Source organism: Muntiacus reevesi, chromosome 1 (genome assembly GCF_963930625.1).
Source record: "Muntiacus reevesi chromosome 1, mMunRee1.1, whole genome shotgun sequence".
NCBI lineage: Eukaryota > Metazoa > Chordata > Mammalia > Artiodactyla > Cervidae > Muntiacus > Muntiacus reevesi.
The window spans coordinates 89761861-89883756 of record NC_089249.1 but is presented as its reverse complement, the minus strand read 5'-3'; the positions used below and the strand labels follow the sequence as shown (position 1 = coordinate 89883756).

The window sequence follows — 121896 nt, the reverse complement described above, 5'->3', positions numbered from 1 at the left end:
TTTGTCCCCAGCAGAGGGTCAGGCCCAGGTCTGGAGATGGTATATCAGTAGGTCTGGGCTGGTGACAGTCTTCTGTGTTTTCTAAAACTCAGACATGATTCTGACACTGAACAGACTTGAGGAGACATGGTGAGAGTGGGAAGTTCGAGGACAGGCCACAAGACCCGCCAGCACTTGGGGGGATATCAACCAGGGAGTGTTGATCAAAAGTTATTTGATAATGACCTTTGGGCACATCATTGATAGACTGGGCTTCCGGGGGATACAAGCTAGGGCCTGGACAGTACACAACCTTGTTACAGAAAAGACAAACTCATTTCAATTATGACATGATATTCTAAAGAAATACATTTAAATGTTCATTCTTGATAATGCAATTTTTTTCTTTTGGCTTTCCTAGCAGGAAGGTGAGATCACACAGTTCTAATTAGGCAACATTACTAGCACTGCAAATTGATTACTTGCTTCCAGAACGAAAGGGAGAAAGACATCTTGGCTTAAACAATAAAAAAGGATTAAAAGAAATTCCCTTGAGTCCATCTTGAGATACCATCTGAGTAAAAGAAATGGAATCCTTTGATTGCATAATTTAAAGAATTAAATTTAGTTTAAATCTTTAAGTATAAAAATGGGGTTATGTTTACATTCCTTTAAAGTATTTGTGTGACTCTGGGAAAATTACTTGAAGCCTCTGTGCCTCACTCAGTTTTCCCATCTAAAATGGGAAAAATAACAAAACTCATATAAGATCTTTTTAAGGATTAAATGGGGAAATACATTAAAAGCATATAGCATAGTGCTCTGAGCACATACCAAATATTCAATAAATAGCTGGGAAAGTTTTAGACAAATAACAAAACAGTGCTACTACTTATAGATAGTACTAGCTTAACACTCAGTGCTTCTAAAACAGGAGCAGCATGGCATGATTTAAACTTAATGCATATTAGTCAGGCCTCTGAGAACCAGGGAATTTTCCTGGGTTGGGAAATAAACCACTCTGATGACAGAACACATTTCTTGGCTATTTGAAAGATTAACTTCAAAGATCACTTTATAAATTCACCTCTCCCAGCGCTTATTTGAGTCTCTCTGGATAGCTACATAGCCCAGCTTGGGAAGCGTCTGCCTTGCTTTTGAGGCAGAGAGAAAAATAAGGGGGTCTTGGAAGCACTGTGATCCAACAGTGCTGATAATTATTCACCCATCAGTTCGATAACTGAGTGTCTACGCTGTGCTGAGCGAAGTGCTAAGCGTTGGGGACACAATGGTAAATAAATCTCTTGTCTCCAAGGAGCCTACGTACAATTTAATGAAAGAACAGATGTGCAGATATGTGTTACACGTTAAATGATAAGTGCCAGGATTTGGGGTGTGCAGAGCATGCCGTGGGAGCAGAGGGGAAGGGCCCCCCTTGAGACCACACAGGCAACTGGACAGATGCTGATATTAGTCATTTGGACTTCATGAAGGGGAGGGCGCGTTTAAGGGAGAGGGTAGTGAGTTTTGGCCTTGTGATGTTGTTTGAAGCACTTGTACAATATCCAAACCAAGATGTCCAGCAGCAGTTGAATGAGTGAGTCTAAAACCAAGGAGAGAGGTCAAGGTTAGAGACCCAGACTGGGAAGTTATTAGCTGATGGGCATGGATGATAAACTACCTTGGAAGAAGGTTAGAGCCGAGAGATACTGTGGAAGACTGACATTTAAAGGGTAGGCAAAGGAACAGAAAGAAGAAAGGAAAACTGAGAAGGAATAGAGAGGAAGAACAGGAGCGCAGAGGGGAGAGAATGAGCAGAAAAACAAAAAACCAAGAGAGGATTTTCAAGATAATCTCAGTACTTTCAAAATAAAACTTTAATGACAGTTAGCTGCTATTCCATAAAAGGATCGTCCTATTTCAAAGAATTTGCAGTGTCTTACACATGTGTTAAAAGACTGAGAAAATAAATTAGAACATTAGAATGCACACCCATTGCTAAAACTACAGAGCACAATATAACTTCTAGATAGTTTGAAAGGCACTTGGGGATTTTTTCAGTGCCTCAGAGCATCATTATGAACCCTAATGACTGTTGTCCTGTTCACCTGTGGGAGCACTGATCAGTGGAGAGTGAATTGCCCTCTGGAAAAACCAACTTGGACTCTGAATGGGAAGACTGACTAGCAGCGACAAGACAGAGGGATATCAGGATCCCAGCTCAAGCTAGGACGCCAGCTGACCCTATCAGAGACCAAAAGAGATCAGAAAGAATTAAAACATTTAATCCTTCTAGCTCCCCCGACCCCTGTGTGTATATGCAAGAAGGTCATCTACAGGGAAGTTCAGAGAGCAAATCAACCTCCCATCCCAATATCCTAATATACTAGAAATGATGGTGACATCAGTATGCATGTTTTTCAAAACCTCTCAATAGCCATCCAAAAGCTTGGATCTGAGTTCATAATGATCAGATCTACACCTAAAATAATAAGTTTAATAGAACCAAGAGAAGCTGATTTACAAAACCTATTTCCAAGACTGAGCCTTCCCTAAGAGGGATCCTCTCAGCTTGAGGAGGGATCCTAACTAATATTCTAGGCACAGGGGCTAAATGGACTGTGTGTCTTCCCTGGGCTCTGGTTGTAAGGTCATGCCATGCTTGTGACTTAGCAAGCTGTCCATTCTGCTACCATCCTAGTCAAACAAGTAAACTTGAGTCGAGGTGTTAGAGGATTGCTCTCTCTAGACAACCAGATTCGGGCACTGCCATGGCCACTGATGATCTGACAACAAATGAAAGCTTTTTCATAACAGTCAAGACAGCCAACATGGCAATAATTCCCCACTGTCCTTGCTGAGCGAGTGGGACTGCTGGATTTAGGAAGGCATTTGCCAAGTTGCACATCTGATGAGAAAGAAGTGGGGAAAGAGGTGTCGATAAAGGGAAAGGAACTGGCTGGACGAGGGCCGGGGCTGCTCGCTGCCACTTTGCCTGTCTGCATGGCAGTGGGTAGCTGTGGTTATGTCTTCGTGAAACTCGTCTGGAGTTGGAGGCTATTCATCATCGTCATCACTGTCATCATTGTCCTCTTCATCAGAATTATCATCGTCATTGTCGTCGTCTTCATCCTCTTCATCGTCATTGTCATCATCCTCCGTGTTTATCTTCCCAGAAAGCACATCCTCAATCCAGTCTTCCAACTCCTCAGCTGTGGGCAGGTCATCATCATCTGGAATCTCCATCCACACACTGTCAGCCTGCATCCAGAGACAGAATGAGTGTGAGAGTGAGTGCACGAAGGATCAGCCAGGCCAGAGGCTTCCACGCGACTGTGCTGAGTGAACCCCAGGTCACTTACACTTATCAGGAATATGTGCACATGGGATCTTTCCGACCCAGGGATCGAACCCATGTCCTGCACAGGCAAGCGATTCTTTACCACTGTACCACCTGGGAAGCCCATTAAACAGAAATGCTTAGTAGCAAATGGTACGCATAGTATCCTGTTTGTGCAATATAAAAGGAAATCTATATTCCATTGCATTATATATAATATATATATTCCACTGTTTTTTTAATTTTTTAAAAAATTGTTTTATTTTATTTATTAGACACACAGCATGTGGGATCTTAATTCCTCAACCAGGGATTGAACCTATGCTCCCTCCATTAGGAGCTCAGAGTCTTAACCACTGGACCACCAGGGAATCCCTCCACTGTTTGTTTATATTGCCAGTTAGCAATGTTCTTTTTTTATTTTTTAGCAATGTCATTTCACTCTCTTGGTAGATGTTCAGTTACCTGGGAAATTCTACATTTATTATTTTGTAAACTAATTTTCAAATTACTGGGCTTCTCTGATAGCTCAATTGGTAAAGAATCTGCCTGCAATGCAGGAGACCCCAGTTCGATTCCTGGGTCAGGAAGATCCCCTGGAGAAGGGAAAGGCTACCCACTCCAGTATTCTTGGGCATCCCTTATGGCTCAGCTGGTAAAGAATCCGCCCACAATGTGGGAGACCTGGGTTCAATCCCTGAGTTGGAAAGATTCCCCGGAGAAGGGAAAGGCTACACACTCCAGTATTCTGGCCTAGAGAATTCCATGGACGAAATATGGTCCATGGGGTCACAAAGAGTCAGACATGACTGAGCAACTTTCACTTTTTCACTTTTTTAAATCACTAATAATGATTAAAATTCTGCTTACATTAAAACAGTTTAAAAAGAGAATGGTAGGATATAAGGTGAAAAGCAAAAGTATTTTTGGTTGCTCTGACCCCACCCCTGACTCAGACTAGGATCGGTCCTTGTTGGCAAGTCTCCTGAGCTAAAGCTTGCTAAAGCAAGGCCAAGGGTCCTGCTCATTTCATGAGGTGCTAGACTCCTATACAGGATCTCACAGTCTGGGCTGTGTGGCAGAAACCAGGGCAGGTGGAAGTTATCTGAGCAAGCTTTCACGAGGTATACTCACATCTGTCACATTCACCACTCCAATCTGTGGCTTGAAGAGGTCAATCTTGAAAGTCTTTTCCCAATAGGCAACAAGCTGTAGAAACAAAAAATAAAATTAGACAGCAGGCATCATCCCCTGTTCAAGCCACTTTTTGTGGCTGGACCCACCTGCCATGCCATCACAGTAATGAGGCCACCATTGGTTAAAGGTCTCCAAAGCAGCTGTGGGCATGGAGGAAACTGAAGACTTGGCATTCAGCATTTTAAATAAGCATTGAAAAAAGATGTCATAACACAAACTATGAAAGCATGTAATATAAAACCTTCTACAGCTGGAAGGAAGAATATTACAGAGATGGTCCAAAGTTGTTTCCCAAATTCCCTGTGGTTCTTTTATAGTTTATGTGTGGTGAAGGAGTCATTCCCCTCCACAATATCTCACTTAAAAACCCCTTACCTTGAGCCTGTTTGCTCGTGAGATGTCTAGGAAAGCAGTGGTATGCTGTAAGTGGGCATGCAAGAAAGAAGAAGACTTCTCCATTCAGACAGACTTGGGTTCATGTGGACTAATATCTGACTGGGGCAGGACTCAACGAGTAAGGGGCCATGGGGTAAGAAAATGGAGATATTCAGTGGTAGAAAGTCTTCCAAACAAATATATGGTCTGATGGGGACTAGAGGATAATGAAGAACTTGGACATCAGAAGTCTGAAGATTTCTCATTTGCAAAAAGCAAGGCAAACATAGAGCAGGTCAGGAGAAAAGCAGACCATCTGTGAGCTTGCAAAACAGAATAGTCCAGGTAAATGAGAATTAAAACCAGGTAACAGCTAAACAAACAAAACTATAATTTATAGCATCTTATAAGGCCATGACTTTGTTATGGTTGCCCAGAATTATGACATTGGCCTTAGGTGACATGGAATTCTCTGCCTTCGATTCACTCATCCTCTATGTAGGATTGGGTTCCAGGACCCCTGAGATCACTGACACCCTTCATTTTTGTATATTTAATCATAGTTTGATCAATTGTGACCTATGCAACAAATGATAATTCCTGGAAGAAGATAGAGATCATTTATATTCTTTTTTTTTTCCCCTATTTTTTGTCTCACTGAAAAGCATGTGGGATCTTTGGTCCCCCGCCAGGGATGGAACCGTAGCCCCTGCAGTGGAAGTGTGGCATCTTAACCACTGGACCACCAGGGGAGTCCTTATCATTTATATCCTAATGATAGCTAGTATTGAGTATCAGCATTTAGCTCAACCTAAAGTCTATTGACTAGTAGACCAAGCTTTGGCATCACATAGACCTAGGTTAGAAGATCATATCTACCACGTACAGCTTAAACCTCTCCAGTTGTCATCCCGTAAGGTAGGTATTACAATGGTCTGTACTTCATAGGGCTGTTGAGAGGATTAGATGAGATGATGCATGTAAAGAATTTACCATAGTTCTGGGCATATAATAGAGTAAATATGAGCTACATTCATTGCCACTGGGCTCACATATTGCTACAAATTCTGTTTATTCTCTTTAAAATGAAGCATAATCTAGGCTTTGATCATTGACCCAGCAAGAGTTTAAGGGCCTTACACATTCAACAGGTGCTAGATATTATGCTAGGAGAGCATGATGAACAAGACAGACAGGGTCCCTGCTTTTCCAGAAGTTGTTCTTAACTCCATGCAGAATGTTCATCTCTAAAGGTTTATTACTTAGAAACTCGGGTTGCCCCAGAGTGATGGTCCCCCTCAGAAAATGAAAGAGGTTAGAGCAAGGAGTGGTAGGCAGCTATGGAACCGTTGGCAGAAGAATTTCACCCACACTTAAGTGGGGCCCAGAGGAACTCTGGCCTCCAGGGAGTGAGAACAGTAAGTCTTACCAGGTCAGTGTGGGCACCAGGCCTTAAGTTCAGTGCTGTCCCAGGGGCCAAGATCTTCACATTGGGCAGAGGCAGCCACTGGGCTTCTGCAAGTACCCCTCCTATTTTACCTCCTCCTTTGTGCATCCAGTTCTCCCGCTAAACACAAACATGAGACTGTGACGGTGACCAAGGACGAGGTCCCAGTCTGAGCCACTCACCAGAGGAAAGTCGTCGGGGTCGATCCATACGATGCTCAGGTCCGGGTTGTCTGTGTTGTCCCGGGCAACCTGCTTCAGGATCTCCAGGAACTCATAGCCATCTGAAGCAGGATGCAAGAAGGTTGAGTAAGCTCTGCAAATGCATGGTTTCTAAGAGGGAAAGCAGAGTGCCGCTTTTCCTTAAGGGTTCTTTAGGTTATTTGGCGCATACCCTCAATTCCAGGATTATTCTACAAAATGAGCCAGATGAGAACTCCAGACACAAAGAAGCTTATTCAAAGGAAATGGTAAACATCTTGAATAAAGAAATTAAATGTTTCACAGGGAAGTGCCTGGTTGTAACTCAAAGCTAAATTCCATTTGCTAAATTGCCTGTAAAAACTGACCAGCCGAGTAGTCAGAAAGTGCAACCCCAGAACAGAGAAACTCCAGTCTGGTGCTCAGCGCTCTGCGCCATCTCTTAAAACGGATAATTTGTTATCCCTCAGAGCTCCCCAGAACACTCACTCTGTTGACCAAGAACTTTTAGCCTGCATCCTTAGTTTTCTACAAGTTCCTGAAACGTTCAAACTAAGTGGGCTTCTGACTGACGTGTGCATGCCAAGTCGCTTCAGAGTGTCCGACTCTGTGTGACCCTTCACTGCAGTCTGCCAGGCTCCTCGGTCCACGGGATCCTCCAGGCAAGAATACTGGAGTGAGCTGCTGTGCCCTCTTCCAGGGGATGTTTTTGCCCAGGATCAAACCCGCATCGCTTACATCTACCTGCATTGGCAGGTAGGTTCTTTATGACAGTTGGTGTCAAAGCTCTGAGTTAGTGAATGGGGTCCCCTTCCTCCCTCTCACTATTTCCTTGAGAGCTCTGCCCTCTTCTTATTCAATTCACAGCATTCATTGCCCCTCCAGGGGAAGGATGATTCCTATGAAAAGCAGATACAAGCCTCATTAAGACAAGCTGATGGCTTCAAGAGCACAGAAAGCCTAAACCTTGAAGAACTGAGAAAGAAAAATTTTATGTCATAAACAAAAATTTTGTTTAGTAAGGAAAAAAGAAATGTTTATTAACAGAAAGCATAACCTAAACCTTCAGCATCCCTCTCCCCAACTCCCAATCAGTAAGAAAGAGTTTAGGTTGTAACAAGTCCCTGAGAATAAGCTCTGTACCAGTGTGTATGTGTTTGTGTGTACAAGTCCAAGTGCTGGATAAAGCACACCCATGTGTCCACATGTAAAAGCTCCATGGTTTCTGGGAATCCCAGAGTATACGGGACTCATGGTTTGTTTTAGAATAAAACTCAGGAAAATGGAAAGACCTCAGAGTCTCTTGGTGAACCCTCCGGTGCAAGAGCCAGAGAAGACTATAAGGAGGTCTCATTGAGTTCTCTGGGGGGACATAGATGAGCTTGAGGGGAGATGGATCTGAAGAGGCTCAGCAATTGGGATGAAGGGGACCAGTGATGACCTAGTAGCTCAGACAGTAAAGCATCTGCCTGCAATGCATGAGACCCGGGTTCACTCCTGGATTGGGAAGATACCCTGGAGAAGGAAATGGCAATCCACTCCTGTATTCTTGCCTGGAGAATTCCATGGACAGAGGAGCCTGGTAGGCTATACAGTCCATGGGGTTGCAAAGAGTCGGATACGACAGAGTAACTAACACGCACATAGATATAAGGAAGACCTGTCCCCATGCCTGGGTGGACCACATACTGAAAAAGAAATCTATGGCATCCGGTCAGTTTGGCTTCCCTGTGGCTTAGTAAAAAAATCTGCCTGCAATGCAGGAGACAGGGATTCCATCCCTGGGTCAGAAAGACCCCCTGGAGAAGAAAATGGCTATCCCCTCCAGTATTCTTCCCTGGAGAATTTCAAGGACAGAGGAGCCTGGTGGGCTGTAGTCCATGGGGTCACAAAGAGCTGGATGGACATGACTGAGCGACTAACACCACCAGTCAATTTGAACCCCTCTCTGCAGCCTCTGTTGAACACGCCTTTCCCCTCTCCAGGCACCCTAGCCTTTGTTTGGCTACCTGGGGCCTCTTGAGAAGGGTTTTTCCCTTCACTTCCTCATCCCTAATACACTCTAGGCAAAATGCACACTATTCTTAGCAACTCTGCTTTGAGCCGGTATAATCTCTTTAAGTGTAGCTAAATCATACTAAAGATTCAGAGTGGACCCCTCAGCCCTTGTTACCTGGAAGGCAGAGCTACCTCTAGCAGAGAAGAGGGTCTTTATGGCCTGCAGCCCTATCCTGCATAGATCTGGGTGATCTGGGTGATTTTTCCATCTATCTTCTGAATTATATGACAAATTAGATTGTTTGACAGAGATGGATGGGGGTTTGTGCTTCAGAGTTTATCATCTATCACTGTAGGGGTGGGAGTGGAGGTGGGGCTATTCCTCCGGCAGCCCGTAGGTGTGGCTGAGAAGGTCGCTCCGGAGTGCCATTGGCTGCTGCTACCTGGACACTATGAATCTGCCTTCTCTGGGCGTGTTGCTGTCGCAGGACAGGGAACTATGCCACCTGGGTTAGCTGTGGGTTTATGTATCATCAATACACAGACTGCATTGGGGGTTTCTCTCAAGAGCATCAGTCACCACTTTCAGCAGCCAAGGAGAGATGAATGGCTACAAATAAGGTGCGGCTGCCAGCACCTCTGGAAAGTGAGCATCACATGTGACAAATCAGAAATTCACAAAGAGGATGAAATTCAACAATACAGTCAGGAATTCATGTAGAAAGTGAAGCTGAGGTGCCAAAGACTGACTGATGTAAGGGAAGGCATACGCGGGTCTAGGTACGAGTGTAGAGGACAGAGATCTGAACAGAAGCCGAACACACGAGATGGCGCTGCTTGTTCTGGATGGAAAACCCACATATCACGATTTATAAATAGGAATGTACATACAGGGACATTTCTGTTTCAGAGCAGGTTTGGGAATAAAAAGAGAAAGATTGAAGGAACAAAAATTGGGTCCTGCAAGAAAAATCAAATGATCTGGAGCTTTTACATAAACAAGATAAGTCAAAATTGTGGTTTAATGCTTGTTTTTAAGAATACAGAACGTTTTTTTGTGAGGAGAATATTCTTTGTGCCTATGGAGGAGTGAGGAAAGCTCAAAAAACATGCCTCAATAAATTAATAAATGAGTTGCCATTAACGTTGGGATGTTTCATCCAGAGTCAAGGGCAGTTTTTGACATCCCAGATGATGTATTCTGTAAAGGGCCTACTCCCTCTGCATCCCTGAATATTTCCAAGAACAGAACCTGTTCTTTAGGGAGTCAGCCCAGCTTAATTCTTAAACATGTGGACACTTGGGGCAAATGGTCCAAATCCTGGGTCTGCCATTTGGAGTGTGACTTAGGGCAAGTCATTTAATGTCTTGGTTTCTCGTCTGTAAAAGGGGGATGATAACAATAGTACCGATTTTGTGAACTGATTGTTAGTTAAATGAGTTAGTGTCTATAACACTTAGATGGTGCCTGACACAAAGTAAGGTTTAGCTATTATTCTTCTGAAATTCTCAGACACTCTTCTGCCTGAATATAAGGAACCTGGCCATTCATCTGTTTATCCAATGCATATGTCTTAAGTGCAAGGATCTGGGCACAAGGGTGGGCTAGATACAGTTTTGGCCCCGTGTGGCAGAGAAGACATTTTCCTGTGCAGTTACACCAGCAGGTGGTATATCATAGAGTGATTCCTTCTGGTCCCTGTTGCTGATTCAGTGATTGAAGGCTGCAGGGGTGGCTATAGCAGCTGGTTTGACTATGAGAACCTTGCCTCAGTACAGGATTAAAACAAGGCTTACCTACTTTGTTTTAAAGTCATTAAGCTAATTTTGATATTCCTGATCCAAGGCTCGCAAGCCCTGTTTACCTCTGTTAAACCCCAGCCTTGAATCCTTGTTGGAATGAATTCTCATTCATCTGTGAAAGCAGAATTAAGACAGCCACACTGGCCTCATATGTCTTCAGTCACTAAAATTGTAACTTACAAGTTCAGTTTCTTCTTAGGGACCACTTCTGTTTCTTTATAAAACAGGTATCCTGGAAAAGGGACACATCCACTGTGGACCCTCCCTTTTTGACCAGGAAGGCAAGTGTTGGGAGCCATATTTCACTTTTGTAATTCAATGTTAAGCACAAGACTAGTTCACAGTCGCAACTATATGAATGAATGAATGAATGAGTTTGAAATTAATGACCATTTTCTTATCAATAATATACCCAGCTTTGAGGCCTTTTAAGATTGTGACCATGTATTTCTCAAAAAGAACAGCCTGTAATTCTTTTTTAAAAGATAGATTAAGAAAAATGAGGAAATATTATTATTTTGAGATTTGTAGACTAGCAGTTATTTCACCACTGAAAGTAGAGAGCTATTCTCTGTGGTCATTAGTTGGAGAAGCCGCCATTCTCAAAGCCAGAAGGGATTCCCAAACATTCCACATATCCAGGCAGGCTCCACCCAGAACATTTGTCTGTCTTCTCTCTTGAATGTTTCCAGCGCTGAGACCCTCTGGCCTCCCTAAAGGTCTAGTACAGAATCAATAACCCAGACAGCCAAGAGTTGTTTTCTTTCATCAAACTGAAATTTCCTTTTTTCTCAGGGAGTCCATCTACCAACTTCTTCCTCTATGCACACAGGGCATTGTTCTTTACGTGCAGGAAGCCTGTGATCATGTTGCCCAACCTTGATTTTACCAGTATTTCTCGAGCATTTACTGGCTACTGGCTATTAAGTACTTCTGCATTTAATCTTTGTATGTAGTCCTGATGGAGGGTAGGAAGATGTTATTATCTCCATTTTAAAGAGGATGAAATTCAGACACAGGGAGAGTCCCTGACTTGCCCAGCATCTCACACCAGCAAGTGGCAGAGCCAGGATTCTAACTCAGGTCTTTGGTCTACACCTCAGGTTCTGTTTCCACAGCCCACAGCATGTGGTCTCCACACACTGACCCAAACTGCTGCATCTTTTTGCTCAAGTCTGTGCTTGAGACTTGAGCACCAGGAGTGAAAGCATCCACGTGAGGGAAGCAAGGGCATGGACAGCGGGAGACACAAGGGTGGACCTGGGGGCTGATGGGCTGCCTTTGCTGGCCTTTGCCTCCCCCTCACCAGGAGTCATGGGCCCCTTCCCCTCTTTCTAGCCTGTAGCTGAGCCATAGCCTGTTCAGTTGGTTGTCAGTGATTTCCCTGAGTGTGCCTGGAATCTCAGAGCTGGATCCAAATAAAGAAGAGGGGCCAGTGGTAAAGAATGCAAGCAATAGAGATGCAGACATAGAGATCAGACTTATGGACACAGGCGAGGGGAAGGACAGAGAGGGTGAGACGAATGGAGAGAGCAGCATGGAAGCATAAACACTACCATATGTAAAATATATATGTGTGTATGTTAGTTGCTCAGTCGGGTCCGACTCTTTGCAACCCCATGGACGGTAGCCCAGCACGTTCCTCTGTCCATGGGATTATCCAGGCAAGAATACTGGAGTGGGTTGCCATTCCCTTCTCCAGGGTATCTTTCCGACCCAGGGAGTGAACCCAGTCTCCTGCATTGCAGGCAGACTCTTTACCTACCGTCTGAGCTACCAGGGAAGCCCACGTAAAATAGGCAGCCAATGGAAATTTGCTCTCTGACTCAGGAAACTCAAACTGGGGCTCTGTAATAGATGACATACGTACACACGTATGTGAGGGCTAAGTCGCTTCAGTCATGTGCAACTCTTTACAACCCCATAGACTGTAGCCCGCCAGGCTCCTCTGTCCATGGGATTCTCCAGGCAAGCATACTGGAGTGGACTGCCATTACCTTCTCCAGGAGAATCTTCCCAACCCAGGATCGAACCCTCATCTCTTACATCTCCTGCATTGGCAGGTGGGTTTTTTACCATTAGCGCCATCTGGGAAACCCCGGACATATGTACACCTATGGCTAATTCATGTTGATGTATGGCAGAAACCAAACCAATATTGTAAAGCAATTATCCTTCAATTAAAAATAAATAAATAAATAAATAACTCAATAAACTAGATGCAGGTTTGATCCCTGGATCGGGAAGACCCCCTGGAGGAGGAAATGGAAACCCACTCCAGTATTCTTGCCTGGGAAACCCTATGGACAGAGGAGCCTGCTGGGCTACAGTCCACGGGGTCACAAAGAGTAGGACACGACTGAGCCCAATGCGGTGAGAGCTCTGATTCCTTCCGTGCCAGACGAGGCTGGACCCTGAGATCCCACGACCCAGAGCGGAGGGCTCAGGCTGAGCCAGGTTTCCCACGGCGAGCAGGAGGCCTCTGGGAATCACATCTTTGTGGGAGGAGAGGATGATGATTACGCTTTCCTCCTTCCCAGGCAGGGAGGGCCTGGTGGGAATGAGGCTGCACAAGCCCTGGGGGACCCAGGCCAGTCTCAGCCATGCCAGAAGCCAGGGCCTGTCTGGCAGACACACGTGTGTCTCAGACCCAGCAAGGGCCGCAGTAACAGGTCCAGGCCCTCTGCACGCTGCCCACCAGGCCCTCACACTGTCCTCCCGACCCATCCTCAGGGGCTGGCGGCACTCATCCCATAAACACGCTGAGAGACACCCCCGCCGCCCCCACACTGCTACCCCAGGTGCAGTTATGGGACTCGGAGTCTCACTCCTGGACACAGGCCTAGGCTTGGGGAACCGGGCTGGATGGCCAAGTCCTGTGACTATTGCTTCTGAGGGAGGTGCCACAGATAAGCAGGCATCACGTGGCTTGCAGATTGTGTCTGGACTTAGAAGACCCTGCACAGGCCACTTAACCTCTCTGGGGCCTCTATCTCCTCAACTGACAATGGAGAAAAAAGCTCCGCCACAACCTTGGGGGCTCGTTGATAATAATGATACTATTGTTATCATGCCAGGCACTTGCAGAAGAGACTGCAAAGATTTTCCCTGTCTTCTTTCTTTCCCACTCCATCAGCATTTAATTCATGTCAAGTATTCTTCACTATGTTTATCCTTCGTTAATAGGAGGGCTCCAGGTGTCATCGGGTGGGTATATTCTGTGTGCCCACATGTATCAGACCCAGGGCCAGATGCTGGGACACGAAGGCGTGGAGGGCAGTCACCTGAGAGGTCTCCTCTCAGAAAGGCCCACTCAGTACCTAAGCAGCCGCATGGCATCTGAACCTGGGCCCTTGGGAGCCATGGGAGACAAAGTTGAGAGCACACCCCAGACAAGGTGTCCCTCAGTCACCTGTTAGAGAGAGATGGGGGGCATGATATGGGCCCCGCAGTCCTGAGCTGGCCCTGAGACATTAGAACACCCCATCACTCCTTACCACAGCGCTCCCTTCTCTGTCTCCCAGCTCTTACGCAAGTGCATGCATGCTACGTCACTTCAGTCATGTTCGCCTCTTTGCAACTCTAGTCTGTCAGGCTCCTCTCTCCATGGGATTTCCCAGGCAAGAATACTAGAGTGGGTTGCCATGCCCTTCTCCAGAGGATCTTCCCGACCCAGGGATCGAACCCTCGTCTCTTATGTCTCCTGCATTGGCAGATGGGTCCTTTAGTACTAGTGCCATCTGGGAAGCTCAAGCTCTTGGGTCCTGGAACTGGTGGGAAAGGCAAACGATACAGGAGCAGAGGTGGCGGTTACAGTCCAGGGCTTGAGGCTGGACTGCCTGGGTTGGAATCCCAGTTCTACCACTGATTAGTCACGTGACTGAGGGATGCTACTTAACTTCTCCATACCTTTGTTTCCCTAACTGCATATCAGGGAAGATGATAATGACAATACCTATTGCTTACAAGGGCTTCCCTGGTGGCTCAGTGGTAAAGAATCCGCCTGCAATGCAGGAGACACGAGTTCAATCCCTGGGTCGGGAAGATCCCCTGGAGAAGGAAATGGCAACCCACTCCAGTAGTCTTGCCAGGGAAATTCCTTGGACAGAGGAGCCTGGTGGGCTACAGTCCATGGAGTCACAAAGAGTCAGACACATGGTTTAGCGACTGAACAACGATGACTGCCTTTAAGCACAGGCCTGCCGTGAAGATGAAATGTGCAGATATTTAAGTGCTTGGAACTATATTTAGCAAGAACTGCATTTTAAATTTGATCAAATTTGAATTTGGAAGCTCAATTAAGCAGTCAGTGTTCCTATTTGAGGCAACTAGTGTCAAAGACATTTTACAAGAACCTGAGGCTGTTGAAACTCAATTGGAACAAGGGCTTGGGCTCTTGCACTCGGGGCCCCTCACTGGTTGTATTCCATATGCTCAGACAGCAGCCTCAGTGCATCTCCAGCTAGTTACTGCTAATGTCCCCGATGCCCTTGGAGGATATCTATCCAGCATGAGCTCACGTAGAAATGCCACTTTGTGACCCTTTCATCCAGTGCTCTAAAGAAGATGTCAGGCTGATGCAGACACCTTTGGGGGCAGCAGGGGAGATGGTTCATTTTCACACGTGTCAAACAGTAGATCTGGCTGTATTCTGAGTGCAAGAGCTGACAGGAAGCTGTGGAAGAGGAAGCCGGGCAGCACCACAGGGCTCTGGGCAAGACCAGAGAGCTGTAACGGTCCTTTCCAGCCAGGCCTGCCTGCAGTCGCAACAGGGAGGAGAGCTCACCGCAGAAGAGATCTAGCAGTTGTGCTCAGGGCCAGAGAGCAGGCAGGGTCTGCAGCCCCTGAACACAAGCCCTCTACTGGGACTGTCAGAACCGCTGGGAGAGTCCTTGAGAGGCCAGGTCACTCGGAGAGACCTTTATTACTGCTGCTGCTGAATAATCGTAGATTCCAAATCTGGTAGCATCAGTGGGGAGGAAGTTTGACTTTTCTTCATTGATCGGGCTCTCAAGCTTCCAGGTGGCTCCTTTCTCCTCACTCCCACTTCTTTTTCTTGCTCTCTTGGCTCCCACCTCCCCCATGCCTTGCTCAGAGCCTGCAGCTGGCTTGGGCGACCCCGGGGAGGTAGTGTGGTTGGGTGGACAGTGCCCAAAGGAGCCACCAGAAATCTAAGCTCCTGCGCCTGCGCTGCCTCTAACCGTGCCATCTTGAGTGCTTCACTGAACTTCTTTGGGTTTTTTCAAATGTTGGAGATGCAGAGGGTGGTGAAGGACAGCGGAGAGGAAGGAGCGCAGGCTAAAGGGTCACTCAGACTCCACAGGGTAGTCATTCTGAGGGGCGCGGCTTTGTGGTTCAGGGTGGGGCTTGGCACCCAGTCAGCGCTCAGCTTGATTCCAGCCCCACCGCTCCCCAGCCAATCAGCTGCTCTGGGCCTCCTCAGCTTCATCAGTTGTAAAATGGGAATAAAAGTAGTACCTCTCACACGGGGTTACTTCATCTAAGAATACAATAAGTCATCACCATCCTCATCTTCATCAGAGTCACGATGTGGTCAGAGGTCAAGAAAGCCTGCCAGAATTTGAATCTTGGCTTGAATACAGCAAGTGATTTGGGCAAGTCATTTAACCCTTAAGAATCACTTTTCTTATCTGATGCTGGGAGGGTCATCATCATGCATATATCACACGGTGGCTTTAAGGACCAAATAGGACCACCTCCATAAAGCTCACAGCACACTTCCTCCGGACTCTTAGCTCTTTAAGAGAGCTGTATTATTTTCTTTGGTGAGTGGGTAGGGGTTTGGTTGGTACAGTGGGCCACGCAGAGCTTGTTAGCAAGAGCAAGGTATACCAGGAAGTACTGTCTGGGTAGGAATGAAATTCCTAGTCCTGCAGTTAGGCGCCTCTGCCCTGGTTACACATCAGTGACCTGCAGTAATGACTGACTAGTCAGGGACTTCACGGAACAGCCTTTCTCTTTCCCAGCCCTGAGCGGGCCAGTGCCTCCACCCCCTCCCTGAGGGAAGATGCTGTGAGCTCGTCCTCCCTCCCCCACCTCCACCCCCAGCGCGTTTCTTCCAGCTTCCCAGTAACAAGCCCCAGCATGGGCTCCTGTGGGGCAAGACACGGCTTCGGGCCCAGGGATATTTGCGCAGGGAGGAGGTGGAAGTAGTTTCAGGAGCTTGATTCATTACAGCAGCAATCTCGGTCAAACAGGTTCCTGCAGCTTCTCCGAGGCCTCTTTGTTCCATTGTTCCAGAGCCAGACAGGCCTCCCCACAATCCTGGGAGGGGGCAGGGGGTGGGGAAGGAAGCCCCCTGGAGTCTCGCCAGCAGGCTGCTGCTGATGGCCATTTCATCTCTGTTCACACAACACCAGGGATCCCATTCTGTTTGATTATAGCTTGTAAACCTTGGGCAACTGGCTTCTTTGCTATCTTCTTCTCCAGGAGCTGGGGGTAGCCAGAATTGTGGGGAAAAGCTGGAAACATATTGATATTTTTTTTGGACATAGATTAGGTTTTCTTGAAGAGTTTTCCCAAATCTGCAAGTCAATGATGGGAAAACTGGGACATCGGTGAACATTCCAAAAAATTAATGAAAAAAAGGGGGAGGAAGTTTTCAGATAATTTGGAGTATAAATTTGTTTTTCATACAAGGAATATTATTTGACCCTAAAAAGGAATGAATTATTGATACATACCACACACAGATGAATATTGAAAACATTATGGTAAATGAAAGATGCTAGGTACAAAAGGCTACATATTACGTGATTTCATTTACATGAACTATCCAGAACAGTCAAATCCATAGAGACAGAAAGTACATTGAGTTGTTGCCAGCGGGTGGAGGAAAAGGGAATAGGAGTGGCGCTAATTGAGATGAGATTTTTCTGAGATGATGAAAGTGTTCTGGAATTAGATAGTGGTGAGGTTTGCACAACTTTGTGAATATAGTAAAACTGCTGAATTGCACTTAGAAAAGGTGAGCCTTAGGGACTTCCATGGTGGCCCAGTGGCTAAGACTCAGTGCTCCCAGTGCAGAGGGTGGGTTCCGTCCCGGGTCAGGGAACTAGATCCCACATGCTGCCACTAAGAGTTTGCATGTCACAACTAAGACCTAGGGTAGCCGAATACATAAATATTTAAAGGACGATGTATCTTATGGTATGTGGATTATACCTCAATTTTAAAGATTGCATGAGAAAAACATCTGGGTTTCAGTTTGTAAGAAACTGTGGAGGCTGATAGTGTTTTACCAAACAAACAAACAAAATGCTGGTCAGACAGTGAAGAGTTGGGCTCGGTCTCAGTCATCAGCATATCTAATCATCTGCCCACAGGTATTTATTAAGCACCTACTCTGTGTCAAGGCACGGACAAGAACCAGGTATATATTGATGAATGGGACAATTGTCCCCTCTTTGTGGCCTCCCACTAGCCCTCCGGCAATTTGTTGAACTTCTCTGACCCTCTACTTCCTTATGTCTTTATGAATGAATATATGAGAGGCTGAGGCAAATACTATACAAATGTGTCTTACCCGGAAGAGCGGTTCCCAGACCCCACAGGGCATCAGCACGTGGCTCGGAGCTTGTTTCAGACGGTCCCAGGTGGGTTGGTGGCGTTGTCAGGTTGGGAAACCCTGCCCAGGTACCTCATAGCCCAAAGCCTGGCTGCTTAGCCATCCTAACGGATGTTCCCTGCCTTCTCTGGTTGCGTTCTAGATTGTCCCAGGTCTTCCAAAACACACTTCAGAATCACCACTTACCCTTCCCTTTGGGAAACTTTATTCACAGAGCACTGCCGAAGGAATCCAGAATTTTACCACCTGCAAAATTAATTTTTCCTGCACTTCACTCTCCACTGGTGTTAAAAAGAGTGAAACCAGGAAAAACTTGAACAGGTTAACACCCATTGATAGGGTCATTTTGTACAGAAATAAGTTACTTGTTTTGCCCAGTTCTCAATATTTGGCAGAATATTTTCTATGAAGTTTCCCAAGCACAGACAATATTTTGCAGACCAAAGGATACACAGTTGTTATTTTAAGGTAGGGTTGTAATTCATATAGGCTAGATCACAACATTGGTAAATGAAGTTTAAATGTGAACAGAAGTTTACCTCCCTCCCCCTATACACAGGGGCTTCCCTGGTAGCTTAGCTGGTAAAGAATCTGCCTGCAATGCTGGAGACCCTGGTTCTATTCCTGGGCCGGGAAGATCCCCTGGAGAAGGGATAGGCTACCCACTCCAGTATTCTTGGGCTTCGCTGGTGGCTCAGGTGGTAAACAATCTACCCGCAGTGCGGGAGACCAGGGTTCGATCCCTGGGTTGGGAAGATCCCCTGGAGGAGGGCATGGCAAACCACTCCAGTATTCTTGCCTGGAGAATCCCCAAGGACAGAGGAGCCTGGTGGGCTACGGTCATTGGGGTCACAGAGTTGGACACGACTGAGCGACTAAGCACAGCCCCCACATACGCATACACATCCTTAAAGCTAGCATGTTTTAATATCCTCCCCCTCAGTCCTTGGTGCTTCTTAATAGACAGGCAGCTAGGCAGAAGGAGGTGCATACTCACTTAGTCGCTCAGTAGTGTCCGGTTCTTTGCGACCCCATGGACTGTAGCCTGCCAGGCTCCTCTGTCCATGGGATTGTCCAGGCAAGAGTACTGGAGTGGGTTGTCATTTCCTTCTCCAGGGTCATACTCTTAGCTGTGTGCATACTTGAATGTGGAGTCATACCTAATAGGCTACCACCAGGGGGCGCTCGATACCTCCGGTTGCGGAAGACCGGAAATGACGCAAGAGAGGGTGAGGGCTGACAAAGGAGAGAGGTCAGTTTTGGTCTAAGATGCCTAAGAGTGGGGACAGGGGGTAGGGTTCCTACCTGGGTCACTCCTCTCCGCAAAGGCCACAATATGGATTCCGTTCAAATCATCTTCCTGTGGGAGAGAAGAATCAAAGTTACTCTCTTGGGTGGAAAGATACCAGGGAGTGAGTCCCGGACAGACTCAGAGGCTGGAATGGAAACGGGAGGCGATGGAGCGGGGTGGACGCAGGGGCACACATTCAGGAAGGGAATACCGATGAGCCGCGGGGAAGACTGTGTGGAGTTTAATCAGTGGGTTTGCAACACAGGAAAACACCAACCACACACAGACATTAGCATGAAAAGGGCCTCACTCCCGTCGGCTGGAGGATCCAGGAGAGCAGCAGTAAAAGGCAAAATGAGGAAGAATGTGAGTTTGGTTCATCAGGAGCTCTGAGAGCCACAAAGCATTCTGGACACAGCTCCGTGAGTGCGTGAGTCGGTCTGTTTCAAGAATTCACCGTGAGCAAATATAAACAGCGATATACCAGATTATAGAAACTTGCAAATGCTGCTAACAGATCCCCAAACTGTCCTCAAACAGGTAGCAGACAAGACTATGAGATAAGTGAGGATGTGGGTCTGTTTTGTTCACACAAGAATCTACATCTGTGTAGTGCTTTTGTTACAGACATCTCTTATTGAAGAAGCAGAACCTGTGTGGTCAGTTGGGGCGCTTTGCTGGGTATGACCTCCAAGTCGTTTCCTTGGGGTCCTTTCTGCTTGCCAAAGCACGATAGATCCTGAGAGTGGGCAGCTGCAGGAGAACTCTGGAATTTAGACTTAGGGAAAGTTTAGGGTGTGACAGTAAAAGTATGTGTGGAGGCTGGGATGGGGTAGAGAATCTAGAGAGAGTGTTTCAAATCCAAGTGCATCTCATGTTTCTATGTCCTGAGCAGAAAGGATTGTATATACACTTTGTGTCTCCTCTGCACTGATTATTCCTGCAGAAGGAGAAGCAAGAGCTTGGAGGGGCCCCTCTTATGAGAAATGTGAGCCTCAGGAGACCTGGAGAGGAAACTGTGTGAGAATGAGGTACCAGGGACAAATCTAAGTGAATATGATTGTCGCTGACACCAGCAGAGGGATTCACTAGGTGCCCCGAATGTCATATTAGAATCATCCTAGGGAAAAAAAATAACTCCTGGTATCTCAAACCTCTCATGATCTCTGTTTCCATTTCAGTTGATTTTAATGCTGGTGCAATCCTATCTAAATGCTAATTTTTTTTCCCTTTGAGTTTGGAATGGACAAAAACCTCCAAATGGTCTAAGAGAGATTAAATGGAAAATATTATTATTAAAAACAAGAGAGTGGGCACTGCCATGGTCAGACTCTGGGGAATTGAATTTTACAGATATGTGTGTGCACGCATATGTGAGTACAGGTTTATTATACAAATCCGACGGCAACCAGAAGGGGAGTCTGAGCTTTCACTGTTTTACATTTGCTGTTACCGCCAGACAGAATATCCTGATCAGTGCTCATTAGGCTACCCTGTGTCTCTGTCTCCTGTCATCAGTTGGAAGTAAGCAGTGTTAACTCTAGGAAGAAGGCTTCATTTCTGTGTCCCCTTCTACACTGCATTTGCAAATTAGTTTTAGAATTAAGAATCCATATTAATTTGATAAGAAGCTGTTTTTAATATGGCTGTCACTCCCCAGGCCTGAGATGGCCCCTGGATGAAGAACCATAACCCAGAGAAAGAGCCTCTTTCTTTATGGATCTCAAAGATTCAGCACACAAACCTGTATTGAATATCTGCAAAGAGGCAGTTGCTTCTCAGTGCCAGGTATCTTCAGTAGTAAGCTCACAGAGCAAGAATCCATGGTCAGGCTGGTAAATCAGGGTTACTCAGTGTGAATCCAATGTGCAAGGTGGGGGAAGAGCCAAGCTGACCATCCACCGGCCTGAGAACACCCCAGGGGCTTTCTCTGAACCCCACAACCTTTGCTGTGCAGATCACACAGTTAGCCATCACATTGCCTTGAAAATAACCTTTTTAATTGCACAAATCTCTCTCAACTCGATGGCAGGCTCTCTGAGGGAAGGGGTTATGGCTTAAAATAATAATGATGGTGAAAATGGCAACAATAATATTTGCCACTTGCCACATAATGTATCAGTACTTTGTAAATACATTATTTCTGAATCTCAAAGTCTGATTCCTATTTAATGCTTCAAGAATTGAGTGACTTACCTAAAGCCATGGAGATGGTACATGACATAACTGGGATTCAAGCCAGCTCTGTCTGACCCCAAAGTCCATTCCTTTTCTTTCTCCATGACGGGGTCCCAAATAGGCCACTGTGACATAAAACTGTTTTGGCTGAAGGCATCTGAATTCCTGAAATCCTTTATCTGCCTAAAAGCAGAGCCTTCCCAAGAACGTGGTTGTCATCACTCAGAGAGACATTATCACAAAATTATCATATCTGCCATCTACTCTCCTAAGGGCCCATTTATCATTCAAAAGAAGTCATTTTGTTCTCCTAGAAGTGCTCCTCTGCCCCCCCACCCTACCCCCATTCCCCCTTAAGATGGTGTATAAGTCCTTCCTTGAGTCACGTTTCTCCCATGCGTGAATAGCTAATTAAATCTCTGTTTTTTCCTCTTGCCAATCTGTCTTTTACCAGGTTAATTTGCAGGCCCTAAGAAATAGACCTAAGAGGGTAGAGGAAAAATTTTCCTCTCTGACATTACCAACAAGAGAGAGAATGGGCTCTGCTAATCTGTTGTCTCTCCACAGGCTTGCGGAAGATGTTGCAAATGCTGGTCAGAGGCCAAGGAGGGGCTTTTAGGCCAAGTGTCTGAGCACCAGATCCCCCAAAGAAGTGGAAATTTGGGAGTTACTTTGATGACTACCTTAGTGTAGATTTGCTAGCACGCTGTATGTCCCTCTGTCATAGCAGCAAACATACTGGGTTGGTGTTCTATTATTATTGGGACTGTTTCATCTACTCAACCCTGAATTCCTAAGGACAGGACAGCAATGCTTATTTTTAATATGTGATTAGCACAATGTAATAGGCTCTGCTTAATGTTTGTTGAATTTTTTTTTTAAGAGTATAGTGATAAAAATCTTACATACCTCTTGAAGAAAATTAGCAAATATTAGAGATACCAAGGAGAAGTGAAACATCAGTTACCCACCAATCAGATATTACCATTGTTCATATGTAACTCTGTTTCCTTCCTGTCTCTGTTGAATGTTTGCTCTCATGTTGAAAGAAGAGATGCAAAGAGAAGAAAAATAGTTACAACTGTCAGATTCCCTAAGGGGCAATCAGTGATGTAAGGGGCTCACTGGAGCAGATCTCTGGCTCCCTCTGGGAACGACTTTCCTATTGCAATCAAGGGAAGATTCTTTCAGAAAGAACCTCTGAGTCCAGTTTCTGTGGGCTTTGGCGAAGGACTGTGGCTGACAACTGGCCAGGGTGGAGGGCCGGTGGGGAGGTGGAGTCTCAAAGCAGAGGGACAAGTCAGCATTGAGTCTGGACATTTGAATATTCTAAGTAAATAAATATATAGTTGTCTGATTTACACACAGCAAATATTGCTAGGTACCAGTATTTTGGGAATAATAATTTATATTTTCTGTGTTTTGCTGCTGTAAAAACCTGTCCAATTGGGGAGAGAAGCCAGTCAATGGTTGCTTTAGCCCTACCTAGTTTTTCTATTTTATTTAAATCTCTTGCAATGTCTAAGCAAGTGGGTGCTGAAGATCAAGATTCTGAAGTTCACGAATTGGTCACTTTCCCCAGCCTGTGCGGTGTAAGTTGCTGTGGCCAAGTAGGCCCTGAAAGTGGGTACATGTGGATGGGATAGGGACCGAGTGGCTTCCCCAAGGTCCTTCTGACTGTCTGATTTCTGCTCCTCATTCAGGATGCGAAGATAACCCTGGGTGGCCTGTCCTGCCCTCTCTCCCTAGTTGGAGACTTGGATGAGGGGCTGGCTAGGGCTTCTGGGGATGTCGTATGGATATTCCATGATGGGGTGTTGGAAAGGACTAAACCCCTCTGGTTGCCGTTTTCTCTGCCTGGTTGAATTCAATACACAGCCCTTTTCCAATTAGAAAGCAACTGAATATATACTAATGTGGAAAGTGTGAGCCATCACTTTTATTTTGTAGTATAGCAAAAGCTGTAGCTTATTCATTAAGTGAAAAGGAAGCAGAGAATGGGTTCCAGTGAAGCCAGATGGCAAACCTCCTTTTTGAATATCTACCTCTGATATGGGAGAGGGAACATTTCTTCAGAGCAGTGTGCAGGGGGGTGATTTGAGAGGTGTCCATGATCAGAAGGAGGGGGGAGGACTCTCCTACAATGGTGGTGTGGTTTTGGGTGTGATACTGCTCTGTCAGTGAGGAAAGGCCTGAGAGACGGGTTCAACAATTTTTCAGTGTTTCCCTTCCAGGGGCCTAGATACTTATCTCTTAAGAATGAACAAAATAAGAATTAAAGATAAAGGCATAGCTGAACAGAACAGTAATAATCACTCTCGATTTGAAATGGTACTTTGTCTCATGAAAGACAAAGACATACCAACAGCCTATTTCAGATTAAAGGCAACTAAAAAAACATAACAGTCAAACACAAGCCTTGGATCAAAGTTTGGATCCTGCGCCAGGAAAAAACAAATGTTTTCTCTTGCTATAAAGGATATTAGTGATGACTGGTCAATTTAAATGTGGAATTGTATTAGTATTAACTTCCTGATTTGGATAAGCATACTGTGATTATGTGATTATTTACTAGTAGTAAAGAACCTGCCTGCCAATACAGGAGACACAAGAGATTCTGGTTTGATCCCTGGGTTGGGAAGATTCCCTGGAGAAGGGCACGGCAACCCACTCCAGTATTTGTGCCTGGAGAATCCCATGGACAGAGGAAACCTGGTGGGCTAAGGTCCATAGGGTTGCAAAGAGTTGGATACAACCGAAGCGATTTTGCATGCATGCACACATTGATTATGTAAGAGAAAGTTCTTGTTTTTATACAACTTCTGAAGTGTTTAGGAGCAAAAGGGAACTGGGTCTGCTATTTATTCTCAAACAGTTCAGAAAAATTCTATATCAAGAGAATGTGATAAAGCCAAATGTTAACGTTTGGGGAATCTGGGTAAAGAGGTCATGGAATTTGTTGCACTGTTTTTTATAAGTCTGGAATTGTTTTAAGTGAAAGATGAGAATATTTTTTAAAAAGAATATTATTTTTAAAGCATTGTTATATCCTTTTTGTTATTTTAAAATCCAATAACAAGACCTCTTAGATGTTAAATTTTTGAAAAGTTTAAATGTTAGGAAAAGATGTTTCTGTTGTGCTGTGTTGCTCTTAAATAGTCCACTTCTCCAGACTGAATTATTTGCCTTTGGTGTGAAACGTTTGTTTTACCTTCAGATAACCAAAGACGTTACATGCCAGTAAAACAGAGAGTGTCAAGTTACTCCATGAGTCTGTGCATCTGTCACTTTAGACTCGGAATTAGAGGATTAGTAAACACATGCTTCCATGTTAATCTCCTTCTCCCTACCACCAACCCTTCTCTCCCTCTCCACCAAAATGTTGCCTTATGGGGACATGGTCCACTCTAGGATATACACTGGAGAAAACAAGAGATTTGGTTCCAAGTGGTCTAAATTTAAGTCCCCAGATCTAATGCTTATTAGTTATATATCTTTGAGTAGTTGATTTAATCTGTGTGATTGTCAGTTTCTCTAGGAAACTAAAATAATACTTGCTCTATATCACTTTCCAGAACTGTTGAGAGATCCAAGTAAAAGGGCACATGAAATGCTTTGATAAAAGCTTCACAGACTTTAGTTGTTACTGTTTACTGAATTTTGTATAAAGCTGGGGTGGGGTGGGGTGTGTATCTTCAAGGCCCCCTTTATAATGCTAACCCACCTGACATACTGTCTGTGACACAGACCTTGGGGACAATCTGACTTGGCACTTTTCAGTGCCTTGAGTTGATATTTACAAAACCAGCTACCACGCACTAACGGAGTACCTACTGTGTCTGGGTTCTTCATACCTTTCGTCCCTACAATAAGCCTGATTTTAGATGCAGGAGCTAAAGCTCAGAAAGGCCTCGTGATTTAAGGTAGGATACAAAGCTAGTAGGTGGCAGATTCTGAACTTGAGCCCAAGTCTGAAATGCATGGTCTGAGCTTCTTCTATCTGTGACCTTGGGTTTCTGGTGGCCAGTGAATGAAAGCCAGTAGTCACTCTAGGAAATGAGCTCAGAGATAGCGTGATTTTGCCTAATGGCCAGCCCAGGGGAATGGAGTTGTAACCCAGTGTGATGCTGTCAACATGTCAAATTCTCCACCACCCCAGACATCCACTCCAGGCAAATAAGACTTGGTTTGAGGTTTGGAACTCAAAGGGGTACTCCTCCTGGGGAATGTACTCATCTCTACAAGGCAGAAAGAGTTTGCCACTTTCTTACCCATGTTTCAAACATATCTTCTGGGCGCAGGCGACGTAGAGTGGGTCTGGGAAAAGAACAAAAGATAAACTTCCTTGAATAGAGATTATCTCAGCTGACACCAAAGCCCCAGCACAGTGAAATGTAGGATGAGATGTTGGTTCACTTCTCCAAGTTCTACATACTTGTTTTCTCCTTAAGGAAACAGAGCAGATGGACCCTGTTTTGTGTCACACACAGCTGGGCCTAAAGCCTTTTCATAGGCCCGTTTGAGCCCAAGATTATAAAGTCTATCACAGATAATGGGTCACAGGGAACGGAGTCAGCTTATGCCCAGGCAAGAAGCCCTTTCCCTCCACACTGACAGGGGACATTCCTGAGAACCCTGAGCAGGCCCAGATTCAGGAGACCCAGGAGAGGAAACAGCCCAGAGCTACAGTAGTTTTATCACCAGGGTGATCCATCAGAAGCCCTTGAGGGATGTTTGGAGGAGCCGGTTGGATCTATCTTTTGCTCATAGTTTTACTTCTTTTTCAATGTTGGCAAATACTGTTAGCTTGTTGGTATTTATTCATCCGAATGCTGCTTCCTTGTGGGGACCAAGGCGACCCCGTGATGGAGTCATGATGCTCCACGTTCAGTGATCCTATGTGACCATGAGGAGGGGAGGGCGGGTGGATGAGGTGGTAAACGCACCACCATGTTCATGTTCTGGTATTGTCTCTCCCTTAAGAGCCGAGGTCAGCAGACTACATACAGCTGGTGGATCCAATCCAGCCAATGGCTCCTGTTTTTATAAATAAACTTCTGTTGGGACACAGCCACACACATTTGTTTACATATGGCCCATGACTGTTTGCTCACTATAACGGCAGAATTGAGTGCTTGCAGCAGAGACCATCTGGCCCACAAAGCCTGCAATATTTATTTTCTGGCCCCTTACAAAAAAAGTATGCTGATCCATGCTAGTGCTAATGGTATCAAATATTCCTCTCCCAGAAGTTCTATGCACAAAATGTTCATCCTTGGCTTCATTACTTAACTACCCTAAAACCAATTCCTTGATCTGTAAAATTAGGATATAATTTGCTATATCCCCCATAATGTTGAAGATTAGGTAAAATAGCTTCCCAAAGCATCTGGCATCATACTTTAGGATGCTAACATTAAATCACTATCATTATCATTGTGGAATTTCGCTTGTGACATCTTACTGTAAGAGGTGATTTCTTCACTGCAGGGAGGTGATCTAACTTTGTTTGCGAAGGTAAATCCATATTCAGAAAATGTAGCCACTGATCAATGACCAACAAAGCCACACTGCTGAGTTCAGTTCTGCTGGAGTGCTAACTCCAGGTTGCTCTTGGGGGTCTGAAATGGTGGGACTGAGAGGCTTGTCTGCATCCCCCCAGGCCCTGGATCACCCCTGCTCCCACTGCCCGCATGCCATTTGGGGCACCTCTGGTGCTCTTTCACAAACTCCACAATCTCTGCTTCTGTGTAGGGTTTGTCAGGGATGGCAATGGGCTCGTCCATAAATGGCTCGTAGAAGTCAACCTCATTCATCTTCAAGGACAATTTCTTTGCAACCTGTAACAATTAGAAGCAAGACAATAGTTTTGTTGAACAGTAGTCTAGAGGAGCAATGGGTTGTCCAGCTACAAGTGTGTGTGTTCTCTGCAAAAGACATGGGAGTGTATGTGTGGTTTTAACTTAAATGTTGAAGTGACAGGAACTCAGCACCTAGGCCTGGCTGGACCCACCTCCTTTTGTGATCAAAGGACAGATAGAGAGGAAAAGTCCTCTCTGGCAGGTGAGATCCAGTCAGGGCCAGAGAGCAGTCAGAATGGAAGGTGGGAAATTTAATTCCATAATCACCATCCCTGAACTGTGTTTGCCAGGGCGGAATCAAATGTCAGCAGACTATGTTCAGTGTCCTGGGATGCATGGATTTAATTGAACCAATTTTGATAGACCAGGCAGTTGATGGAAACCATGTAAAGCACACAGGTACACAGAATCAGGGGCCAACCCATTAGCCTGTCCCTGATCAGCTCATAAACTGTAATTGCTATTTTGGTTGAAGCATTAGCCCGAGGGCTGTCTCTCAGTCCTGGGTGTGTCTGATGGTTTCTGAGGCTCTGGGAACTGCCTGGTTGGTTACCTGTCAGCAGGTGACCTACCATCCTGGTTTGTCCAGGGTGGAGGGATTTCCCAGGATTCAGATTTTCAGTGCTAATGCTGGGAGGGTACCCAGCAAGCGAGCTCACCCTGTGTCCAATAGAAAGCATGGGGAGCCAGCCTATAGGCTGGGAGCTGTGTGCTCTCTTGATTAGCATGGCTATGCAGTCTGCTCAGGGCAGAATGGTTGCTGTGTTCACCAGCAGAGCTGCTGAGCTCACATCTCCTTTTGTGAAATGATTCGAGAGGCTTGGAATGTGCAGCGCTCTGTAGAAAACCAAATGCCATTCTTTTCGAGTTCAGAGCTGTGGTCCCAGAAAGTACAAGGATGAACAGTGGTTCCCTTGAAACTAAAGAGGAATTGCCTAAGAGCTGACGCCCTGTGGTGGTAACCAGCGGTGCAGAGGCCCAGGGCAGCCATGACTAACTGGGGAGGGGGAGGAACCGGGTGTTACATAAGCTGTTACACAAGGAGGTCCATTCTGAGCCAGCACTGGTATCCCTATGGCTTTTGTCATCACTTGCTATTAATTCCGGGTCACTGTATTCCAAAAAGACATTTTTTAAGGACTTAAGGGAAGGAACACCCACGCGCTACTCAAGAGCTAACAAAAACAGCTGTGTTAAGAGCCAGAGTCTGTCAAAGAGATTTAATGGTGATGTTGATTTTGCTTTAAGGGACAAAAAGGTGTGGGGTTTTCTCTTTTTTCCCTCTTCTATGGTATGGGGGTGGTGTGGATGATGGGGTGGGGAGTGTGGTTAGGGGAAAGGGGAGGAAAGAGCAACTGTACAACCATGGGGTGGGTTTGCACACAGTTCTTCACAAAGCTGGGCCCTCGCAGAATGAGCTTGAAAATGACATTGGATTCTGGTTTTCTGAGTTCACCTACTACATATCTTAGGAACCAGGAAACTGTGTTTGTAGGAGGTGACCAGATGAACAAAAATGAATCATAGCAAACACATGGAGTGCTTGCTGTGTGCCGGTTACTGTTGCAAAGTGTTTTAAGTTGATTACTTTATGAATCTCCACTTTGATTGTACAAGGTCAGAGCTATTATTATACTTATTTTACAAATGATGAGCTTGAGGCACAATTTGAGGATGAATTGGTCAAGCAGAGTGTTCTGAACTGCCAATTTACCCCCATTCCAACTTTCCATTTCATTTCCTTCCAAATTACCTTTTCTTTGACATTGTACAGAAAGGAATTTATGTTCCTTTAAATATCAGATTGGCACTGTGCATGGTGTAGGGAGATATTTCCTTATTCCTCTTGTAACAGGTTCTCACCAACTCATCCGCAGATCAGTGTACCAGAATGAAGGCTTCCTGAAGGTGAGAAGCAACTCATCACACCCTCCATTAAGGTAAACAGTGGAGATGCACCTGTGTGTGAGAGTGTGTGTGTGTAAGGATGTGCAGTGTTAAGACCATGAATGTGAAGTTGGATTATGATGTTTGTATCTTGGGCACTCTGAGCAGAATTTTCTAGAGGCCTGTATCCCCTCTATAGGTCCGTTCCCTATATCCCCATCACTACCATAGAATTTCCTCATCTTGAATCTCAGACAATTCCTTCCTTTTCCTTTTAATTGTATCTTGGATGGTAAATACTGAAGGAGGCTGAACTTATTGAGGCACTGATTGATTCTTCAATGAATATTTAGTGGGGCTGACTTTATCCAAGGGACCCAGACCTGTTTCATGGATGGTACAATTAAATAAGAATGGATTTTGCTATTAAAATCTGAAGAGATTCAATTATGAATTCGTTTGTCCTTTTTTGAAAAAAATAATTAGTTGGAATGGAGTTTGCCAAGGCAAGAAGATTACAAAGTACAATGGCCATTCTTTTGACATTTGCATGTGTGTAAATTTTGATAACATGTTTTTCCACAAGTTGCAAGCCATTTTGGTTGTTGCAGATCAAACCAACTCAATGAATTTAGGTCTTCTCAACATCTGTCTTCTCTGTCAACTTTGTTTAGAGAATCACAGCTTCTTTTGACCCAATATGGTTCAAACAAATGATTTTGCTTCTCACTGTTTACTCCAAGAAAAGAACAGGTCAGTGGCAGATGGCATGAGATAATTAGAACTGACATTTTCAGGCTGTGAGGTGCCATAGACAGGACGCTGGCCTCAGTCCTCTGACTCTTGCTCCATTTGCTTCAGGCAGGTTGGGCCCTTGTGTGGCTTGATACAGGATCAAGATCCATTGATCAGTGCTGGTCTCAAACCTGCGTGCCGGATAAAATCTCCCAGGGAACCCTTAGAAAATGCATATTTCTGGGCCTGGCCATAATGCTAAAAAAAAACCCAAATTTCCAGGTGTGACTTCCATGAACCAATGTTTTTAAAAGCTCCTTGGGGCCTACCAACACGGACAGTGGTTGGAAACTGGTAAACTCCCAAATCTACAATCAGCAGCCCTGATATCTCATCCTCATTACAGTTCTCCAATGCATATAATGTATTTAACATAATATATTTATTGGTTTGTTTACTTACTTTCTGTCTTCCCATCTTCTCCTTCCCCCAACACATATTAAACTCTAAATCCTACAAGGACAGAAATCTGATTTGCTCAATGTTGTGCACCTGGCATCTGGAAGAGTGTCTGGCACATAAAAGGGCCTCAATAAATGCTTGCTAGGTGAGTGGATGAATAAATAAATGAAAGATCCTTGCAGTTGAATGTCTTCCCAACTTGTAGAAATCAGAGCTCAGCACCCTGTCTTATGTTCCTCTACAGATTCTTCTTCCTAGATTTCCTAGTGTTTTCAGTAGTTTTACGGTCTTTACTGTCCCGAAGCAGAGACTTGGAATCTTAAGCTGTTTGTGTGTCTTCCCTTGTCTTTCTCTCCATCTCAACCGTGGCCAGGTCCCCTTGTCATCTCAACCTCTGCCAGTTGGTTTTTCGTCTTTGGGGCTGTATTAGGGTTTCCTGGACCCTTGCCTCTCCTGACTTCAAACCTCTATAAAGTCCTTCCTTTTCCAGGTCCCTCTGGCATCCCCTATGGTGGTGCATCTCACTAACAGGTCCTTCCGCCCACTTCTGCTCTAGCATCCCCTGCTGGGCACCAGTGGGGCTTGGACTGGGGACAGCCATGCCTCCTGGACCCTTCCGTTTCCCCCACTCTGCACCTGATGACTATAAATTCTTAAGTACCTTATGGCATAATAGAGACCGCCCGGTGCCACAGCTCTTCCTTCTGTGTTCTACGTAGAGGTAGAGAGTGTGTCTCTTTATAAATGTCATAAAACCCCACAAGGCTACATGAACAGGGGCACTTGGGACTCAGTGTCTTTCAGAGTTTTTAGTGAAGAGCCCTGTGAGTTTTTAATTATAGCCTGACCTCACCTTCATGGGCCACATATGGTTGGCCTGGAAGGCACATCTAAAACCAGACACTGCCCTGAGTTCAGCGTTGGACCAGCCTTATAGGAACTGAGGCCTTCTTGCTTGGCCACGCTTATCTGTCTGACTCTGTCTTCCTTCAGATGAATTCTTACCCAGGAGCTACCGTATTCCCTCCCAGTCCATCATAACCAAGCGGCAGTGATGAATTTCCTTTATGCTCCTCTGGGCCTCCCCTTCTATTACCGCCTCCCAGTCTCCCTTCACCTGGGCTTAGATGACTGCCTCTTCTTAACAACAGTACTGGTTCACACTCACTGAATGTCTGCTGTGTGCTCTGTCTTTCTTTCTCTTGAGAGCAGTAAGACAGAGCATTTGACTTTGGAGTCAGGCTGACCTACTAACTATGTGACCATGAGCAGATCTATTTTGTCTCTCTGTGCCTTGGTTTCACCTTCTATGGATTGAGAATCCTAATCCCTCTTATACAGGGGTGTTGAGAGGATTAAATGAGAAAACCTATGCAAAGCTCTTAGCACAGAGCCTGACACATGAAAAGTACTTAATAAATGATAGTTATTATTCCTTTTGATATTCTCGTTCCAGCTCTCTCCCAACTCTAATCCACACAATTATCGTAAGCGTTCTTCAAGTTTGGATTGTATTACTTAGATTATAGAGCTCTCTTCTGGATTATAGGCTTGCAGACTGGGGTCATACCCATAGAAGTGGTTATGTATATAGAGTTAATGCAGTCTCTTTTCATCATACTCCTTCCCTGCTCCAGCACTTACAGGCTTCCTCTTGTTTTTTACAGAAAACTTGAACTCCTCGCGGGGTAGCAATGCCCATGAACACTGTTCATCAAGGTCTCACTCCTCACTGGGAGTAACTTTTACCTTTTTTGCTTTTAACTTTTGCCACTTGAATTTGATCAAGACGCCAGAACTTTGTCCTAGTTTATTTGTTCTAGTAAATATTGCGATGTAGAGCTTTTAGTTTGGGGTGTACGTGTGTGTGTGGTGTATGGATGTGAGTTTCTTAGTGTTACATTTGTGTGGGTGTGAGTGTGACTGTGTGAGGAGGTATGTGTTGTGCTTGTGTGTTGTGTGAGTATATGTACTGGTGTGTTGTGTGTGGTTATATGCATGTTGTGTGTGTTGCGTATGTGCATATTGTGCAGATGTGTGAATGTGAATGTGTGGGTGTACACCCTGAATCTCAAGAGCAGTTACAGAGTCTCCTACTTAATGGTGTGGTACGGAAGAAAGGGCATGGATTTTGGGTACAGATTGTCCTAAATTGTGATCTCAGCGCTACTACTAATTTGCTGGAGACCTTGGATACCACTTAACCTTTCTGAATCTTTTTTCTCATCTGGGAAATGGTGTTTTTACTTTTCAGAGTTGTTTAAAGGATTAGAAACAGTATAGATGCAATATATCAAGTTGTGCCCAACACACAGAAAACCATAAATAGCCCTTTTAGTAATAACTGGAGCAAGAGCACTCCAACCATACTAGGCCCCAAAGAAATTACCTACTGACTGATTCAAGGTGCCTATATCTCTGCAGTTCTTTGGCTTAAAAAAGCACTTGCCACATGCAGAAAATATAGTTCCATTGAATTATAAATGAGTACACCAATGACATCTCCTGATGAGTAGAAATGGGTAACTTTCTGAAGCACCAGGGCTTTAGATGGTCTGTGCTCCTCCCCAGTGCATCCCCTATCCTTGCCCAGTGGAGGGGAAGTATACAACCCCAGGAAGGGACAGGATGGCCCTCAACAAAAAGGAAGCAGTGACCAGTGACCCGGCACATCTAGGCTCATATACTTCTGATTCTTAGTGTTGAAGGTGATAAAGAGTGGTTCATCTCTTTTTATTGCATATTTTCAGAAATACCCTTACATCCTCTGAATTAATAATTGTTGTACTCATTTCTTATTCAATGGTAATTTAATGCCATATTTCTAACACTTCTGGCAAATGTATTCATGGATGGAGGAGTGTTAATGTTGCTAAAAGAGAAGGAGAAGTCGTGGGAAGGTCAAGCTTTAAAGTGTTTAAACTGAGGTTTCTTAGGTACTTACGCCTTTGTCGAAAGTAGCAAAAAATTTGATATAAGGCTGGAAGTGTTCAGCTGCCTCTTCAAAAGCCTTGTAATCTAAGAGGAAAAAGATAAAAGGGAGAGACATTTTCAAGATTCACATTGCATCAGAAATTTCTCTTTTTAAACAATCTAGAGAAAGTGGGAAGCCAATTAGCTCTGATTGGATAGTTATTTGATAGATATTATTTAGATGAAGCATTTGATACAATTTTAAATCCCAAGGAATTTGGGTGGACTGTCGTTCAACTATCCTGAAAAGGATCTCTTATTTTTTATGTTTGCGCTGGGTCTTTGTGGCTGCTCTCTGGCCTTCTCCATTTGCAGCAAATGGGGGCTAGTCTTCGTTGCAGTATGAAGCTTCTCATTGCGGCTTCTCTTGTTGCAGAGCTCAGGCTCTAGGGCTCACAGGCTTCAGTAGTTGTGGCACACGGGCTTAGCTGCTCCGTGGCATGTGGCTATGTCCCCTGCATTGGCCGGTGGACTTTTAGCCACTGGACCACTAGGGAAGTCCCCTAGAAAGGAACTTTTCATCGCACTTTTATGTGTTTTAGGAAATTGGGTGAAACCAAGAGAAGACAAGAGAGAGAAAAACCAAAAGAAGTTTTTTCTCTCAAACTCACTGGTAGTTATAAGTGCACCCTCTAAAGAGAATGCATCCTGCTGTATAAGTGAGCTCTAAGCAAGACGAAAACCCACTTAGTATGCAAAGCAGCTCAATAAAAAGTGACATCACAGAAGAATTTTAAATTTCCTAGCAGGAGTACTTCTTTGGGTAAATCCTAGTTTTTCTTTCTCTCTTTTAAGTTTTCTTTTTTCATTCTGATCCCTTGAGAGAAAGACTTAAAATTAACCAAGCCCAGGCTTGATTCTCTGTCCATAAAATTCTCCAGGCAAGGCTACTGGAGTGGATAGCCAGTCCGTTCTCCAAGGGATCTTCCTGACCCAAGGATTGAACCCTGGTCTCCTGCATTGCTGGCAGATTGCTTACCATCTTGAGTATGGTAAAGAATCTGCCTGCAATGCAGGAGACCTGGGTTCGACTCCTGGGTCAGGAAGATCTCCTGGAAAGGGGAATGGCAACCCACTCCCATATCCTTTCCTAGAGAATTCCATGGACAGAGAAGTCTGACGGACTACAGTCTTTGGGGGCTCAAAGACTCAGACACGACTGAGCGACTATAATACTATTAGACTTGATTCTGGCCCCAGACTGAATCTAAATGACTCAATATAAGCATGAGACCCTGTGAGTGTGGCCATGCTGTGCCTCACTACACATAGGCAGTTACTGCTTGGTAAAGACATTCATACTCCTGCCTGATATGTGAGGGTGATGGAAATGGTGCTCGTGTGGATGATTCTGCCTAAAGTCTATAATCCTAAAGTCTATAGTCAATGATCCTGCCGTTCACTTTTATTAAGATTACCTTTTTTTCCCCATTTCATGAAATTTCATATCCCTTCATCGTCAGAGGCATAAGTTTTCTCTAGAATCCCAGAAGCAGGCAGAATTTTCTAATATTTAATCAAAAACATTTCAAGAATAATGCTGACTTAGGGGACAGCAAGTTGAATAAGACAAGTACACTGATCTCAAAGGCTCACAGCCAAGGAGGGTTATGGGCCCTCATAGGACCACAATGCAGCGTGATGGTTGTTAAAATAGAGGAAATCACATAAGCCCAGGCAAGACAGGGGTTGGAAAATCTACAAGAGCAGCTGGACAAGCTGATGCAAATTTACACAAACTCATTCCTCATAAAAGTAGTTGGGTTGTCAGAAAATATATCATAAAACCTGAGAGCTGGGCTAGAGGATTAGGTGGAGGGGAGGAAGTTGGGTGAGAGATTTGGAGAATGAATAGAGAGAAGGTGAGAAAATGCAGAAAGTGGAATGGTTATAGCCATACCTGAGTTATTTATGTCTATCTAAGGCAGCATTTTCCCTGGTGGCTCAGATGATAAAGCATCTGCCTACAGTGTGGGAGACACAGGTTCAATCCCTGGGTCGGAAAGATCTCCTGGAAAAGGAAATGGCCTCCCACTCCAGTATTCTTGCCTGGAAAATCCCATGTACAGAGAAGCCTGGTAGGTTACAGTCCATGGGGTCACAAAGAGTCGGACACGACTGAGCGACTTCACTTTTACTTTCATCTAAGGCAGCAGTGGGCTCCATCAGAATCCTCTGCCCCCCCTTCCCTGACCTCTTGTTCCTGATGAACCTCTCCTTGCCTCCAGGAACCCCTGTCCTGATAGAAAGAATGTCCTTTAGCTGTGTCCCAGGATCTCCCTTCTTCACTCGAGGAGCCAGTCTATATCCCTTTTAAGATGCAGAAGGGTTGACCGAGATTATTTGCCAGCTTCAAACTGTGGTTTCAAGGCTTCTAACTGTGGTTGAGCCTTTAGCCTCACCCAAAGAGCAGCTGGCTTCTAGGAAACCCAGTCTAGTCTTCAGCTCTGTTTGATCTCATATGATCCCAAGGTTTTTCCTGCCCTTGTGTACTGTTTTGATGTTGACTAGGTCCTACCTGGCTCCTCCCAGTCTGACTATGCAGTTACTTTGATCTATCCCCTTCTGGAACAGGCTCCTGAACATCAACTTTTAACCTCAGGCTTACTGCAGTTGTGTCTTAGCATTTCCTCACGAGTTTTCCATACTGGGTATTGACCCTTTAGCTTCACATTTTCCTTAGTTTGGTGTTCTTAGCCATTACCTGATCTCCCTCAGTAAGTTTTTGTCATGCCGTCTTAGCACTAGCATCCATAGTTACATGTTCAAACTGGAGATGGACCTTCATGTCCAACCTCCCTGGGAGATGTAGCCTCCCAGTTCTTCCAGATCCTTTCTAATTGGGTACCAAACGTCTTAGGCAGCCTTCTGTCCTAAGACCATTCCAGTCTACCTATGTTTTAAATCCTTCCAGTTTCCCCACTGTCTCTCCATTGTTCTTGTTCAATAGAAAAGCTTGAGATCATCTGCAAAGTCCTTGTCTTCTGTGCCACTACACTTCCTTGACCTGCTGCTGCTGCTGCTAAGTCGCTTCAGCCATGTCAGACTCTGTGTGACCCCATAGACGGCCGCCCACCAGGCTCCTCCGTCCCTGGGATTCTTCAGGCAAGAATACTGGAGTGGGTTGCCATTTCCTTCTCCAATGCAAGAAAGTGAAAAGTGAAAGTGAAGTTGCTCAGTCATGTCCGACTTGTAGTGACCCCATGGACTGCAGTCTATCAGGGTCCTCCATCCATGGAATTTTCCAGGCAAGAGTACTGGAGTGGGGTGCCATTGCCTTCTCCGCTTCCTTGACCAATCACCCTCAAAATACAGCAGAAAACACAGGATTCTCAACAATTGCTTCCCTGGGTGCCTTACCAACTCCTAGCTTCCCCACTCATTGACCTTGGCCTCTTCTGAAAGGCAAGAAGGAAACAGAGAGATGGGGTTGCCTAATAAAACAACACGATGCTTTCCACCAGTGTGTGATGGCCACGGGTGTGTTACAGGAGGCATGATAGATATAAAATTTTTTAGTGATAAATCTCTCCAGATATTTTCTACAACCATTCAGATTTTTGAGTAGTTAATATTATATTTGAAAGCAGTGGCTCCCTCAGTGAATGTTCTGTTTCAGTAACAATTATTTTGTGCCTAAGAATAGTGAGCGTCACGGCTAGAGAGAGGCTGCTCCCCTGTGGATCATCTGAGTGTGATTCTTACTTTAGTCCAAGTTGGTTTATCATCAGTGATTTTTTTTTGGTTTGTGAGGCTCTGTAAAATATTTAGTTTTTTCTTTTGATTTAATTTATTTTTTTCTCCTAACACCAATGGAATGTATGATAGCCGTTTATTATGCTAATAATCATCAAGATCAACATTATCAACAAAATCTGGTATTAGGTATTTCTAAAGAGGGCAAAACTGATTTTCTTAACTTCCTGAATTATTCAATTTATGCCTTCCTTCTTCCCTTTTTGCTGTTCTATCTTCCTACCTTCTTTCTTTTTCCTAATGCCTGTATACATTAACAATTAGCCAATCTGATTCTAGATGGGCTTTCATAAGGTATTATTGTTTTTGTAAATTAAAAAATTATTTCTTTCAAAAATAATGATTGGGAATAATTTAATTAGCTGATTCATTAAAGAGGACCGTAGGCCTTCATGGCTTCAGAACTGATGGTGAGGCTGTAATGACAAGAAGGTGCAAAGACTGTGTTGTCAAGTTCTTTCTGAAAATTTTGAGATTCAAGCAGTATTTATTCACAGAAATTCTTTGTTAAAAAACATTTATCTGTTGGTATGAATTCCACATAAGAGATTGTTACTTTAAAAAGTGACCCCAGGGACTTCCCTGGTGGCCCAGTGGTTAAGGATCCACTTTGCAGTACAGGGTACATGAGTTTGACCCCTGGTCAGGGAACCCAGACCCCACATGCTGCGAAGCAACTGAGTCCATGAGCCTCAGTTACTGAGCCCACATGCTACAACTGGAGGATTTGGACACCATGATGGAAGACGTCGCGTGATGCAATGAAGATCCTGCGTGCCACAGCTAAGACCTGATGCAGCCACATAAATTAATTATTTTAAAAAGTGACCCAAATAATACCCACACCCCATAGCCCCTTCTCTTCTTGTGTGTGTGCTCTGTTGTGTCTGACTCTGCAGCCCCATGAGCTGGAGCCCTCCAGGCTTCTCTGCCTATGGAATTTTCCAGGCAAGAATACTGCAGTGGGTTGCCATTTCCTACTCTAGGGGATCTCGCCGACTCAGGGATTGAACACACATCTCTGGCATTGGCAGACAGATTCTTTACCATTAGCAACACCAAGCTTCTCTCCTTAGTTCCAAGTAAAGAAATAGGTTCAGAAGACTTGTCTCTGCTGTATCATACTCAAGCAGGCTCACTGTGCAAGGGGAGTTTTACTAAGAATTTATGAGCTAAGAGATGAATTAAAAAAATTGTGATTTATGTTTGGTTTGAAAGCTCTTCAAAGGATAAATTATTGGCTTCAAAACATGCTGGAATTTGCTGAGCTCCTGAATAAAGTTAACTGAATATTGTAATGACAATATGAAATATATAATGTGCTGACAAAGTTTTTCAATTTAAAAGCAAAAATTTAACCTTAGAAAGGAGGTTAAAATGGCTCTAAAAGTTAACTAAAAATTGCAATGACACTGTGAAATATACAGTGTACTGACAAAGTTTATCAATTTAAAAGCAAAAATTTAACCTTAGAAAGGAAGTTAAAATGACTCACTAGTAACTTTATTATTTAAATCTTAAGAAAAAGTTGTTAAGACCAGTAGAGTGATAATTGCATATTCCAAAGCAAATGCTTCATTATTATTTTTAAATATGTAGTATGGAAAAGCTTAGCTGGGTTTGAAACTTTTTAAGATAATCATAAGAAATATTAACATTACATTTGTCATTGAAAAGGAGAGTAATATCTGTTAGATGGAAAGATTGTTCACATCCTTGAAGGACAATTCAGAGATTAGATTATCTAAATTCTGTTCAATGGCAAGAAAAGATGGTTCATCAATCAAAGAAAAAAAAAATGAGTGTTTTCCTGTCATTTGCCACCATCTACATGTGCCAGCAAAGTCTCTGGTCAAGAGTGACTATCCAGAATTTGAAAAGATCATTTAAAACCTTGATCAGGAACTGTATATTGCTATTTCAACCATAAAACCTAATATCAAAAGCTATATTCTTAGAAGCAAGCACAAGATTTTCATTCAAAATCTATAAATATTTTACTTGGAAGTTTTATACAATGTAATATTTGATATCTTTCCTATTATTTTGTAATTATTATATTAAGAAAGTGAAAAAGCATCCTTTTTGTAAGCCCAAATAAATCTCTTCCAATTTACCCCTACGTGCCTTACAAGCATGGCCACGTTTCGTGTGTGCCTTGACCTGACACAGCTGTGAAGTCCTGAAAGTACAGCCCAGTGGTTCACTGTTTGAGCCTTGAAGTCAGCCGTCTGGGGCTGTCTGGGATGTAAATCTTGGCTCTACCATTATTACTAGCTGTTTGATACTGGGTGAGTTCACTCAACATTTCTGTCCCTTTATATCTTCATCATTAAAATGCTGATAATAATGGTAGCTACCTTACAGGCTAGCTGTGAGAATGAAACTAAGGCATCTACAGAAAACTCCTAGCATAGGTCCTAGAATATGATATACATTAGTTGAATGGAGCAATTATTGTTATTCATTTAGGGTTGGGGAAGGTAGACAGTGGAAGATGTGCTTTTCTCTCTCTCTCTTTGTGGCCACAGTGTGCAGCCTGTGGGATCTTAGTATCCTGGCCAAGAATCAAACCCAGGCCCTTGGCTGTGAAAGCGTGGAGTTGTAACCACTGGACCATCAGGGAAACTCCAGAAGATGTCCTTTTTATTCCAATCCTCCCACCCTCTATGCTGTCCTGAGCTTAATGGAGGAAGAGAGAGAAACAGGATGGGGATGGATAGAAACAATTGAGGGGGTCAGGGAAGGCAAAAAAGGATTAAGGGAAATGAAAGGAAGAGGAGAAAGTAGAAGGGGGTGGGAGGAGAACCCAGAGTAGCCCGCCTCTATATGGGAATGTGAAAATTGAAATAAAGTCACCTAAAGAACTGGGTTGAAAGTTCTTAGCTAGCTTCCTTCCTATCAAAGCACCCTTAAGGAGGGTGAATCTCTATTCACCTTTTATGTAGCAAATTAGAAGAGAGCTGAGTCATAGGAGAGAGAAAATAGGTGGGTTGTTGATGAGATGACTAAGGATACCAGTTGGCAGATGGAATACAGAAATGGCTTTACAAAGAATTTCAAAACATTTTGGAGATTCCAGAAATAGACATAAGCAGCCCTTATTTGCACCCTCCCATGTACTAATGCTACCCAATTCTCTTTCATGATTACCACTCCTACTAGCACTGTCTCTCTCTCCACAGTTCAAACACAAGAAAAAGCCTTAACTCATAGGACCCTTGCTGCCAAAGTGCTTTAAAAAATGTCCTCAAGTAGTTGGCCTTCCTGGTTCCTTCTCTTCCTGTCTCTTCCTGGTTCCCACTCGCTACCCCAGTCACCTCTGTGTAGGTTGTAGTGATGCTCCAATATGTTCCTCTGCCCACCTAAAACCTGGCCACAAAGCTTTCGAAGGGAATATACCCAAGGGTGTGGCCATGCTGTTGCAGGCATTCTTGGTGGTCAGTGGAGGTTGACCAGCAATTTCCCAAATTGTGCTACAGCTGCCAAGCTGATCCCTACCCAGATTTTCCTCAAATGCTGTCCAAGTGACTGAGAAGCTCTCTAGCTGCTGACCACGGGAGCTGCCAACGTCAAGGAGACAGCCCTTTCTGCCCCATGTTGGGAGAGAATCCTGCCAGTTGATGGGCAGGTGGAGAAAGTGGAGGAAGGGCTTTTCTCTCATCTTAGATAGATAGATAGACTGACGAGCCCCCTTCAAGGTCAGAGAACATGGCCCAACCTCAGCATCCTTTCAGCTCCCCCACCTGTTTTGCATAAGTTCTGCTCATTTGTCCCATTGCACAGGGTGGAAGGAAGAGTCTCCCTCTATGTGCTGATGGCTCATCCTCTTTCTGGGTAATCTAACACATCTTGTTGGGAAAGGAGCCTTTAGACTGACAGGCTCGGGTGGACAGACAACTTACGTTCTGATTCCTCACTCTTGAAAAAGCCGATGAGTTTGATGTGGTCCTCAATGCGCTCAAAGGCTTGGACTTCCAGTTTGCTATTGATGATCTCCACTGGGTCTTCAATGAGCTGGAATGCCACACACACAACACAAAAGATGTTCAAATAAAAGAACTGTTCCTGCCCAGTAGGTGAGTCAGGCGCATGTGTAGAGTGTTTTGGGGGGGAAGTTGTGAACTTAGTCTGAGTTCTTCATGATCCATTTCAGTTTTTCCAGTGAGGTGAAATTGTGTCCTTTCTTAGAGGAACGGACCTTAACTCATGGAGTAGGCCGACTGGTCTAGGAGCAACCTCATTTCTCTTGCCAGCTATTGATTCAGGAATGGCATGTGACTCAATTCTGGCCAATGAACCTCCAGAGTAGATCAGCTTGAATGCCTGGGGAAAGTTCGACTTTTCTTTTAAGAGAGCAATGGAGGTCAGATTCTTTTCCTGTCTTATGGGATATGAATGAGGAAATGTGACGTATCAGCTCCTGGCACTGGACCTTTTTAAAAATTTATTTTTAATTGGAGGATAATTGTGTTAGCATGTTGTGTTGGTTTCTGCCATACAACAACATGTATCAGCCATAAGTATACATATGTCCCCTCTGTCTTGAACCTCCCTCTCACCTCCCATCCCATCCCACCCCTCTAGGTTGTCAGAAAACTTGAGAACAGTCAGCTTGAGGACAAAGCCAACACAATTACCTGATTTACAGAAAGAAACGGAGTTAGGGCCCTGATTTGGTCAAGTCTAAAATCTGCCTCCGCCTGGTCTTCCGTTTGTCAGTGATGTTGCTCATTGTTTAAGGTACTTGCGTCTAAAAGCCCCCTCCTAGCTGATAGAGCCAGGGCAGGGCCACGTGGGCCCAGAGTTGTTCTGTTGCCTCCCTCAGCCTTCTTTAGGGCTTGCCAGCATGGGTCAGTGAGATGAGAGTCTATGGGCACTGTTTTGTAGGAGGTAACCTTCGGCTTACTTCTGACCCGCTCAGAATTTTTGAGGCAGCTGGGAAAAGGCAGTAGGCCACTGTGGTCTAGCTGGTAGATAAGGAGTCGCCAGTACGGATGGCCTTTATCTGCACAGGCACCTGTGTTCAGAAGTACTTGACTTCACAGCTGCTATTGAAAGTGTGAGTTTAGCTATGGAAAAAATATCTGTATAGTGTCTATTCCTCTACTGGCCTGAGCACGTAGATCCCAGGGTGTTGTCCGTCCATGGCTGAGAGCGAATGTGGTATTGGAGGGCTCCTCAGCCCTGCTTCTCTTTATCCTGTCTGAGGGTCACTCAGCAGGTTATTACTCCTCTCCCTCCTCCATCTTCCACTGACCGTCCTCCTCTCTTCCTTACACCCCCCTTCAGAAGCCCTAGAACAAAGCCAAGGGGTTTCTGGGGATGTTTGTGAAACTGGCTCAGAGAGGTAACATCCTACTGCTACAAAGTCCTAATTTGTGACCCTCTGGTCACTAATAAAACAGTTTCTGAAGTGATTTATGGGCCAGCTGCTGAGTAGACATAAATATTGTCGTGATGTAGGCATGCTTTAGTTTTTTGTGAGGCTTGAGAAATCTTTCTTAGACCAGGTCAGGTTATCTACCTTTTCTGTTGTTACTTTGGGGTCTTACGTTTCCCTGTATTTGAACCCAAACAGCACCACGCAAGGTCACTGGGCACAGAAGCTTACGTCCAAGAGAAACTCCACCAAGACGTCAGCCGCAAACTCGCCATCAAACTCAATTGTGCGATCACCCTTAAGAATATACAGGCTCCCTTCTTCATCAAAACCTAAAAGAAACAAAGAGTTCCCAAAATAAAATCATCCTGATGAACGAAGAGCCATCCTGTTGGCCAGGGTCTGGCTCAGGTTTCCTGGGTGACATGGGGTTAGGCTCCGTGGAACTAGCATTAACCCGAAGATTGGTTCCCTTGCAACCACACCTCAGAAGGTTCCCAAAATGGAAGCTCAAAACGAAATAGTCAAGAACCAACAATTCCACCTGGACTTTAGCTTAAAAGAAAAACCTCATCACCACTCTGCCACTGCTTTAACTTTCTAAAAACTATTGCTGACTCCATCCTTCTTATCAGAAAGTTTTCACACCGACTGCCCATCTGGCTCTGTAGCCTGGCATGAAGCCCTTCCACAGCCCAGTGCCAGCCCTGTCCTCTGCATTCGCCCTTGGGTGGCCTGTGCTCCCTTGAGAACTTCACTTTTCAGCCCTGTGCTTCTCCCTGGAATTTTTGTCCAAGAGCTGAGGTGAAGGGGACAGAAAGGAAAAGCCATAGTGCATGATTCTCTGTACAGCTGTTCTCCTTGCGCCTGGAGTGACCTTTCCCACTACACCAACACCACTGTCACTCATCCTGGTCATCTCCTCTGGGTCTTAGCTTACGACCCATTTTTCAAGAGAGAGCTTCTCCAATCTCCCTTGCCATTATGGATCTGCTCTCAGCTCCATGTACAGGTACTCACTACAACAGCCATCCCTCTAGAAGGGTAGGGCTGTTGTCCTCTTGGGACCCCAGCACCTTGCTTGGAGTCTGGACCCCTTGGGCATCCCATAAAAGTTTGCAGTCAGAGCAAACGCCTTGCTTGCCTATTGTAGCTGAATTCTGCACGTCTTTTCGCAGTCTGCTGATAAGGCTGCAGGAGCAGGTTCTGCATCTTCTTTCCCGCCCTGCTCGCTCTCCGTGTGATGTCTCCCGCCCTCCTCGCTCTTAGCTGTGTACTTTCACAAATGCTCGCTGGAGAACTGCGTTTCCCCCCCAGGAATGCTAAATAGCTGAGGCTGGCACTTGGTCCAACTGTATGGCATCCTTAATTCCTTAGATTAATTGTTTTCAAACTCTCAATTAGCTGGAGGATGCTCTCTCCAGATGAACTCTTCTGCAGAATCTCTAGGGAAAGGGAGGCTGGCCCACTGCCCACCATGTCCCAGGGCACTTCTGAAGAAGCCCTAGTATGCTGCGGAGCTCCATGTGTAAATCTAAGGGAGGAGCGTGCCAGGTACCCCTGAGGCGGGCGGTGACTGATCACAGAGGGTGCATGGCGAGCCTCAGGCAGTATCCTGCTGTTGGACTTTTCTCTGAGCCTGACACCAGTTAGGAGATTGTTGCATTAGTTCAGAGACCAAACTCTGGCAAACGGAAATGGGGATGGAGTTCAAGGAGCAGGTTTACAAGATACAACTGTCCTGTAAACTCCAAGGATTGAATAATCAGAAAGAACCTGCCCCATGTCATTTACAAGTTCATTTAGACGTCTGAAACCCCATCACATCCTCCACTGGGAGAATATCCATCAGTTCATTCTTATGAATGCTTGCCAAGCTTGTGCTCCCTAAATTTCTAGATTGCTAGAACACTAGTGTTTTCCTCTAACTATATTTATTAGAAATTCTCCCAAATTCTCATTGAAAGAGTGGGAAGAGGGAAGACTAGGGAATCAAGAGGCACTGGACTGAATTCATCAACTCACTTTTGACAAGGTAAAGAGTTGAATATGCTTTGCTCCCCTGCACAAGGGGAAAAAATTCTTAACTTTTCTCCAGGGAAGGATATTCTCCAGGCATTCTTAATAATGCATTATCACTTATAGTCATGAGTCTGCCTTGTATCTAACCTAAATGTTGTCTCCTACATTTTAAATCTTTTTTAAAAAAAACTGATCTTGAAAACAAAATAGGAAGGAGTTGTTTGAAATTCTCTAAGATAATGAACTTTCGTATATATCTAAAGGTGTTTACTGACCCACCGCTAATCTTTTTCTTTATTCTGTGATTACTACTCCCAATCCAATTAACCTTTCTTTAAAGGTCCTGTTTTATAACCTCCCGCTCTCTTTTACTAGCCATCCTTCACTGGTGATGCAGAAAAAGTGAAATGGTCAGTACAGGTGCGGGGTGTTTGCAAACCAAGGAGTAACCTATATTCTCTCTCCTTGGGATTAGAAGTGTAAGAATCTTAAAGTCCACTCGCACTTAACCATGACATATTGACACAAGAGATTACAACTTGCACTGTGTAGTCATTTAACCATACCTCCTCCAAATCCTCCCGTTCATCCTTGGTGACAGTACCCAGCTGGGGTTTGGCCTTCAATATAGAAACAACTGGGACCCTAGAGTCACTGCTATTAATGATATCCTTTATTGGCTGCTTCAGCTAAGAGGTCAGGAAACAATAGGTGATGCAAGAGGAGATTTGATCTCCCTCAAAGTGATCACTGTGTCAGTGAGGTTAGCCCCCCCTCCCCTTTTTTAAAATTAATGTATAGTTGATGTACAGTGTTAGTTTCAGATGTACAGCAAAGTGATTCAGTTATACATGCATGTATTTTTCAGATTCTTTTCCCATATAGGTTATTACAAAGCATTGAGTATAGTTTCCTGTGCTATAAGTAGGTCCTTGTTGTTTATGTAGTGTATACATGTTACTCATGAATTCCTAATTTATGTTCCCCCATCCTCTGCCAAGACGCTAGCCTTTTAACCTTTTCTAAGAGCTGGAAATAAAGGTTTGAACCATTCCATTTTCCCATGAAGAGACCCTCTTTCTTGTACTGATCCAAAGATATATTAAATGTCTAATGTGAAATCATTGAATTCAGGCCTGTATTTACTTTTTGTGACACTCTTCCCTAAGCTAAGACTAAGCTGTCCAGGATCATTTTATATTTATTTAAAAACAGTCTAGTTATCATGCAAGAAAAAAAATGACTGTACCTTTTTTTTTTTTTTTTGCAAGACACATTTTTTTCTTTGTGATCTATCTAAAAAAAAAATATCACACTTACCTAATTTCTTGGCAAGCTTGGCTTCTTTCTTGGCATCCACCATCACAAAGCCTATATCTTTATGTTCCAGAACCTGGGCCACAAGCTGAAGGGAAAGAGAAGTAGGACAGTAAGTGAGTCAAGGGCAGCAAGGCGTAGAAAATACCACGGGACAGTATTTTGATATGTTGACAAGAAGATTTCTCTCCATACTTCCTGTTACTCTGTAACCAATTAAAGAAGCAATGTAGAGATTCTATATTTACACCCTCAGGAGAAGGGTGATTCAGCAGAATTCTGAGAACCAAGGAGAGAAAAATGTGAGGACCAGATCTCAGATTTGGAAGGCCATATCCATTGTTGCATATGCTTTTTTGCCCTCAGGGTAGATAAAATTTGAATTGGGAGAGAGCAGAATCAGAAAGGAAACAAAAAGAACTCGGTACCAATAGATTCCTACTAAGGTGCCTGGAGCCCATCCCCAGCCACTGGGGTTTGGCAGGGTCACAAGAGATGCCAGATAGGCTGAGGGACCTTAGAATAAAGGAGGCCTGTGTCCCCAATACCCAAGATGGTCTTCAAATCCCTCTACCCCATGGACTTGAGGAGTAGGAACGTCAATTGAGGGTGTCTGGTAAAACGACCTGAGATGACCCCTGAAGTTTTCCTGCTTCCAGCTGAGAGGAAGAACTAGCAGAGTACCTGGGTGGATTCATAGCCTCAAAGGGGAAGAGGAGGCAACAGTGTCAGCTGGACAGATGGGTGGACTGGGTGGACACCAGCTACCTGCTGACACCACGCGTGAGCCTGGCATCATGTTAAGCTCCCTGAAAGTTAGATATGAGGAAGCAGCGCTCAGTCACTCAGTCGTATCCGACTCTTTGCAACTCTGTGGACTGACTATAGCCCACCAGGCTCCTCTGTCCATAGGATTCTCCAGGCAAGAATACTGGGGTGGGTTGCCATTTCCTCCTCCAGAGATAAGGAATTAGAGAGACCCTCAATTGACTGAGATCTAATTCCTGCCATCTGGCTGAATGGAGGCTTAAAATAGAATAGAGTGGGGAAGCTCCCAGAAAGATCATGAAATATTAATATTACATTTCTTTATTTAAAATTTTAGAAAAAGATAATTGCAGATTAATATGCAGTTGTAAGAAATAGTACAGAGAGATCACTCATACATTTTACCCAATTTGCCCCCAAAGTAACATCTTGCAAAATTATAATACAATATCAAAACTGGATATTGGTATTTATATAGTAAAGATACAGAAGATTTCCATAACAATGAGGAGCCTTCATATTGTCCTTTTATAGTCACATCCACTTGGTTCCACCATCATTCCCTCCCTAACCTTGGCAACCGCTTGGCTCCCTAACCACAACCCTGGCATCACCAAGTCAATGGGCATGAGTTTGAGCAAACTCTAGGAGATAGTGAAGGATGGGGAAGCCTGGTGTGCTACAGCCCATGGGGTCACAAAGAGTTGGACGTGACTTAGTGAGTGAACAACATGTTCCCATTTTCTGTAATCTTTTCAAGAATGTTATATAAGTTGAATCATAAAATATGCAACATTTGAGGTTTTTTTTTTTACTCATATTTCTCTGGAGATTCATCCAGATTCTTGGGTGTATTAATAAATGATTCTTTTGTATAACTGGGCAGTATTTCCATATTATGGAGGTACCACAGTTTCTTCAATTATCGTCAGCTGGAGAACATCTGGGCTATTTCAAGTTTTGGGCTATTAGGAGTAAAGCCACTGGAAACATTTATATACAGGTTTTTCTGTGAAGGTTAGTCTTAATGTTTTTAGGAAAAAATACTCAGGAGTGCAATTGCTGGGTTGTATAATAATTGCATGTTTAATTTTTAAAGAAACTGCTGTTTGAGTGGCTATTCGGGCTGCTGCTAAGTCGCTTCAGTCGTGTCCGACTCTGTGTGACCCCATAGATGGTAGCCTACCAGGCTCCCCTGTCCCTGGGATTCTCAAGGCAAGAACACTGAAGTGGGTTGCCATTTCCTTCTCCAGTGCATGAAAGTGAAAAGTGAAAGTGAAGTCGCTCAGTTGTGTCCGACTCTTAGTGACCCCTTGGACTGCAGCCTACCAGGCTCCTCCATCCATGGGCTTTTCCAGGCAAGAGTACTGGAGTGTGTTGCCATTGCCTTCTCCCAATAACAACATAGGGATGAGGAATCCAGTTCTTCTGCATCTTTACCAACATTTGGTGTTGTCACTTTTTAAAATAAAAAAGTGACATCTAAAATAAGATGTGTAGTGATATCTCATTATGGTTTTAATGCATTTCCTTAATGGCTAATGATGATGAATACTTTTAGATGTACTTACAATCAGTATGCTCTCTTCTATGAAATACCTGTTCATGTCTTTTGTCTATTTTCCAAATAGATTATTTTTGATAGCTGAGTTTTGAGAGCTTTTTAAATATTAGTCCCCCGGAGAGGGAAATGGCAACCCACTTCAGTATCCTTGCCTGGAAAGTTCCATGGACGAAGGAGCCTGGCAGGCTATAGTCCATGAGGTCGCAAAGAATTGGACATGACTGAGTGACTTCACTCACTTTTGTTGGATGCGTGGTGTACAAATATTTTTTCCACCCTGAAGCTTATCTTTTCATCATCCTAATAGGTCTTTCTAACAATAAAAGTTCTTGATTTTAATGAAGTCATATTTATCAGTTTTCCCACTTATGGATTACACTTTTGGTGTTAAGTCTAAGAACTGTTTGCCTAATCCTGTATCTTGAAGTTTTTTTCTAATTTTTTCCTAAAAGTTTTATTATTTTCTTTTGTTGTTGTTTCCCGCGACTTGAGGGATCTTAGTTCCCTAGACAGGGATTGAACCTGGGCCATGGCAGTGAAAGCACTGAGTCCTAACCCCTAGACTGCCAGGGATCTCCCTAGAAGTTTTGGAATTTTAATTTTATGTGTAAGTCCATGATCTGTTTTAAGGGTTTTGTGTGTGTGTGTGTGTGTGTATTTTTAACCAATGGTGTCCAGCTATTCCAGCACCATTTATTGAAAGAGCTATCTCCTGCTGTAACTTCTCTATTTGCCTATTCATTCTTCCCTTCTTGACCTCCTCTGCTCTCTGTTCTCTTTCTTCCTCTCTAGCTCCTAATCACTCCTTTCATCTAAGGCCAAGGATACTGGGCAGAAGCACAGAGAGCTGCTCTGTGCATTCCCTCTGGTGACTGGAGGTGGAGGGGTAGGTAACAAATGATGCCTCCACCCCATGGACAGATTTCTCTTCTTTCTTGAATTTTGGCTGAGACTAGGGAAGGCTTAGGATGAAAGATATCATCAGTGTTTATGTTATGACTCATCTTGAGCGTCCCTGTAATGCTTAAACAGGCCTGTCTGTCTGCGAAGTCACTTGGCTTTAATCTATTGCATTCAGTTTATTAGACAAGATCATTTTTGAGTTTTCTGGTGTTCAGTGCAAGCTACTTTGTCCTGTTTAGTGCTATCAATATGTTAACTGAAATGCTCCCTTTCTATGATTAAAAACTAATGATGATGAGACCTGATAGCTTTGTGGTATTAGACAGTTTCCCTATTCCTAAAGTGTGAGCCTCTAACAGTGGTTCTTAAACCTAGAGCACTGGGTGATATGGGACTTCCTGGCCTTCCCTCCAGAAAGTAGAGAATAGAGCTGGGGTGGAGCTCAGGAAAAAATATTTTCATAAACCACACCACCACACCCCATGATTCTGACACAGCAGATCCTGTACCACATTCTGGAAAACACTGCTATAAATGGTTGTCAGTTCATCCAAAAGTGATGTGGCGTGGTGTTTTCCAACTGTGACCCACGGGCCATGCTCAGCCCTGTTGGTTGCTTCATCTTAAGTGTAGGAGAGAAATATTATTAATAGTAAGAGGTTTCAGGATTAACTCTGAGAATTACAGAGAATTTAATTCCAACCTCTCCTAGGCATACACCACCACATTTTATTGGTTTTTAAGTATATGCCAAGTGTGCCTCGCCTAGACTTGTAAAGCATGACATTCTCGTTACCTTATTGATATATGACAATTGAAGATATATGAGTGGAAGGTGCTATCGCAGATAAACTCAGTTCTGTTTTTTTTATGGTTTTCTGTTTAAGCCACAGTCAGTTACTGTTCTAGGCACAGATGGAGAGACAGACGCTGGCAGTCACAGATGGGTCAGGAACCCGTGCTAGCTAAGCCCTATCCACCTTCTCCTTGGCACCCTTTGCAAAATCCATGAGGTGTCCTGTCACTCTCGCCTCCTACCCTGATTAGGCCCAAAGCCTGCCCACTTGAGCTCTGTCATCACCTCCATCAGCCCTAGCAAGCGCCCTTCTTGGGCCTGAGCCAGGGGTGGCCAAGGGTGGCAGCCACCCAAGAGAGAACCATGAGACTGGGCTGGGGGAGAAAGGGTGCGGTGAAAAACTGGGGCCTTCTGGGCTGACTCCTGACATGACCATTCTGCCCAGGATCAAGAGCCCCTGCTGAGCTGATGGGGCAGGCCAGACATTGTCTGCCTCTCCCACTTAGCTTAATCTCCACCATTGCTCTGGTCTTATATCTCCAGCTCATATTTTCCATTCTCCATTCTTCCATAGCCCAGTCTCACTGAGCTCTCTCAGGTTGCTGCCAGCCTGGCCTTGGCTGCAAAGCCCAGCTCCAGACTCATCTTTGACTCCAGTCTCCTTTCTGTGAATTCCAATAGCCCATTATAGGGACACAGCACTCTGGCATTTATTTTGCAGTCATTCAGTTCAGTTTAGTTCAGTTCAGTCACTCAGTCGTGTCTGACGCTCTGCGACCCCATGAATCGCAGCACGCCAGGCCTCCCTGTCCATCACCAACTCCCGGAGTTTACTCAAACTCATGCCCATCGAGTCGGTGATGCCATTCAGCCATCTCATCCTCTGTCATCCCCTTCTCCTCCTGCCCCCAATCCCTCCCAGCACTAGGGTCTTTTCCAATGAGTCAACTCTTCGCATCAGGTGGCCAAAGTATTGGAGTTTCAGCTTCAGCATCAGTCCTTCCAATGAACACCCAGGACTGATCTCCTTTAGGATGAACTGGTTGGATCTCCTTGCAGTCCAAGGGACTCTCAAGAGTCTTCTCTTAGAGTTCTAAATTGTGCATCTTTCCTCCCTAAGGAAGAAAACGCTGATTCTGTGCTTCTTTTGTATCTCATATAGCTCCCTAGAGACACTCAGCATACTTTGGATGAATGGACTGGCCCAGGTACTTCATAAGTTTAAGAGATTTTTGAGCCAAAAGGAGAAGAGGAAATTGTCACCAGTTACAGGGATGCTTCCTTCATAGCTCAGCTGGTAAAGAATCTGCCTGCAATGCGGGAGACCTGGGTTTGATCCCTGGGTTGAGAAGATCCCCTGGAGAAGGGAAAGGCTACCCACTCCAATATTCTGGCCTGAAGAATTCCATAGACTGTATAGTCCATGGGGTCACAAAGAGTTGGACACGACTGAGCGACTTTCACTTTCACTTCACTTCAGAGTGATTAAAAGTTACAACCACCAGGAGGAGAAAAGATAGAGTCAATGTGTCTCCCAAATTCCCAAAAAACCAGAATGCTGTTTTCAGATTAGACTCCAGTTTTCTTGTGTTGACTTCTGGCTCTGTCTGTTTTGTTGATTGGTTGGTTGGTTACTTCTCAAATGGTCTTGCCACCTGTCCATTCTAGAGGATGAAACTGTCTCTTATCAGTTGGTATGTGTAGCCGCTGGGCATGGGTGCAGTTCTAGAAACATTGATTTGTTTGATGATTGCTGATTCTTTTGAGTATAGAAACAACTTTATATAAAAAAATCATATTAAATAATATTCATGTCAGCAGCAAAATTGTGGATATTTATAGTATGTCTTTATAAAATTTTGCATCATATAGGTATTTATTATACTATTGTTACCTCTGTAATGATGTGGTTGAAGTAGATCTCATCTTTAAATGAATAAGTGACCCAGAGATAATATATCCTAGTGGTTAAGAGTATGCAGCTTGGCATCAGAGACCTGGACCCCTGACTTGGTCCTTGCTATGATTCTGCTGTAAAGTATAGGGAGTACCAATATGTGATTCATAAGGCTGTTCTGAAGAAGAGTAAATGAGATGAGGCATGTAAATGTCTTGACACAGTTTTTGGCATCAGTAAGTGCTTAATCCACGTCCTAGGTCAGGGGCGGCGGCCAAGAGGAGCAACCCAACCTCCAAGGAGCGGCTGCTGCGCAGGCGCAGGAGGGCCGAGAGGAGCTACTCCACCTTCAAGCTCAGGAGGCGCGGCCTGAGGAGATACCCCTCGTCCAAGGTAAGGAGCAGCGGCTGCGCTTTGCTGGAGCGGCCGTGAAGAGATACCCCACGTCCAGGGTAAGAGAAACCCAAGTAAGACGGTAGGTGTTGCGAGAGGGCATCAGAGGGCAGACAGACTGAAACCATAATCACAGAAAACTAGCCAATCTGATCACAGGACCACAGCCTTGTCTAACTCAGTGAAACTAAGCCATGCCGTGTGGGGCCACCCAAGACAGTCGGGTCATGGTGGAGAGGTCTGACAGAATGTGGTCCAATGGAGAAGGGAATGGCAAACCACTTCAGTATTCTTGCCTTGAGAACCCCATGAACAGTATGAAAAGGCAAAATGATAGGACACTGAAAGAAGAACTCCCCAGGTCGGTAGGTGCCCAATATGGTACTGGAGATCAGTGGAGAAATAACTCCAGAAAGAATAAAAGGATGGCGCCAAAGCAAAAACAATACCCAATTGTGGATGTGACTGGTGATAGAAGCAAGGTCCGATGCTGTAAAGAGCAATATTGCATAGGAACCTGGAATGTTAGGTCCATGAATCAAGGCAAATTGGAAGTGGTCAAACAGGAGATGCCAAAAGTGAATGTTGACATTTTAGGAATCAGCAAACTAAAATGGACTGGAATGGGTGAATTTAACTCAGGTGACCATTATATCTACTACTGTGGGCAATAATCCCTTAGAAGAAATGGAGCAGCCATCATGGTCAACAAAAGAGTCTGAAATGCAGTACTTGGATGCAAATCAAAAATGACAGAATGATCTCTGTTCGATTCCAAGGCAAGTCATTCAATATCATGGTAATCCAAGTCTATGCCCCAACCAGTAATGCTGAAGAAGCTGAAGTTGAATGGTTCTAGGAAGACCTACAAGACCTTTTAGAACTAACACCCAAAAAAGATGTCCTTTTCATTATAGGTGACTGGAATGCAAAAGTAGAAAGTCAAGAAACACCTGGAGTAACAGGCAAATTTGGCCTTGGAATACGGAATGCAGCAGGGCAAAGGTTAATAGAGTTTTGCCAAGAGAACGCACTGGTCATAGCAAACATCCTCTTCCAACAACACAAGAGAAGACTCTACACATGGACATCACCAGATGGTCAACTCTGAAATCAGATTGATTATATTCTTTGCAGCCAAAGAAGGAGAAGCTCTATACAGTCAGCAAAACAAGGCTGGGAGCTGACTGTGGCTCAGATCATGAACTCCTTATTGCCAAATTCAGACTTAAATTGAAGAAAGTAGGGAAAACCACTAGACCATTCAGGTATGACCTAAATCAAATCCCTTATGACTATACAGTGGAAGTAAGAAATAGATTTAAGGGACTAGATCTGATAGACAAGGTGCCTGATGAACTATAGACGGAGGTTCGTGACATTGTACAGAAGACAGGGATCAAGACCATCCCCGTGGAAAAGAAATGCAAAAAGGCAAAATGGTTGTCTGAGGAGGCCTTACAAATAGCTGTGAAAAGAAGAGAAATGAAAAGCAAAGCAGGAAAGGAAAGATATTCCCATTTGAATGCAGAGTTCCAAAGAATAGCAAGGAGAGATAAGAAAGCCTTCCTCAGTGATCAGTGCAAAGAAATAGAGGAAAACAACAGAATGGGAAAGACTAGAGATCTCTTCAAGAAAATGAGAGATACCAAGGGAACATTTCATGTAAAGATGGGTTTGATAAAGGACAGAAATGGTATGGACCTAACAGAAGCCAAAGATATTAAGAAGAGGTGGCAAGAATACACAGAAGAACTGTACAAAAAAGATCTTCACGACCCAGATAATCACGATGGTGTGATCACTCACCTAGAGTCAGACATCCTGGAATATGAAGTCAAGTGGGCCTTAGAAAGCATCACTACAAACAAAGCTAGTGGAGGTGATGGAATTCCAGTTGAGCTATTTCAAATCCTGAAAGATGATGCTGTGAAAGTGCTGCACTCAATATGCCAGCAAATTTGGAAAACTCAGCAGTGGCCACAGGACTGGAAAAGGTCAGTTTTCATTCCAATCCCAAAGAAAGGCAATTCCAAAGAATGCTCAAACTACCGCACAATTGCACTCATCTCACATGCTAGCAAAGTAATGCTCAAAATTCTCCAAGTCAGGCTTCAGCAATATGTGAACCATGAACTTCCAGATGTTCAAGCTGGTTTTAGAAAAGGCAGAGGAACCAGAGATCAAATTGCCAACATCTGCTGGATCATCGAAAAAGCAAGAGAGTTCCAGAAATACATCTATTTCTGCTTTATTGACTATGCCAAAGCCTTCAACTGTGTGGATCACAATAAACTGTGGAAAATTCTAAAAGAGATGGGAATACCAGACCACCTGACCTGCCTCTTGAGAAACCTATATGCAGGTCAAGAAGCAATGGTTAGAACTGGACATGGAAAAACAGACTGGTTCCAAATAGGAAAAGGACAATGTCAAGGCTGTATATTGTCACCACGCTTATTTAACTTATATGCAGAGTACACCATGAGAAATGCTGGCTGGAAGAAGCACAAGCTGGAATCAAGATTTCCGGGAGAAATATCAATAACCTCAGATATGCAGATGACACCACCCTTATGGCAGAAAGCGAAGAGGAACTAAAAGCCTCTTGATGAAAGTGAAAGAGGAGAGTGAAAAAGTTGACTTAAAGCTCAACATTCAGAAAACTAAGATCATGGCATCTGGTCTGATCACTTCATGGGAAATAGATGGGAAAACAGTGGAAACAGTGTCAGACTTTATTTTTTGGACTCCAGAATCACTGCAGATGGTAATTGCAGCCATGAAATTAAAAGACACTTACTCCTTGGGAAGAAAGTTATGACCAACCTAGATAGCATATTAAAAAGCAGAGACATTACTTTGCCAACAAAAGTCCATCTAGTCAAGACTATGGTTTTTCCAGTGGTCATGTATGGATGTGAGAGTTGGACTGTGAAGAAAGCTGAGTGCAGAAAAATTGATGCTTTTGAACTATGGTGTTGGAGAAGACTCTTGAGAGTCTCTTGGACTGCAAGGAGATCCAACCAGTCCATCCTAAAGGAGATCAGTCCTGGGTGTTCATTGGAAGGACTGATGCTGAAGCTGAAACTCCAATACTTTGGCCACCTCATGCGAAGAGTTGACTCATTGGTAGACCCTGATGCTGGGAGGGATTGTGAGCAGGAGGAGAAGGGGATGACAGAGGATGAGATGGCTGAATGGCATCACCGACTTGATGGACATGGGTTTGGGTAGACTCCAGGAGTTGGTGTTGGACACGGAGGTCTGGCATGCTGTGATTCATGGGGCCGCAAAGAGTCGGACATGACTGAGCGACTGAACTGAACTAAAGTGCTTAATAAATGTTATATTTTCTTCTTACTATGATGACAACTTGAAAGGGTCAACTGAAACATGTGCCTATTAAGAAATACCAAAGCCTAATGTATGGTGATAGCAAGAAGACAATAATTATTAATTGAGGCCTTACTATGATCAAGGTTCCATGCGAAACAAAAGTGCAAGACACATTCGAGTCAAGGAGTTTGCGATGTCATTAGGGAGGAAGCTAATGAAAAATTAGCTGATAGGAATAATTGTAATATATAGCAGAGCTATATGTAACCTTGTTCTGTATTTTCCAAGTCTCCTATAAATATGTTATTGTACTTTCATAAGTTTTAAAAATAAAAATTAAAACAAACAAAAAATTAGCTGATAGATGTTGAAGAACTAAGACAGAAAATAAGGGCTATGGAGCCAGAGCAAGAGAGTTCATGGGCAGGGAGGTCAATCATACAGAGGTTTGAAAGTGATGCAGAGGAGTATGGATTTAAGCTCCAAAAATCCCTAACATGACCACGAAGGCCCTACACAGTTTGGCCCAGCTGCCTCTCCAGCCTCATTTGGGGCCATTCTGCCTCTTACTAACACATCATTTTCAGTTCCTCAAAACAGCAAGTTCTTTCCCGGATCAAGAAGTCTTTGCCCAGGATACCTCGTTCAGCTGTGCTCCCAAGTCCTAGGGTCAGGCACGGACTGCAGCTGCCTGTGGGGACGCCTTGATCTATTTACACAAAGACACTCAACATGCTCCTCTACTGTGCATGCTCTTTCCTCTTTCTAGAAGATCCTTCCCTCAACTCCTATTTCTCCTTGAAGTCTACACATTAGTGTCAGTAGCTCAAAGGGCATTTCCTGACTCCCTGGTGCTCTTTCTGAGCTGGGTCTGAACTGGGTGCTCTTTCTACCCTTGTCCATCGTGCTTTGCCTTCACACTCCTTTCTCAGTTTGTATCAATAAGTACACGTTTACTGAGTTCCATGTCCCTGCCTGTTTTTCTCTATGTACTGTCTCCAGCACCCAGTATAGAACCTGAGGAGAGGAGAGCTAAAAACAAAACAAAAACATTAGTTTGTTAAATAAATAAATGGAAGAAAGAAGGGAGGCTACTAGACCTTGAGAGGGGAGGTGTGTCTGAAGAGGCAGAGGAGAGCTGCATGGACGTCTGAGGAAGAAGAGCATGGCAGAAGTGTTTTTGAAGGTTTGGAGGAGCAAACGCACAGGGTGAGTGAAAGGGAAGAGACCTCTGTTCTCAGACAGAGGGCTTCTCAGGGGAGCTGGAAGGAGTAGCACGCTCAAGGCATGTTAGAGAAAGAGCGTGAAGGACTTTGAACATTAGGACCGGCAGTTCTGATGTGGAAGACGCTTGAGTAGAAGAACAGTATGGTTAATTTGAGTTTGGGGAGGGTTGATCTGAAGGCATAGGACAGTGGACAGATAGGAAAGGGGAAGGGAAGGCGACCAGTCAGGAGGCTGCTGCTAAAGTCTCAGTGGGAGATGTCAGTTCTCCAGCGAAGGCAGCAGATGAAGCAGCCTGTGAAATGAAGTTAAAGGCTGAGAATCAGTCAGACTGGTAACCATTTTATGGTTTTGGAGAATTTGGCAAGGTGGGGGGAACCAAGGAGAGGAGGAGGCCAGACGATTCCAAGGTCTTCAGCCAGGGAACAGAGTGGAGACCAGAGATGTCAGGAGGGCACACCAGAACCACGAATGAGCTTCTCAGCTTGGCTTTAGGTGCAATGAGTCCATGGCCATGGAAATCCAGGCAGTAGTTGGAGGTGCCAACCTGGAGTGCTCTGTAGGTGAGAGGTGAAGGTATAAGGAGAGTATATGAGAAAACCACAGGGTCAAGGACTGGCTGCCTTGAAGGAGGTGAGAAAAGGAGGCTGCTTGGAGGCAGAGAGGTGTGTGGGAGAAGCAGGAGGACAAGGAATGCAGTGCCAGGACTCCATAGTCATAAGAAGCTTGAGAACAAGCAGGTGGTCAGATCAAGTGTCACAGAGAGTCCCGGAGATGGGCCCACCATTGAGGTCTCTCCTTTCAGGATGATAAGTCACGGGTGACCTTTAGAGAGGAGCTGGGCCAGAAGCCAAAGCGCTGAGAGCGAGGCTGATGAGTAGGTGGCAGGGTCGCAGTAGAGCAGGTGTAGATCACTTGCTGAAGAAGTTTGCTTGAGCAAAGGGACACGATCCCTTTGGCCTCAGACGACAGGCATGTGAGGTGCCCTGTCTATGTGTGTCTCTCCAAGTCCACTCCCTTTGTAGGACATCTCAGCCCTAATCCAGGGACCAACAGGAACAAAGTTCGGTTTCTCAAACATTGTCCTCCTGGAGGAGAAAGACTAATTTGCTTCATTGTCAGAAGAAGGTGGGGTAGCAGAGACAAGGGGCTGCTTACCTACAGAAGGGAGCTGAAGGGGCTCACTTTCTGCATGGTCAAGAATCTGAAAAAAAATCAAGGTCTGAGAAGTATGGGGGGAAATGTCACAGATCTTCAGTCCAAGTGAGTGTCCCTCAGGCCAGCCATTAAAAGTACCCTGGCGGCAACCCTGCTCTCCCCATGTAAGCCAAGAGCCAAGTGGCTCTTCTCACCCACCATCCCTGATACCATCTGGCCACATGTCAAGCAACTCCACTACTGTGCGTCCTCCCCTGAAACTGGAGAGCTGACGTTTATCTCTAGTAATCTCCTGTCACTTTCCACCACCCTCGGATGAGGCCTGGGCTATGTATAGCTGGGGGCTTGGCACGTGACGTGTCCATGCAGGAGGCAGGTGAGGCAGCAGGACCACTATTTTATGAGATGAACACTGGGGCCTTTTGGGGCTGGACCTGGTGGCTTCTAAAAGAGCCTTGAGGGAAAGTGGGGGTGGGGGGGGCGGTGTTGATTGTTTTTATTGGCACTTTTGAACTATCACCTTTGTCAGAGCCAAGGAAAAGACCCAAAGGTCACTGCTGTGTGTTCATTCCACTCCACCACACTGAGAAGCAGTACTTAACAACAATAAAAATAACATCTATCAAGTGTTCACTGTACACCAGATACTGCTCCAACACCTCATATGAGTGATCTCATTGAATCGTCACAAAACTCACATGAAGTATAAGTTCAAGATGAGGAAACAGAGGCACAGAAAGGCTAACCAACTTGCCCAGAGCCGCACAGCGCTCAAGTGATCTGGGATTCCAGCCATGACACTCTGGCTCCAGGGCCCAAGCTTGCATCAATTACATTCTGCTCCCTTCACGTGGGCCTCAGAGGGACCTGGGCCCCAATCCTGGCTCTGCCGCTTATCAGCTGTGAGACTCTGGGCTGGTCACAGCTTCTCTGATCTCAATTTTCTAATCTGAAAAGATGAGATCTAATTCTTGCAGGAGTACTATGTATTTAAGTGTTTATGAATGTTTGTTCCCTAGAAATTCACTGCAGGGCAACCCCATTACACTAAGCTAGTGGTTCTAGAACCTGAGCCTGCATCAGTATTACCTGGGCGAAAGGCTTGTAAGAACACAGCTTGCTGTGTCCACCCTGGAATTCCCCACTCAGGAGGCCTGGGAGGGGCCCCATGAATTTGCACGTCTGACAGGGTCCAGGAGACACCCATGCTGCGGGTCCCAAGTTCGCATACTGAGAACCACCGCTCTACTGCAGTCTCTAACACACAAGTACAATCTCCCTGGGCAGCATTTGTGACGTCCACAACGACTGATTAAGGGAGGCTATTTCTGAGCCAGGTTTCTGTTTTCTTCATACTAAAAATATTATTGCAGTGGGATTTCTTATTAAAAAATGAATTTGACTGACCTAGGGGCCAGGTCATGCACTTTTCCAATTTTTCTCAGCAGAGTTCTGTTCCCAAGAGCCTGTGAAAAAGCAGTCTGGGAGCTCAAATGCCCACACTCTCTGGTAGCCCCCTCCCTTGGACGAGTCCCACCAAGTATCCATCATGTTCCTGCAGCCAGGGAAACAGTGTCCCTTTTTTAACTATACCTTCCATAGGTTCCTAATGAAAAAAGGGAGAAATAAAAGCGGAGGGAAGGCGGGAGGCTGCAGTCAATGGAGAGACCTTCTAAATGTAAAATGATGGCAGACAGGCCTCTATGCCTCATCTCCCCAGTAGTGAACATTAAAAAGCAGAAGAGAAGCCTGCTGCTGCTTGGCTAAACTTTGCAAAATGTCTGACTAGTGTTTATTTTGATGAACTCTACTAATGACAGCAAATACCACAGACAGCTAACCTGAGAGTTCATTTTCAATGTACTTTCACATAGTAAATTCTAGAATAGTTCTTTCCTGAGCACCAGACATGGGCTGTTCACTTTGCACACACCCCTCTTTTCTCTTCAGAGGAACCCTGGGATGAGGGGATAGTGGTCTTTATTCTACAAAGGGAGAGGCTCGGCCTTCAAGAACTCAGTCCACGGTGTGGACACTGCAAAGACTCAGACCCGCAGGGTTTCTGTCCTAAGTGTGTGCATCTTATGTTGCCAGGGCGTAGTGTGGGCTGCTGTTTATGGGTTGTATTCACTTTTTCTTTCGGGTTTGGGAAATGCTCTCAGATCCTTCATAGGGAAGTCAGGTGTGTGTGGCCAGGCTAAGGAAGGTCTTGGGGTGCTGAACCAGGGCTGTGTAAGGTAGAGGCGGGTGAAGGAGAATTTGCTGGCCCGTCTTTCTGCCCAGCACACGGCAGATGGTGAGGAGAGGCCTGCCTGGCTTGGGGCGCCAGGCAGCAGGCAGACGTTCCTGGAACAGGCTTTCTGGGCACCGAGGAGCGGCTGTGGCCTGCCCAGCCCATCACTCTGCAAGACGGTGCGCTGGCCATGTTCCTGTGTGTCTGTCCAAAGAGAAATGGCTTATCTGAATTAAACGACATCCAGTCTACAGAAGAGGGAAACTCAGAAGTGTTGCTGTACAAATGCAGACTTTGTGGGGACTGGCTTTTTTGATAAAGCCTTTTTTTGGGGGGCAGTAAATCTTATTTTTGTTTTTTAAATTGAAGTAGAGTTGATGTACAGTGTTATGTTAGTTTCAGATATGCAGCAAAGTGATTCAGTTATACAGGTATATGATATTTAATATAACACACACACACACACACACACACACACACACATATATATAACACACATGCATGCTAAGTCACTTCAATCATGTCTGACTCTTTGCGTCCCTATGGATCGTAGCCCACCAGGCCCCTCTGTCCATGGGATTCTCCAGGCAAGCATACTGGAGTGGCTTGCCATGTCTTCCTCCAAGGGATCTTCCTCAATCAGGGATCAAACCCACATCTCACGTTTCCTGCATTGGCAGTCGGTATCTTTACCTGCTGAGCCTCTGGGGAAGGCCCATATAACACACGCGTGTGCGCACACACACACACACACACACACACACACACACACACACATATTCTTTTTCAGATTCTTTGGAACAAATCATCTTAGATTCTAAGGCTGAGCTGATAACTATGCAAAAATACTCCACTCCAAGCAGTGAAGTTAAAACTGCAAGAAAATAGGGCACCTGCTTTTAAAGGAAAATGTTGTGATCCTGAAACAGCTCTTGTTTGTTTGCATTTTACTGCTTTACACTAGAGTAGTCCTTATAATGCTTCCAGTGCAGTAACTTTCATGGTCTCGCATGTCTCCATTTAAAATGTGTAACTTTGTGAGGAGGTCTACCTCAAGAATACAATGACTAGCTATCCTGTTTGGGCTTTAATATTGTTGAGGGCTGTTGGGAGTGGGAAGAGTGAGAGAAGAAGGTTCCAATGGTCTAAAACCCTCTGAATCAACAGTGTATTTGCCATTTTGTAAAATCTCTATCTCCCTGTTAATTCTGTATGGAAGAAAGAATTGAATGGTAATCAACTCAGTCCACACTTTGAGCATTTCTTGTCTTCTCACATGTCACCCTAGGCTCTAGTTTTATTGCTGAGAAGTGCCCAGCAAACACACATCTCTTAGGAGAAGTGCAATTTAAGAGTGAGCCTGGGCATCCATCTTCTGAGAGCTCTGGCTCTACGTGAGGACTTATTCTCAAAGCCAAACCAAAATAAACCTGACCTCATCTGAGTTTTCGGAGTGCAGCAGGTGCAAGTTTGGAGAATGCCATCTTTGGGCAGTGAACAGTTGGAAGAAATACCTGAATCCTGTGTGTGTTGCTATTCTCTGCCCAGTGTTCCCACATCAACCCATCTGTGGATGCACTTGCCTCCAGAAATTTCATTTTGCCTTCCTCTCTTGAGGTTTAGAAATGCAACCACTGGGACATTCGCCAGTGCTAAATAGGTTTGAAGGCAACGACAGCCTTAGAGAGCCCTGAGGTTTATGTCCATGCCATGTATGTGTTTTGGACTGAGAGTCCCATGGTTTTAAAAAAAAAATCTGTTTTACCCATATTTCAGCAGGATTAAGCAAGTATGACAAACAGTTCCCTGAATCTGAGAGATTCAGTTTAATTTTTCATCTTCCTACTGAATCTCTTTTTAAAAATTGATTTAATTTTTAAAATATATCAAAGAGAAATATATTTCTAATATGAGCAATATATCCGTAATTCCTTGCCTTTTTCTTCTCTCTCCACCCACCTTCCACCCACCTACCCAACATTTATTAAATACCAAGTAGGTGCTAAACATTAGTCCCTTTACTCACACTTCAGTTTAACACATAGTCCAGCTATGAAATTAAACACTGCTCAGATGTGAGTGAAAATCCCAATTCAAATTAGAGACACTTGTCTTTTTGTAAGTTGGCCCTGCTTACAAACAAGAAGCAACCCCTTTATGCTATTTCTTGGTGTAGTGAAAGGAACACGATGTTTGGAAACAAACAGATGTGAATTCAAATCCTGCTTCATGCTGTGCCATTTTCTAGCTTTGTGACTTTGGGCAATTTCTACTCGACTCTAGGGAATCATTTCTTTGTACATAATGTGAGAATATGTTGTAAGAATTTAACAGAATGACGTTTGTAAAGCACCCATATTGGACATGTTTTACAGTAAGTTCGTAGTAGTAATAAGTGTGATTTCCCTACTCCTTCTTCCTCTTCTGTTCATTTAACATTCCTTCAACAAACACTGCTGAGAGGCCACACTGAGTCAGACTCTGGTCTAGGTGCTGGGGTACAGCAATGATGAAAACAAAGTGTTTGCCTCTGTGGATGCCACATGCTATAACCATCTCGAACAATATGCGCTATGTCTGCCAAGTGCTATGGAGAAGAATAAAGTAAGGTTGAAGGCATAAGGGGGTGCTTGGAGTGTGTGATTTAATAGAGGTGGTCATGAAGATAACTTCTTTCATAAGATGACACTTAAACATAGACCTAAAGGAAGTGAGTTCTTATCAACAAAAGACCAACCCCTGAGTTATCAGGAACCATGTCATCTGCACTTTCTAAGTAAGCAGTGCATGAGTATTTGACAAATAAATGAAAGAATGAATATTTCTATGGGGTGTTCACAACGCTTGAGTGCGTACACGTGTACTTACTTGTGTCTGACTCTTTGTGACCCCATGGACCATAGCCAGGGATTTTTCAGACAAGAATACTGGAGTGGGTTGCCATTTCCTCCTCCAGGGATCTTCCCAACCCAGGGATCGAACCCAACTCTCCTGCGTTGTCAGGCGAATTCTTTACCACTGATCCACCAAGGAAGCCCAGAACTTAGTTCTACATTATAGAACACTCATCAGTTTGCTCTGTGCAGCTTTCCTGTACTTTCCTGTTAAATATGCGAACATCTTAGTGTCCCATATTCATATATCTCCAGGGTGCTCAAATTTGTCATCTCTTTTGGAGAAAAGAGCAATGTGACATGCCAACCAAATAAATGCTTTTCCTCTCTTTCTGAGGGTAAATCCTGGACCTTGACCTAAGATTCCTTAGAAAGGCACCTTCTGATCTGGCCTTAGACACCCCTGTAACTCTTCTGGAAACCTCTCAAGGAGGGGGAAGCATCACACAAGTCCAGATTCTCTCCTTCTAAGGAGGTCCAAGTATTAATCACTGATGGTGTGAGTGAGGGGACCATGGGAGAATACTGGGAGATCTGGCTGAGTCCCAGAGCAGACCTGAATCCCCGCAGCCCCAGACCAAGTTAATATCTCAGCAGTTTTTCAAATCAGAGGAATGCTGACAGGTCCATTGCCATTTAGGAGAGTAAGCAGGCCAAAGGTCAAGCAGGTGCAATATGATTCTGGGCATCTGGAAAATTTCTCCAATCCAACAGACCAGTACGGTGCTTTGAAAACTTTCACATACCTATGACTCACCAAAGGATCCTGTTGAAATGTAACAAGTATTCAGGTGATACCATTGCTGCTGGTGTGGTCTGCCGACCAAATTTTGAGCATCAGGCCTCAAGTGGTCCACAAACTTGGCTGCATACTAGAATCACCCAGGGAGCTTTTAGAAGCTAGCACCTGAATATCAACCCTTCCCCCATGACCAATTAAATCAGTGTCTAGGGGAATAAGTCAGAGAAGGCAATGGCACCCCATTCCAGTACTCTTGCCTGGAAAATCCCATGGATGGAGGAGCCTGGTAGGCTGCAATCCATAGGGTCGCTAAGAGTCGGACACGACTGAGCGACTTCACTTCACTTTTGACTTTCTTGCATTGGAGAAGGAAATGGCAACCCACTCCAGTGTTCTTGCCTGGAGAATCCCAGGGACAGGGGAGCCTGGTAGGCTCCGTCTGTGGGGTCACACAGAGTTGGACACAACTGAAGTGACTTAGCAGCAGTAGCAGCAGGGGAATAAGATGCAGAAGCATTACTATGAACAAAGCTAGTGGAGATGACAGGATTTCAGCTGAGCTATTTAAATCCTAAAAGATGATGCTGTTAACAAGCTGCACTCAGTATGTCAGCAAATTGGGAAAACTCAGCAGTGGCCACGGGACTGAAGAAGGTCAGTTTTCATTCCAATCCCAAAGAATGTTCAGACTAGTGCATAATTTCACTCATTTCACATGCTATAATGCTCAATATCCTTCAAGCCAGGCTTCAACAGTACATGAATGGAGAACTTCCAGATGTACAAGCTGGATTTAGAAAAGGCTGGGAACCAGAGATCAAACTGCCAACATCTGTTGGATCATAGGAAAGGCAAGGGAATTCCAGAAAAACATGTACTTCTGCTTCATAGACTACACTAAAGTCTTTGACTGTGCAGATCACAACAAACTGTGGAAAATTCCTAAAGAGATCGGAATACCAGACCACCTGATCTTCCTCCTGAGAAACCTGTATGCTGTTCAAAAAGCAACAGTTAGAACTGGGCGTGGAACAATGGACTGGTTCAAAATTGGGGAAGGAATATGTCAAGGCTGTATATTGTTACCCTACTTATTTATATTATATGCAGAGTACATCATGCAAAATGCCAGGCTGGATGAAGCACAAGCTGGAATCAAGAATTCCGGGAGAAATCTCAATAACCTCAAATACAAAGATGACACCACCCTAATGGCAAAAAGCAAAGAGGAACTAAAGAGCCTTGTGATGAAGTTGAAAGAGGAAAGTGAAAAAGCTAGCTTAAAACTCAACATTCAAAAACTAAGATCATGGCATCTGATCCCATCACTTCATAGTAAATAGATGGGGAAAAAATGAAAACAGTGAAAGACTATTTTCTTGGGCTCCAAAATCACTGCAGACAGTGACTGCAGCCATGAAATTAAAAGATGCTTGCTCCTTGGAAGAAAAGCTACGACAACCTAGACTGCGTATAACAAAGCAGAGATATTACTTTGCTGGCAAAAGTCCATACAGTCAAAGCTATGGTTTTTCCACTAGTCATATACAGATGCGAGAGTTGGACCATAAAAAAGGCTGAGAGACAAAGAATTGATGCTTTCGACTTGTGGTACTGGAGAAGACTCTTGAGAATCCCTTGGACTGCAAGGAGATCAAACCAGTCAGTCCTAAAGGAAATCAACCCTGGATTTTCACTGGAAGGACTGATGTTGAATCTGAAGCCCCAGTACTTTGGCCACCTGATGGGAAGAGCTGACTCACTGGAAAAGATCCTAATGCTGGGAAAGATTGAGGGCAGGAGGAGAAGGGGGCAACAGAAGATGAGATGGTTGGATGGCATCATCAACTCAATGGACATGAGTTTGAGCAAGCTCTGGGAGATGGTGAAGGACAGGGAAGCCTGGCGTGCTGCAGTCCATGGGGAAGCAAAGAGTCAGACACGACTGACCGACTAAACAATAACAAAATAGGTATTTTTTAAAACTCCTTAGGTTGAGTCCTACGTGCAGCCAAGGTTCAGAACTACTACAACTGGCCAAGAACATGGGCTGCATTTCAAGTGACAGGTGAAGGGAATTAACATTTAATAAGCACCAGCTGTATTTCAGGCACTCAGCATTCTACATAGATCAATTTCCTAGTAGTAACCAACTTAACAAAGTAATAACACCTGACACTTGTACAGCTTCTTATAATTTTACGGGGAATTTTTATTCATTTAATTCTCTTAATTCACTAAGGTAGAAAGGACGTAGTCGATTTTTTTAGATGAGTAAAATGCAATGCATATTCGTGACTTGCCCAGATCCAATAGTAAATGGAAGAGAAGTTCAGTTACCCTGACACGTAGCTGTCTGCTTTGCTTAAGCACTTCGACCTCATCTGAAGTTGGATACACAAGGATGGTCGTGCACAAGAGTCATGTCAGCAACACTGGACACATGACAGAATCTAAAGAGGCTGCAGTCATCTCACCAAAGATATTCTCGCTGATACACAGATTGATTAGGAGACTGAGACCTGAATAGAAAAGAGAGCTCAGTCTGTTGAGGACCTTGACAATCTGAGAGCAATGACATTAAGACACTTAGCAGAACCCAGAGGACTGCATTGCACAGGATTCACTTAGTTCTGCCACAGATTATGGAATCAGTCTTCTCCTTCCCATAGGGCCTAATGGATGATCTGTGCTAGAACCACCTCTAAAAATAATTTGCGGAGCTTCCCTGATGGCTCCGGAGAAGGCAATGGCAACCCACTCCAGTGTCCTTGCCTGGGGAAACCCAGGGACAGCAGAGCCTGGTGGGCTGCCGTCTATGGGGTCGCACAGAGTTGGACACGACTGAAGCGACTTAGCAGCAGCAACCTGATGGCTCTGTGGTAAAGAATCCGCCTGCCAACGCAGGAGACGTGAGTTCAATCCCTGGCCTGGGAAGATCCCACATGCCACAGAACAGCTAAGCCTGTGTGCCGCAGCTACTGAGCTTGTGCTCTAGAGCCTGCCAGCCACAACGGCTGAGCCCACACACAACTGCTGAAGCCTGCTTGCCTTGAGCTTGTGCTCTGCAAAAGAGCAGCCACCACATTGAGAAGCCCGCACACCTCAACGAAGGCTAGCCCTGGAAGCAACGAAGACCCAGCACAGCCAAAAATAAATAAATAAATAAAACTATATTAAAAAAATACAATATACAAATTATCTGCAACTGGGAAGAGATTAATCTCCAGAATACACAAACAGGTCATGCAGCTCAATTAAAAAAAAAAAAAGACAACCTAATCAAAAAATGGGCAGAAGGCCTAAATAGACATTTCTCTAAAGAAGACAGACACAACTGGCCAAGAGGCACAGAAAAAGATTCTCAACATTACTAATTATTAGAGAAATGTAAATCAAAGCTACAATGAGGTTATCACCTCCCATTGGTCAGAATGGCCATCATCAAAAAAATCTACAAACAATAAATGCTAGAGTGGGTGTGGAGAAAAGGGAACCCTCTCACACTGTTGCTGGGAATGTAAATTGATACAGCCACTATGGGGAACAGTATGAAGGTTCCTTCAAAATAGAACTACCATATGACCCAGCAATCCCAGTCCTGGGCATATACTTGGAGAAGACCATAATTCCAAGAGACACATGCACTCCAGTGTTTATTACAGCACTGCTTACAATAGCCAAGACATGGAAGCAACCTAATGTCCATCAACAGAGGAATGGATACAGAAGATAATGGTGTGTATATGCAATAGAATATTAGCCATACCAAGGAACAAAATGTGCCATTTGTAGAGACGTGGGTGGACCTACAGCCAGTCTTACACAGTGAAGAATGTCAGAAAGAGAAAAACAAAGATTGTTTATTAACACTTATGTGTGGAATCTAAAAAAATGATACAGATAAACCTAATTGCAAAGCAGAAATAAAGACAGAGGTAGAGAACAAATGTATGGACATCAAGCAGGGGAAACAGTGATGAGATGACTTGGGAGATTGGGATTGACATGTATATGTATATGTATATATATATATATATATATATATATATATATATACACACACACACACACACACACGCCATGTATAAACTATATAGCTAATGAGAACCTGCTCTATGGCACAAGGAACTCCACTCAGTGCTCTGTAGTGACCTAAATGGGAAGGAAATCCTTAAGAAAGAGGGGTATGTGAATATGTGTAGCTGATTCACTTTGCTATACACCAGAAAATAACACAACCTTGTAAAACAACTGCACTCCAATAAAAAGTTTGTTTAAAAAGATAAAAAGAAAATTACTGGGAAATAGCCTGTTCACCAGGGGTTTCCTGGGTGGCTTAATGGTAAAGAATCTGTCTGCGTGTAGGAGATGCAGGAGACATGGTTTTGATCCCTGGGTCAGGCAAATCCCCTGAAGGAGGGCATGGCAACACACTCTAGTATTCTTGCCTAGAGAATTCCATAGACAGAGGAGCCTGGTGGGCTACAGTCCATGGGATCACAGAGTCGGACAGGACTGAAGCAACTGAACACACACACACACACACACACACACACACACACACAGCCTGTTGACCAGCAGTGAAAAATCAGTCATAGCAGTAACCCTTACTGCTGGCAGACAGGCCATTTCCGATAATTTTTAGGTAGTGATAATGCCATTTGATATCCAGGAGGGCCTGGGAGAGAGCCCCTGGGCAGGTCATGTATGGGGATGGTAGCCCCTTTAAAGTGGGGACCTCCTCAAACAGGAAGAATGGAAAACCCTGCAGGAAGAATTCTATAGAGCAGCCCTGGGCCTCCCAAGAAACAACAGGGGCGTCTGGTCAACCCAGCAGACAACTACCAGTCTGATTTAACTATTTCTGCTTCAGGACCCCAGGTTGCTTGACAGTACCTGCTAGTTCATCACCCTAAACAAATAAATGAATTTTTACTCTTTACCATGTACAAAGCATCACTCGTTCACCATCCATTCAGTGACTGACTCATTCACTCACTCATGCTACGGTTACTGAGAGCCTGCCTTAGCAACAAGGATGAATGAATACTGATGAATGAATATTTCTATTCATGGATTCACAGTAGGAATTTTCATGTTCTGGAACACTCACTCACTTGCCTGAGGAAAGTTCCAGTAAATGTATATATTGGTCACAGGTTGGTGTGTTTAATTGCTCCCACAGGACTCACACAGATGCATCACAAGTGAGGAACCTGAATGCAGACAGACTTCTTCCTCGGGAATTGGACCCAGGCCTCTCTGATTTGGAAGCCCATTTTAGAGCACACCACCTCTCAAGCATTTCAACCCGAGATAGGTCAGTGATGTCGGATGTTGGAGGACTTTCTCTGCAGTATTTATAGAACATGATAGGAGCAGCACTTGTTTCAAGGCAAAAGTAGAAGCCGGCAGCAAAGCAGCAAGGAGGAATCAAATTCATTGCTCGTGTCCTCCTCTTGAGTCTCTGAATCCTGCAGTACTAATAGGGTTTGGCCAGTGAGGCATGACTACATTTGCTGACTTTGCTGAAGCTGAAGGAAGGAAATAGCATACAAAATTGCAACTCCCTTTATAATCTGAGTTGATATCTCAATAGAAAAAAAAGGGTAAAAGGCATAGAAAAATAAGAGAAAAATGTAAGTGTCAAATAATTCCACGAAGAATTCAATCCAGCTAGAAATCAAAGAATGTCCATTAAAACAATAAAAATATAAATAAGCAAAGATTTTCAAAACCCTGAAAATTGTGCCAGTATCCCAAAATAGAGAAATCCTGTAATGGCCTATATGGGAAAAGAATCTGAAAAACAGTGGATATACATTTATGTATAAGTGATTAACTTTGCACAGGGCATCTGAAACTAACACAACATTGCAAATCAGCTATACTCCAATAATTTTTTTTAATTAAAAGGAAAAAAGAAAAATTATTTTAAAAATATGTATGATCATATAGTGGAATCCTATGCCAACATTAACATCATGTTTGCCAAGAATTTAAAACTATTTAGTGACATAGGGGCACTCACAATATACTGACATGAAAAAAAGCAGGAAATAAAACTATAAAAATGGTATACATCTAATTTGAAAGTGTGTTTTTATGCATAGAAAAAAAAATACTGGAAAGAACTCTATCAGAACACTAGCCATGTCTGTTTCGGGGTGCGTTTTCTTTGTCCACATCATCTCACACTCCTGCATGAGAGTGTGTTACTGTGTGGATGAGGTGCTCCACCAAGAGTCAGGATTGCCAGTTGTGTAGATCACATCGCTACAAAGCCACATCTATGACATGAGGGGTTCAGGACAATCTAGATGGTTCTCGAAGTTCTTGTGAGCTCTAACATATCAGACATTCATTCAACAAGCATTTACAGAGCATCTATATAGAGCTACGTACACTGTACCAACCCTGGGGTCTTCCAGGGGTAGATTCCAGTCAAATGCAAAGCAGAGTTTGAATGTGGCCTCCCCGTGCCATATTACTTGCCCTTTTTATGACTAAGCTTTTTAAAAAATTCATTATTTTTAAAATTTGGCTGTGATGGATCTTAGTTGTAGTATGCAAACTCTCAGTTGGGACAGGTAGGATATAGTTCCCCCACCAGGGATCAAAATTGGGCCACCTATATTGGGAGTGTAGAGTCTTAGCCACTAGACCACCAGGGGCGTCCCTCTCCCTAAGCTTTTTTTTTTTTTTTTTTTTAATTTTATTTTATTAGTTGGAGGCCAATTACTTCACAATATTTCAGTGGGTTTTGTCATACAGTGACACGAATCAGCCATAGAGTTACATGTATTCCCCATCCTGATCCCCCCCTCCCACCTCCCTCTCCACCCGATTCCTCTGGGCCTTCCCAGTGCACCAGGCCCGAGCACTTGACTCATGCATCCACCTGGGCTGGTGATCTGTTTCACCATAGATAATATACATGCTGTTCTTTCGAAACATCCCACCCTCACCTTCTCCCACAGAGTTCAAAATTCTGTTCTGTACTTCTGTGTCTCTTTTTCTGTTTTGCATATAGAATGGCCTCATATTCTTCCCTTTCTTCTCTTCCTCTTATCAAACTCTGCTTTCACATAGAACTCAACCTTGATCAGATGGAGGTGTAAGTGAATGGCAGTATCTTAAAAGACTATCTCTTGCAGAAGGGCTTGACTAAATAGGGATAAGAATTTAAAAAAAAAAAAGAATTTTACCTAAAGGAATGAGGCCCTTGTGGCCAAATTTTAGGGAAAAGTTACCAAGTTGGAAAAGATTTTGGAGCTGTCAGAATCTTAGCTTCTGGATTTCCCTTCCCCAGCCTTGCTTATTTGCCTAGTAAATTCTATTTATTTTCACAAACCAATTCTTTGTCATGCCTTCCACATGCCTCCCAGAGAGCAGGGCATTTCCTCTTTCCTCTGCACTCCCAGAGGAGCTTATGTTGCCCTACTATTATAGTGACTCCCTTGCACTGTGGCTTTTCATTAGTATTTCTTTGTAATTTCCACATTAGGCTGTGAGCCGCCTGAGTGTTTCATGTTCCCTGCATCCACAGTGTGCACCCCCAGGCCCGACCTAAAGTGGCAGATGTAAGACTAATTGATGGGCATTTCGAGGCCCAATGAGAGTGACCTCCTCACCCTGTGGATGGGGCTATTTCTAGGTATTTCAATGTCACTCCTTAAACAAACAGACCAAACACTGACCATATTATCTTTGGGTTTTTATCAGAATGGATGGCCCTTTTTAAAAATTAATTTTTATTAGAGTATAGTTGAACAGAGGAGCCTGGCGGGGTACAGTCCATGGGGTCACAAAAGAATCAGACCCTGACTTAGCGACGTAACAACAACAGCAACAAGAATAATTGCTTTACGATATCGTGTTAGTTTCTCCCGTAGAGCAAAGTGAATCAGCTATGCTGCTGCTGCTGCTAAGTCGTTTCAGTCGTGTCCGACTCTGTGCGACCCCATGGACAGCAGCCCACCAGGCTCCTCTGTCCCTGGGATTCTCCAGGCAAGAACACTGGAGTGGGTTGCCATTTCCTTCTCCAATGCATGCATGCATGCTAAGTCGTTTCAGTCGTGTCCGACTCTGTGCGACCCCATGGACTGTAGCCCACCAGTTTCCTCTGTCCACGGAATTCTCTAGGCAAGAATCCTGGAGTGGGTTGCCATTGCCTTCTCCAGAACCAGCTATATGTTTACATATATCCCCTCTTTTTTGGATGTTTTACCCATTTAGGTCAGGGATGGCCGTTATGCGATGAGTTATGAACTTCTAATTTCTCCCCTTCTAACCTTTAGAAATTCTCCAGGTTTATCAACTTGGGGGTGGCAACATCATTGGAGAGGGAGATCAATTTAACAGATGGAGATCAATATTTTTTTTTAAATGAAATACAACAGAAGTATAGAGAAGAATAATAAGAAAGAAGATAAAAGAATTTCTGATCCAACTGCTCCCCAAATAATAATGCCTTGTTTTGTGAAACTGTTGTTTCATTTGTGTGTGTATGTTCTGTACACACCAAGTCACAGTGAGCTATGATAGAAAGCATGGGAAACCACCTTCCTAAACTGTTCGGAAGAAAGGAACCCCACCCTTCCTGTGCTGTCTGCCCCGGGCTGAGATTTCACTGCCTTGTGGATGCACCCTGGGAACTGCCTCCTCCCCTCCTATCTTGCACATACACAGCCCTGGAACTGGCAGGATATTTTCCTTAGTGTTTGTTTAGAGTCCAGGGAATTAAGAAGACAAAGGTGGACTTTTTTGACCAGGAAGAAAATTTAGAGGTTCACACCCACCCTCTCTTACCATTCCTGGGATTCCTGGAACTAGTCTTGTCGTGGATTCTGAGGAACAGCCTGCACCTGACTGGTATCTCAGCAAAGGCCCCCCTTCCCTCCCCAAGGCTCACAGAGGCAGCCCAGCCTCCTCCAGGGTTTGGATATTTGTGTGAGCAGTGCCTGCTCTGGGACTCTGTGCTTCTCAACCCTGTTGCTGATATGGCTGGCATCATCAGGCCCAGGCCCACAGGCTGAGCACCCTATTCAAGGAAGACTCTTGAAACAATCCTGAAGAGGGTATCCCTCAGCAACTTGTACATCGTCTCGTTTGATTCTAGCAGTAAGGCAGTATAGGGGCTAAAACTGCCTTCACCTACACTAGTTGAATGGCCTTGGGCAATTTAGCCTCTCTGTGCCTCAGTTTCCCCATCTGAAGATGGGGATGGCCACCATACCTACATCAGAGAAATACTATAAGGCTCAAACCAGCTACACATACAAAGTGCTTAGAACAATCCCTGCGCACAGTAAGCATTCAATAAATGTTTAACATTAATCATCCTGTAAGCCCGTTCGACAATTATTATTTTTCCAGGTTTATAGATGAGAAAATGGGGTGCAGAGAAGTTAAATAACCTGCTCTATGTCATGTGTCCAGCAGAGCCAAAGCCAGGATATAAATCCAGATCTCTGTCTCCAAGTTCTGTGATCTCTTTCCCTAAGGATTTAGGAGCCTGTGGGCATCAAACCACCTCCTGTGCTGAACTTCCACCTTGTCAGTCTTTGCTGGGCATTTCTGGATCAAAGGCGGCTGGAAGGATGGCGAGTCCAGGGCAAAGTCTCTTCTCAGGATTTTAATTGGGAATACAGAATTTCTCTTTGAGGGAGAATGTGTGTGTGTGTGTGTGTGTGTGTGACAGGGAATCCGAAATTGGGGTCATTGCTTGCACCGGCACGCTTCTTGAGTTCTAGGCTAAGTTGACAGTGGTGAGCATATATGGTAGAGTCCTGGTACCTTCAGTTGCCTTTCCATAAAATTCTCACTATAATTGAGTAGGGCAGTTTGAGATGGAGATGGCAATGTGAGTGAGGATTTCTTGGGCTGAGCGGCAGCCGTGCTGTATGTCCTGGTCTTTTCCCAGCCTGCGATTTTCCTGTATATGTAGTACAAAGACCTAATAACTGTCTCTGCTTTTTCCTTGCTTGTAACTCACAGAGGGAACTGAACTTCCATGTTCAGGCCCCAGAATAGAGCCTGAGGAAAAAGATAATGGGCATGGTGATATTTTTAAAATGCTTAGTTTTTCATCCACTAGAGCTCTCTGTAATGACCATGCTGCCATATATAAAGCCTCTGAAAATAGATATATGTATAATGATCGAGAGACACAGGATTCTGCAATATTTTTAAATTATCAAAGATATTTTGATGTGTTTGGGATGGTTTTCCTGGATTTTATTATGTGCTCAGTCATGTCCTACTCTTTGTGACCCCATGGACTGTAGCCCACCAGGTTCCTCTGCCCATGGGGTTTCCCAGGCAAGAATATTGGAGTGGGTTGCTATTTCCTTCTCCAGGGGATCTTCCTGACCCAGGGATCAAACCCGAGTCTCCTGCATTGGCAGGCAGATTCTTTACCACTGAGCTGCCTGGGAAGCCTGGATTTTCTTATAGTCAATTTTTTTTTTTGAGAACTAAAATCCACATGGGTTTTGTATGATAATTCTGTTCATCAAAGTATTTGATTATAATGTATGTCAATTATGTCTCAATAAAACTGAAAGAAAAAGGAAGAACAAAAAGGCACCTGATTGAGCTGAGCTTTCACATAGGGCTGGTTAATAAACTGCTATAGTTCTCCAGTAGTCCTTTTTGCAAATACGTGCAAGGGCTGAGCCGAGCCTAGGGACTGATAAGGGATCTCGGTACTTACTAGAATTCTTGGCACTCCTAGGTGCTCCTGAGTGTAACTGATCTGAAACTGTCCAGGAGGAGCTACGGGAGGAGTTCCTGGGTCACTCACATGGGATTAGAGAACCAGTCCCAGCGCCAGTTTCACAAAGAGGTCATGTAATGCAGACAGAATAAGAATTGACTTCAGCATCTTCCCTGAACTCACACCAAGAACTTTATGAGAAAAAGAAATGCTCCCGTAATGAACATGCAGCCAAGATCTTCCCACATCTCCAGTGTGTGATGTCGACTGATACCGAGTCCCAAGAGAGGAGCATTGCTTAGTGGTGCTCCCCATCTGACCCACGAGCAGAGGCAAGGTCAAATGACTTCTGCTGCCCCAAGATCGTGGGCAGACTTACAAGAACAAAGAGTAGGAAATTTGTACACCGAATGAAGCCTGCACATAACCCTGAATTTCATGTCATTCAGGCCTTTTAACAATAGCTTTAACATTATCTGAGGAAAAGAGTGGCTGCAACCACTGCCCTTGAGAAATCAAGAGGGCCGTCAGCTGACAGACTTTGTATCTTTACAGACTATAACGCATTGGGCAGACTTCCCTGGTGGCTCAGTGTAAAGAATCCTCCTGCCAATACAGAAGACGTGGGTTCGATCCCTAGGTCAGGAAGATCCCCTGGAGAAGGGAATGGCAACCCACTCCAGTAATCTTGCCTGGAGAATCCCATGGACAGAGGAGGCTGGCAGGCTACAGTCCGTGGGGTCGAAAAGGAGTCGGATAGGACTGAGCAACTAAACAACGGCAAGCAATGCAGTGTGCAGCACGTTCACTTGTCCTGTCTGAAGAGTCTGAACACACTTCTGTTTTTCACACATCCCAGCTTTGCAAGATTTCCAGTTTTGTAAGAGATTGAAATGGGGCAAGACTTCAGGATATATTCTCAGCACCCTGGGGTCCCCACATCCCGATCACAGGCCAGTTCCCGCCTCCTTGGACGACGTGGTCCGAGGGCCCCCTCCCACTCACCTCCAGCACGATTTCTTTCAGCTGGAACTGTTTCTGCACGACTTTATCTGAAGATAGGGGCTCGTGGTAGTAGAGACAGAGCAAGTCATATTTCTTCAAAACCTGCTTGAAGTTCTTCTCGGTGAGACTGACCACGCGGTCCTTGCCGTCATAGGTGGGGAAGTTCAGTCCCTCCTCCGCCCTGCAGGAGGAGAGCAGGTAGACCCCCACCACAAACAGGTGGGCTCTCTTCATCTGGGCAGAAGTTTTCTTTCCCAGAAACGCTGATGGTAGGCAAGTGAATGGAGCCTCAGAGGACTTGGTGGGAGTCATGCGGAGCAGAGAGGCTGATCTGGTCTCTCTCCTTGGCCCTCCCTGGGCCCGAGAACCCCGTCTTCACCTCTGCAGGCTGCTGACTGTAGCCGTGGGCTCAGACAAAGCAAGCAGAGGCTCACACCCATGCGTGCGTGGAACCGGAGCCAGGCTGGGCCGCCCAGCCCCAGATAGCTTGCATAGCTCTGCCCAGCCCGTGTCTCATCTGGAACTCCATTTTTAGGATGCAGTTGTTTCAGGCTAAAAATAAATCATGCGATGAATAAAAAAGTTAGATAGGGCCCCGTTGAGGGATTCGCTGATACAGTTTGCCAGGCTGGTGGGGAGGGAGGAGGCAGGAGGGAGACAGGGGAACATGCGCACATGAAATGAGGAGGCTAGGAAGGTCAGAGGAGAGAAATCCACTTGGAGGGAGGAGGGCAGAAGGAGAGGAGGGAGGCATGGGATTGTGACGTGTGGATGTGCAGGGGGTCACTCAGATGCTATTGAATCAGTCTATTATCCCAGGGATTGGTGTCAGCCTGTCCCCACGCCTACTCACCACTGACCTGGGGACTAACCCGACCCCCAGGTGGACTTGACGTTCTGCACCCGCCTTCCCCTGGCTGGCCGCTGCTCTGTGTCCCCTGTGGCTCTGCCAGTCACTGAGCAAGGGATCGAGGGTCACCCTTTCTCCATGGAAAGAGCTCCAGAGACCCCAGTCCACCAGGGTCACAGTCCTTCTCCTTCTGCCCCTGCTCACGGCTTAACGTTGCTGACACCAGGAGATCCTGCCCCATTGTAAAATTAAATATAGTAAAAGTTCAAGTATCTTCCTCAGAAACCTTCTTAGGCTTTTCGCTATCATCGTCTTTTTTAACATTTACCCCCAATGTATCATTTTTGCCCCTTTCCTCTTCATTAGAGACAGACTGCTGTAGAGAGTCCAGAAGCCAGACAGGTCTGAGTTCAAATCCATGCTCTGCTTCTTAATGGCTGAATGGACTTTGAAGGGCCACTTACCCTCTCTGGTTCTCCATCCATCACCTCCACCCCTGCTCCATGTAAAATGGGAATAATTAGAACTATATTGTAAGGCTTGGAACACACAGATGGAAAAACATGGTGCAAAGCAGTTACTCAAACACAGCAGCTGTTATATTACTCCATTCTTCTTGGAGATGGTGGAACGTAGGTTATTATAATAATTATTGTCAGTTTCTAATAGTAATTGTTTGTGAACCCTTTTCTGTCTGCCTTCTTCTTGAATCCATCAAGCGTTTGGGGCAGATGTGATTAAAATGTCTTTGCACAGAGGAGCTAACTGAGCTTTGGGGAGCTCAGCACCTAGTCAGAGATCGTGTTACTCACTGCCTGCTGGTCGAGGGTAGACAGAGAGTTCAGTTCTGCCCCGGAGCCCAGTACTCTTGGGTGCTTTCACTCTGATGGAGTAATTCCCCCATTCAGTTCATTCAGTTCAGTCACTCAGTTGTGTCCGACTCTTTGCGACCCCATGAATCGCAACATAGACACCTCTTTTCTTAAAAGATTCCATCTTTTCTTGTCAAACAACAGTCCACTCTTGTCTTTCCACTCTGCAGAATGGTCTATGGCTCTCATGATTTAGGCCGAGTTTTTGTCTTCTTTTCGTTGGAGAATCAGCTTTGGAAATAGCAAGGACTCTGTCCCATACAAACTTTGCAGGGGACAGAAGGTAAGAAGAAAGTCAGTGGCCTACATGACTGGAAGCAATCTTCTCTACTGCAGCCAGAGGGCCTGAAGCTAAGGGGCAGGCCAATGGGAATTTCTTCAGAACACTTTCACATCCAGGAAGCCACGACCTTGGGGAACCCAGGACCTTGGGGAACCCATCACTGACACCCATGACAGCATTCAGTTGTTTCTGATGGTCACTTTGCTAGGCTTTCAAAGACAGAGTCAAGAATGGCCATTCTAAGATGTGGTTAGCTTTTCAGGTCATTGGCAAGCACACGAGATCTCTGCTTTCTTTAAAAAATTTAGGGGGAGAAAGATTGTGGTGTGAAACAGTGTATGTCTTGTCTTTTCGAGGTCAGCTTCCCAAAACTGTTCCCAGTTGTCGCAATCTCATCGACTTATCTTTATTTAGAGTTTGCTCCACTTTTCTTAATATATGGTTTTTTTTTTAATGTTACCAAAAAACTGGGAGATGTTTAAAGTCAGAGTCTTTGAATTTTGCACTGACTTACAACTGATGAGAAGTACGAAGGCCAAGGGATAAGTTTAAAAAATTCAGCTTAGCCCTCAAGTCTGGCTTATGACCAGCTGTGTATCAACAGAAAAAGAGCCGCAGTGTGGCGAGTTCCTGTCCCTAAATCCCGGCTCTGTTCGGGGCCTCCAAGCCCAGCCTGAGGATGGCTCGGCCACTGACACCTGTTGTGGGGATCAGGTTTCCCACTGTCCACCCACACCTAGATGTGGAGGCCTCAATGTGTGTCCCACTCTTGATGGGTTAGGTTTGCCTGGTTGAACCCTTTCTATGTCCCAGCCATCTTTTCTCGGTGTCTTTTGTTGTTTTCATTTTTCCTTTGCCTTCTTGCTCACCAACTCTAATGTATTTATTTTGTAAATGAGGGGTGCTTCTGACATGTCTGAGTCAACTTGGCATCTGGCAGGTTAACTTTTCATTACAGTTTTCACAGCTACCCAAGTCAGAGTGTCACCTACACATGCCCAGTTTATGTGACTATGCTGAAGGGTGCGAGTGTCTTTATGTGCTGTTAGCAAGTATTTTTGTCCTTTGTTTTTAAACAAGAAAGGATAAAGCAAAGTGAAGAAGGCAATATAAATGTATGCTAATTATTGTCACAATATATGAGGTAGGCCCCTTGTTTTTGCTGGCAGTTTCCAGTCCCTCCCTCTGAGTGGCCTCTCCCTGGAGTCCCTTACTCTAACCTCACCCCTTTCATTTGTTTACCCTTGACAGGTGGCAGGACAGTTTTGCATGTATTATTTAACTGGGTCTTCACCATAGCTCACTTTACAGGTGAATCAGGATTTGAAGCCACGATCTCTCATGTATTAAGTAAACGTTAATAAAATTTTATGGAGCATCTGCTATGTACCAGACACTCTACTGGGTAGCGGAGTGGGACACAGTGTTCATCTGAACTCGCTGAGTTTACATCCCAGAGGGGAGACAAACTATACCTAATCAGCATATGTATGGGGTGTGTGTGTGTGTGTGTGTGCACCTGTGTAAAACTGGACTTCAAACAGAGGCATGTGCTCTAAAGATCAGCTGAGGACAAGGGAGAGACTGTAACAGTGTGTAGGAGGTGGCCTGTTTGGACTGAGGGTGAAGGAAGGCATCTTCTTTTTTTTTTTTTTTTATTAGTTGGAGGCTAATAACTTTACAATATTGTAGTGGGTTTTGCCATACATTGACATGAATCAGTCATGGATTTACATGTGTTCCCCATCCCGATCCCCCCTCCCACCTCCCTCCCCATCCCATCCCTCTGGAAGGCATCTTCAAGGAGGGAACCTAGGAGCAGCAGGGAGGGGAGAAGCAGAGAGCAAGCTTCTTCCCAGGAGAAGCGGCGAGCGCTTCCACGCTGAGACCTACGGGCATTCAACCACTAGGGGGCGCCGAATCCACCGCCTGCCTCCTATGAAAGCATCCGATTTCACTCTGGACTTCTTTGTCAGTATATGGGCTCACACCTACATGGGAGGGTGCACAGGACAGGGAAGCTATCTGAATGACTGGGGGGCAGCTCAGAGAGAGCTGAGGCTCGGAAGTCAGGAGACCTTGGTGTGGAAGGGCCCAGCCCGGCTGTGCGACCTTGGTGAGTCTCCTCACCTCTCCATCCTCGCACTTCTCATTTGTGGGAAAGATGGTCAGACCCACTGGTCTCCCATGGCCTCTTTCTGGCTCTAAAAATCTAGAATTTGTTCCAGCCGTAGAGTACCTCCTTTTCCCAAAAGAGACTTTGGCACAGGCCATAGGTTTGAGGAAGCTTGTTGACTGTTAAGCTGCGGAGAAGGGTTTAATGGGCGTGTCTCTTACAAGCCTGAGCTTGCCTCTCCCCTAAGGCAGAGAGATCTAGGACTTCACTGCCTCCAAAGGCCCCTTCTTTGGCTAAAATACTCCACCTAGTGGGCAAAGCCGAGTATGGCATCTTTCTTTCTTTGAGCCCGTTCCTCCCTCCCCTTCGGCTGGGCCACTGGCGGGGGAGTCAGCCTGTTGGCCTGGAAGGCAAAATCCCAGAAACGCCTGAGTCTACAGCCCCGTGCTCCATGGCCTCAGGCTTCCTCTGGTCAAATCAGAACAGTCCTGTCAGCAACCCCAAGACCCTCCTTTTCCTCTTGGCTCTGAATATCAGGCTCCCCAGCACCAGAAAACTTCTAAATAGAATCGAACAGGAAAAGATCAATGCTTGGTTGAAAAAGAGCTAGGCTGTATAACAGTCCACGTTTTAACAAATGTCACTTCCTCAGGGAGACCCCTGAGTGTAGACCAGGGGCTGACATTCACTTCCCTTGTACCATACTTCTCCTTGGAAACACCCCTTCCACTGGGGATTGCTTCTCTGCAGAGAGACTGAACCTCCTAGGAGCCAGGACAGCATCTGTTCAACATATTTCTTGAAACCTGCCTTGCCAATAGTAGTTCTCATTAAATATTTGTTAAATAAATGTGAAGCACTTACTTTGTACCAGGTCTTATTTTAAGCACTTTACAAAATTTAACTTTTTTTTTTTTTTTTCCATAGTTTGGCTGTGCTGGATCTCTGTTGCTGTGTATGGATTCTTTGTGCACAGGGTTAGGTCACTAGTGATGGCAGAACTGGGAGTTGAACCCAAAAGGTGGATTTTGTTCTTTGTTCTGTTTTCTTTACCACTTGGAACCACAGCTAGATGCCTCTTACAGGGGGCTTATGAAGTCACTTGGACGAGCCAGGAATCACTTCAGAAACAATAGATGGCTCTCCATGATGTGACCTGGGGACAGGTTCTGAGTTTTGGCCCTGCTCCGAGGCACCTCCTGTGCTGTGTGCATAGGAGGAAAAGCAAGAAGGGGACTAATGTTTCAGTGCTTTCGATGAGCCAGTCACTGGGCTCCTTACACTTTATACATCATCTCATTTAAAATTCTATCAAGCTGAGTGCTCTTCCTTCCATTTAACAGTTGAGGAAACTGAGATTCAAGATCAAGTAGTCTACCGAATTAGTACAGCTCGTAAGTAGCAGAGACCAGATCTGGACCCTGTTCTTTCTTTTTTTATTTTTGTTCTTTCTGACTTGTCACGACCCCAGGCTGTTCTGCATAAGGTGGGGAACCGTCTCTGTCTCCACGGGGGAAAAACAAAAATAGAAAAACTTAGGTTACAGAAAATTTACAGGACACGAAAATAAAAATAAACCAGCTTTTTTTTTTTTTTTTTTTTTTTTAACAATAGGGAAAAGAGGAACAATTGGGAAAAAAAAGAGAAGAAAGAAAATGAAAAATTTAGTTCGGAAAGAAATGTACACGAGAGCAAATAAAGGGAAAACTTAAGATTTATTTGTCCTGGAACTGGAGGGAAATATAGACTTCTCAAGGAAAGCAGTAAAAGAATAGGAAAACAAAACCAAAAATCACCTGGATATAGAGATTATGTCAGGATATCCAAGTGGAGAATGTGCTAGGTAGAATAGTGGCCAGCATCCACTCCCCAAGAGGTTCAGGCCCTAATCATCTTCTTGTGAACTTCAAAATCTGGTCATAAAGTTTAAAAAAAAAAAAAAAAAGTCTGTTGAGATTTTGATCGTTTTTACTATATAAACCTGTTTGGGGAGGATTTACATCTTTACAATATTGAGCTTTCTCAAACATGAACGATGTATATATCTTTCCATAGATTTGGGTCTTCTTTGATTTCTTTTGGCAGTTTTTTGTAGTTTTCAGTATACAGGTCTCATAGTGTCTTTTGTCAGGTTTATCTGGTATTATTTCATATTTTTGATGGTATTAAAATGACACATAAAAATTTTTTTTCCACTTAAAAAAAAAAACACATTTATTTATTTATTTATTCATTTGGGCTTCACAGGTGGCGCTAGCGGTAAAGAACCTGCCTGCCAGTGCAGGAGACATAAAAGATGAAGATTGATTCCTGGGTTGGGAAGATTCCCTGAAGGCGGGCATGGCAGCCCATTCCAGTATTCTGGCCTGGAGAATCCCATGGACAGCTGAGCCTCGCCAGCTACAGTCCGTAGGGTCGCAAAGAGTCAGACATGACTGAAGCAACTTAGCATGCACAGATACACACATTTATTTATCTATTTTTGACTGTGGTGGGTCTTGGTTGCTGAGAGGGCTTGTCTCTAGTTGCAGCGAATAGGGGCTGCTCTCTGGTTGTGGTGCCCGGGCTTCTCGTGGTGGTGGTTTTTCTGGTTTCAGAGCACAGGCTCTAGGCACACAGGCTTCAGTAGCTGTGTGTGGGCTTAGTTGCTTTGCAACATGTGGGATCTTTCTGGACCAGGGATCGAATCCGGGTCTCCTGGATTGGTGGGAAGATTCCTATCCACTCTACCACCAGGGAAGTCCCTGTTCTGCTGTTTTCTTGCTTGCATTGTTCCCTACAAGCAATTGTTGTCATCTTTATCTTTTTTCCTTTGTAAATGAATTTTTCCCCCATGGTTGTTTTCAAGATTTTCTTTTTATTCATATATTTTTAGCAATTCGATTCTGCTATGTCTTTAGTGGTTTGGTTTTCTTCATGTTTCTGTGCTTGGGGTTTATTGTACTCCTTGGAACTACAGGTTCATGGTTTTCATTACATTTGTTAAATGTTTGACCATTATGTTTTCAGGTATTTTTTCTGTCTCCTCTCCCTCTTAAGACTCCACCTACACATATGAGTCACTTGGAGTTACCTCACAGCTCAAGGATGCTCTTTTCATCTTCTAACATTCTCTTTTCCTCTCTGTGTTTCATTTTAGATAGTTTCTATTGCCAAGTCTTCAGGTTCACTAGTCTTTTCTTCTTCAACATACAATCTTTTGTTAATTCCAGCCAGTGTATTTTTCATCTCAAACATTATAGTTTCTATCTCTAATAATCTGACTTAGATCTTCTTCTATCTTCTTTGAATTAAATTTGTGAAGATATGGGATATAATTGTATTAACTATCCTAATGTCCTTGTCTGCTATTTCTAACAACTGCTTTGGTTCTGGGTCAGTTTCAATTATTCTTATCAGTATGGAGTCATATTTTCTTGCTTTTTTGAATGTCTGATAATATTTGATTGGATGCCAGATTTTGTGAATTAATACCTCACTGAGTGCTTTATTTAAAAATTTTTGTAAATCTTCTTAAACTCTGTTCTGTGATGAAGTTAAATGTTTAGAAAGTTTCATCCATTCTGGTTTTAGTTTTAAGATTCCCCCGCCCCCCACCTCTACAGGAACAGAACAGCAATTAGCATAAGACTAATCTCCACTGCTGAGACAAGACCGTTCTGAGCAGTCTACCCAGTGTCTCATGAATTATGAGGTTTTTCAGTCTGGCTGGGGGAAACAGGCCCTCTCAGTGACTCTATAGGAGCAGAGGATACTGTTCCATCTAGTCTAATCCTTTTGGATTATTCTTTTCCCAGTCTCATGTAGACTCTTTATAACATGCACTCATCATTATTCTGTTCAATACTGAATGGGGGCCTCTGTCATTTCATGGTTGTCTGTACAGCTCTCTACTCAGGTTCTATGACCTGTGAACTTTAGCTTTTTGGTCTCCTTAAACCCTCAGCTCCTTCTCCTCAACACAGGACTCTGTCTTGTTTCCCCCTTTCTGCTCCACCCTTAGAGGCTCTCTCCAGGCAGGGAAATTGAAAGCGAGAGTTTCTCAGTCTTGTCCGATTCTTTGCAACCCCATGGGCTACACAGCCCGTGGAGTTCTCCAGGCCAGAATACTGGAGTGGGTAGCCTTTCCCTTCTCCAGAGGATCTTCCCAACCCAGGGATCGAACCCAGGTCTCCTGCATTGCAGGCGGATTCTCTACCAGCTGAGCCACAAGGGAAGTCCAAGAATACTGGAGTGAGTAGCGTATCCCTTCTCCAGGGGATCTTCCTGACCCAGGAATCAAACAGAGGTCTCCTGCATTGCAGGCAGATTCTTTTTTTTTTTTCTTTCATTTATTTATATTAGTTGGAGGCTAATTACTTTACAATATTGTAGTAGTAGTTTTTGCCATACATTGATATGAATCAGCCATGGACTTACATGTGTTCCCCATCCTGAACCCCCCTCCCACCTCCCTCCCCATCCCATCCCTCTGGGTCATCCTAGTGCACCAGCCCTGAGCACTTCTCTCATGCATCAAACCCGGACTGGCGATCTGTTTCACAATTGATAATATACATGTTTCAGTGCTGTTCTCTCAGATCATCCCCCCCTCGCCTTCTCCCACAGAGTCCAAAAGTCTGTTCTATATATCTGTGTCTCTTTTTCTGTCTTGCATATAGGGTTATCGTTACCACCTTTCTAAATTCCATATATATGTGTTAGTATGCTGTAATGTTCTTTATCTTTCTGGCTTACTTCACTCTGTATAATGGGCTCCAGTTTCATCCATCTCATTAGAAATGATTCAAATACATTCTTTTTAATGGCTGAGTAATATTCCATTGTGTACCACAGCTTCCTTATCCATTCGTCTGCTGATGGGCATCTAGGTTGCTTCCATGTCCTGGCTATTATAAACAGTGCTGCGATGAACATTGGGGTACATGTGACTCTTTCAGATCTGGTTTCCTCGGTGTATATGCCCAGGAGTGGGATTGCTGGGTCATATGGCAGTTCTATTTCCAGTTTTTTAAGGAACCTCCACTGTTCTCCATAGTGGCTATACTAGTTTGAATTCCCACCAACAGTGTAAGAGGGTTCCCTTTTCTCCACACCCTCTCCAGCATTTATTGCTTGTAGACTTTTTGATAGCAGCCATCCTGACTGGCGTGTAATGATACCTCATTGTGGTTTTGATTTGCATTTCTCTGATAATGAGTGATGTTGAGCATCTTTTCATGTGTTTGTTAGCCATCTGTATGCCTTCTTTGGAGAAATGTCTGTTTAGTTCGTTGGCCCATTTTTTGATTGGGTCATTTATTTTTCTGGAATTGAGCTGCAGGAGTTGCTTGTATATTTTTGAGATTAATTGTTTGTCTATTGCTTCATTTGCTATTATTTTCTCTCATTCTGAAGGCTGTCTTTTCACCTTGCTTATAGTTTCCTTTGTTGTGCAAAAGCTTTTAAGTTTAATTAGGTCCTATTTGTTTATTTTTGCTTTTAGTTCCAATATTCTGGGAGATGGGTCATAGAGGATCCTGCTGTGATTTATGTCGGAGAGTGTTTTGCCTATGTTCTCCTCTAGGAGTTTTATAGTTTCTGATCTTACATTTAGATCTCTAATCCATTTTGAGTTTATTTCTGTGTATGGTGTTAGAAAGTGTTCTAGTTCATTCTTTTACAAGTGGTTGACCAGTTTTCCCAGCACCACTTGTTAAAGAGATTGTCTTTTCTCCATTGTATATTCTTGGCAGGTGGATTCTTTACCAACTGAGCTCTCAGGAAAGTCCTCCTCCAGGCAGTATGCTGGGGCAATTGTAGGGCTTGATTCTTTTGTTTCTTCTCTCTCAGGGATCACACTCTTTTGCTGCCCGAAGTACAGTGTCTTAAAAAACTGTTATTTCAAATGTTTTTCTAGGGTGTTTTTTCTTTTTTTTCTTTTTGGTTCTTTCCGTTGGGAGAGTAAATTGGTCCCTGTTACTCCATTTTGGCCAGAAGCAGAAGCCTTGGGAAATTGAAATTTAGTTATAGATTATATAAGCAAAATTAGACAAGAACTTCTTTTATGATATGATGTGGGTCATTCTTGTAGATTGCATTTATCTCAACAAATTTAGTTTTTATTATTTTTTAGTTTATTTCTAAATAATTATGAAAGCTAAACATATAGCAGTGAGATTGTTAGGATCCAAGTAATGAAAGCCCCATGCAAGCTGGCTTAGCTTGTATTACTGGAGGAGGGAAGGCTGTCAGGTTGGTATGATTCATTTGCGTAACAATGTCATCAAGATCTTTTCTGTTTTCATCTCTCTGCTCTATCTTCTCTTGTCTTAAATCCTCATCATATTATTGACTATACCTTGTTGATGATTGATAACTGAAAACAACTCTTGGGGTCATGCTTTCTCTTCCACTTCCAGGAAGAGAGTGTGGGTATTTTTGCCCCCAGAACCACCAGAAACCATCTTTTCTAATCTCCTAAGCTAACATATTTAACTTCTATGCAGGGAATTCCTTGGTGGCTCAGATGGTAAAGAATCTGCCTGAAATGCAAAGCAGAAGATATTAAAAAGAGGTGGCAAGAATATACAGAAAAACTGTTAAAAAAAAGATCTTAATGATCCAGATAATCATAGAGCCAAACATCTTAAAATGTGAAGTGAAAATGGGCCTTAGGAACCATCACTATGAACAAAGCTAGTGGAGGTGATGGAATTGAGCTATTTCAAATCCTGAAAGATGATGATGCTGTTAAAGTGCTGCACTCAATACGCCAGCAAATTTGGAAAACTCAGTAGTGGTCACAGGACCGGAAAAGGTCAGTTTTCATTCCAATCCCAAAGAAAGGCAATGCCAAAGAATGCTCAAATTACCGCACAATTGCACTCCCTTCACACACTAGCAAAGTAATCCTCAAAATTCTCCAAGGCAGGCTTCAACAGTACATGAACCGAGAACTTCCAAATGTTCAAGCTGGTTTTAGAAAAGGCAGAGGAACCAGAGATCAAATTGCCAACATCTGTTAATCATCGAAAAAGCAAGAGAATTCCAGAAAAAACATCTTCTTTTGCTTCATTGATTACGATAAAGCCTTTTACTATGTGGATCACAACAAACTGTGGAAAATTTCTTACAGAGATAAGAATACCAGACCACCTTACCTGCCACCTGAGAAATCTGTATGCCGGTCAAGAAGCAGTAGTCAGAACCAGACATGAAACAACAGACTGGTTCCAAATTGGGAAAGGAATACATCAAGGCTATATGTTGTTACCCTGCTTATTTAACTTCTATGCAGAGCACATCATGTGAAATGCCAGGCTGGATGAAGCACAAACTGGAATCAAGATTGCAGGAGAAATATCCATAACCTCAGATGTATAGATGACACCACCCTAAAGACAGAAAGTGAAGAGGAACTAAAGAGCCTCTTGATGAGTGTGAAAGAGGAGAGTGAAAAAACTGGCTTAAAACTCAAGATTCAAAAAACTAAGATCATGGAATCTGGTCCTGTAACTTCATGGCAAATAGATGGAGAAACAATGGAAACAGCAAGAGACTTTATTTTTGGGGGGCTCCAAAATCACTGTGGATGGTGACTGCCACCATGAAATTAAAAGACACTTGCTCCTTGGAAGAAAAGCTATGACAAACCTAGATAGCATATTAAAAAAGCAGAGACATTACTTTGCCTACAAGGTCCATCTAGTCAAAGCTATGGTTTTTCCAGTAGTCGTGTATGAATATGAGAGTTGGACCATAAAGAAGGCTGAACACCAAAGTATAGATGCTTTTGAACTGTGGTGTTGGAGAAGACTCTTGACAGTCCCTTGGACTGCAAGGAGATCCAACCAGTCCATCCTAAAGAAAATCAACTCTGAATATTCACTGGAAGGACTGATGCTGACGCTGAAACTCCAATACTTTGGTCACCTGATGGGAAGATCCAACTCATTGGGAAAGACCCTGATGCTGGGAAAGATTGAAGGCAGGAGGAGAAGGGGGCAACAGAAGATGAGATAGTTGGATGGCATCACTGACTCAATGACATGAGTTTGAGCAAGCTTTGGGAGATAGTGAAGGACAGGGAAGCATGGTTTACTGCAGTTCTTGGGGTCTCACAAAGAGTTGGATATAGCTGAGCGACTAAAGAAAAACAATGAAATTAGGTCGTATGCCCACCTCTGAAAACTGGAATCCAGAGGATTCACTTACAGTGAATCATTGCGACTTTGGTGGGATCAGCTTCCCCCAAAGCCATAGGCTGTCAGGAAGGAGTGGGATACCCAAACAACACTCAGGTTCATTGTCAAAAGTCAGAGGAATTCGGGAAACAATCACAGTGTCCATCTGGGTGGGCAGTAGGCTCTTTATAAATTCAGTTCAGTTCATTTCAGTCACTCAGTCATGGCCGACTCTTTGTGACCCCATGGACTGCAGCACGCCAGGCCTGCCTGTCCATCAGCAACTCCCGGAGTCTATTCATACTCATGCCCGTTGAGTCAGTGATGCCATCCAACCATCTCATCCTCCGTCGTCCCCTTCTCCTCCTTCCCTCAATCTTCCCCAGTATCATGGTCTTTTCCAGTGAGTCAACTCTTCGCATCAGGTGGCCAAAGTATTGGAGTTTCAGCTTCAGCATCAGTCCTTCCAATGAACACCTAGGACTGATTTTCTTTAGGATGGACTGGTTGGATCTCCTTGCAGTCCAAGGGACTCTTAAGAGTCTCTCCAACAGCACAGTTCAAAAGCATCGATTCTTCGGCGCTCAGCTTTCTGTATGGTCCAACTCTCACATCCATACATGACTAGTGGAAAAACCATAGCCTTGACTAGATGGACCTTTGTTGGCAAAATAATGTCTCTGCTTTTTAAAATGCTGTCTAGGTTGATCATAACTCCTTCCAAGGAGTAAGCGTCTTTTAATTTCATGGCTGCAGTCACCATCTGCAGTGATTTTTGAGCCCCCCAAAATAAGGTCTGCTACTGTTTCCAATGTTTCCCCATCTATTTGCCGTGAAGTGATGGGACCGGATGCCATGATATTAGTTTTCTGAATGTTGAGCTTTAAGCCAACTTTTTCACTCTCCTCTTTCACTTTCATCAAGAGGCTCTTTAGTTCTTCTTCACTTTCTGCCATAGGGTGGTCTTTATAAGTACTTTGGGACAAATATAGCATAGGTGTAGCAGTCTCTTTATTCCTAATAAATAAAAACACAAATTCACTATAATTACAATAGTATTTTTTGGATTCCAAGTTTAGAAATTTTGGATATGTCTGGATATATAAATTAGGATTTTGGATCAGATTAATTATATTTGGGAAGTTAGAGAGATCACCTCCAGATGCATCTGTAGAATTAATTAATATGTACATGCTTCCTCTTAATGTGTATTTCAGCACAAGTGTCCCTTGTATTTCTTATCTGTGTACAGCAGTGTGTTATTGGCACAAATTAGAAGACATGATGACTAAGAATAAAGATTCTGGAAAGCCATGCAGTCACCAACACCATGCTGGCAGCTGAGGAATACTCTAAGGGTCTGAGTCAGGAGGTGACCTATCTGACCCCACTATGGGGTGCATATACTGATATTTAACAGGAAGCTCCCAAGAAGTTTTATTTCAAGTGCCAAGATTTTAAATTAGTATTTATTTTAGGTACTTATAAAAAAAAAAAAAACAATTGAAAAGGAAGTCTTGATGCCATCATGCCTTGAACACTTGGCACAGTATCACAGCCCCTGAGCGGAGAAATGCCAGCGTAGGTCATCTCTAGGGCACACCACATGCCAAGTGCTTTGTGAACACTTTGTGGTCCATGGCAAATGTACATCCTTAGGTACCCTGTGAAGTTGTCCCTGTGGTTATGCACAGTTTACAAGTAAAGATATCAAGGCACAAAGTGATGGAAGTCCCTTGCCCATTGTCACCCAACCATAAGTGATAAAGCTGGGATTGGAGCACTGGGATTCTCACTGCAAGTATGTATAATTAACCACTACACTGGAAGCCTCTGCAAAGTGCTTGGGGCAATTTTTTTAATATAAATAAAAGCTTTTGGCTTCACAGCTGTGAGTAAACCAATGTACGATATCCCTGCACTTCACACCATGTTTTACTCTCAAGAAATGTTACTGCAAGTGCTAGCTGTTCTTCTAGGTCTTCCCTTGTGGTTCAGTGATAAAGACCCTGCCTGCGATGGAGGAGACACAGGTTCAATCCCTGGATTGGGAAGATTCCCTCAAGAAGGAAATGGCAACCCACTCCAGTATTCTTGCCTGGAGACTCCAATGAACAGAAGAGCCTGGTGGGCTACAGTCCATGGGGTCACAAAGAGTTGGACGCTGAAGAGACCAAACAACAACAACAGCAGCAGTTATTCTGAGGCTTATGTCCAGACGTCCAGATCAGTGATTCTCAGCAGAAGATGACTTGAAAACCCAGGAGACATTTGAGAATGTCAGAAAACATTTTCAATTGTCACTCCTCCGAGGGAGAGATTTGTGGTGTTACTGGTCCCAGTGGATAGAAGCCAGTGATGCACTAAACTTTCAAAGCACAAGGCAGCTCTCAGCAACAAGGAATTGTCTGATCCCCAAATGCCTCTAGTGTTGAGTGGAAACTGACACAGAGTTCGTGATGGACTGGTTGAGGGTCCCCTCTCCGGACCTTCCCTAGGAGTTTGGGCTTTGTGATTTGAGTAGCAGTGATTTTAACCCTGAGCCCAGGACCCAGAGAGGATGTGACCCACTTGTTCCTTGTATGTGCAAGAGCACTGGCTTTGCCTGGCTCTCTAGCCCTGGTAGCTCAATTGGTAAAGAATCCGCCTGCAATGCAGGAGACCTGGGTTCAATCCCTGGGTCAGGAAGATCCCCTGGAGAAAGGAAAAGCTACTCACTCCAGTATTCTGGCCTGGAGAATTCCATGGACTATATAGTCCATGGGGTCACAAAGAGTCAGACACGACTGAGCAACTTTCACTAGCCCTGGTTGTGGAGCTGGTTGCTCTTCACAATTCTGTCTCTTTGCCTGGTGGGCCACAGGATAGGTTTCGATTGGGAAGGACACTCTGTCCTTAGTTGTTCCAGGATGAGTTGTTCACAGCCTGCGTGGTTCTTCTGCTTTTCTCAGAGTTATGCGTTAACGTGGCCCTCTGATTACTCTTTCCGCCTACTGTGTTTGCTGAGTCCTGTGGTGGGAGCTGCCCACTGCCTGAGATGCCCTGATCATCCATCTTTCACATGACCAGCCCGATGGAGTGGAGATGCTCAGGCTCCTATGGGATGGTGTCCTGCAACAGAGTTCTCGGCCCTAAGGAGGCATGGACACACGACCGAGTGGAGCAGGGGCAGGGGCCAGTCCTTCTGGAGCTGTTCAGTGACACCCTGAGGCATGGGGGCTTTGCAGCAGGGACGATCCCCTCTAAGCCATCATCTCAGCAATGTTCCAGGAATAGCCACTGTATCTAGCAGTGGGTGGTCTGGGTTTGTGACATCCAGAGACATTCCTTTGCCCCTCCTTCTGAGGGCAAAGGGATGGCTAATGCTTCCTCTGACTCATGACTAAAACCAGCTTCCAAACTGGTGAGATTGTACAGCTTGAGGGAGGGGCCTCACGGCCAAAATATCTCCTCTACCTGTTTGCTGCTCCAACAAATTCCTACACATTCAGTTAATATTATTATCACTCACTCCAATTTTATAGATAAGAATCCTTGAACTCAGAGAAGCTAAGTGACTTTCCCGAAGTGACATAATAAGCTAGATGATCCATATCTGTATATTTCAGGCTCCCTACTTTTCGCTAGGTTATTTCAAGGTACAGTCTGGCTGGAGTGAAGACTGTGTGCAGCCATCAAGGGCAGTAAAGCTGTGAACGTACATGGGCCTCAGACTGGGCAAAGCTGTGGACGCCAGGTGCAGTGGACGTCTGCTGTTTTTCCTGCCCCTTCCTCTTTCTCCCTTCTTCCCATAACAGCCTTCCACTGGACACAGCCATATGGCTACAGCGGATCCTGCCCACCACAGTGCATGCTGCTCTCTTCTATCCACAGGGATGGGTCCCAGGGTGCACTGGTAAACTTCACTTGCCTGCCTGGGCATGAAGACATGCCTGAAAGCTAGTGTGTCGAGCCCTGTCAGCATGATCAGTGATACTTAAAGAGGCTAGACTTGCTGATGGCAAGTCAGCTGGAAGAATTTTGGTCCAGGATGACACACACTGCATCCAGCACACTGGAGTCTGACACATCAAGAGTGCTGCCAGGATCTGTTTCCTTATAAAATCAAACCACAGAACCCTCCAAGGAGTGAGCAGAGACGAAGGCTGGGGGGTGCGGTGGGGGCGGGGTGGCTATGAACAAGAATTCTCAGAAACCGCTCCCCAGAGCTTCATCTCTCGCTTGGGATTTTCACCGCAGGGGACATCAGTTTCCATTTAAAGTCAGGCTCGAGGGGGAACAAAATTGTTTCCCTTGGTTCTTTACAGCACAGCTGAGACAATCTGACATTTTCAAAAAGAATTTAACTAAATACTAAGGGAGAACAAAAAGGAAATAATAGCAGACAATACAAATAGTGAGCTTCCAGAGCTTGAGTTTCTAATCCTAAGATAACCAAACGCTGGTCTTAAGGATAGGGTAACAATTTGGATTATTGTTCAGCAAATATTCATTCCCTACCCCTTCACTGTGGATGGAATATACACCCTGACCCATTGGTATTGACCTTGGCCGTGTGGCTTTTTTTTGACCACTGGAATGTTAATGGATGCAACATGAACAGGGTCCTTAAATGTGCTTGCATGGGTGACTTCTGCATCCAGTGATCAGCCACGAGAGGAAGCTGCCTTGGGTAGCACTGCCTCTGCAGCCTGGACCCTAGGATGACACACAGTACAGACCTGAACCCCACCTGAAGCCAGGAGCCCCATTGAGTTGACGCAGCAGAGCCTCCCAGGCAGCCCATTCTAGATCAGATGAACTGCTGAAAAACTGCAGATTAAAGCACAAGCTTTAATCCAATGTGGCAACTCACTGAGCGCTGGGCTGACTTGTTTTTCAGCATTATCGTGAGAATAGCTGACTGATACGGATGATACAGAGTCCTACGCTGTGTTGTTGAAACCCCTCCCCTGGAGCAAGTACTGCCCATCTTACAGTCTGCTACCCAAGAGCTGAATCAGGACATCTTGACGTTGTTCCTGATAGATAGACAGCTGAGTGACACTCTGGACCTGACTTCTACCCCCAGCAGAGGGGGCAGTTTATCATCCGACTCAGAAAGAACACCTGCCTCATCACCTCACTTGTCAGTGGAAAGTGGCCTGGCCTTGGTATACTGTAGACCTAGAGCATAAAATGTGTGAACCAGGCAATAACTGAGGCAGTGAATGCCTGGGATTGCAGAAGACTTTTTTCGCCTCATACTGCTCTAGAAGGAATTTTCATCCTTCCCCCACTCAGGGAGTTAATGCCCCTCGTCCATTCAGTTGCCACTTCCTCAGTGACCTTCACTGACAAAACCCCCACTAGCCACTCCCAAAGCTCTGCTTCTTCAGAGCTCTTAGAGATATAATTTCACATTTGATTTGTTTAATGTCTATTTGCCCCTCAGACGGTAAACTTCATGAAGCCAAGGGTAAGCCAAGGGTTGTTTTTTGCCTTCAGCACTGCACACTCCATGCCCAGCATATAGCTGGCACCCAGAGCCTTAGTAAATATCAAATGACTGGAGAAGGCTTTTGTCTCTCCCGACCCGCACAAGTGCCTGTGTCCTGGGAAATTATTTGATTTCCTAGACTTTCGTTCTTTTCTCTAGCACTTTTTTATCCCACAGCTCATGAACTTCTTTGGGTCTGGCCATAATTTATAAGGTTCCTTCTAGCCCCTCAAGGTCACATATGCAGGAACAGAAATGAAGTCTTCTTTCACAAAAAGTTCTCATCGTCTGCATGGATGTGAGGATTCCTGCCTCTCAGTCAATAAAGAGGGAAACTGAGGCACATAGTCCCACTGAGTTTACCTGGCCAGCCTTGGCAGATGTCAAAGCTGTTGACAGGAAATTGGTTCTGCCCCTTTTGTTGTCACTGTGGGCATACAAGGTTTTTGTCGTCTCATGATAACTTTGGCACTGAATACCTTTGGTCTGAAACGCCCAATCCACGTTAAGCAGTCCTGGCTTTAGAGGGTCCATGGGTAATGGGACGGATTGGGAGCCGTCCACTGGCCAAGTGTTTGGTAGCAGCTGCCGCATACCTTCCTTTGTCTTTTTCCACCATCGCTGGTTTTAACCCTCATCGAGAAGGCCACTTTGTCTGGGACAGGGAGGTAATTTCGTCTCACGTCTGTTTGGCAGCTCCCTGATTACCAGCTGAGCCTGATTACACAGTCTGTGTGCCTGTCCCAGGACAGACGGGCGGCTGCTGCTCTGGAGGATGGAGGCGGCTCCAACTGTGAAATTGCATTTTGAAGTCTCACTTCCAGCACTTCTCTGGGGCTAACCCAGACCCCATTCCAGGGGGCAAAGGGCTCCCGGTTCCACAGTTAATTTCAGAGCTGCTTGCACTCCCTTTCTCCCTCCGGCAGGAGGTCCTAATGGTTTAGACCATGCTCTCCTCTCTCTGCAGGCTTCAGATCTGCTGCTTTCCTAGTCGATCCTTGGTTTTCTGTTGGGGTGTGTGTATGTGTGTGCGTGCGTGCGTGCGTGCGTGCGTGCGTGCGTGCGTGCGTGTGTGTGTGTGTGTGTGTGTGTGTGTGTGTGTGTGTGTCTTCTCGCGAGAGCAACCTCCCATTCATGAATTCTACAAGCTTGACCACAACACGCACGAAGATGATTGAGGACTCCTGTGCGAGGAACCGGTAATGTAGGCTGAGTAAGTAAGACACAGTACTGACCTCAAGAACTCTCACAGTGGAGATGAAGATATGCAGTGTGGGAAGTTATAATTGTGGGGACCCAGGAGAAGACATCCCTTTTCTCAGAGAACAACAGAACTGAGTAGATCGGGGAAGCCTTCATGGAAGACATGCCACCTTGATTGTGCCTTAAAGAGAATAGCTGAGTTTTTTTTTTTCCCCAAATAAAGAATTGATGGAAGGACAGACAGAACATTGTAACACACAGAGGCATGAAATTGTGAGGTGTGAGGTGGAGAAACAGCATGGGTAGGTAACCCGTCTGGGGTGAGTGGAGAAAGGGGAATGATCACATGTGCCTGTAAGACACACTAGATGGGGCCTGGGGAAGGAGAGGGGTGAAAATATGGCTGGGAAATTGGTCTGAGATCAAAGGATCTTGTTATATGACAAGCTCATCTGCTATGAGGGAGGCAGGATCACCAATATCACCACCTGTTTAAACATAAAGCAGGTCATCAAGCGTCTGTAAGAAATACCATTTTAATATGATAGACCAAATATTTCTCATAGATACATAAATTATTGATAGATAAAACACATCATAGATAAACCAAGGAAGGTAATTTAAAAAAATAATTTTATTAAAGTACAGTTGAGTTAGTTGTGTTTAATTTCTGTTGTATAGCAGAGTGACTCAGTTATATATATATTCTTTTTCATATTCTTTTCCATTATGGTTTATCACAGGATACTGAATATAGTTCCCTATGTTATACGGTAGGACCTTGTTGTTTAATCCATCCTATATATAATAGTTGGCACCCGCTAATCCCAAACTCCCAATCCTTCCCTCCCTCGCTACCTTGGCAACCACAAATCTGTTCTCTATATCTGTGAGTCTGTTTTTGTTTTATAGATATGTTCATTCGTGTCATATTTTAGATTCCACATATGTGGTATTTGTATGGTATTTGTCTGTCTCTGATAATTCACTTAGTATGTTCATCTCTAGATCCTTTCATGTTGCTGCCAATGGCATCGTTTCCTTCTTTTTATGACTGAGTAATATTCCATCTTGTTTATTGAAAGAAGATAACTTTTAAAAGATCCTTTAATAAAATGAGTTTATGGCTGGATTGAGAATAATTGTCAAGTGAAAGTTGGGGCTGATATGGCTGAACACTTAGGATGCACCAGACACAATATATGCACTTGATATATGTTCATCGTTTAACCCTCAGATCAACACTACAAGGCAGGTATTAGTGCCATCCCCGTTTGGTAGCTGAAGGGCACTTCTGAGTTATGCAGTTTGAAGCCAGTTGGTCTGATTCTGGGGATTGTGTAGTAACTTATGTGCTGTTTGGGAGAGAACCGGAATCCTAGGCCAGTTTTCTCGAGGCAGTGATAAGCCAGAGGATTCAGAGCAAGAGCAAGGTCTCATGATGATGGCCTCTCTGTTGAGCAAAGAAGTTGCAGAATAAATACTTGCAGAAGTTTCAGGGACAGCCGTTCAAGCTATGAGTGGGCCATTGGGAAGAGGAGCCCAGACAGGTGAGTAGGGCTCTTCCTAGAAAAAGTTCTGTGCTAATTGTGCCTTTAAAGAGCCAAGATGCATGGTGACGGCTCTGAGGACAGGGGGCTGCCTGTGCATGTCAAAGCATGGTACAGACTTGATGGCGTACCGATCTTTTCAATCGTCCATACGCCTTAAATCACCCCTCAGCAGGAGAACCTGCAGTGATGAAGACAGAGATCTTAAATTCCCTTTGTCCTCTTAGGTTTAAATGCAGTCATCTGAAGACAATCTCATAGCCTTTTACCTTGCCAGGCCAAACTCCTAAAACGATGTGTGTGCTCCCCAACAAGCAGGGGTTGCTTGTGTTAACGACTGGAGCCAGGACACTTTCAGAAATCCTGCAGCCTGAGATGCCTTTCAACCCACCACACCGGAGTTCCTGCCTTCAGATTCATCGTTTCACTGCTTTCCAGCCTTCTTTGTCCTTTTCCAACCACCTTTCCCAATGAACCTCTGAATTTCATCCCTGCTCTTCCTGGGGTCTGCAAATCCTCTGTAATGAGTAGCCATCTGCAGATTTCATTTTTATGCAGTCTCCCCTCCCCCTTCAGGTTGGTAATAAAAATATTAAACAGGACTAAACCCTTAGCTGACCCCTGCAGGGCCCTGCCAGACAACTCCCCTTGGGATTGGCCGCCTTTTATCACTGCCCTTTCTCTCCTGCTGTTGTTTGGCCAATTTATAGTCCTCTCCCTCTGTCCTCAGCCTAGTCAATCTAAACTGATTTTGAAAATAAAAATGTTGAAAGATATCCCAAGATTTTCTAGTTAAAGTCCAAATCTGTGCTTTTTTCCCCTATATAGCAGGAAATAAGTATGATATATGAGTGTTTTTCTTCCTAACAAGATATTAAATGTCAGTATATTTTGAGTGATCTGGAGAGTTGATGAAATGTTTTATTTTCAACAGACTCTTTGAAATCCTGTGTTCATGAGTTAACAATTGCTAATAAAGAGTAAAGATTTCACTGTTTCTCTTTTTGTTCACAAACAGAGCCATAGAGCATTTTGCACTTCAGTTTCTCTAAGGTGTAAAAAAAAAAGGAAACCTGACAAATTTGTGTTTATAACAAACTCCAAGGAAACATTTGATAGACCTACAAAAGATTGTTTACCACCTAGAAATACTTTTGTCTTTTGACACACATATTCCCCCGTGTTTGGAGATCCTACCTAGAGAGATGCCATAGTGGTCTGGTTTTTTCTTTTTTCTTTTTTTTTTTGGTCTTTTTTTTTTTTTAATAAACTTTGAAAATTCTTTTAAAAATAGACTTTATTTTTTAGAGCAGTTTGAAGTTCACAGCAAAATAGAGCAGAAGGTCCAGAGATTTCCCATGTACCCTCTGCCCCCTCCCACACATAACCTCCCCACCATCAACATCCCCCACCAGAGAGGTACTTTTATTACAATCCATGAACCTACATCGACACATCATTATCATCCGAAGTCCATAGTTTACATTAGGATTAACTCTTGGTGGTGTATGTTCTATGGGTTTTGACAAATGTATTTGACATCATACATTATGATGTCATACAGGATAGTTTCTGCCCTGAAACTCCTCTGTTCTCTGCCTATTCATCTCCCCTTCCCCCTAACCACCCAGCACCCACTTATCTCTTAACAGTCACTATAGTTTTATCCATTGCATTTTTATCCTGCGTATACCACACGTTTAGAAGTCCTAGAAGAATAAATGTAGCATCTCACTCCTCTGGGACTGCATTATGAGCACATGACTGTGCTGGGAAATTTGAATACATCTGTTCCTGGACAGCTTTTTTCCCCTTGCCCTCCCGAGACGTGGAGCTCATGGAGTCAAAAGCTCAGGTGGTAGCATCTGGCCATGAGAAGACATCTTTTCAGTCTCTGTTTATCTTTGCCTCAGTACCCTCGTCATAGCAATAAGGATAGACAGAGATTTAAAAGCAAATATCATCTAACAATTTGGTCAGACCAATTCCTCATCCAACATCCAGACCAAGAGATAACACTTCTCAGAATTTGCTCATCAGGGGGAAACACCCTTATCTAGTTCTGTAATGCCTTTCTCTTTCCCTCAATATGTATGTATGTATATATAAATATATGCATATATATATATATATGCACACACATATATATACTTTATATATACATATTGAGGGAAAGTGAAAGGTATTACAGACCATATATGTATATACACACACTCTACCTGTGTATATATATATATGCATGTATATGGTGGTGATTTAGTTGCTACGTCATGTCCAACTCTTGTGATCCTGTGGACTGTAGCCTGCCAGGCTCCTCTGTCCATGGGTTTCTCCAGGCAAGAGTACTGGAGTGGGTTGTCGTTTCCTTCTTCAGGGGATCTTCCCAACCCAAGCATCTAACACGTGTCTCCTGCTTTATAGGCAGATGATTTACCAACTAAGCTATGAGGGAAGCCCATTACATGTATATACATGTATATGTAAAATGTGTATATATAAATGTAACATATATATTGTTTTATACTTTTATAAAGACTTCTAAAGGGAGAGCCTTCAATATTTGGACCATATTTTAAAATTTTTTGTGACATTTTTCTTGGCCAGAAGTGCTTTAATAAACAAGACCTTTCAAACTGGAAACCTTAATAATATTTTTTATGTTACAACTGAACAAAAGAGCATGAAATAGTAAGAACCCCACTATTCTCAATATATTTTAACTCTATCATATAGAAAGAAGATAAAAGGGAAAAGAATTTTATAGTTCACAGAATATCTGTATCTTTCATCACAAATATGTTATTTGTATTCTTAGGATGTCATTATATATGATAAAGGAATTCATGAAAAGATATATTTTAGATAGCGTACACAGAAGACAGATTTATTCCATACATGTGAAATTTGCCTGTGTTGTGTAGGCACGTATTTTTGTGAACATGTTTGTGAAAACATATATAAATGTAATCTCGCTGGTGAGCCGTCTCAATTGAAATGGTGATGTGGTCCTTAGGCAGGCTTTCTTTGTATTTCGGCGCACCAGGTCTCAATGGCAATGGAGTGGGAGCCATCCTGTTTCTAGGTCCCAGAAGCCCAGGTTTGTGTTTGTGTATGGGGAGAGTTAATGAGAACAGAATGGCTTTCTTTCCCTTGCTTCCCCAATCCCATCTGTTCAAACAAAAGGCTGAAAGGGAAAGAGAACTGAGACCCTGCTGGTCAAGGGGGGAGGAATAATAACACATATCCTTGGGCAACATTTCAGCACATGCAACCCCTTTATACTGTGCTAGAGCTTTTATTCAGACAAAAGGAACTCAGGCCAATGTAGGTTCCATTAAAAAAAAATCATTATTAAAAAAAAATACATTAGCCCCAAAGGCTAGTTGTTTTTTTTTTTTTCAATGACTGCATTTGTAAGTTTAGATTAAAAAATGGAAAATATGTAAGGGGGGATGAAAACAGTTCGGCTCTAGTGAAATCTGCAGAGTAACCCACCTGTGTAGAGAGTTGTAGAAGAGCAGTTTTCACTTACTTTGCATCAAGTTCAAGGTCCTAGTAATAAATATGATCACAAAAGGAATAAAGAAGGCACTACCCATTCTTCCTAATCTATGAAAATATTGGAATTTCCAGTGGTGGACAAGAAAACAGATTGCCCTCTGTCCTTCAAGTCAATAGCTTGTCAACAGAAGCCTGACAAGCATCTCTCTGGAAGGTCTAAAAACGTTCCCCAGAACAATTCTATTGAGGTTGGCTGGCTCCTAGAGATGGCTCCTAAAATATCAAGGGGACATCCTCAAGGAATTATTCTACAAGGTTTGCTGATGCTCTCAGACATCAGAAAGACTTACTGGATATTATTCCACTAACTCCAGGCCTGAGCTATTGAATGTTCTTAACCACAGTGAGGAAAGCAAATTTGCCATCAAACGATTTTCTTTTATCTGTATTTCAAATGTTGCATTTTAATAAATAATTCATCAAAATAGCCGTGTTGCCATCATGTAGCGAAAGGAAAGGGAAAGTGTTAGTCTCTCAGTCGTGTCTGATTCTTTGAGACCCCAGGGACTGTAGCCCGCCAGGATCCACTGTCCATGTTATTTCCCAGCAAGAATACTGGAGTGGCTTGCCATATCCTCCTCCAGGGGATCATTCTGACCCAGGGATCGAACTTGAGTGTCCTGCATTGCAGGAAGATTCTTTACTGTCTGAGCCACCAAGGACAACCTGATCATTCATCTGAAAGTACGAAATGAAGTGGGAGAAGGCGATGGTGGGGTGATTTGAGAGGATAGCATTGAAACATGTATATTATCATATGTGAAATAGATCGCCAGTCCAGGTTTGATGCATGAGACAGGTTGCTTGGGACTGGTGCACTGGGGCGACCCTGAAGGATGGGATGGGGAGGGAGGTGGGAGGGAGGGTCAGGATGGGGACACATGTACACCCATGGCTGATTCATGTGAATGTATGGCAAAAACCACCACAATATTGTAAAGTAATTAGCCTCCAATTAAAATAAATAAAAAGAAAAAAAAAAAGAAATGAAGTCTATTTTCTCCTCTTGAGTTAACCCTGATGACATTTGCTCTGTGACAGGAAAGTAGGAGAGGAGAGGGTCACAGAGACCACCAAGGCTGTGTATTATAATCACTATATATTCAAGAAAGGAAGGAGAACATATCTTCAAAATACTTGCAAAGGATGAAAAAAAGAAAGGAAATGGAAAATAAAAAGAAAATGTGAACGTTAAGAAATGTCATTTTAACCTAGAGGGGTGGGATTGGTGGAGGGGGGGCAGTAGGGAGGCTCAAGAAAGAGGGGACATATGTATACATACAGCTGATTCACTTTGTTATACAACAGAAATTAACACAACATTGTAGAACAATTATACCCAATTAAAAAAAAAAAGAAAGGAATGTCATTTTAAAATCTTCTAAAATTGTGAATGTCTGAGGAAACTGTATAAGGAAATGTTTTAGCTATCACTGGGCCCAACCGAGGTGTGAGGGGAGTCTTGGAGTTTAGTAAGGCACAAGTTTAACAAATTTTGATCATCTTGATAGCAATACTTGGTAGCAATATTTTCTCATAAGTGCTCCTTTTCATCATGTATTCAACCTTCATTATGCATGTAAATAGAAGAGAAAGACAGTCCAGAGTGGTGATTGATCAAAACTGCATTATCTAGCTTTCACCTGCCTCATATTGTTTTTTTTTTACAATGCATTCTCTTTCCTTATTATTTATTTTTACTTGGACTAATTTCAAAATGAGTTTTTATTCCCTAGTTACTTTGGTCAGTGTTAGCCCAGAATAAAAAACATACCCTTTGTAATCCATAGAGAATGTAATCCACAACATTAATAACTGGTGAGTTGAATGCGTTTGCCTACTCTGTCTCCCCCCTCTATCCCTAAAGGAAAAGACGAATTATACATACTTTACAGAATAGATGAGTTCCAAAAGGCTTGGCTACAAAAGTAAATTTTGGTAAACAGAATTCTGTTTTGCCATGATTCTTGATCTGAAAGCTAAAGTTGTGTACCAGATGAAAAGCCTACTCTGGGAGATAATAGGAACCATACTTAAAAGATAATAAAGTTGTTAAAGATTGTGCTTTTAAAGGTGATCAAGGCTAATTGCTGGGTGACTATCATTATACTGTCTACACTAAGTCACGAGAGACAATATGCTGCTGCTCTGCTCAGTCACTTCAGTCGTGTCCGACTCTGTGCGGTCCCATAGACGACAGCCCACAGGCTCCCCCGTCCCTGGGATTCTCCAGGCAAGAACACTGGAGTGGGTTGCCATTTCCTCCTCCAATGCATGAAAGTGAAAAGTGAAAGTGACCCCATGGACTGCAGACTACCAGGCTCCTCCATCCATGGGATTTTCCAGGCAAGAGTCCTGGAGTGGGGTGCCATGGCCTTCTCCAAGAGACAATATGCATGTTATTAATAGTTATGACAAGAGATCCCCAGCCCCAGCTCCCAACTGTACAGTTGTGGTTACCTGCAAGAAATGTTCTGGGGCTTCCCCATTGGCTGAGCAGTAAAGAATCTGCTTGCAATGCAGGAAGCATGGGTTAAATCCCTGGATCAGGAAGATGCTCTGGAGGAGGACGTGGCAACCCACTCCAGGAGAATTCTTGCCTGGAGAATCCCATGGACAGAGAAGCCTGGCAGGCTGCAGTCCATAGGATTTCAAAGCGTCAGACATGACTAAAGCGACTAAGCACGCACACGAGGAGTGTTTTCTTGGGTTTTACCACTGTTTTCTGTAAGGAGGTAGTTATACAAATAAATCGGACCCCTTCTCTCTGCCATCATTGACAAGGTGTAGATACATATGAAAGAGTTGTCTTCTGAGCATTTGACTTACATGCCCAGATGTCAAACACAGTCCACAGTCTGAGGAACTGAGTCTGCAAATTGTTTGAAAACTTCTAATTTAGAAGATTGGAGGTAAATATTAATAAAACAATGTGTATTTGTATATTATGGCAGGCACTCGACATATTTTAGCTGCTCAATCCTTCATTGGCTTTTTGTTTAGCAAAAGGGTCAATATCTTGTGTTACACTAGGACTTCTCACCTTAATTAACCTTGCTCCCTTGAATTTTGACAGGATGTTATGCCTTTGATACAATTTTTTTTTCATTCAAGTTATGTTTGAAGATGTCATATAAGACCAAGTCTTACTCAGTTCTAGATATTCAGCAGCTAGTATGATGTTTCATACTTAGTGGGTGCCCTCTTCCCCAAAAGTAAAATGAACTTGCCAAAGTATTAGGATCTTCCCTCCAGGGGTGGAAGGTGGTGGGAGGAGAGCTGCTTGACTTAGGAGAAGGGGAAGGGAGAAGAAGCATGCTCTGACAGTCTATTCCTCAGACCAACAGCTCTCCCTAGCAAGTCCTGTTCATCTTCCAAACCAACTGGGAGGGCCATAGTAATAAGTGAGGAAGATGACTATGCTCTTAATTCAAAGGACGGTAAATATCTACTTCCTACTTTTGACACAGGTGCCCATGTCTCTGGTCCCATGACTTAAAGTGAATGGAGATAGTTCCAAATTGGCAGTCACGACATGTGTCACTGGCTGAATATAACCTTTAGTCAACTAACTCTTGGTTTCCTCATCTGAAAGGGGTAGAGATGTTCCAGTAAGGTTGCAGCTCCAAAGGGTTGTGATTTGCAAAAGTCCTGAGATATGGTTCTATGTGGGTGGTTGTGATGGAGAAGCAAAGGTGGGATGATCCTGAATCATGGTCTGAATATGGCACTGTCTTCTAGGCTTGTGGTTTAATGAAAAGCATTGAGTGAATAGATTATTCCCCAATACCTAGCATAGTATCTAGCCCAAATAAGTGCTCAGAATATGTGTCGAGAATTATAATAAACAATATAGTTGGTTTTTATTTTTGGTTCCTGGCACAGAGTTCCAAAACTTCTTGGAATTTCCTGAGTGATAGTAATGTCTTTTATCAGTATAAGAGCCACTTTTTACCATACTTGAGTGTATGCTAATGAGATGATTTTCGATGGGACCTTAAATAGTTTAAGATATGAAAGAAAAACCAAGCATGTCATTATAATGAGAGGATTAGAACTTTCAACCCCACCCTTCATCTCTGGGAAGGGAGAAAGAGCTGGAGGTTAAGTTCAATCATAGCCATTATTTTTTAATTGTATTCAAGTATAGTTGATTTACACTGGTGTGTGTGTTTATAATATGTGTACAATGTTGTGTTTAATTTCAGCTAGACAGTCGAGGACTCAGACTCAGTTTATATATATATATATATTCTTTTTCATTAAGGCTATCCCAGTAGGACTTCGTTGTTTATCCATCCTATATATAACAGTTCACATCTACTAGTCCCAAACTCCCAATCCTTGCCCTCCCTCACTCTCCTTACCCTTGGCAGCCACAAGTCTATTTTTGTTTCATAGATATGTTCACTTGTATTTTATTTTAGATTCCACATATCAGTGATATCATATGGTATCTATCTTTTTGTCTCTAACTTACTTAGCTTAGTATGATCATCTCTAGGTCCAGCCATGTTGCTGCAAATGGCATTATTTCTTTTCAATGTTTGAATAATATTCCATTTATATATCTATACCACATCTTCTTTATCCACATGGTCAATCATTTAATCAACCATACTCATGTAATGAAAGCCAACAATCAGGAGAGCTTCCTGGCTGTCAAAGAGATTATTGTGCTGGGAGGGCGGCACACCAGAGAAGGCAAGGAATCTCTGTGCCTTTCTGCTGAGAGTTTGCCCTATGCGTCTCTTCCATTAGGCAGTTCCTGAGTTGTAGACTTTAGTCATTCTAGTGAATGATCAAACCTGACAGAGGTTCATGGAAACCCCCTAATTTGTAGCCCAATCTGGCAGAAGTGCTGGCACCCTGAAAACACCACTTGCAAGTGGCATCTGAAATAAGGACAGTCTTGGGAGTCTTGTGCCTTTCCTTGTGGGTGTGTGTGTGTGTGCTAAGCCACTTCACTCATGTCCAACTCTTTGCCCCCCTAGGGACTGTAGCCTGCCAGGCTCTCCTGTCCATGGAATTCTCCAGGCAAGAATACTGGAATGGGTTGCCATGTCCTCCTCCAGGGGATCTTCCTGACCCAGGGATTGAACCTGAGTCTCTTTTGTCTCCTGCATTACCACTAGAACCACCATGCTAACTTCAGTGTCCTAAACCTGTGGAGTCTTTGCTTAATCCAAGTAGTTGGTATCAGAATTGAACTGAACTATCAGGACACTCAGTTGGTGCCAGAGAATTGATGTTGTAACATAGTAAATATGTGCATAATATTTGCATAAAAATAAATAATACCAATGGGGATGTGGAAGGAGGTGGGAGGGAGGGTCAGGATGGGGAACACATGTACACCCATGGCTGATTCATGTGAATGTATGGCAAAACCCACCACAATGTTGTAATTAGCTGCCAATTAAAATAAAAAAAAAAAGAAGAAGAAGAAACTGCCTGCCAATGCAGGAGACCTAAGAGACTTAGGTTCCATCCCTGGGATGGGAAGATTTCCTGGAGGAGGACATGGAAACCCACTCCAGTTTTCTTGCCTGGAGAATTCCATGGACAGAGGAGCCTGGAGGGCTATGATCCAAAGGGTCCGACTTACTGTATTTTAGGCACTGTTCTGAGTGCTCTGTGTATATTACTTCATCTAATCCTCACAATAAAACTGCAAGATAGAAGTCATTATCATGCCCACTTTACATGTAGGAAATGGAGGCATCCAGGGGATAAATAATTTCAATTTTACACAGCTGATATATAGCAAAATTGGGAATTAAAACCAGGCATTGTAGCTGCAGAACCTACATCCTAAACCACTACCCACATGCAGTCTCCCTGCCTAGCTCTGTCTTCTTGACACTGGAGCAGCTTAAAACACTAAAAGAGTCAGATTTGAAGATGTTGAACTAATCTGCTGGCAAACATTCAGAAATATGGAAAGGATTTCTTTTGAGACACTTCATAAAAGGCTGTGATGGAGTTGCCAATTCCTGGAGAACTGAAAGGATGCTACAAGCTTTATATCAACTCGAATATTAAGTGTGAAATTCCTCAGACCCTATTAATCAAAGCAATCTCTAGCATCAGTATTCATTAAACAGTTGTGTGCATGGACAAAAGTTAATCACATAGTAGACATATATGCTACTCCCAAGATGGCTCTGTCCAAAAAGGATAGATAACACTGTCTATGGGAAGGAGACGAACCTTCCCATCTTGGAAAAGAGAGGGCAGAAGAGAGTCCCACTTATCTGAATGAATTTGAAGCACTCCACAGCTGCCCCATGCCCTCCCCATACCTCTTCATATGTAAAGTATTTTCTATTTGGACGACAGAGCAAGACTAGATGAATAACATGGCTGGTGACCCTTATCTGCAAAGGGCCTTGGCCTCTCATAAAAATACTTAATAGAGTTCTTTCCCTTTAATTGCATGCCACAGTCTTTGGAGGCCCATCCATCTCTATGGATGCTCCAGGCACTAACCCCCCTTTATAATATGGCTCTGCCTGAGTGTGGAATCAGCTGATGAGGCCAGGGGTCCCAAGGCAGTACACCATCTGGTCAAGGTCATGGGTGGCAGATTACCAATTAGGAAGCATGGCAGGGAGGATGCTGTGTGGCTGGGGGCCAGGAATAGATGGTGGATCAGCCATTAGTAAGGGAACCAGGGTAGGTGTTGCAACAGATTAACACATGAATCTTTGCTCTCAGAGGATCTTGCATGAAATCTTAGATTTGGTCACTAGGAGCCTTCAGAGGTAGATAATGAAGCAACTTTTAAAAAAGATGAGCCTGCACTTATAGCAATGGGTCTCAAACTTTAACATGCATATGAATCACCTGGGGATCTTGTTAAAAGATTCCCCTGACTGTTTCTGATTCTGTGGGTCTGTTGTAGGCCTGAGATTTTGCATTTGTAGGCTTCCCTGATAGCTCAGTTGGTAAAGAATCTGCCTGCAATGCAGGAGACCCTGGTTTGATTCCTGGGTCAGGAAGATCTGCTGGAGAAGGGATAGGCTACCTACTCCAGTATTCTTGGGCTTTCCTTGTGGCTCAGCTCCCACATTGCGGGAGACCTGGTTTGGTCCCTGGATTGGAAAGATCCCCTGGAGAAGGGAAAGGCTACCCACTCCAGTATTCTGGTCTGGAGAATTCCATGGACTGTATAGTCCATGGGGTCACAAAAGAGTTGGACAGGACTGAGCAACTTTCATTTTCAGAAGATGCCAGTGCTGCTAGGTAATGGACCACTCTTTGAGTAACAAGGTCTTAGAACATATCTTACCTGGATTCTCTGCTTTCTCTCCAGAAGACTTCCCTTATAATTCTCTACATGTCTGGAATCTGTTTTCTGTGGTCAGAACTTCTACTCAACACCTTAGATTAAAAGAGTGTTCTCTTGTATGTTAGTGGTGAATAAGGAAGACTTGGTCCCTAAACTTTCTTTTTTCTTTTCATTTACTTTTTAATTGTACAAGTAATTCTATTATAGCCAGCTCAAATACTATATTGTTTCATATGTGAGCTCTTCCTTGTCTATCTCTAATGTAAAGACTCTTTTTTTAAGGTTAACATAGCCACAATATCCGGAGAAGGCAATGGCAACCCACTCCAGTACTCTTGCCTGGAAAATCCCATGGATGGAGGAACCTTGTAGACTGTAATCCATAGGGTCGCTAGGAGTCGGACACGACTGAGAGACTTCACTTTCACTTTTCACTTTCATGCATTGGAGAAGGAAATGGCAACCCACTCCAGTATTCTTGCCTGGAGAATCTCAGGGACAGGGGGAGTCTGGTGGGCTGCCGTCTGTGGGGCCGCACAGAGTCGGACACGACTGAAGTGACTTAGCAGCAGCAGCAGCAGCCACAATATCATTATTATTCTGAACAAAGTTAATAATAATTCTTTAATATCATATAATATCTGAAAAGTGAAAGTTTTAGTCACTCAGTCGTGTCTGACTCAGCAACTCAATGGACTGTAGTTTGCCAGGGTCCTCTATCCATGGAATTCTCTAGGCAAGAATACTGGGACGGGTTGCCTTTCCCTTCTGCAAAGGATCTTCCCAACCCAGGGATTGAACCTGGGTCTCTCTCATTGTGGGCAGATTCTTTACCATCCGAGCCACCAGGGAAGCCCATATAATATCTAGTTCATGTTTAATTTCAGTTACTTGTCCCCAACATGTCTCTTTATAGTTGGTATTTTTTGAATCAAGAAGTAAATCAGGTCTGCAAATTACATTTGTTTGATTTGTTTCTTAATATCTCAAACTTCTTAATCTCTAACAGCTCCTCCTTTTTTTTTTTTTTTTTTTGCTATTTCATTCCAGTTGAAGAAAGTAGATTATTTGCTCTGTAGAATTTCCCTCATTCTGAATTTGTCTGCATCTTCTTGGTGCTGTTTACCATGTTCCTTTAACCCTTATATTTCCTGTTAAAAGGGAGTTAAATTCAGAGATTTGACCAGATTCATCACTGTTTTTGTTTGTTGTTCAGTAATCATCCTGGTGCTACATACTTGCTACTCTATTACATTGGATTGAAAGTATAATGGGTTGTTTCACCTTTAGAGATGTTAGCATTGATCCTTGGGTTCAGATAATGTGGTCTTGAACCACCTGTCACAGAGCCCTTCATCATCCTTTCCAGTCTTAACCATCACTGATAACCTCTGTCTGCACTCTTGAAAGTGTTCCTATAGCACCCTGTACTTCCCTATTACACTACTTTATCCATCAATTTTCTCTACTTTGTGGTAAATTTCCTCGAGGCAGGATCATGTCTCACTTTAGCATCTAGCCTAGTACCCAGCATATAGTTAATATCAATAAATAGTTATTGAATGAGTGAATTCTGCCCCTAACATCTCCTGAGATCAGTGCATGCCCACCAGGTTCTGGTGGGCAGGTTCTGCATTCTTTGTGGAGGTATTCAGGATTTTTAAAGACCTGGTAGTACAGAAGGAAACCCTTCTAAAAATTCTACTACTATTGGGCTTGGTGTCACTTCAGAGACAAGGTATTTAAGACATGACCTGAGTTCCCAGGCCCCGTGGTGCCACAGCGGAGGTAAGGAGAGAAAAAGGAAGAGATTTTCTCAATCTTTGAGCCAAGGAAACAGATCTCTCATGGTCAGATACACTATCACATGGAAACTTACTGAGGGGACAGAAGTGCCTGCTTTGGAAGGAAGCAAGGAGTACTCCAGGCAACAAATTCCCATCTACCTCTTTCCCTCATCTGAACCCCAATAACTTGTTTCTGGGGTTTCCCAGGTGGCTCAGAGGTAAAGAATCCACCTGTCAATGGAGGAGATGCAGGAGACACAAGTTTGATCCCTGGGTTGGGAAGATCCCTGGAGGAGGAAATAGGGACCCATTCCAGTGTTCTTGCCTGGGAAATCCATGGACAGCGGAGCCTGGCAGGCTACAGTCCCTGGGGTCTCCGAGAGCTGGACATGACTGAGTAAGCGAGAACCTGTTTCTGAGAAGAGGGATTACTGGTGCTTGCACTGAACTTTCCCCTTCTTCCAGGACACCTTTGAATTTAACAGCCCTCATATGGGACAGTTCTTCCAAACTGCTCCATTTGTGGGATGGTAGACGACCCTTGAATTTCTTCGGTGCATTTGTGACAGGGAATAAGGAGTGGGGGGGAATAAGGTGTGCTGGTATATCCTAGAACAAGGAGCAAGATCTTAGCTTTCGGAGGCTGAAGGATTGATCCAGTAGGAGGTGGTGGTGGTGGTTTAATCACTAAGTCATGTCTGACTCTTGTAACCTCATGGACTGTAACCTGCCAGTCTCCTCTGTCCATGGGATTCTCCAGGCAAGAATACTGGAGTAAGTTGCTATAGGAGGAGCCCTTATCAATGAAGAAGCCTATGGTATTTTGGAATGAAGGGGAAGTGCTAAAAGGAGGTGTTTGTAAATTAGGTCCTGAAAACATCCTTTAAAATAAATATCTAAGATTAAAAGAGAACTGCTATGTTTCCAGGTTCCAAATGGTAGGGGAGTACTCACCTAGAACTCTCTGTGCTAATGGAAGTCTACACATGGATACACAAGCCTATTTGTTAAGACACCACTTCTCAACTGGGCGATGATTTTATGCCCCAGGAAACACTGATCACTGTCCAGAGGAATTTTTGGTGGTTAAGACTGTGGAATTGCTACTTGTATCTGATGACTCCAGGCCAGGAATGTCTCTAACCATTCTACTATGCAGAAGACATCCCCCACAACAAAGAATTGTCTGGGCCAAAACGTCAACTGTGCTGAGGTTTTAAAAAACCCTACCTTCTAACAGTCTGTTGTCCCTTCACCAATTATAGTCATATTCAATTGCACAACTCTGAGATAGTTCAGTTTAATGTCTTCCACCTGAATTCCTAAAATCCACTCTCAAGCTCTTTAGACTCTCCCTTGGACACACAAGGAACAGTTCTGTAATATTCTTCAAAATCAGAGGTCCCAAATGCATTTCTTTTACTAGCCAAATCTCTGTCATATCCCCACCCAAGTACCCTCTTCGATTTGTGTGTGTGTTGTTTTTGTTTTTTAAGCCTTGCTTTTCATACTTCATATTTTTTTTAAAAGATAGTACTGAAATATACAGAGCAACCAATGAAACAAATGAAAACATCTCTGGTTAAATATTTATGTTTTCTGAATACTCCCTCCCTACATTCCCTATTTCAGAGTTAAGGAAGGTCTTCTTGCTCACCTACCCCCAATAAGGCCCAATTAACCAGGGCCCTTTTGGGGGCATACTGCATTCAAAATTCAGAGACCAATGCTTGACAGAAAAGGTTAGATGATTTTAACCCTTGCTGAATTTGAAAATGGAGCACTATGGCATCTCTGCAATCAGTGAGTTTCCTTAAATATTTTGATTAAGGTGGTAGAAAACCCAAATGATAGAGTTGGCAAGTTACTGAAACTCTCAAGAGTCAGATTTTCCCCTATAAAATAAAGGGTTGTCTTCAGGGTTCCTTTCAGCATGAGAGACTAGACTGAAAGTCTTTCTGGAGCTAGTCAGAAGAGCTGCAAGTAAAGTGGGCAGGACAAGTTGGGCTGCAAATGGAGTTTGCAGGGATGTTTGCAATGGTTGTTTCAGGGAAGTTGTCTCATCTCCTCATGCCTTTCCTTGGGAGTATTATGGTCTCCTTAAATTGTCATCCTCATAATCATTTTTACAATCTCTGTAAGCCAAGTACCAGTGCTTGACCTGCCCATACACAATCTTCAAAATAATTTTCTAATGACCATAGAATATAAGCAGTTCCCTCAAGGATGGGCAGGGTGTACACATATTTGTATTTAAGGAAAGGATGAGAGTAAAATGGAGAGAACTAAAAGAGTGTGGGCTTCCCTGGTGGCTCAGATGGTAAAGAGTCTGCCTGCAACACAGGAGACCTGGGTTCGATCCCTGGGTCAGGAAGATCCCCTGAAAAAGGGAATGGCAACCCACTCCAGTATTCTTGCCTGGAGAATTTCATGGACAGAGGAGCCTTGTGGGCTACAGTCCATGGGGCCGCAAAGGATTGGACATGACTGAGCAACTAACACTTTCACTTTCTGAAAAATCACAACCTGCTCTCAGATTTTGGAGTGTCCAACGAGACAGACCAGCCATCACTGACCAAAGGCTGACAAGCTCAACCGCACTGCTTGATGAGGTCTGTGTTAGTAAAAGCTACATGAGTTCCCATCGCTTTATATTTCTTCCCTGTCATCTCTTAGAACTATAGACAGTCTAGATTACCAGCTTTCTCAATCTGTAGATAGAAGTAAAATTGTATTACTAACAACCAGTGGAAGTTTTTATTTTTGCCTCTCCTTGCACTCACTTGCCTCACCTCTTCAAGTCCTTTTCTTTCCCACTCCAGTATTTTGGATAGTCCCAGAAGACATGCCACCATATGAGTTCATAAACCACTACGTGGCACCCATCACCTTTTTCCTCTGATGCTACCCATCCAGTTGACTAATCGTGAAATTTCAAGAAGAGTGGCAATACTGATATTTTAGATGATTTCCTCCCTCCTCCAGGAAGACAAGGTCCATCCCAAGATGCTCCTAAATCACCACCAGTCCTTAAAGGGCCAGGGCCATGCTGAATTTTATGGAAAAGTGGGGGGAAATTCCTTTCCTCATCCCTGTGTGGATCTGTGCAGCTGCTCTTCAAAGTTTTACCCAGAATTGAACAAAAGACTTTCAGGAAAACAGCCTCCATCCACTACTGATGCAATGAATTGTCCAAGAACACATGTGTGTATACACGTGTACACACACAGGCTCACGTAAACAAGCAACTGCAGAGGTGAAATCTCTGGGGGTTTTTTTTAAGTTTTTTTTTTTTTTATGGACCATTTTTTAAAAACCTTTATTGAAATTGTTACAATATCCCTTCTGTTTTATGTTTTGTTTTTTTGGCCCCATCACATGTGGGATCATAGCTCCCTGACAAGGGATGGAACCTGCACCTACCTCCAGCATTGGAAGACGAAGTCTTATTTATTTTTCCTCCCAGTTAGATTGCCCTCCGAGATTCAAAAACTTCCCCCAAACCCGCCTGTGAGAGGGTTTCCTGGTATTTGGAAACTTTCTCTATTATTACTCCCTTCCAGGGACATGTCTCTGTCCCTAGCTCTTTTGTCTGTCTTTTTATCTTTTATATTTTGTCCTATCTCCTTTCGAAGACGATGGGCTGCTTTTCTGGGTGCCTGATGTCTTCTGCTAGTGGTCAGAATTTGTTTTGTGAAGTTTGCTCAGTGTTCAAATGTTCTTTCGATGAATTTGTAGGGGAGAAAGTGGTCTTCCCGTCCTATTCCTCTGCCATCTTGGCTCCTCCCTTGGAAGACGAAGTCTTAACCACTGGGACCATCAGGGAAGTCCCTGAAATCTCTGTTTAGAAAATATTTTTTTCCAAAGTAAGTGTGGGGTCTGAAGAGAGGCAACTTTGCCTAAAACCAAGATAACTTTTATCCAATAGCTTACATTTCCTTTCTCCCAGCTATGGTGTCTTGACCATCCCACTTCACACTTATGGGTCCTGCTTTTTATTTTCCTATTTAAATTTCTATTCCAAGAGCTTTCCCAGATTAAAAGAATAGTATCTCTTCCTCTTACAAGACATAAGTCTCTTGCAACTTTTGAATCATGGTTTTAAAAGCTATGCCTCCTTCCCACGAAGGCCTCCAAATGATTAGGGCAAAGCGTCATCAGATTTCAGGTTCAAACGTCTTGAGGCTACTTGCTGCTCCAGCACATGACCTGGAAATCACTTCTTCCCAAGGAGAAGGCAGCGGAGGAGAAGATGGTAGCAGAAGGCATACTTCCCTCTTCTATATTCTTCTCTAGAGATTGTTGTCTTTTCCTGCTCAGACATCCCAGTTATATATGGAACATTAGGCTTGAAAGAACCTTAACAGACTGCAGTAGATGCAGCAAATTGCCTGACTGAGTCTGCATCCTCACTTCCTAGTACACTTCCTGCACTGCAGGTGCTGGGAAGTTCAGCATTTCATTTCCCAAGCTTTCCTTGCAATGGGGTCTTGTATGCACTTTAGGTTCTGCAACTTACATGTGTCAGGTGAGGGTATGCTCCTCGGTTCTGTCTCATCACAACAAAGATTTGGAATGATGGACATTAAAGTCCTCGGCACGTCACAGCTCTCGGGTCTTGGACGGACCGTGTTATAGCTCTCAGACAAATCAGTGTTACAACTCCATGTTACAGCTCTATTTTATTTAGAAAATAGCAGGAAAATCCATCCTTAAGGCTTGAGGGCATGCGGACCCAATGACGCAAAGAGAATAGAGTGGGGTAACGCCAGCACGCGGGGGAGAGACCCCCGGCCCTTTGGCTCCTCTTTTTATATGTTTTTTCCTCCGCCTGGGCCTGCCCTATGTAAATTGGGCTAGCCAGGAGTGTTGTTTGTTCTACCTGAGGTCCTCACTCTGGTCCTCGGAACTTCCTATCTTATATTTTCAAGGACTTTTTCCTTCCAGATTTTAGCCACCGCCATTCTGGACTCCTATTTCCTAGTCTGACTCCCTAACACATGCATGTGCAGGGTTCACATCGTCAAAGTGAGGCAGGGGCCGTCTTCTTGCTCCATTGTCTGATGAGTAAGGCCAAGGACACAGGTGTGTCCTGCAGCGGTGTGCGGTCTCTGGTTTCCTGGTGCCTATAGGCGGTTCTGCTGGAGATAGCAGAGGCCGTGGATCCTCGGTTAGCAGGCACGGCAGCGTGGACTTGAGCTCAATGGTTCCAGGGTTGGTTTTCTGGAGTCCAGCCTAGAATTCACTCCTCCAGCTCTTCAGTAACTTTATCCTGCTTCATTTCCTGTATTAAGTTCCTTTCTGCTTAAAATACCAGATATCTGTTTCCCACTTTGAACCCTGCCTCATACAAGGTCCTAAACAGATGGAGATCATCTGTGTTGCTTTCCACTGATCTAAGTGCAGAACTGGGGACCCCGCTGTAACAGAGTGGGAGATGATGAACAGGAAACTAAGCCAGAACGTGACAGGGACTGGGGAGAACTCGGAGTTGCTTTACAAAGATGTACAAGGATATGTCCTTTAAAGTCATTAGTTAAACTATAAAGAAGGCTGAGCACCGAAGAACTGATGCTTTCAAATTGTGGTTCTGGAAAAGACTCTTGAGAGTCCCTTGGACAGCAAGAAGATCAAACCAATCAATCCTAAAGGAAATCAATCCTGAATATTCATTGGAAGGACTGATGCTAGAGTTGAAGCTCCAATAGTTTGGTTTCTTGATGCAAAGAGCCAACTCACTGGAAAAGACCCAAATACTGGGAAAGATTGAGGACAGGAGGAGAAAGGGGCGACAGAAGATGAGATGATTGAATGGCATCACTGACTCAATGGACATGAGTTTGAGCAAACTCCAGGAGACAGTGAAGGACAGGGAAGCCTGACGTGCTGCACTCCATGGGGTCGCAAAGAGTTGGACAGGACTTAGAAACTGAACAAAACAACAACACACTGAAATATTGCAAATAGTTTCTAGTGCCTAGGCTCGGAGTTGAAAATAAGGATGAGCTTAGACTGCAAATGAAGAGAAATACCTGTTAATCTAAGTCCTTTTATAGGTAAATGTGAAGAGGAGGTGGGTACTTCTAGTTAATTATCTCTCATGCTCTATAACTGATCAAATGATAAAAGTAGTGAGTGAGATTGTGCACGAAAACCGTTTATTCTCACCAAACCAAAGCTCAGATTTCTTGGCTGTAGCTCAGGCCCATTGCTAAGAAGTTTAATTTCCCTGTTGTGTTCCAGCATGTTATTCGAATAACCTATACATTTACAGCCCAGCGATGTACTGTGTTTCTAGGGTACACTGTAGATGCTCACATCACATTCAGGGTAAATAATGTTTTAGAGTATCTGGAAATTGCCTACAGTTACAGGTCCAATTTTGACACAACTATCTGGCAGAAGAGCCAAACAGGAAGGGTGCAGGGAGGACATTAGGCTTTTTGAAAAAGCTGAAAATGAAAAAGGTAACATGCACTGTTGGATAATAGAGGTTGGAATCAAAGCAGGACTCCAGAGGCCACTGGGAGAACAGCAGAGTGACCTTGGACTTGGGATAAACCGGAAAATAGCTTCTGGTATTCTGGGCATTCCTGCCCACCTATTCTGTGCAGCACACACCGTGTTCCACTTAGATTATTTGCATAGGACCTGACCCTCGTGATGCCCACTCTGGGATGCAATTCCACGTTTAGGCTGCATGCTTCCCCAGCTGTCCCATCTGCTGTCACCCCAGGGTGGAGTGTGTCAGGGGTCCCCCAAGATCACCCTCAGTTTCGACGATTCATTACAGGAATTCACAGAACACAGGAAAGCTTTTATACTCATGGTTAGAGTTTATTACAGCAAATGGATGCAGATTAAAATCAACAAAGAGAAAAAGCACACGGGGCAAAGTCCAGGAGACGCCAAATGCAAGATTCCAGGTGTCCCCTCCCAGCAGAGCGATGGGGACATGCTGGATTCTCCCGGCAGCGGTGTGTGAGAACATGTACAAAGTACTGCCAGCCAAGAAAACTCACCCAAATCTTGGTGTCCAGGTTTTTATTGAGGGATATATCATGTAGTCATGCTGTGCTGTGGCTGACCCCAGCTACCCAGACTGTAGCCCCCAGAGGAAAACAGGCATCTGCCACAAACCTCATTGTTAACATAAACTATCTGATCAAAATGGTAACACCTGGCCTAACGCCTCAGGCCAACCGAGACACTTTATTAGGCTGACTATCCCAAGAACTGAGAACTCATCTCCCAGGGGCTGTCCAAGGGCCATTCCGGAAGTCAGGCCTTTCTTGAAAATGTGCAGGGTTTAGAGACCCAGACCTTCTGAGCCACCCTCTCCTGCGTGGGGAGGAGGTACACCCTTCCTGGCCTGTAGCTGCAGAAGTGAAGCCTCGTTCCATAGACTCATCACCCCCAGTAGCTGTGCCTGGTAACCAGAGGCATCCAGTCAGGCCGTCTGCACTGGGCAGGAGGATGGATCGGCATGTAAACCACCTGTGGAGAGTGGGGGAGTGTGGGGAAGCTGCTAGAGGATCCAGTGGAGGCCACAAGTCATCCTCAGGGGGCCTGGGCCCTTTCATTCACTAGGTGCTGTACGATTTTCCCTTAAACATTTCTCCCCTCTCTCCTGCATCTCTGTCCTTCCTCACCTGAACCATAGCCTTCTCCCTCATCTCCTGGGTCCTGTTCCTTCCCACTGAAGCCCAAGTGAGCTTTATGGAAAGTAAGTCTGCCCTTTAGAAACTCCCCATGGCCTGCAGAGACTCTAAGTGGAACATCATCTTGCCCCTCCTCCGGCCTCCTCTTTTCCTCCTTGCCTTTGATTCTTATCTGGTTTGTGCATTTGCATGGTCCTGCCGTCTGGTTCCCGGATCTCTTCTTACTTCCCCACTTCATCCTAGTCACACTCTACTTCTGTTCTATACTATCTAAGGTATTACCTCGGACAGTCTTTTCTAATTCCCTCTTCACCCCGCAAGCCAGGTTAGCTGCCTGCTCTCCTCTCTGCTTTATGATAATCTGTTGGCTTGCCTGCCTCCATGCCGAAACTGCTCCTCAGATACAACTTGAACCCACAATCTTCCAACCGAAATCCCACAACTCATCTCAGGACTTAATGAAGCTCAGGTTCTTTATATCATAGGGTAGAAGGAATTCAGTGAGAGGCAAAATGATAGGTTAAGAAGTAGATTTATTAATGACCTTTAAAGAGGTTGCAGGAAAATGAGTTGTGAGAGGATGGTTATGTCCCAGGTCTCAGGTGAGTCCCTGGGATGGGCCACCAGTTGAGGGTCCTTGGCTTCACACTGGAAAGAATTCGAGAACAAGCTATAGAAAAATGAAAGCAGAGACAGACATGGATAGAATGCAGTCCTTCTCAGAAAGCAAAAGCGTCCCTGAAATATGGAGTGATTAGTTTTTAAGTGCTGTGTAGTTTCACAGGCTAATGAGTGGGAGCATTATTCCAGCTGTTTTGGGAGGGGGTAGGGATTGCCAGGAATTGGGCCACCACTCCCTGTGGTGGTACCTGTGGGTGTGTCATGTGGCATGTGCTAATGTGTTACAATGAGGGTATGATGCTCAAGGTCTACTGGAAGCTGAATTTTCTATCTTGAATAGATGTGAGAATGAGCCTAACTTGAGCCATACTTCTCTTGCCTGCTTTTGAGAAGTCTTTCTTCTCCTCGGCAGTTTCATGCACCAGTCAGAAGCACAGGCTCTGAAAGTATGTCTCAATTCTGCCCCTTAATAGCTATGCGAGCTCAGGCCAGTTACCTGAAGTCTCTGAATCTCAGGTTCCTTATAATAAATCAGGGACCGTCATAGGGTTGTTACTAACATTAAATGGCCTGGGATCTAGGAAGTGCCTGGCACAGGTCCAGCCACATAATGCTTCACATAGAGAAGTGCTTTTATTATCCCCAATTGATTTGCCTCTGCATCCTATCTGGTCTTCCAACTGGATAACGGGAAAAACCCTCATGGCTATAACTCTCCTGAATCCCAAGTCTTACAGTCAGTGGATGGCAAAATGCCCCATCACCCTGAGACTGGTATTTGAGTGGGAAGTAGAGGAGCTAAGTACCAAGCATGGGGCCTGCTGGCATCATTTACTTGGAGGTGCCTTTCCTGCTCGGACCTCTTAGGCACTTGCCCTCTTGATGCCAGGAATCAATTGGATACCAAGTCCTCTGACTATACCTCTCAGAATTCTAACTCCAGTTCTCATGTTGCCACTAGCATACTCTAGAATTCAAGCCCTTATTCCTGAACCCTAAGCCACTGAAATCATGTCATCTCCTACTCTCTGACCCCTAAACATTCTGCCTGTGGTCCATCCTCAAACTACTGTGCAAGTTGACCATCCTTGGGGCTCATTATGGAGGCTAAGTGAGTGAATGCCCGGGAATTGTTTAGCATGATGCCTGGATCATGGTGAGGACTCACTCCATAAATGGCCCCTAGTGTCAGATTTGATAATGTCATCCCTCTACTTAGAAGATTTCATTTGGTTCCCTCCCCCACTGTGTACAAAATGAAGTTCAAATTCCTGAGCACAGCATTCAAGACCCTTAATGATCAGAATTCCAGCAACCCTGAACATTTTCAGCTTGTCCTTGTCCTATTTGATTCCTCCCCCTTGGAATGCGTTTTTCCATTCTGCTTGTTGCAACCTGCCCACTGAGGCCCTGTGCAAATACAATTTCCATGAAGCATTTCCTGATTCACTTAGTTGTAATTAATCACTTTTTCTCTTGGGCTCCCATAGGGTTTAATTTATATTTCCATCCTACCCCTTTTTGCCCTATGTTTGTATTAGTTAATTCTGTTATCAGACTTGCTTCAACTAGAGAATGAACCCACAATACAAACAAATGTTTGAATTGTTGAATACAAGATATGGTGGCAACCAGCAATAGAAAATATGTGATGGGGCAGACCCAGCCCACAAGACAGAACTGTCCGAAAGATTGCTGGAAGAACTGTATTTGCACCGGGCCTCAGAAATTAGAGGTTGGGAACGACAACAGTGTTTGTCATTGCCAAGTTTTTCTCTGTTCTTGGTTGAGCGTTGTCCTGCAGCACTCTCCAGCTTTTGTTGGTTTCATTCTATGATCACCAAGGACTCTTCAAGTTATAATTCCCTTTGCCTTATAGGCTCACCACAGAAAGATGATGTGGTGGGCAGCAGACTTGAGAATTCAGTCTACTAATAATCAAACTTCTCATGGTGAGTTTAATACTTGGTATATGACCCAGATGAGAAGGGGGAAATGATCTTCATATAGGACTGGAGGCAGCACTACCTCCTCTGTCTCATGTTCTCTGGCTCCCACTTTTTCCCCCCCAGTCCACAGATTTCTATCTAAAGAAATAAATGGACAGCCCTAAAAGGTGAAAATAAAAGTAAAAAGAGAGCAACCCTTCCTTGGTCAGAAGGGAGCACTTGGGAGAGGGGAGAACTTGGCTGTGGGATCATGGAAGGATGTAGGGGCTGCTCATGTGATTGAGCCTAGGGCTTCTCAAAGCCCTAACTGAGGGAGCTTCATCCTTTCACTCCATCATTTGCTTTCCCAAATGGCTGCCTGTGGTTGTAGATTGAACTCAGCAAACTCACTTCAGTAATTTATAGCCTACTTACTTTTCTCTAGTATGCATGAGGAATCAAATCAATTAACTCCTGGAACTTAATAAAAAGAGAAGAAGTCCTTCTTGGGGCACAGGGATCAGATGGAAAAGATAGAAAGACAGCCATCATCTTGCTCTTGTTTCCCCATCCCCAGTGCTGGCATGCTTCCTCTAGAGTTGGGGGTTATTGCATATGAATTGGTGAGCAGCTCCCATCTCTGCTGTTGGTGGCAGGGTTGGGGGGGAGGGGGATGAACCTCCAAAATAAGGTTGGGCCGATAGGTGTCCATCTGATGAAAGGAAAGCCCTGTGAGTGGTAGCAATCCAAGTTTGAGGACAGGACCAAATCTTTAAGGGGGTCCTACTTTCAATAGCTGTCCATTAAATAACCATATTCCCAAAGTCTGACTCGCCCAAGTCAGAAGTGGGAGACTGATCTTTCACTCACTATTGTTTTCTAATATCCAGGCAGAAATCTAGCTACTGTTTGATTTATTTGGCTTTGGCTGTCCTGGATCTATGTTGCTGCATGAGCTGTTTTCCTGGTTGTGGTGAGTTGCAGTGCTCGGGCTTCTCCTTGTGGCGGCTTCTCTTGTTGCAGAAGCTCTAGGTAGCACAGGCTCAGCATTTGCAGCTCCCAAGCTCTAGAGTACAGGCTCAGCAGTTGTGCACAGACTTAGTTGCTCAGTGGCATGTGGGATCTTCCCCAACTAGGGATTGAACCTGGGTCTCCTGCATTGGCAGGTGGCTTCTTCGCCACTGAGCCACCAGAGAAGCCCCATCTAATTATTATTGACTCAACTACTTTCTCCTACTTAAGGCAATGTTCATAAACCAAAATATATTTTTTTTTACAGTTGGTCAATATAAAGTTATCTTTTCATTTGTGGTTTGTCGTTTAGTCAATGTGTCTGACTACATTAAAATTATATTTAAAATTTTACTTAAGCAAATAATAGAAATTAAATAATACAGAAAGATATTTATAATGAAATGCCACAGGCCTATGTCGCTCTGCCTGTCTGCTCTCCAGGGGTAGCCACTTTTCATAGTAATTGTTTTGAATTCTATGGTGTTTAATCTGATACCTCTAAATCCGACTCTTTGTGACCCCGTGGACTGCAGACTGCCAGGCTGCTCTGTCCACGAAGTTTTCCAGGCAGGAGATACTTGAGTGAGTAGTCATTCCCTTCTCCAGGGGATCTTCCCAACCCAGGGATTAAACCCAAGTCTCCTGCATCAGTTAGACAATCCCTGTTAATTTCTATTAAGGTGGGCAACAGTTTGTACACCTTTCTCCACCCTTCTTCATCCCCACAGTATAGTAACATAACTATTTTTTAATTTCTGTAAGTTCTGCAAAAATATGTAAACCCCTCTTTCTTGTTTTGTCAACTCTGATTTCTTGCTTTGTAAGTTAAGGATAGTAAATCCCTACCCTTCTTTCCATCTCCCCTTCTCTCCTGCAACTAGAATCAGGTGTGCTTTTTTCATTTTCAAGACTGATTACACCTGTTTTGTAACTATTATTAAGGCTGCCATAATTTGTCTGTGTAAGTCACTCAGTCATGTTGGATTCTTTGTGACCCCATGGACTATACAGTCCATAGAATTCTCCAGGCCAGAATACTGGAGAGGGTAGCCTTTCCCTTCTCCAGGGGATCTTCCCAACCCAGGGATCAAACCCAGGTCTCCTGCATTGCAGGCAGATTCTTCACCAGCTGAGCCACAAGGGAAGCCCAAGAATATGGGGATGGGTAGCCTATCCCTTCTCCAGAAGATCTTCCTGACCCAGGATTCGAACCAGGGTCTCCTACATTGCACGTGGATTCTTCATCAACTGAGCTATCAGGGAAGTCCTAATTTGTCTGCAGCTTTATTCTATAAGTTAAAAAGCAATAAACAAAATAGACTGAATCAATGAAAAAAATACATGTTCTTGAATAGGAAGATTCAAAATAAAAAAGTCTTCTCCTAAATTAGTTTAAAATTTTAATGCAATACAATAAAAACACTATGAGACTGTTTATTTTTTCTGGGCTAGATAAGTTTATTATAAACTCCATTTGAAAAAAAAAAACAACAAGAATAGCTAGTAAAACTCAGAAGAGTAGTTGGGCTGGGTTGAAGGCCTAGAAATACTAGGTATTGAAAGCACATCACATGGGAATTCTCTGACAGTCTAATGGTTAGGACTCCACCCTTTCACTGCTGTGGGTCCAGGTTCAATCCCTACTTGGGAAACTAAGATCTTGCAAGCTGTACCACGCAGCCAAAAAATAAAATAAAAACACATCACAAAGCCTTGTAAACCATAATGAAAGCAGGATGGCTCAGATGGTGAAGAATCTGTCTGTAACACAGGAGACCTGGGTTTGATCCCTGGATTGGGAAGATCCCCTGGAGGAGGGCATGGCAGCTCATGCCGGTATTCTTGCCTGGAGAATCCCCATGGACAGAGGCGTCTGGTGGACTACAGTCCATGGATCACCTAGAGTCAGATACCACTGAGCAACTAACACTGTCACTTTCTTTCAGACAGAACAATAGAAAAAGATCTTATAAAATCCAGCAATAATCAACTGCATGTGGAAATTTAGTATATGATTAAGGAAGAATTCTGTTATTAGGAGCATGCACATTTAGGATTATGTCTTCTTGGTAAATTGACCT

General features: G+C 44.0%; 1 protein-coding gene across 1 annotated transcript; it reads right to left on the bottom strand.

The window, feature by feature from the left end:
• Positions 1-1834: 1834 nt before the first annotated feature.
• CASQ2 (calsequestrin 2) lies at positions 1835-76037 on the bottom strand. The gene is made up of 11 exons (XM_065927176.1): positions 75432-76037; positions 45796-45880; positions 42685-42785; positions 40976-41087; positions 33286-33359; positions 27106-27236; positions 25668-25713; positions 19233-19287; positions 6521-6621; positions 4454-4528; positions 1835-3240 (listed from the first exon to the last, which is right to left on the bottom strand). The coding sequence occupies exons 1-11, from the start codon at positions 75741-75743 to the stop codon at positions 3037-3039; spliced, it is 1296 nt and encodes a 431-aa protein (XP_065783248.1). The 5' UTR covers positions 75744-76037; the 3' UTR covers positions 1835-3036.
• Positions 76038-121896: the final 45859 nt, after the last annotated feature.

What these genes read in the sequence shown, in the direction of transcription:
- CASQ2 (XM_065927176.1), bottom strand. Translation starts at nt 75,743, where the DNA reads ATGACTCCCACCAAGTCCTCTGAGGCTCCATTCACTTGCCTACCATCA. An exon ending in TGAAAGAAATCGTGCTGGAG is followed by an intron (nt 45,881 to 75,431) that starts GTGAGTGGGAGG and finishes CTTTCCCTTCAG; the next exon opens with CTTGTGGCCCAGGTTCTGGA. An exon ending in TGGTGGAGTTTCTCTTGGAC is followed by an intron (nt 41,088 to 42,684) that starts GTAAGCTTCTGT and finishes GTGGCATTCCAG; the next exon opens with CTCATTGAAGACCCAGTGGA.